The sequence below is a fragment of the Eleutherodactylus coqui genome, chromosome 2 (genome assembly GCF_035609145.1).
Source record: "Eleutherodactylus coqui strain aEleCoq1 chromosome 2, aEleCoq1.hap1, whole genome shotgun sequence".
NCBI lineage: Eukaryota > Metazoa > Chordata > Amphibia > Anura > Eleutherodactylidae > Eleutherodactylus > Eleutherodactylus coqui.
This window is the reverse complement of record NC_089838.1, coordinates 135514267-135658445: the sequence shown is the minus strand read 5'-3', so window position 1 is coordinate 135658445 and position 144179 is coordinate 135514267. Positions and strand designations below refer to the sequence as shown.

General features: G+C 44.1%; 3 protein-coding genes and 1 pseudogene across 7 annotated transcripts; 2 read left to right on the top strand and 2 right to left on the bottom strand.

The window, feature by feature from the left end:
- Positions 1-3683: 3683 nt before the first annotated feature.
- On the top strand, positions 3684-13453 carry SLC35E3 (solute carrier family 35 member E3). The gene is made up of 5 exons (XM_066591624.1): positions 3684-4224; positions 5939-6049; positions 11316-11474; positions 11551-11633; positions 12769-13453. Exons 1-5 carry the CDS (start codon positions 3838-3840, stop codon positions 12953-12955), a joined length of 927 nt encoding a protein of 308 aa, XP_066447721.1. The 5' UTR covers positions 3684-3837; the 3' UTR covers positions 12956-13453.
- A 7986-nt stretch (positions 13454-21439) lies between these two features.
- Positions 21440-44645, top strand: MDM2 (MDM2 proto-oncogene). Of its 5 annotated transcripts, none has more exons than XM_066591623.1 (12): positions 21440-21561; positions 22291-22369; positions 27226-27300; positions 27414-27547; positions 28964-29013; positions 31887-31951; positions 32036-32105; positions 32222-32382; positions 34877-35026; positions 36844-37005; positions 39054-39128; positions 39259-44645. In XM_066591623.1, exons 1-12 carry the CDS (start codon positions 21530-21532, stop codon positions 39805-39807), a joined length of 1602 nt encoding a protein of 533 aa, XP_066447720.1. In that variant the 5' UTR covers positions 21440-21529; the 3' UTR covers positions 39808-44645. The 5 variants fall into 5 exon arrangements, with proteins under 5 accessions (XP_066447720.1, XP_066447716.1, XP_066447718.1 ...); XM_066591619.1 differs by having other exon boundaries at positions 21464-21561; positions 32225-32382; XM_066591620.1 differs by lacking the exon at positions 21440-21561 and adding an exon at positions 21889-22151.
- A 628-nt stretch (positions 44646-45273) lies between these two features.
- On the bottom strand, positions 45274-45695 carry LOC136610660 (ATP synthase F(0) complex subunit C3, mitochondrial pseudogene; annotated as a pseudogene).
- Positions 45696-49537: 3842 nt separating this feature from the next.
- CPM (carboxypeptidase M) lies at positions 49538-130502 on the bottom strand. The gene is made up of 9 exons (XM_066591618.1): positions 130366-130502; positions 124274-124433; positions 75530-75627; positions 72276-72448; positions 57508-57692; positions 55360-55503; positions 52126-52278; positions 50073-50221; positions 49538-49968 (listed from the first exon to the last, which is right to left on the bottom strand). Exons 1-9 carry the CDS (start codon positions 130390-130392, stop codon positions 49738-49740), a joined length of 1320 nt encoding a protein of 439 aa, XP_066447715.1. The 5' UTR covers positions 130393-130502; the 3' UTR covers positions 49538-49737.
- Between the last annotated feature and the right edge of the window lie 13677 nt (positions 130503-144179).

Sequence of the window (144179 nt, the reverse complement as noted above, 5' to 3'; positions counted from 1 at the left end):
GCCTCTAGCTTGGATACCAGCTGTAATACAGGCGGGCATGGAGGCTCCAGTACCCTGTTGTACTGCCTCTAGCTTGGATACCAGCTGTAATACAGGCAGGCATGGAGGCTCTAGTACCTTGTTGGGCCGCCTCTAGCTTTAATGCAAGATGTGATACGGGCAGGCATGGAGGCTCTAGTACCCTGTTGGGCCGCCTCTAGCTTTAATGCAAGATGTGATATGGGCAGGCATGGAGGCTTACAGCTTCCGTATACTTTGCTGCAGCATATCAGTCCACATTTGCTGTAACTGAGCCTCTACATTGTGTAAACTCATAGGCTATCACATTTCGCATTAAACCTGGCAATGTTCTGTAGACATTCCTGTGACACCGTTGCTGTGTGCAGCTGAGCATTATCCAGCTGGAAGATGCCTCTTGGAAGCCATCATGAGAGGAACACATGTGGCTGCAGGATGTCCTGAACATATCGCTGAGCTGTCTTTGTCTCTCATACCACTACTAGGGGTGACCGACTGTCATATGTGATGCCCCCAGACCATCACACCAGCAGTGGGTGCATTCTGCCAATTTACAGCAAAGACAGGATTGAGGCCCGACCATCGTCAGTATCCAAACTAAACCTGGATTCATCGCTGAAGACATCCCGTTTCCACTCCATAGCGGTCCAGTTTTGTTGTTCATGAAACCACTGCAAATGGAGGCTATGGCAGGTGTCAAAGACAGTACACGTAATGGGTGCTGTGAGACCAAAGGTCCTTCAGCCAAGCACCTGGAAATGGCTCTTACAGAAACAGGGGCCTGTAACGATGGCGCCCCCTGTCTCTGAATGGAGGGCAGTGAAACAGTTGGAGCTGCTCATTGCTTGTCAGGTGATCCTGTCTACTGGTGGTCTGTCGAGGGCGTCCTGAGCCCAGCCGCCTTGTGTGCGTGTCCTCAAGCATCCACAGGTTGCAGGACCTCCTAAACAGTCTGGTCAGAACAGATCAGGTGGCAGCAATTCATCAGTATGACCATACAGCTTCTTGCATTCCAATAATGTGCCCCTTCTCACACTCTGCTACTGGGCAAACTTACGTCAATTGCGTCAGAGAGGTGTCCAGTGGTCAACAAGCTCTACACAAGCGGAAAAAGAAATCTACTACACTAATATCTTAATAGGTGGTAAGAGTGGAGCAGAGAAACGGAAAGTTCTAACAGAGCCTAAACGCAGATGTGAATGGGGCCTTATTTATAGGGCTTATAATTGGTGACAGGATTCCTCTTATATCAGAGGAGATTGTTACATTGTTATAGCCCAAAGGAACATCTACTTTAAGGCCTCATATCCACGGCTAAATTGTAATTTAAAATCTGCAGCGTGATCCGCGCCCCATAGGGATGCATTGGACACCTGCAGGTAGTTAAATACCTGCGGATGTAATTTTCCCCTAGGCCCGGACTGAGTGCGCGGGAAAACATCCGCGGCATGCTCTATTTTTAGTGCGGGTCTGCCGCAGGCTTCTATTGAAGCCTATGGAAGCCGTCCGGATCCGCGCCACACCCACACTTGAATTTCTGCTCTCCGGCGCGGGAGAGCAGGAGTTAAAAAAAAAATGGAGTGCCCGGCGCATGCGTGCGGCACGCTGCCGGCGTGCCGAGCACATCTGCTGGGCCGAAGAAAGAAGATCCGGCCGCGACGGAGGGAAGCGTCCGGACAGGTAAGTTAACCTTCTTTTTAGGCCTCATGTCCGCGGGAAAGGAGGGATTAGCTGCGGGATTCTGCATGAAGCATCCACGGCAGGCCTGATTTTCCCCGTGAACATGAGGCCTTAGCGTGGATACTGTCTATCTTTTTAAGTTTTACTAATAATATTATAATAAAGATGAATTATTGACATCTACTTTTGGTCTGTTTATGTCATTAGGAGAAAAAAAAAAAATCAATACTTACCTACTCCTCCCCATGCAGTCTTCTTACAGTGTTGCCCAGTGACAACCCCAAAACATCACTGCTTTTGAGGAGATCTGCATGGAGGAATGGGCCAACATACCAGCAACAGTGTGTGCCAACCTTGTGAGGACTTACAGAAAACGTTTGACCTCTGTCATTGCCAATAAAGCATATATAACAAAGTATTGAGATGAACTTTTGTTATTGACCAAATACTTATTTTCCACCATAATTTGAAAATAAATTCGTTAAAAATCAGGCAATGTGATTTTCTGGATGTGTTTTCTCATGTTGTCTCTCATAGTTGAGGTCTACCTATGATATCAATTACAGGCCTCTCTCATCGTTTTAAGTGGGAGAACTTGTACAATTGGTATCTGCCTAAATACTTTTTTTCCCCACTGTAAGCCGACGGGTCGTGGCAAGATCATCACGCTTACATCAGAACCTACGCTATCTCACTGATAGCTAAATAAAATCACAGAGCTGAGAGAAAAAATGTACAAATGTGAATAAGTCCATTCAAAAGAATGAAGTTCATATTCATGTGCATTTTGTGTGTCTCGCAGTGCACAAAAATCACGGGAGTTTCTTTCTCGTGCGTATGTGGCGCAAGGGTGCTATCACACGGGCAAAATTATTCCACCAGGGAGCACCGCAAAGTGCAGCATAAGTTCTGCCCAAAATCCACAGACAGATTTAAACCATTTTACATTAAAATCTGCAGGTAGCCGTGTGGATTTTGGTACAGAATTACATGTTACGATGCGTCTTGCGGCCTAATTCCGCCCACGTGAAAGCATCGTTAGGGTATGTCCACACGATGGAATTCACCATGGAAAATGCCACATAAATTCCACCTCTACAATCTGCATTTTTCTGGCCCGGTTTTGGCACAGATCCACACGCAGTTTGCCCTGCTATGGGGTAAAATTCTTATGTGGAAGTTCAACGCAGAAAAGATTGTTTCTGTGTCAAGAAGTGACATATCTAACTTCTTGACACAGTAACTCGATCTTCTGCGTTGGAATGCCCAATGTGCATTTTGCCCCTTAGCAGGGCAAACTCTGCGTGCGGATCTGTGCCAAAAACTACAGCAGAAAGCCATGGATTTTGACACGTATTTTTGAGGCAGAATTCATGCAGAATATTCCGCCGTGTGAACATACACATATATACTTTTCCTTCTTTTGACTGCATCAAAGCAGGCACTACAGCGTATGACTGCCCCCTGCTGGCAGTCAGCAATGAACCAATTCAGTATCTATCTGGCTATATACAGTATCTGCATATTTCCTGCCTCGTAGGAGTAGCACTACAAGTGCTACATTCACCCTGCAAAGAGCCATAATCATCTGACAGCAGTATATTACAGCAACTAAATCTGAATAGTGCAGACATCTAGAGCTTTCTGTCTCTGACAGCTTCTATGAGCCCCCAAAGCTATGAGCTGCAGTGCCGAATATGGGCATCTCACCCTCACCTTCCTCTCGGGTTCTCTGCTGTCCGCCTACAACTGACTACTTATGCACGCACTCATAATGATGAGAACTAGTCCTGCCAATAAAAGACTATTCCAGACTTTTACTACTACATCATTACAGTAGTAGGTTAGCAGACGTCCACCGCCTATAAGCAGCGTGAGCGCCGGCGCAGCCATCTTTGGTGAGGGCAGACCCTGACATCCCCGCCCTCTCACTCCAGTGAATGAAGCGCTGTGACGTGTCCAGCGGTGGCTGTGCTGCGCATGCGCTGAGCTCGGCTCCGTACAGGCGGGTGGGAGTGGCCGCTGGTGACCTGTACGCCGGCTCATACCTGTAGTGAGCTCCGCTATGTGAGCGCCCAGTGTGCCCTGTCCTCTGTGCCCACCATCCACTATTACCCTAGCTGGGCTCCCACCGTCAGCATGCCTGCCTCAACTCCCTGGAGAATAGCTGCTGGCCTCCTGATAAACCTGCTGGCATCCATCTGCATCGTCTTCATCAATAAGTGGATCTATGTCCATCATGGCTTTCCCAACATGAGCCTGACACTGGTGCACTTTGTGGTCACGTGGCTGGGGTTGTACCTGTGCCAGAGATGTGGGGTCTTCTGCCCCAAGAGCCTTCCAGCCTCTAAGGTGCTGCTTCTAGCTCTCAGCTTCTGTGGCTTCGTGGTCTTCACCAACTTGTCCCTGCAGAACAACACCATAGGTACCTACCAGCTGGCCAAAGTCATGACCACCCCCGTCATCATCCTCATCCAGACCATGTGGTATGGGAAGACCTTCTCCCTCCAGATCAAGCTCACGCTGGTGAGTATGGCTTCCCATGGGTCACCCCTCTAAGTCATGGAATGTAGAACGATTCGTTGTATGTACTTTCATGGAAAGAGTGCAATCAGGTGATCGGAGGTAAGTGTACGCACAAGACTACAGGTAACCTAATAGTCCTGACATACCTTCACAAACCTGCTGAGCATGCTGGACATCCATGCCCAACCACAGCAGAAATATGAATGCAGCTCTGAATGTTCTGTAAGGATGCCCATACACTAAGTTCTATTATAGCTCTGCACTGCTAATTTAATGGGGTACTCTGAGACTTTTATTGATTACTATTGACAGGTCATCATTGATGGGGTCCGTCACTTGGACGCTCACCAGTCAGCTGATTCCTGAGGCAGCTGTCACTGCGGTCAGCGCAAGGATCAGAAAGTGCTGGCCATAGTGTAGCAACCTGGGTCGGTATTGCAAGTGCAGCTTTGCAGTTGTGAACCCGCTGACTACCACAGGTTTTCCTTTTCCTTGAACCAAGTCCCATCTGATTTAGCTGTTGGCGCTTTGAATGTGTCAAGTGGGCGGTCTGTACCACGCGGCGTCAATCATGTCTGACGTCATTCATTGAGTGGTGGAGACCAACAACTTGACAAATTTAAAGCTTTGGCTGCCAAATCTAACAGGACTATGTAAAGTCCCATTTAGAGGGGCCAAGAGTCACTTAAATGACTGCATGTGCTGACTGCATGCGCGCTGATGTCGCCGCTATGGTCAGTGGCGCTCGTGCAGAGCGTTTACACAGGCAGAGTTCACCGCTGGATAGCGGGCTTCTTGATCAGAGCATCTCCTTCTATGTGAAGTGCTGAGCAGGGAGCGTTTAGACTCTGCAAGAATCCAGCAATGGTTTTTACGCGGACTGAAAGCCAGCAATAACGAGAAGTGAAAGAATTGAACTTAAAATCCATCATTCAGCTACTGGAAATAAAGCAAACACCTTTATCTGTCAGGAGACCCCAGGCTGTTATCTCCACGGGAAGCCAGGAGATAACATTGCCAGCAGCCACTATGAGAACAGTGCAGCTGGGTGTGTGAGTAATCACATGCTGGGGTCTGCAAACAGCTCCTGGAGGCCCTTTTACATGCAAATGAAGATGATAGTGTTAATGGCCATTAACATTTTATGCAAAAAGATCGCTAAATCTTTCAGTCATTTTGAAAGATTATCTTTGCATGTAAATGAGCCTTTACCCTGTGATGTCTGCACATACTCTAAGGCCTAGTGCCCACGGCAGTGACGGGCTCCGCAAACGGAATTCTGCATACTTGCCTCTGGATCCGCTGCCCGACGACCCACATCCCGTGGCAGCGCGCATGCGCAGTACAGCGCATGACGCGCCGGCAGTGTCACGTGACACGACCGCGGCGTCACATGACGCATTGGCCGCGTCATATGACGTGGGCATCGGTGGGCGGGGAAGCATTTTCATGCTATATTCCGCTGTGCTAAAGCGGGAGATAGCGTGACAGACGGCTTCCATTGACTGCATTCCAGGTTATTACAGGTTATTCCGCACCGTGAGCATTGTGCTATTGGGTTCAATAGAACCTAATAGCTGCGGGGCAACATTGCAGATTTCCGCCGCGTGATACGCGATGGAAATTGGCCCGTGGGAATCAGGCCTAAATGTAATTAGTACCCCTTTTCTACTGTTTATTTGTTTAATAGAATGTTTCTTTGCATTTCTTGCAGGTTCCTATTACAGTTGGAGTGTTCCTGAACTCTTACTACGATGTGAGGTTTAATGTCTTGGGAATGGTGTTTGCCACCCTTGGTGTTCTGGTTACATCTCTCTACCAAGTGGTTTGTAGTTCTCCCATTTTTTTCTTTCTTTTTGCTTAAGGTTCTGTTTACACCAAGTAATATATCGTTTGAACGAGTGAACAATGTTAGACTTCACCCGGGCAGCCTATATGTACAGGCAGATACATTGTTGGCTCGTTCAAACGAGAGATCCTTCACATCTGCTGTACAAGTGACTGAGAACAATATCGTTCATAGAGGGGATCTCCATGCAAATTCGTTTGCAAGTCGTTTAAATATGAATGGTTGTAACTTTACACCAGACAACTTTTGATCAACCAACTACTACTTTTTAGATGAGCTGAAAACCAACGACTAGCAGCTAGTAAGCGAATTATCGCTCTGTGCCCTGTTGGCAGCCAAATCCACACAGAATGACTTTTGCCTGAATTTGCTGTTTCTAACACTTATTCGGACAATAATTGCCCCGTGTAAAGGCCCATTTACACGCAACGATTATCAATGAAAATAAGTTCAAATGATGGTATATGAGCGATCATCGTTGCGTGTAAACGGTGCTGTCGTTTACTTTTCTGCTGAATAATGATTTTTAGGGTGAGCTTAACCCTTTCCAATCCAATGTCGGGCCTGCCCCGACATCATCAGTTACCTCCACAGCTCCGATGTCGGGGCAGGCCCGACACTGCAGTGCAGGAGTGCATCTGCACCCAATCGTCAGACACATCAGGTGCAGATACACTTCTGCACTGATCCTCATCAAGGACGCCCGAGGAGAAGGCAGAAAGGGTTTTTAACCCTTTCTGTCTTCTCCTTTACACATTACATAGCGCTCAATTAGCGCTATGTAATGCATACAGATTCCGCCCGGCGATCATGTGACTGCCAGTATTACCTGACCCCCTGCGGTCACATGAACGCCAAGCCGGGCGCCTGCACCGTGGGGGGGCCTGCTTACCTGTCCGACGTCTTCCACTTTCTCCTTCTGTCTCCTGGCCCGGCGATCATGTGACCGCTAGGTGCCACCTGACCCCAGCGGTCACATGATCGCCGAGCCGGGAGGCAGAAGGAGAATGCGGAAGACGCCGGACAGGTAAGCAGGTCCCTCTCTGCACCCTCCTGAACTCTGTCAGATCAGGAGGGTGCAGGGAAAATGTTTTTTTTTTTCTCACCCATTCTCCCCAGCTCCAATTTATTTGGAGCTGGGGAGAATGGGTGAGAAAAAATAAATGGATTGGAAAGGGTTAAAATCAATCGTTCAGCCAAAGAGAAGATAACAGGGACTGTACACTGTGTTCTGCACAGGAATCAGAGATTACATTGTATTCTGCTGACAGCCCCTGCGAGAACAAAGGAGCTGTGTGCAGAGCTCAAACCACATGCTGGGCTCAGCAAACAGCTTTCGGAAGCCCTTTTTCACACAAATGAAGCTAATAAAGTGTTAATGGACATTAGTGTCCATTAACACTTTCTGCAAAATGATCGGTAAAGCTGTCAATCTTTCGAAAGATTGTCTTTGCGTGTAAATGGGCCTTAAGTCTACTCTCACACAGCCCGCTTTTTACCGCGATTAGAAGTACAATGTCTACATTGATTTCCATGGGGCTTCGCAGACCAATGCTCGAACACGGCGTTTGTGACGCTGCGATTTTCGAGCACTGTCTGCTGTATTTTTGCATGTTTTGGCACTTTTTAATGCACCTAATCACCCATCACAATGATGGGGCACATTAAAAAATGCTGTAACATGCATTTGGAAATGCCGCTCAAAAACGCAGCGAATTTGGATGCGGCATTTTGTCAATGTATGTGTGGGGGCAACCTAAAGGTAACTATAGAGTGAGCACTGGTCAGGTATGGAGTAGTAACTGAATAGCTTATAGCAGTGGTATGTAGCTTTATAAATGCCATGAAAGCTGCAGACGGTCACTACGGGTTCTCCGCAGCTAGCAGACCACTGGACTTGGACTATGGACAGTGCAGAGGCTACAAAGCCAGCTGCCGTGTAAATAACATTGTCATGTTGTAATCAAGTTAATGGATGATATACCAGCCCTTGAGTTTAGTAGTATAGTCAACAAATTCAATGTGCACATATAATGGGGGTTTAAAGCGAAACAGAGAAGCCAAGGGCAGATATCGGCTTATCAGGAAAACAATATTTATCAAGACTGGAACTTGAATCGTGAGGAGAAGGAAAGAGGGCAGAAGATAATCTGCACAATAATGACTAGTGGATCTCCTCCTATCAGGGAATGCAGCATCAGCAAACTCCTGGGGCCGTGGCAACATAGTCAGAGTGAAAAGGCTCTGAAAACGTTATTCTTCTTTATGCAAACACCTATGTTAATAGAAAAATAAAAAGTATTGCTATGTATATAACTTTAACACAGTCCAACAAAGAAGAAGAATGTTCACAGCAGTCAAGTGCCCGTCCTCTTCCATAGTTTCAGCAGAATATTGTGTTCGGCATTGATGCTAAAACTATGTGTGGCATGTCCCATAAATAGTGCAAGAATAGAGAATATTGGAGAATGGCCTCCAACATTCTCTAACCATCCAAATTAGAAGTCCCTGCTGGGGTCCTGGATCAGTTCCTACCTCTTTCGTATGATATTGTGTGCCTTAGATTCTGTCTTGTTACCCATTGATCTCCCCACATTGATTTATAAAGCTATATATTTTATTACAATACACCACACAAATTAGAAGTCCTGTTTACTAGTATGCCAAGTGAGACCCTGCAATTTAGAGTCAAACAGCAGGGGCATAGCCGAAATTTTCATGGGCCCTGGTAGAAAGTTCTACTTGGAGATCCCTCTTACTGATCTTTGAAAATACTTGTATACTAATATATTAAATTAAAGAATGTTGGAGCTCCAGAAAGTTCATTAAAATGGTTGTTGGACATAAATTATGGTAAAAATAGACCTCCATGCTATACAGATAGTCCCCGACTTGTGAACGTTCGATTTACGAACTTCGCAAGATGCGAACTATCTGTCCTGCACAGTATGATGTCATGCTATGGCATTACATCGTACTGTGCAGGGACCGGACAAGCTTCTATCAAGCCTGATAGAAGCCTGTCCAGTCAGATCGCGGGACGCTGTGCGGTTGCTAGGCAGTCGGGGGAAGGCCCCAGGCTGCCTATGCAGAGTGCCTATCAAGCCGTGCCCTTGATGGGCACTCTGCATAGGCAGCCCTGGGGCCTTTCAGGAGGTCCCCGGCTTCCTAGTAACCGCACAGCATCCCACGATCTCATCGCGGGACAGTGTGCGGGCCCCCTGAACGTCGGGTGCAGGCTGTTTCTTACAGCGGGCACTCGGTGGCAACAGTTCCGACAAGCTGCACCGCTCGTCGGAACTGTTAACACTTAAAATACCGCTCTGACAGCGGCATATAAAGTGTTATCAGTTCCGACAAGCGGTGCGGCTCGTCGGAACTGCTGCCGCCGAGTGCCCGCTGTAAGAACAGCCTGCACCCGCGCTGTATGGAACGGGATCCACCCGCGATTCCCTCCATACAACCAATTGTTTGGACTTGTGAACAGGTTCCTGGGGGGGGGGGGGGCATTGTGGCGGGTGACACTGGAGGGGGGAACTGTGGTGGGGGCATTGTGGGAGGGTGACACTGGAGGGGGGAACTGTGGTGGGGGCATTGTGGGAGGGTGACACTGGAGGGGGGAACTGTGGTGGGGGCATTGTGGGAGGGTGACACTGGAGGGGGGAACTGTGGTGGGGGCATTGTGGGAGGGTGACACTGGAGGGGGGAACTGTGGTGGGGGCATTGTGGGAGGGTGACACTGGAGGGGGGAACTGGTGGGGGCATTGTGGGAGGGTGACACTGGAGGGGGGAACTGTGGTGGGGGCATTGTGGGGGGGTGCACTGTGGAGGGGCATGTGTGTGATGGGGGCACTGAGGGGGTGTACTGTGGAGGGCATTGTGGGGGGGGTGCACTGTGTGGGCACTTTGGGGGTGCATTGTGTGTGGACACTGAAGGGGGGACTGTGGGGGGGGGGAATGGAGAGGGAGACTGGGGGGTTGCAGAGTGGAGGGGGCACTGTGAGGGGGGGCATGTGTGTGGGGACTGGAGGGGGCACTGTGAGGGGGGGGGGCGGCGTGTGTGTGTCAGTCAGTCTGTCTTGGTGCTACTTTCAATAAGCAGAGGATCGTGTTGCCCCAGTGTCCAGTGATGAGGGGACATGCCGGGGAGATGAAAGAATCTCCTGCTACAGCTGTCACAGCAGTAGCAGGAGATCGCACTGCTCTCTCATTGGTTTGAATGGAGCCGGCCAGCTCCATTCAAAGCAGTGAAGCGTGCGTCTCCATGACGCCAGTCCTCCAGTCATGTGACCGGCATCATCCTCAGCGCGCATACTGAGGAGAGAGAGGCAGCAGTGCATGATGGGAACTACCCAGCGGCGCCATCTTTAAAAAGTTCAGGCAAGCTTTTTATTAGGGGAAGAAAAGGAATAAAAAGGTGAGGAAAATATTGTTTTTTATGGGAAAGGCTGTTGTGTGTGACGCTTCTAATCTACAGGGCATTCATGGGGGGAAAAAAAATTAGTTTAGGGGGCGGGACAACCCCTTTAACCTTGAGCCGGCTATCTGACCCAAGCGGGGATTTAAACCTGAAACTTTCAGGTCGTGAGCGTGAGCTTAGGACTGCATTTCTGCTGCCTTAACACTCTGCACCATATGTATCCAATAAGAAATGAAGAATGTATTTTGACACTTGGGTGCCAGCACAATAAACCTTGATCTAACCAATATCTGAAGGATGGCACTGCACTCCAAAAAGTCAAATATACTATTGTTAATTTACCTATGTACATTGCCTGCGACCCTGTTGGCAAATGCCCCGTTTACACGGGACGACTGTCTGCTAAATGATCTGCAAGAGTGAGTGATGTCACCGCTGGTTGTTAGCGCTTGTGCAGAGTGTTTAGACAAGCAGATCACCGCTGAGTATCGCTCACTTCTCGCTCACCGTGGAGCCTTTAGATGCAGCGAGAAGTGGGAGAACCGGCGATGATTTTTAGGTTGGTTGAAAGTGCGCGACAAATTAAACTATGGCTTTGCATTTAGACGTAACAATTATCACAGATTTTCATTGGTTTGAACGAACTTTGCGCGATGATCGTCCCATGTAAATGGCCCGTAATGATTGCCATTTTAATCTGAAAATATTGGCATTGCAAAGGCACAGAGGAAAGACAGATAAGTTTGCACAATGTGCTTTCTTCTGCCCCACTTCTCCATTATTTGGTTTTATTTACCATTTGGATTCTCCATTTATTTGTAGTGGGTTGGATCCAAACAGCACGAGTTACAGGTGAACTCCATGCAGCTGCTGTACTACCAGGCACCTTTGTCTTCTGCTATGCTGCTCTCTATCATACCTTTCTTTGAACCTATAATTGGTGAAGGAGGAATACTTGGACCCTGGTCATTTACAGCCTTGGTATGTTTTCTTTGTATGTATAAACTTTCCAAAAATGTCTGTTTGGAACCACTTGCATAACTGTTCTCTATTGCAGGTAATGGTGCTTCTGTCTGGAGTTATAGCGTTCACAGTAAACCTATCCATCTACTGGATCATTGGCAACACTTCACCTGTCACGTATCCTTTTACACCACTGTGCTTTGCAATAACAATAGTTGTGGCATTCTCATAAATCCAGTGATGAAGTATCAGACAGGATTGTATATGAAGGACTCGAGCTTTTACAACTATTACAAAACAGTCCTTTATATTTTGGATCAGTTTTAGGCTTTTGCCTCTGTTGTTATAGCTCTATTATAAGCCATGATGCTAATGTGAACAGAGTCTAACTGTTATACCGGGTTTCCCCAAAAATAAGACGTTATCTTATATTAACATTTGCCCCAAAAGAGGCACAGTGTCTTATATTCGGGGGGGGGAGGGTATAACTCAGCTCGCTGTCAGCGTCTGTGTCCCCAGTGATGGTCTTCCTGGCGGTACGGCAGGCTGCTCTGTAATCCTCCCCGTTGTCATCTATCTCTGATCATCGGGGCTTTAAATTCCCCTGCCTCCAGCAAGTAAGCGCTGTTATTGGATCAAGCGCCAGATAATCACAGCCGGCGCTTGATGAACCAATCACAGCTGTTTAGTGATGTCACTCACTGAATGGCTGTGAATGATCATCACTGAATGGCTGGGTTGGGTTCATCAAGCGCCAGCTGTGATTGTCTGGTGCTCTGGTATACTATGTTCCTATGATTAACTTCTATAGGAGTTACTGAAACAAGTAACTTCTTGACACCTACAGAAGTGAACGGAGAAAGTCACGGATATGTGCAATCACTTCTACAATCATTCTCCATCTACATGCTGCTGCTGCCTCACCAGATAATCGGGGACCTCTGTTCTAGAGTTGAGTGCTTGGTCTAAGAGGGGGGCAAACCTGCATTTATTTGACATTTAATGGCATATCCTATAGATGTGCCATAAATGTCTGAGGTAATATCCCTCTAAAGGAAACCTCCAAACAATTTGTTAGGGTACTTCAGTACTACTCCAAATGGAAAATAATGCCGTAGAGAGAGTGGCTTTGTTTACATGCAGCAGATATTATACTTGTGTGGGTTTTGTTGCATCATTATACTTTAGTTGTGGGCTCTTCACTAATCTGCTGCATATAAACATGGCCTATGGCCGCCTGTCCTAATGTCTCATGTTTCTTTGTTTTAACCTTTTATTGCTGTAGAAATGTTAATCCTTAACTTAATTCAAGCTACAATATGTTTGGACACTTCAAGTTCTGCATCACTCTTATGGGAGGCTACATCCTATTTGAGGACCCCCTTTCTCTGAATCAAGGTGTTGGAATAGTATGCACAATGCTTGGCATCTTAGCTTATACCCACTTCAAACTTAATGAACAAGAAGTTAGTAAAAGTAAATTGGTACAGAGACCCTAATTCTTGCCTCTTCAGACAACATTGTCCTTCAAGCCATTTTTGCCAGTGTACGACCGTTCCTTTGATTCTTACAGAGTTGGAAACTAAGACCCTACAAAGATTCATCGTAAAGTGTATACCGAGTGTGGCGGAAGATGCGATCACCCATACACAATGTCGCCATACACTGTCTCTGCGTTACTTACATGGCACTTACAAGCATCTCACTTTTTCATGAATCGAGCTGCCAACATTTTATCTATAGCTTACTGATGCCAATGAAAGATTTTTTTTAAAGCCAGATCTCAAGAAGGAAGTGTTGCTTCCGTTAAAATGAAAGATCCATATTGTACATCTTCCTTGCTGGTTACAGTGGCTTCAGTTCCTGTCAGCCAAACTTACTGGACTTCAAGGAAAGAAACTTTGAAACCTCTATGAGTGCAAATTCAAAGTTTGTATGAATGGATTCCCCAAATATTCAGTATTCATATTGAATAAATGTGACGAGCTTTTCATAAACCAGTCTCAGAATATTTTTGCTGTGTCGGATTTCAGTGAAAGTGCACGGATGCTTCTGTTCGTACATTAGGCACATTGTGCGCCTACAGCAGATCATATTAAGGCTGGGTTCACAATGGGCGGATTCCGGGCGGAGATCTCACTGTTTGGCTGCAGCGAAAAACCGTGAAATTTCCGCCGGGAAGCCGCGGCTTTAAAACCCGCGGCACTTAGCAGGTTTTGAAACAGCCTGGCCGCATGCTCTTACGCTGTGGCCGGCGCTCACATAGAGGAGAGCGTGGCCGCAGCAGAAGAAGAAAAGAAATGAACATGCTGCGGCTGGTGAATCCGCGCCACAGCACCAGCTTTGCAGCGGCGAATTCACCGTTCTGTGTGGACGGGATTTCTGAGAAATCTCGTTCGTATGGCTGGCCAATCTCAGGATTAGCAGCCGCAAGCGGATTTGCCGCGGCTAACTTCCGGATGGAATTTCTGCAGCAAATCCGCCCAGTGTGAACCCAGCCAAAGACTGATGTTAGAAACGACAGTCTTAATAAATCTCCTCCATAGTGTATAAGCTTCATACATGTGTAGTATGTCACCTGTCTATATAAATGGTAGAAACAGTCCAGCATCCATAACAACTTTATTCCATGCTTTAAAGGGGTTGTCCCGCGAAACAAAGTTGGGGTATACACTTCTGTATGGCCATATTAATGCACTTTGTAATATACATCGTGCATTAAATATGAGCCATACAGAAGTTATTCACTTATCTGCTCCGTTGCTAGCGACCCCGTCTCCATGGTGCCGTCTAATTTTCAGCGTCTAATCGCCCGATTAGACGCGCTTGCGCAGTCCGGTCTTCTCCGTGTTGAATAGGGGTGCTCGTACTGGAGAGCGCTCCTCGTAGCTCCGCGCCGTCACGTGTGCCGATTCCAGCCAATCAGGAGGCTGGAATCGGCAATGGACCGCACAGAAGACCTGCGGTCCACCGAGGGTGAAGATCCCGGCGGCCATCTTCGCAAGGTAAGTAAGAAGTCACCGGAGCGCGGGGATTCGGGTAAGTACTATCCGTTTTTTTTTTTTTTTAAACCCCTGCATCGGGTTTGTCTCACGCCGAACGGGGGGGGCTATTGAAAAAAAACAAAAAAACGTTTCGGCGCGGGACAACCCCTTTAATGATAGTAGAAGACTATAGCATTACATGGTGACTTTGGATGCAGCTCATGTTACATGGCCAAAGGTGGCAATATAGTCCTATGACATAACAAACTTAGGTAAGTGAGTGTAATCATGTTGACCTTCCAAAATTGCCCCGACCTTTAAATGACAAGGAAATCCAGCTAGTCAGGTCATAATACTTGCAAGTTGTAACTCAGTTGCACTCCCTTCCATGCATTTACGATGTTAAAGAGCTATACCCTGATCTTTGGTGCGTGTTGCATCTAACGTTGCTGTGTAACCCTAGCCTAAACCAGAATATAATATATGAAAAGTATCTTATGTTAAACTAATACATATGGTATATACTACCACCCATGTTGCCTGCGTCAAGTGGGAGCAGAAGACAACATCACAGTTGTTAGCGCTGTTGTGTTTAACTCTGCCACTTCAAGAAGTGAATGTAATATGGTGCTGCAGCACAATGAGATTTACTGGGTTGAGGGTTTGGGGAATAGCGGTGGGAGCTCTGAATGTGATTATACTTCAGGCTGGGTTCACACGGGCGATGCGAGAGTGGGTAAAAAAAATGCAGAATTAGGTAAGCAATCATTTTCAATAGTTTCCTTCAAATTGGCAAGGTTTTCACTGATACGATGTTGCAAAAAAAAAAAATTGTGGCACGCCCTATCTTTCTAAGGGTGCATTCAGGACGACGATTTGCAATGAGAGGAGGCGGAATGGGGGCGCCGCTACGTTCTGAGAATTGTCTCCGCCCCCGTCCCGCCTCTCCTCATTGAAATAGTGCAGGGGGGTGGAGAGGGGGCGGGAGCTCATAGCACTGCTCCTGACTCTTCCAGCCTCCTCCCCCTGCAGACAGAGACGCCGTATATCGGCTGGGCGTGAAAACCCGGCCGATATACGGTAGTCTGAATGCACCCTAAGATTTGGGATATATTTTTTCCCATGTTGCCCTATGGAGCCTACTTTTTATCCTATCGCAAAGCTTGAACTTGCAATTTTCATGCAATGCATTTTTAACATTAGAAAATTCTATTGACTTTCATGCAAAAAAATCGTATGAGAAAATCGGAAGTGGCTGCGATGTTTTTGAAGGAAAAAGGTGTGCTGGCGCTCAAATTTCAGGGAAAAACAATTGTGATTTTTTTTCTTTCTTCTTCTTCTTGCAACAATTTCGCGATGGCCAGTGTGAAGGAGCCCTGTAGGGCGGCATTGGATGTGTATAGGAAGGGCTCATTCACATGGGACTATTTGCATTATGTAATAAACAGTGCTAAAATCTGTATTATGGACTAAAATTTACCAAATTGAAGTTAATGGCATTACACAAATATGCATGATGCATATGTATCCATGAAATTAGTGGGACCTATTTGTTTTTTCTGTGTGAGAAAAACGCAGTTAATATGCATTCCTTAAAAAAAAAAAAAAAAAAAAAGACAAACCAAGCCAGATCAATGGGGAAGAGGCACAGTTTCCGTCCGTGAACAGGCTGTGTATTCACAGACCGAAACTAAATATGCCTGTGTGAATGAGCCCTTTGGCGTGGGAGTATGTACTTTGGATGTGTAGATGATTACTGGAAGGGCAGCTTTGGATGATCTGTGTACATTATACATAGTTGGCACTCAGGATGTATATATGTATTGTACCAAGTTAGGGGTATTTGAGCTCATCAGGATGCCATCTTTCCTCCACCTAGATGGGTGATTGCACCTCAGTAACCCACGCCCACGCCAGAATTGGCGGTAAAACTCAGGAAGTCCATTTATTTTATAATCTTCAGTTATATATTTACATTTTGGAGCCTAAAATGGTATTTACTGCATTGCTCCAATTCCCCGATGTCTCATTTGTCAGATGCCCTCTTTTGCGAGCAGAAAATGGTGCAACATCAGTGACATCACTAGCAGAGAGGCTCATGATGGTGCGTTGTGGTGGAGTGGGTAAGCCAAATCGTAGGGTGGTGTGCTGGCCAGTTCTACTGTTGGCTGAGAAGCCAGCACTACCGTCATGATTTTTGAGTGCTGTCAGTTCTATGTTTTGCGTTTAGCACACCTCATCGATGATTGGGTGTGCCAAAACTGCTGTGGAGGCAAGAACGCTGCTTCCGAAAACGAAAGTAAAATCTCTGTGCTTTGCCAGGGCCATGTGTGAGGGTGGCCTAAGTGTAGGAGTTCTGGAAAGTGATGTAGCCAGAACTAGGGCCCATTCACATGAACAGTTTTCTCTCACTATAGCCTCTTTGGCTACTCGCATGTACAAGTCAATCGCAGCATGTCTTATTCTGGTCTGTTTCACGGACAAGAGCAGCATATGCAAATATCAAGTGTCCCACACATTGGCCCCCCGGGCCCTGTTCTGCCTGATGTGAGTTGTGCCCAAGAATCTCTGGCGCAGCCTGCAGATGGCCATCAAAATAAGCCTTAGAGATATAAACAAAGTAACCATATATATGGCGGTTGGATCAGGATCCACGAGGAAATTAGGGGAAAAAAATGCCCTCTTAAGGACCCATTCACACAAGTGTATTTTCTGTCCATATTTAGTCTGTATTTTTTACTAACTGAATATGGACCCATTGAATTAAACTGGTGCATTCAGACCTGTTTTTTTTTTTTTTTTTACATAGTCCTATGTTGCAAGTAAAAGAACACCATGTCCTTATTTTGGTCCATATCATGTCTAAAATCACCCACAACGCTCCATGGGAGTGTAAAAATAGATGTTACGCACGGTTTTACTGTGTTTTTTTTATATTTATGTTGCCAGGAGACAGTGGAAAAAAAGTCTTAAGAATAGATGTGATTCAGCAGCTCTTCCACATCTACCACTTCTGTGGGAGGTGAGCAGGAATGCACAGCTCATAGACAGGACCTGACTTCCACAGTCCATATAGTACAAATCCACAGGAATCGATGAGGCACAGCATAGACCCGTGCTTCCGTTTAAAAATGCACCAGGTTTGACGCTCTTTTATTACTCAACAGCACGTATCACAAACGACGTTTCGACCCACGCCGGGGTCTTTTTCAAGTTAAAACAATGTGACACACCTACATTATATACAATACGATAGCCAATCACTAATACCCATCTTAAAATAATCCCTCCCACCCGCAGCCGGACTCACTCATGTTCCTTCAGGCATCAGGTGCGGAGCTGTGGGGGCTATCGCAACTCCCTGTAACTTAGATGAATCAGGCAGACACCGGACACATCTATTATCCAATACAGTGTCCCTCATCTCTATGTGCGGGATCTAGTCATCAAGCAATGCTTCACATAGAACGTATCGCTGGATCAAAACAACGACTGCAAGTAGGTTACTGTGGAAACAGTGTCTCCTTCATGGATGCGCATGCGTGGGATCCCGAACTCTCACTGTATCATAAGTGGTATCCATCACTTAAATGTTATACCGCCTGTCCAAAAGGTGTTACCATGGAAACTAGACGCTGTGCAGCGGATGTAGTTTACCTAACATGTCAGCACTACAATATATTGTACTCCAAAGTATCGTATCCATGACCTACGTGTACCCTCCATTACTTAGAGGTGTAAGACGTCAGGTCATGCAGACACCGGGATAGTATATTGCAATCAACAGTAATCAAAATTGACGCCACCTTCAAGTTTAAATCTCATTTATTGGTGTTATAGTGCAACAAATTTAGATGCAATGAAGTCCATGCAAGACATTCTTAGGCCTATAAGGTATAATGCACATGGTGTGTATGCATACACATAGAGAAAGGAGCCTATGTATATAAACTTGATATGCTATGTCATGAATATATACTTAATAGTAATTATTAGGGAATTATAGTAGCAGTGTTTCTGGTGGTGCAATCCTTCACGCAGCTATGCTACATGGTACATCCATTATGACCCTCACACACACATCACACACATCTCTACTACATGCATTCTGATTCACACACAGCTGTAGTACTTCCATGTTGATTTCCAAATATTACCAGCTCAGCAGACTCATGGATACAGTGATCAGCCACTGGTCATGTGATCCCTGACTCCACCCACACAGGTCATCATATGATGGTGACATCATCACAGGTCCTGGTGGCTGCTGTCTGCTTATCCAGTATGCAGTACTTTCTACCAAACTGCACACAGGCTCCTCCTACAGCAGTGACATCACCACAGGTACTTCAGTCCATTGGATCTCCTTTACCAAACTGCACAATGGCTCCTTCCACAGCAGTGACATCACCGCAGGTCCTTCAGCCCAATGGATCTCTGGTGTCGATAGGTTGGTGTCTTCTGTCAGTACCGCTGAGTTATGTCTAAGATAATAACGGTTTAGTTTTCTTATTTTGTTATTTTTGTCCTCCCCTTCCAAGACCCCTAACTTTGTAGAACCTGCGATTACATCACCAGTGGGGAAGGGGAGCGATGTTGTAGGACCTGCGATTACATCACAGGGGGGGGGGGGGGTGACGAGGTCACCAGGGGCAGAGCATGAGAAGCACCCACACACAAACATACATAGTCATTGTCAAGTGGTCATTAGTAGTTTGATTATAGAAACGCTCTCAGGTATATGCCAGGCTCCACCTCCACAAATGTGCCACTCAGGAACCTATGAGATGAGAAAATGCAATATATTAAAATCAATTCTAAAACAATATGAAACAAATGTTGGACAAAATATATCCAAATGTACGGTAGCGGATTCTACTCCAAATTCAGCCCCAAGGGTTGTAGCTTGTCTGACTCAAATATCCACTTGGTCTCTCTGAACCGGAGTCTCCTTTCTCTATCACCTCCTCTGATAACAACAGGTATGTGATCAATAATTTGGTACCTCCACTGACTGATGGAGTGCTGTTTTGCCACAGGCACATCAGTTTTACCAGTGCGGATGGTGCGCTTGTGTTTGGAAATACGTTCCATGGTCGTTTCACCAGCGTACAAGTGGAAAAACAATGACGTTCCTTCCACCCTTTACAAATAAGTGAGCCATCCTGATGCCATCTCCTGGGCAAGAAGTCTCCAGTAATAGCTTCTTCTCCATGTTCACTGGGGCATCAGTCTACCTGACCTCTTCAGCAGGACATTTTATAGTTGCCCTAAATTAAAGAGAACCGTCAAGAGAATCCTACTGCATGAGCCACAGGCAGCATGAAATTCGGACAGATCCCGTGAGTGCAGAGAACTATGCTTTACCCGGTAATGCTGTGACAAGTAAGAAAGTCATCGGGCGGCTTGGCTAGAGTGACAGGTTTCTGCCTACACGCAAATAGGCAGAGACATGGCCGGACATAGCTATGTGTCACCTGTGTAGTAGCACAGGTAATCAGCTTGTGAGAGGGGCGCAAGGCGGATGTAGGCTGGCGGGCCATTGCCCCCTTTAGGTCTGCTGGGCCAGATGATCACCTTTCTCTATGAAACCGCATCTTGTGGAGCTCCATGAATCATCATCTTCCCGCCTCTGTCTCTTTCCCTCTGATATTGAGGCGCTGCTGTGCGCCCATGAGTGTCCCCTTAGTTTTGCTACTGTATATATGTAATGAGCTTGGTTCTGGGGCTGTAATGATGTTTTGAGCTTGGTTCTGGTACAATATTCACTGAGCTGCTCTTGTAATGCTCTGCACACACAGAATGAAGGCATGCTTGTCTATCAGTGATATAGAACATGGACAGATGATCTAACATGTACATGTGATGCTCATGTGACTCTATACTCATGCTGGTGTGATGTACAGTAATAACTAGAATCAGGAACTAAGCCAGATACTTGCAAACTTCCCTTTTCAAAGTAAATAGTCATTTAGCCTGATCAGACATCATAGACTACTTAACCCCTTCAAGACCGGATACTGCAATTATACTAATGCAAGCCACGTCCACTCTATTCCCCGCATCTAGCAGCTGTTATTTTATACTGAAACGGAAACCCTGTGAGACGCAGGCCAACGCCGTGCCTGTCCTACTAATGACAATTCATAAATCCCGCCTCTACCTCGTGATGGCTGTTGATTCGTTCTTCTGCTGCTGCTCAGCCAATCAAAGCAGTGCTGGATAAACTAATCACAGCCATTGCATTGGTTCATCTAGCACTGCATTGATTGGCTGAGCAGCGTGTGAAGAACCAATCAACAGCCATCACTTCCTAGAGGCGGGATTTATGAATCCCGTACCCAGAAAGTGAAGTTGTATGAGCGGCCGAGGACTGTGGCGAACGTATTAGCGCGTGCACCCTTGTTTTTGCCTCACACTTCGCTTCTTTTTATTGTGTATAATACGTGCGTAATAAAAAGAACGCAGCATGTAGTATTTATCACGCATTGCGTGTGCTGGAGCTCATTGTTCCCTGCGGGTATAAACCATCGTACATACGTCATTACATTCCATATGTGCGCCGTTTATACATAACCTCGCTAAGCGGCAGAGCGGGAAATTAAAAAAAAAACAAAAAAAAAAGAAAACTTTTGCATAACGGTGTGTGTGAGATTCAGTGCCGTACGCAGCGATCCGCCGGTGGAATGCTGTGTTATACACTACGCTCCTGTGAGCCCCGAAGATCCAACTGAAAACAATGGGCAAGCAGTTCGGGGGAGACCTCGCCCATGGCTGTGATGGGAAATAAATGGCTCATGTGAAGATCTGCATACAAAAGAAGTTCACATTCCCGCGAGTTTTGGACGGCCAACGCCCAAACCTCGCGCGAGCTAGTCGGCCGAGTGTGTGCCGCCCGATCGGTCGGACGACCACGTCCTGCAGCTCTCGGTTATTTCTTGCCCTGCACATTCTGCTCACACGTGTGCGCCAGCCAGCCTGCAGCTACACCAGCCCACCAGCAGGGGAGCCCGTGCGCCGCGCACTCCGGACAATGGCGGCCGTCTATCGTCTCTGATATTGCATCACTTTGCTGTGTACGTGGTCGGGATGGAGGAAGGCGAGCAGTGTGCAGAGCTCAGGTGGGTGACGGGGGCGGCGGACTGCTGACGGGGCAGCTAACGTAGATTTCGGTAATAACCGCGACTTGTGAAGGCGCCAGGCGCGGCTCTCCTGCCGCACTCAGCGGGGATACTAGGCCAGATACGTCGTATGCCCTTCTGCGGGATACCTGCGGCTATATACCGTTTATTGTCCTCTGTTATCAGCCTTTGTTGTGTGCCCATTGCTTTGCTTTTCCCAGCAGTCTAGAAACTCCCCCGTCCCTCCTCGCATCGCCCCCTCTGGCGACCTTCCCGTAGCCGCAGTACAGTGGCGGCTCGCACACAATGGAGCACGCTACACTGTAGATGAGACTGAGGGCGCCCCGTCCGAGCGGTGTCCCCGGGGTGAGCCCGGCCGCCGCATTCGGCAGTAGTGCTGCTAGTAGTGGTGACTGTGCAGGCGGCTCAGGATGAGTCAGCGCGGCGCGCGGTCATGCTCAGACATGTGCGCGGATCTAGTCCCGACATGTCCGGGGCTCCTAGTTAAAGGGACGCAGCGCCGCGCTGCCGGTCTTTGTCGTGGAGCTCCGCTCCTGCTCACAGCTCTCTACCTCTCCTATTTATTCTAGGTAAGGACCTGTTATTAATCTCCCTGTTCTCTCTACAGCCCGGCGCTGCTGTCTTCTGTATAGCTGGCTTTATAATCTGCTCGTCTATATGGTGTCATCTCTTATGTCTCCCCATCATTGTACTGTTCTCTCTCTGCAGGCAAGCGTGCAATATGAATGGACCCCCATCCCCTACAGATTGTGTAGAGCGATCTGCGGCCACAGAGAAAGAGATGCTGGTGAGTTTAAAATATACCATCCCTGACTTTGCAAGCAGAAATTAGTAAATCTGACAGTGTTGCCCCATTTTTTGGCAGTAGGCGGCAACTCCACCTGTGTATCTGATTATTCTGTACAGAAGATCTACTAAAGACATCATTTTATTGGAAGTATTCCCGTCTTGTGATTTTTATGGCAGATCCACAGGATTTTCCATACAAGTCTGCTGGGTGTAGATTCTACCTCCCGGGAGCTGTAACTGTCTGCTGGCTGAATGCTCTGTAATGCCCGTAGAAGTCAATGGGAGTAATGCAGACTGTGGCAGCTGTTTCTGTAAAGGCAGCTTCACACGAGCATAATTTGCTGCGTGGTGCGCATATTTGATAGTCACGATCACTATGCATGATCTATGGATGCGTGCATTATAGAACATGCTGCGATCTCTATTGCATGCATATTCTGTGCAGTGTGTGTGTGTGGCAACATGGGAGCCTATGGCAGATTGGTACAGCGTATCGCACACACAATCTGCCTGCGCAATACGCAGTCGCCACACATTACCCTAACTGAGGAGCAGTGAAACCTGCTTGGCTGTTTCCATGAGTCCTGATCACCCCCAACCACCTAATGCAGGGGCACCAGAAATAGGCGAAACCTGCACCTACCAGAGGTACTATTCTACCTTGTCTCCACTGGAAGCTAAGGTCTGACCTGGCTTAGCTGGAGTTAACACCCTCTGTCAAGCTCCTAGCCTCCGATTGGCAGTTTGTGCGAAGGCTTGGGTTGTGGTCAGAATGACCACAGCACAGCGCCAGGGACAGTCTCATCCACAGCATCGGGGTGCACAGGGACAGTGTCATCCACAGCGGCGGAGACCTGCGATTTTCGGGGTTTCGCCTCCCGGGTCCTGTAATCGTGGGTGCATTGCGAGGCTGCCATCTCTGTCCCCGTGCCCTGCTGGGTGTCCACAATCTCTGCTCCAGTGTCTCTCATGGCCGCTGTCACGCCCAGCGGCTCCCACATGTGTTGTGATGCCGTCTGTGTAGCCAGCCGCCCAGTCCCCATCCCCCGCCGGCTGTCAGAACTCTGTCTTCACCCTCCGTCCAGGTAGCCTGTTGCCAGACACAACTGGTGAGTCTCACCATCGCCCTCCACTGTGTGCTGCTAGTGTTCCCAGCCAATCGGCAGCTAGGGGCCTGACAAGGTTGTTCCCTCCTGTTAAGTGCTCTCACACCCCTGACTTCCGGTGTCGACAAGGTACAACAGTACCCCTACCAGACATGCATGCTACATCCTGGGATTACCCCTTTAACAGAAATGCTCCATTTATGAGTGGAACATAGGAGGGTTTAAAGGGGCGTGCAGTTTATGATTCATGAAGTTATTCAGCTCTACATGTATTTCCAGTTCTGCTCGCATACCTTTCTTACACCTCTGCAGCGTCTCCTATCATTAGGGTAGACTAGTGTGATTCAGTCCTGAATGTGTCCTCCATGTGACACAAATGTATCGGTTGGCTCTTGGCACTCGGATAACAACAAACAGGCACTACCTGAATAATTACTGCGCTATTAACACAATCTGTTTTTATGGTTATTGCTTTAACTTTTTCACTGTCTATTTACTTGTATAACACGGCTGTCAGTTTCTGGCTAATGTTAATTAACTTAAAAATAAAAACAAACAAAAAAAACTGTCTCCAAGTGATGTTAACCCATTTAGTGACGCTCATATGACTTTACAGTGGCCACTAATGGGCTATCTTCTGAGGCATGCACCTTTTATATGGTGCTGCATCGGAGGCCTGGCACTGGTGTGCTGGGTATAACAGGAGCCCAGCTGTCAAGTCAGCTAGGCTCCTGCAAGAACTGCCCGGATTGGGGCTAGCTGTCATTCAGGCGGTTTAAGCCCTTGGTCATTGCAGCCACCGCATCTAAAGGGGCTGACGAGTGAATGGGCTCCCTTTGGAACCATGAGGTTCTGATAAGTTGCTATGGCCTCCTGGTCAGTTATGTATGGCAGCCTAGGAGTCCATGCCAGAAGCAGGTACTGATAGGTCTGTAGAACATATGGTAATACTGAAGCATTGCCATGTATTCTGTCACTAATAAATGTTGATGAAGTTCAAGTCCTATAATGGGCCAAAAGTAACGTGTGTGGAATTAAGGCCACAGGACGTAAGTTTACGCCTGGCTAGGGGGCACTTTATGTAACAGAGCGTAAATGTCCTGCGTATGCTTAACGCTGTTATTTTTTATAAAGAATTCCCCCACCCCCCAAAAAAAATGTATTAAAAGTTGTGCTATACATTTTATATGTACCTCAAAAATGATACCAATAACATCTACCCTTCGCCATCCAATAAATAAGCCCTCATACGGCCGTTTCGACAGAAAAATAAAGTTATGGATTTTAAAAGTGCAGATGAAAATCTCCAAAAAGTGACTGCACCTTTAGGACCAAAATAGGCCATGTCTTTAAGGGGTTAATAAGGCTGATAGCTGCCGTGGAGGATCACTGAGTTTCTCCCATAGTTTTCAATAGGAGACATCGCATCACGCGACATGCTCTATTTTGGTGCACATTTGTGCAATTGCACAACTTTGTGGGGAAATTTTAAAAAATGGGGACTGAATGGGCTGCAGAGTCTTTTAAATTATGGTGCGGATGGGGTGTATCCTTCGCCGATGTGAACGGTCCCCACAGTGCAGAAAGTACAGTAAAATGTTGATACGCACCGCATAGCGCGACCTTCTTTGCACATTGTGTGTGTCTTTGCACGTATTCTTGTCTGAAGCCGCTATTGCATGAAGTCTCTCCACTATAATCGGCCACATGGACGCCTCAGTTCAATCATTCACACCTGCGTTAAGGACTCCGGTTACAATTCTGTTTCCCTGTTCCATTTTTGGGGCAGAAAAACTGAACTAAAACGGAAATGAACGTTTGTTTTTTTTTCCTCCATTGATTTCAATTGGTTTTCAAATAAACAGAAAGCTATTGGAAAGCTCTCAGTTCGCTCCCTTCTGTGAAGTTTCTGGTTTGTGCCCAGAAAGCAGTAGTGCAGCTGAGTTTCATCACCTGATATCTCACTCGACCGTGTCAAATTGGCCTAAGGGTATGTTCACACGTAGCGGAATTGAAGCAGATTTTTTTCCCTAGTGAAAAATCTGCATCATTGTATTTTGATGTGGATCTGCTGCAGAGACTCATAAAAATTAAAATATTATATATATATTTCTATATCTCCGTTCAGATTTTGGTGGGGATCCTCACTATGCTACATGTGAACATACCCTAATAGTAAAACTTGCTTTGTTGCCCATAGCAACCAATTACAGCACAGCTTCTCTTTTAGGCCTCATGTCCACGGGGAAAATCAGATCCGCTGCAGATTCTCAATGGAGAATCTGCAGCGGGTCCCTCCTGCCCCGCGGACATGAGCGCCGAAAATAACAATTTAAAAGCATTTACCTATCCGGCGCGGGCGGGGAAGGTCAGCTGTTCCTCACGGCCGGATCTTCATTTTCGGCCGGCGGATGAATTCCTGACGCCGGCGGCACGTCGTCGACGTGCCGCGCGCATGCGCCGGGCACATCCGCCGAGCCGAAGCAAGGAAGATGTGGCCGTGAGGAAGAGGAGACCTTCCCGGTCCGCTACGGATGGTAAATACTTTAAATTCCTATTTTAGGTCTCCTGCGGATCCGGACGGCTTCCATAGGCTTCAATAGAAGCCCGCGGGAGCCGTCCCCGCGGGAGACCCGCACGAAAATGGAGCATGTTCCAGATTTTTTCATGGTCCTTTTTTTTTTTAAATCCCTTTTATTGACGATCCGCGGGTATTTATCTACCCGCGGGTGGTCAATGCATCCCTATGGGATGCGGATCCGCATGCGGGAGATCCGCTGCGGATCTTAAATCATATTTTGCCCGTGGACATGAGCCCTTAATATACTTCAATGTTAAAATGACAGCAGAGCTGTGATTGGTTGCTATGGGCAACAGACTGTTTTATCATTACACAGGTTTGTTAAATGAGGCCCTAAATTCTTTTACCTGGTGCGAATTATATTCCATCATTTTATCACATTGACTGAAATCTGGGAGGTTTGATTGGAACATGAATGGTATATTATGCCAGGTAGATATATGTATATGCAGTACATGCACTTACTGTATACTTCATGACCCTTCGCTGGGCCTTTCCCTGGTCTCCGCAGCACACTGCCCCGTTCAGATGGCGACATGCAGTTTGCGCCAGGCGTTTTCGATGTAGAAACTGTTGGCACCTCTCTGGCTCTGTCCCAGTATTTTACAGTAGTTGGTAAAAGGCATAGGTGGCATCCCTTATGGCTCAGTGTGGTGGCCCGCTGGGTGTTTATTCTTCAACACCGAATTAACTTTCAAGCAATTTATTTTTCCGTTTGGTGTTTATTGTGCATTAGCGGTTTAATATGGATTAGGATGCCTGAGGTATTTCCATTCACTTTGTGCATATATATTTTTACATATAGTCTGACTTGGCATATATGAAATGGAAGTATTACTCCATATAGGGATTTGCATATGACCCTTTGGTTTATTTGATATACTTTGGGATGTAGTTTGTTCCTTCTGCAGAATTTCCTCTGCTTTTAATCTTATTGTGATGTATATTTTTCAATTATTTGGGGTTTTTCACCTTTTTCTTTGGTTGTGTAATTAGACCAGGGCCCATGCATGTTACCCACTGGGCATCGTACTGTTACCTCCAACTATACCGCCCAGCACACAGTTGTATCTCTCCATGACCGGTGTCAGATCGGAAGAGAGTAATATTGGACAGACGCTTGACATTTGGCATTGTTTGTTCATATGTAACGTTTTTATTTTTCAGGTAAAACCAAATTCTCCTCTTCTAGATCTGTTAAAATCTGCTGGTGCCGAGAAGGAAACCTTCACCATGAAAGAGGTGGGCATTTGAGAATCCTGACTTGTAAATGATTTTACTATGTAAAGAGTGCGTTTTCCATGGTCTCCTTTTATCGTGTAGTTCATTACAATGTCTTCGTACTTGCGCTATAGGTTATTTACCATCTTGGTCAGTACATTATGGCCAAGCAGTTGTATGACGAGAAGCAACAGCATATTGTCCACTGCTCTAATGATCCTCTTGGAGAACTATTTGGGGTACAGAACTTCTCTGTAAAAGAACCCAGGTAACTGATGTCTAACAATATTTTTGTATAACTTTATAGAAAAGATATTTTTTCAGTCTGTAGAATTAGATTTACCCCAATAGTAAGACAGGGGACTTGTTTCCTTACTTTACAAAACAAACCAAAACATTTTTTCACTTTTAACATTTACTAAGATCTCCGCTGCCTTCTTCTGAGACTTGTAAATTGAGCTCGAAGTGTTAATTAAAATAAAATCAGTTGATATCTGGAATGTAGGCAAAGTCATTTTACACTGTTTTCTCTTGTTTCCTTTTCATTTCTTCTTGTACATAAATTCCAAATATTTTAAAGTGACCTTCTGGTTTTAGTAGGGGGTATATTACCTACAGTTGCTCTTTTCTGCCATCCCTCTGATTTTCCAATTCCAGGTCCCCTTTTTGGTCATCCAAGGTGGCCAACATAATCTTCAGCCTATCTAATCCCATAATGCTTGGCAGCGTTAACTACCAATGCACTTTACCTATTTCCTGATTACTCTGATTGGCCAGAGCTGCTCACATGATAAGCACTGGCCAATTGGAGAATATTGCACAGTGTGTGTTAGGTAGTTAAAAAAATATCTGAAGACATCTTGGAAGGCTGAAAACAGGGCCCAGACCTGGAAGATCATAGGGGCAGCAGTGATCAGCAGGTAATAAACCCCCTCCTGTCCTGGGACAGAAGTTTGTCCCGGAACCAGAGTGCCACTTTTAGTAATTCCATGTTTATTTGATGACTTAATATTCTAGGACTTGAGGTAGTTAGAAGTACAATCAAAGCAACCCAAAGACTCAGATCACCGCTATTGGGCTGTATTGGCTATTGAGATTTATGCAGCTCTGGCCTCAGATCCGTTTCACATGAGTGTATTATAAGCATATTTATGCGCCCATTATGTCCTGACCCAAATGTGCAGTATCATAGGGATTTGTGGTGCTGGGAGTTCAGATCAGGTCACTCATCTGTATTACGGGAGCATACATTTGGTTGATGAAAGTCTATGGGCACTTGTATGTATACTCTTTGGTATACTTTATAATCAGCCTAAACATATGGCTCCTGCACATAGGAATAATTCAGCAACTTTATAAAAAAAAAAAAAAAAAAAAGCTTTCACCCAATGACATTGAGAGGGTAAAATCCACATCCTTATCTCGTAGGTTTACTATACATTATTCAACAACACATCCAGAAGACCTGAGCGAGGCATAACCATATCTAGAGAGCAAGTTGTTTGAGTTTTTAGTATTCCTAATTGCAGGTGATGACACAACCTTACACAGGTATCTAGGGCGTCCTAGATAAAATGATCTAGTTATGTGGCACGGTTGACAATCTTAATGGGTTGCTGCTAATGCAACACTAAATGCTGTTATAAAGTGCATCTGTATGTAAAACATGGTCTCTTTATTCCAGGAGGCTGTATGCTATGATTTCTAAAAATCTGGTAACTGCAGACTCAGAAGGTAAAATTCATATGGAATAAAATCCTTTTTTTTTTTGCATTGTGCTGTTAAAGATGTTCTTTCTCAAATGCTTTCCAAACTCCTGTTCGGTGCGGACATGTAGTTAATGGGAACGGAGGCTTGGGATCCCTTGCTCTGTTGATCGTGCGGGTCCCAGTAAACAGATATTTTTCATCCATGCTATGGATGGATGATGTCATTTGTTGAAAAGCCTCTGTAATGTCTACCTTGGGAGTTCAGCATTACCGCGTAGAGGGACACAGTTATTTAATGAAAAATGGGGCATCTAATAGATTTCTAATTTAAAGAGGTTTATCTCTGTGACTGATCCTCTTTAATGACGCGGCCCCTTTTTCTTTTTCCATTTTCGTTTTTTCCTCCCCCCCCCCCCCCCCCTTCAAAAAAATCATAACGCCTTATTTATCCATTGGCGTCGCTGTATGAAGGCTTGTTTTTTGCAGGACGAGTTGTATTTTTCAATGGTGCTATTTAATGTACCATATAATGTACTGAAAAACTTTAAAAAAAAATCTTAGTGGAGTAAAATGAAGAAAAACAAAACGACATTTCGTCATCTTTTAGTGCGTCTTGCTTCTACGGCGCACAAACGGCAACAAAAGCGACCTGATAACTTTATTCTATGGGTCGGTACGATTACTACGATACCAAACTTGTGTAGGTTTTTTCTTACTATACTCCTTTTTTTTTTTTTTTTTTTTAAACTTTACTTTGAAGTCCCCCTGGGGGACCTTAACATGCGATGCTTTGATCGCTCCTGCAGTATGATGTAATGCTATAGCATTATGTCATACTGCAATTTAACAGGCAGTCTATCAAACCACCCCACGGGGATGGCTTGATAGGCAGTCTGGTAAGACAGCCCTGGGGCCTTTCATTAGGCCCCCGGCTGCCATGACACCTGCGCGGCTCCCCCGATCTCACCGCGGGGGGAGCGTGCAGGACCCCCGGACATCGTTCCGGGGATTTAAATGCCGCTGTCAGAATTGACCGCGGCATTTAAATGGTTAATAGCCGCGATCGGCCAAACGGCCGATAGCAGCTATTGCCCGCGGGAGTCAGCTGTTATAAACAGCTGACGCCCGCACTGTATGAAGAGAGGTTGCCACGCAACCGCTTTTCATACATACCCCGCCGCTCCATGACATACTGGTACGTCATGGAGCGGGATGGGGTTAAAGCAGTTTTCCTACCTCCTGCATTTAGACCAGCTTCACATGGGTGAGGAAGTCGTTTGAGATTTGTGCGTTGCAAGACACACAAATATGAACCCTATTCTTTTGAATGGATTCATACACATGAGCGTTCTTTTTTTTTTTTTTTCTTCTTCCTTTTTCCCCTGCATGGCGCTGCAATCCTATGCGGAAAACAATTCGCAGCATGTTCTATCTAGCTATGAGATCTCGCATCGCAGCCCTATTGTTTTCAGAGGGACCAGAGACAGCAATACGAAAACTTTGCAATCTTGTGACAGCCATGGAAGAGGATTACTTCATCGCCGAAGTGATGCGAGGCTGTTTTCACGTGAAAATTCCTCGGATCGAGGGGCCTTTCACATGATGAGGAGTGTGATATGGGGGCGGGATTCATGGCCCCATATCACACTCGCCTGTGTAAAAATAGCCTTAGGCTACCTGGTGATAGAATATTGGTGTCAGTGCTTCTTGTATGTAATAGCAATATTTATGAATATATGAGGTTCTTGGCTACGTTTTGATAACCTTATATATGCCATTATCCACTTCGCAGTAACCCATATGGGTGCTGTATGTTTGCAGTCACCATATGGTACTGCACCTGGTTCTGTAGGGACCTACTAAAAAAGGTCACAGTGAAGTGGCTAGTAGTTACATTTTGATCAAGTTGTATAAACCTAAGAACCTCATGTTTATAAACACTGCTGAGAAGCGATAGAGCACTGTACAATGTTTGGATGCGCATCTATATCTTTCTAGTTCTGGCTCAACCTTGGTTAATTTGTAGACTGCAATCAGAAATTAATTGGAGTCGGACCAACTTTTACTAAGTTTTCACACCGGTTTGCTCTTGACTTCTGGCATATGTACAGGAATTGGATAAATGCCTGATCAGTGGGTGAGGGGGCACCACTGCGCCTCCCCAGAGCCCTAAAATGGGACTGAGTGGCATGCCGTTTCAGCTTCTATTACCTGTTTTCCAGCTCATTTTATGGGTGCCGTAATACTAAATTTTCCCTTCCCACATCTGCACTATTTGTTCTATTTTGAAAACTGAAATCAAATGGGAAAAAATATATATTATCATTTTTTTTATTTTTTTTTTGAAAACCCGTTTAAATCAATGGGGGAAAAATCTGAATGTTTAATTCAGTTTGATTTCTGTTTTTGGAGCAGAGAAATTAAAATCCATAACGTAGTGTGAATTAGCCTTTACATATATACCAGCATTAAAAGAGTAATTCCAATAAAATAAAGTTATCCTCTATGCTGCGGACAGAGAATAACTAGCTGGTCGTAGGGGTCTGACCACTGGAACACCCACCAATCACCAGAATGGAATGGGCAGCATGCATGCTTGGCCACTGCTCCATTTCAGCAAGTGTTCGTACTCCTTCTCTCCAGCGCTGCCATTGAAACCAATAGAGTTGGCCGAGCATGCATGCTGATGTTCTATTCATTTGCTAGGCTCTCCTGTTCTGTCAATTTTGTGGGTGTCCAAGCAGTCAGAGCCCACATATCAGCAAGCTATCTTATATCCTGTGCATAGGGAATTACGTTCTTGGCAGCATACCCCTTTAACACTTATACTACTTTATACAGTTTACTTTTCGAGTGTGATTTGCTATTTACTAACTGCTTTAAAATGTTTTCTTGCAGGTTGCCATGTAGATACTTTTGAGAAAGAAGCAAGTAGTGTTTCACAGACCGTGAGCTCTGCACAGGTAAAACTACTACTGCAAATGACTAATTTTTTTTTTTTTGTGATATATTAAAACTTAATTGACATAATTTATTTCTAATTATAGGATTCAGCTGAAGAACTACAGAAGATAACTCCCTCTGCATCGTCCTCTAAGAAAGGCCACAGTGACTCTGGTAACTTGCTTTGTAGTAATCGTATGAGTGTGGCACCAGTGGCAGTTTACAGGTGTGTTATTTATGGAGTATATTATCTTTTTTTGTTTGTTTGTTTTTTTTTTAACTTCGCTTAGAAGAAAATTCATCAAATGGTCAACCATCTGAGCCGCAAAGAAAGAGACATAAGTCAGACAGTGTTTCATTAACCTTTGATGAAAGCCTTTCGTGGTGGGTGATAAGTGGCTTACACTGTGATAGAAGTAGCAGTGATTCAACAGACACCTCTTCTAACACTGTAAGTAAGGCTACTAGATGATGATGTTGTAACCAATTAGTTTAATATTGTTTAATCAGCGCTGCTAGAGGAAATGCAGGAGGCTGACATAGAAATAACAGCGGATACTATATTTGGGGTTTTCTTTTGTAAGCTGGAATATAGAATCTACTGTTACTCAAGGTAAGATTTGACTTTTGAAGTTCAACAGTTACTGAGATTAAAAATGGTGATGCCAGATGTACCCCATTCACATGACTGTTAATCATCCAGACTTCACGACGGTCCCCAAAAAACTTTTTCAGGAACTAGTATATTTTAGATGGGACCGTTGTCGAGCACTTAAATGCCTGACAGTTGTCCCAACGATCATTCTTCCTGTGCTTTCACACTTGAGCAATAATTGTTCAGTAAATGAGCAGAGCAGCCGGAGATTGCTTTTGGCCACACACCTCCATTTACAGTAAACAGGCAGTCATTCGTAGATAAGCAATTGCCGGTTTACACAGGCGGATCGTCATGTGAATTTTATGCTTGCACAAATTTTAACAAGAATTGAATGCAGCATGTCCATTTTTGTTTTGCTGATTTTTTTCACTCCAGATTTCACTATTTCCAGCTCAGCAGGCTGAATTCCACCTGTTGCACAAAATCCAATGTAAAGACAGCACAGGTATCCTATGTTTATAGATGCACATCTCCAAAAAAAAAAAAAAAATCTGACTAAATGTCAAATACAGTCAATAATGTAGAAATATTTGCAGAGACAGCACATCTGTGTAAGGCCAGGCTTGCAAGAGTGTATACTTGCCTAGCAGACTCGGTCCAGGTCCCTCCCATGTGCTCTCCGGAGCACCTACGCTCTTCTTGCAGTTCTCGGTGCCCACAGAAGATCGCTTCCTGGTTACAGGATTTATAAATCCCACCTCCAGGAAGCGATAGCTGATTAATTCCTGAGCACTGCATTGATTGGCTGAGCAGCGGTCTAAGAACCAAACAAAGCCATCACGTTGTGGAGAAGGGATTTATGAATTGGCTGAGCTGCGGCGTTGATTGGCCAATTCCTAAATCCAGCCTCCACAATGCGATGGCTGTGATTGGCTGAGAAGCGCTCGAGAACCAGTCAGCCATCGCTTCCTGGAGGTTGGATTTGTGAATCCCGTAACCAGGAAGTGATCTTTTGTGGGCAGCCGAGGACTGTAAGAAGCACATTGATGGGCAGCGGGAGGGACCTGGCCCGAGCCTGCTAGGTAATACATTCCTTTATTTATTTATTTTATTTATTTATTTATTTTTTAATGTAATGCAGGTAGGGCTTATATTTCAAGCTTCCCCTAAAAAATCAGGGTGGGGCTTATTTTCAGGGAAGACGGCTATATACCTGTAATGCCTGTCCTGTCTTAACATTGTATTTTGTGTAACTTGGATCTCAGCCTTTAAAATTCACAGGTATAATCCTCAGCATTTTTGCCCCCCCCCCCCCATGGTTGTACCCTTATGTTAATAGCCATAAAAAGGAATTTCAATATATTCAACAAACCCTTTTTAATCTCTGTATAATGTGAGGTCATGCAGCCGTCTGCATTATTTAAATTGCTCATTATTTTGACACAGAAGTGCAGACCTAGGTCACAGCTGGGAGGTGAGTGTAGTTATATCACATTTAAGGGTGCTTTCACATGGCTGGAATTCATCTGCACCCAGATTACATGCCATATAGCTCTATGGATTTTGATTAGGAATTGAGATGTCTTAAATCTGCCTGCAATTCCACAGCAAAATCGTTAGTGAGACTTGTGTGTTTCGCTGCGGAATTAGCTGCAGATTTGGATGTGGAATGCACAATAATTCCGTCCCTTGTGAAAGCGCCCTTAGGCAATCCTTTGAAGGACACCAAGTGGTAGCAGCAGGAATTAGAGATACTCTGATGTCAGCTGTTATCATTGCTGACCGTCACATCTGAAAGGCTAGCGACATTTAAATGGCTTAACAGAGGGATGCAGCTTCTTGTGTCTCCCAAATGCAAAAAAAAGCTGTTAAAAGGTAAAATAAAAGCTTTTACTTGAGCAAGTGTTCTATCATTTTAAGATAATTTGCCTACATGGAATGCACTCTTCTGCAGTTAGTTGTTCTGTATTAATCAATTTTTTTTTATGGTAAGTCCTAAATCCTATTAACAGGTTGAATGATTTGTAATAAATGGTGCTCAAAAGTCATTAAATAAAGTTCTACCACTGAGGTTTTGTCTTGAATTATGCATGTGTAACTCATTTGGATGCACTAAAACCACAGAATTGGTGTAGACATGCTGGTAAGTGAAACACGAATTATTAGAACTTACTTTTGTAAGTACCAGCTAAGTAAAAACAGCCAATTTTGAAGAAGACTGCAGGCCAGCATTATCCACACACAGTTTAAGACCAAAACTAGAGAAGTACTTTAAATTGTAAAAAGGATTACGGTACGGGTCATTCAAATCATGTTGTGTATATATTTTTTTTCCTGTTTCCTTTAGGACCATGAGGCACGCTCAGTAAGTAACTCCGATTGGTCTGATCCAGATTCTGATTCGGATCAGTTTAGTGTGGAGTTTGAGGTTGAATCAGTATATTCAGAAGATTATAGCCCTAGTGGAGGTGAAGAAAGTATCACAGATGATGATGAGGTAAGACTATTTCTTTTGGCCTCTTTTTGAAGGCCTGCCGTGTCAAAAATACAATATAATGCAATACTTCAGTGTATGCATTCAAGTGATCGCAAGTTCCAGTCCCTTATGGGAAAGAAAAAAGGCTTCTTTTTGATTTATGCTTTTTTTTTTTAATCGTTTTTTTAAATGTACCATATAGTTTTCTTAAGCATGGGTATCACTGGTTGGTCCTGTGCTTACTGTAGTTGAAAGTACTGTATAATCTTTTTGTATAGCCCTCAAGAGAGCTGACAGTCATGCAACATAAAGGGTTTTTCCGTGGAAAATACTATCCTCTGGATATGTCATGAGTAGTTGATCGGCTGGGGTCCGTCGCTCTTTACCCTGTCAATCGGCTGAGCGGGCACATGCTGTTGGCGCCGTAAATACAGAGGTCTGAGCTGAAGCAGCGGAAGTCTCCGCTCCAACCTCTGTGTAGTGGTCGGCGTTTCTAAATGCAGGCACAGCTCGCCTTGATTTCATTGAAGAAAGACAAAAAATTCTGAAAGAAAGTAGAGGAGTAAGAGACACAGATTACAAACTAAAAAATTGTTTTTATATAAATGCAAAGGGCATGGGAAACCAACAAGGAGAATTGGAGCTCCTAATATAGGAAGAGAAATATGATGTCATAGGCATCACGAAAACTTGGTGGGATGACACACATGATTGGAATACAAGGCTTACAACCTTTTTATAAGAAACAGACCTAATAAAAGAGGAGGTATTGTGTTGTATGTTAGGAAAACATTCATCTCCACAGAGATTTAAGCTTCAGAGCATGGGAGTTCTATAGAAACTATTTGGGTAAAAATACAAGGAGAGAACAACAGAAAGGACACTATTGTAGGCGTTTACTATAGGCCACATGGACAAGCAGAAGATATGGATGAACTCTTTCTACATCAGATGGCCAAATTCTCAAAAAAGCATGACACAGTGATCATGGGAGATTTTAACTATCCAGACATTTGTTGGGAATCTCTCCCAGGTAAAAGTAATGGGTCCTACAAATTCTTATCTGCTTTTGCCGACAACTTTTTCTTCAAGAAAGTAGAAGAGAAAACAAAGGGATCTGCTATCTTGGAACTAATTCTTACCAACAGGGAGGGAATGGTTGAGGATGTAAGGGTGTCTGGGACCTTAGGAGGCAGTGATCATACTATCCTCGAATTTTGGATAACAAGGCAACGAAGACCTGAGAAGACTCAGACCTCAAGGTTAAATTTCAGAAAAACAGATTTTAATGAACTCCGAGTAGGGAGGATCCAATGGCTGGATGTTCTTAAGGACAGAAATGTCTAAGAAGGTTGGGAAATATTGCGCAATGAAATTCTCAAAGTAGAATCGTTAACAATCCCTAAAAGAAGAAAGAATGGTAAGTTATTTAAAGAAACCAGGATGGATGAACGCAGAACTTATTTTTCTATCTTTTTAGCATGTATTTTTCAAATGGAGAGATGGGGGCATATCTAAAGAAGAAAATAATGTAGTCTGCAAAAATTGTAGGACAAGTGTCAGAAAAGTGAACGCTTGCAAGAGAGCAAAAGCAATATGATTTGGGGGGTATTTCAAAAGCAAAAGAAATGTCAGATGCTATAGGATGTTTACAGGATAAAAATGTTGAATTGGTTAAAAAAAATGATGTTGAGAAGGCCAAACTTTTAAATTCCTATTTCGTATCTGTTTTCTCTCAGAAAGTAGATGTAACATGAACTGATCATCCCTGTGCTATTGAAGGAATAAATGAATCCAAGCTATTTATCACACACTTGGCTAATTTAAATGAATTCAAGTCTCCAGGTCCAGATGAATTGCATCCTAGGATACTGAAGAAAGCAGCAGAGGTAATTGCTGAACCACTCGCCATAATCTTTGAAAATTTCTGGAGAATAGGAGAAGGTCCAGAAGATTGGAGAAGAGCAAATATTGTCCCCATCTTCAAAAAAGGGAAGAAGGTGGGCCCAGGAAACTACAGTCCTGTGAGCATGATACTGGGAAAGGTCTTTGAACAAATTATTAAACAGTATGTATACAAGTACTTGGATGAGAATGGTGTAATGAGCCAGAGACATCATGTGTTTGTAACAAGCAAGTTATGCCAGACAAATTTAATTTCTCTCTGTGATGGAATCACCGCCTGGTTTGATCAGGGAAAGGCCATAGATATGCTATATCTTGACTTTAGTAAAGCATTTAACAAAGTTTCTCATACCATCCTTATTTTTAAAAAATTACCCAATATGGTATCGACAAGGCAACTGTTGGGCGGATTTACAATTGGCTGAGTTACCATACTCGGAGTGGTCATAAATGGCTGTACATCAAAATTGGAAGAATGTCTCAGGTGGGGTACCACAAGGCTCTGTCCTGGGCCCAGTGGTGTTAAACATTTTTATAAATTATTTAGAGGGGGAAAGTAAAGGAAAACTGATTGTTTGCCGACAACACAAAGCTAGGAGAGATGGCTAACACTGGAGAAGAGGGTTCAAAAAGATCTGGACAAGCTTGAATAGTGGGCGGTGACTAAAGAATGGTATTTAACAATGAGAAATGCAAAGTTCTGCATCTGGGCAAAAAAAATGAAGGAAAAAAAAAACCGAATGGGAGTATTTGAGCAGCAGCACATAGGAAAAAGACTTGGGTATACTAATAGCTCAGACTGAAGATGAGTCAACAATGTGATGCAGCAGTCAAAAAGGCAAACTGAGTTCTGGATTAAGAGAAGCATAGTGTCTAGATCACGTAAGGTAATTATCCACCTCTACTCTTCCTTGGTCAGACCTCATGTGGAATAATGTGTCCATTTCTGCACACCCCACTTTAAAAAAGACATAGACAAACTGGAGCAAGTTCAGAGAAGTTACCAAGATGGTGAGCGGTCTGCAAATCATTGTCCTAGGAGGATCGGTTAAAGGATCTGGGAATGTTTAGCTTGCAAAAAAAGGCTGAGAGGAGACTTTATAGCTGTCTACAAATATCTGAAGGGCTGTCACAGTGCAGAGGGATCAGGCCAATTCTCATCTGTACAAGGAAAGACCAGAAGCAGTGGGATGAAACTGAAAGGGAGGGGACACAAATTAGATATTAGAAAAAAACTTTCTGACCAGTGAGGGTGATGAATGAGTGGAACAGGTTACCACCGGAGGCGGCGAGTTCTCCCTCAATGGAAGTCTTCAAACAAAGGCTGGACAGACATCTGTCTGGGATGATTTAGTGATCCTGCATTGAGCAGGGTGTTGGACCCGATGACCCTGGAGGTCCCTTTCAACTCTACCATTCTATGATTCTTAATATATTTGAAGGCATTGTAATTTGGAGCATAATTTTTTACTGTATTTGTGTATTTCTGTAAATTTCCTCTCTAGATTTGTATGCAGCATTTCCCTCCCTTGCTTTAGGCTGATATAAGCCTAATCTACTTTTAGATTTTTGGGATCTGAAGATGGTCAGAAACATGTGATCTCGCTAAAATTCATTTCAATTAGTGGTCTTCACTCTTCAATCTTTATCATTGCCATCACATTAGTTGAATAGTCTTAAGTTATGCGAATTTTAGTTTTTGGGTGTTTTTTGTTTTATGTAAACAATTTTTTTTTTTCTTTGTGTCTATTAATAGATGTTTTATTTTATATTAAGCCCATTTAACCCCTTAACATCCTATGTCTGAATGACTAAAATCAGTCATGGGTTGACATGGGGAGGGGGGGAAGGGTATGCAGCAGGCTCAGGACACAGGCCTGATAGCAGCTATTAGCTGTTTATTACGGCTAGCAGCCATTGGCAGTGGTGTGATGCACCTTGGTGAGCATTTTTCAATCAACGAGCCCATTGACTTCAATGATCATGTGAGGTTGCAGGGCTACACGTCGATCTTTGTGCCTCAAAGGTCAAGCATTTCACGTAGTTTATTTGTAGTTCTGTTTTGGCCATGTCTTATGATTGACTTTATATACATACTATTCTTTTTTGATAAAACTAATTAGTTATTTTCCTCTTGCTTCAGGTTTATCAGGTGACTATATACGAAGCTGAAGAATCGAGAGACTCTTTTGATGAGGACACTGAAATTTCTGAAGCTGTAAGTATAACTTTGCTGAGCTCACGCAGGTGGAAAATAAAATGCAATTTTTAAATGAAGTAGATTTGCGTTTTGGTTCCATCTGTTTTGCAGGAATCTTGTAATAGAAATATTTTCCTAAATGTTACAGGATTACTGGAAATGTTCACAGTGTGATGAAATGAATCCTCCTATTCCAAGATACTGTAAAAGATGTTGGTCTCTACGTAAAGACTGGCTTCCAGAAATGGAGAATAGCTCCTTGAAAAGAAAAGAGATGGAGGATTCCCTAGAAGATGAAGGCATTGATGTCCCAGATGGCAAAAAAGCAAAACTCTCCGAATCCCAAGAGTCAGTTGTCCCGAAAAAAGATGATGAGGGAATACAAAGCTCTGAATCCCAGGAAACTGAGGACTATTCTCAGCCTTCCACATCCGGAAGCACCACATCTTGTAGTCAGGAGGAGTTCAAGGAAGGTGAACAAGCTCACCAGGAAAGTTCAGAACAGGGTCTTCCACTTTCTAGTGTTGAACCTTGTGTCATCTGCCAGACTAGGCCGAAGAATGGCTGCATTGTCCATGGCAGAACAGGGCATCTCATGGCATGTTTTTCATGTGCAAAAAAGCTGAAGAAGAGGAACAAGCCTTGTCCTGTATGCAGGCAGCCAATTCAGATGATCGTACTAACCTATTTCAGCTAAAAGCCAGGCCAGATCAATAGACACAGCAAGAAAATTTATGAAAGCAAAATAAAACTCCTTAGAATATATAAATGTTAGGTAAGAGACTGAATATGAAATTCTCTTTCGGCTTGAAGGAAACAAAAAATGGCTAATTGAAATTGCCTACTACACTAGCTTATTTAAGCACTTGCACATATGTAAATACTTTAAAATTCTTATAAGGCAGAAGAAAAGTTTATTTTTAATCATTAATATCTGCTCAAATTAAATATACTTTAAGAGTCAATTAGATAATTCTAGCAGTCCCCCCCCCCCCCCTCCCCCCTTCTGTAATTTAACAGTAAGGCCTTCCGTAGACTTCAATATAAAGGCTTAGCTGTGTTTAAAGGGGTTATCCAGGGACATAATTATTGCCAAATATGGTTCAGCCTGCTCTGTTAACAGAAGACATCTTCACATTCCCTGCTTCACCACCGCTTGGTCCCTGCTGATCTTCACTTTCGAGAAGAAAGTATTGATGAAACAACCCCAGGTTACGCAACTGCTGCAGCTAATCGCCTGCTTAAAGGAGATTGGCTGCAATGGTCACATGGCCCTCCTGTCAGTTAGGGCATCGCCAGCTCCCTGCACCTGGAACGACCTGCGGGGATAAGGCAGCGGCAGAACAGTGTTGGGGAAGGCGAGTATGTTGTGTTATGTTACTAGAGCAGCTTGAGCCAATTTTAGCAAACTGTGTGTCCCAGAATAACCCATGTAAGCCCTAGTCTACATATTATTAAATGGACATGTAAAGCACCCTAGTAGGGACCTTATTCTTTCAGATTAAGGGTGCTTTTACATTGGACAACTCTCCCTCCTGTGCCCTAACACAGGAGCAATAGTTGGTCAGTGAATGGAGGCGAAGTGCGCTGGAGATCTCTCCCGCCTGCATTCACTGTGAACAGGCAGTGGTTCATACATGAATGACTGCCTGTTTACACTGAGCGAGAAGTCGCTCATTAGTAGCTTTGTTTCAGTAAATTGAAACAAAGGGACTAAACAATTTATTTTTGGTAAGTTTTCTGCCTGGTCCCGCTTTTACACAGGACGACTATCGGACAAAATCATTAGTTTGAGTGATTTTTCTTTCTTTTTTTTTCCCCCTTTGCCAACAGTTTGCCTGTGTAAAGGTAACCTAAGTAAAGGGGTTTTCTCACAACTTTAAATTTGATTCAAAGCCACTCTGTCCTTCCTGGTGGTTGTTAATCAGAGCATGTTATTTAATGCAGCTAATCACTGGTTACGGAAGGTCATTGCTGTAGCCAGTGATTGGCTGCAGCAGTCACATGTGCTGGTCAGCAGCAAGCAGGAAGGACAGAAGGGCTGTGAAGCAATTTTAAGTTGTGGAACGACCCCTTTAATGAGTTCCTGTCATGTTGGATATGCTCAATGGGCTGTACTCTGTTCCAAGGGCAATCCTTTAATGGCACAGAAATCTTACATTTAAGGGGGACACTCCCAAGCTGTGGGTAGCACAGTATAGTCTGTCACTTACAAAAACAAGTCGTCCTATAGTTATGTTTCTGGAAAATAAGTTATTTGAAAGTGGGAAATGAAAACGAAACAAAGTGGCAAAGGGAAGGAGTTAAAACACGAAATACTCGCTAAATTCTAGGTACATTGGCTATCTGGCTTGTTGAGTTACCATAGTCTTTATTTCATGTATGGTCTTTAGTTTCTTGAGCTTATCCAGTGACGCTGAAGGAGTCTGTCACGTTTTAAGAGGAGTGGGATGTGCCCTTTATCATAAGAGACCTATTCTATACTATCGCATCTCATGAAAAGAACAGCTTTTGCTTTTACAGACTTGCTTTTTTTTTTTTTTTTCATTCATTTTTAAGGCTTGTGCCATTATTAAAACCTCTTAGTGACCACCAGTACGCCATTTTAGTGAGCTCACTAATAAGCTTCAAACCGTCTTACATGCCACAATCAATAGAAATGGCAGCATGTAAGCAAAAAAAAACAAGCTCTAATACAACGAGGTCAACGAATTCTGGCTCTTGGAATGTGACGATGAAAATCGCTTGGTCCTTTAAGCACTTGGCTGGTCACTAAGGGGTTAATGAACATTCTGTTGGCTACATTTGCCACCCTTTAACCAGTTACCTATAACGGCGACCTTTCACGTACACTAGTAAACGGTACGTCCAGGTAACGTGGATGAAATATTCCACAAAGTTTATGAACCTCATTCTGTTTACCCGGGAGATGGTGACCTTTAAACTGGAAGAGGGATTCCTACAGAAGGAAATTATTTGTCTGTCTATATTTTATGTCCTTTTTGTTTTTTGGTTTTTTTTCGAAATACTGAGGTTTTATAGAAAGAAATGCATGTGTGTGTTTCAGTATATACAGGAGTATGCCCAATGTGCAGAATATTACAACCTCTAGTGCCTTACACGTAATATTGCCTGGCTATTGTAGGCTACATGGTGTGACTACGGTGAAGTTAGTGGTGGGCTGCAGCGGATGCCCATCTTGTATACAATAGTGTTATGGCCCGCTCCATTCTAGCTTATGCCTTGAGAATGAGAAATTACCTCAATAACTACTTTTTAAGAAATAAGTGTGTAGTTACTTAAGCCTTTAGCTACATTCACATACCTGTAGCAGTTGACGAATGACTTTTATAAAATGCCCAGTTCACTGAAAAGTCGCACTGTTTCCTGAAACAGTGTTAATATAGTCTTACCCCAATGTCTTTAGGTCCATTTCTGCATTCTTGTATTATTTTTTTTTTTCATTTCCGATATAATCCCTATGTAAGCGCTCCAATAACAGTATGTTCGGAGAGTACCATTTTTCTTTTCAGATATTAGATTTTATAACTGGGTGACATAAAACTTACAAAACAGGCAAAGGAAGTTTCTACAGACTCTAAACAATGCTTGATTGCACAAGATAAGTGTGTTATAATGCAGTGTAAATGGACTTGGCTGCTTACCATCCTGTTGCAGTTTCTTTTTGTGTTACTACCAAGATGCTTTAGATTGGATTACAAATTCTACAATGGTTTTCTTTGTCATCCAGACAATATTATTTGGTAAGACCGTGTGATCGCATGCTTTAATGAAACTTTTAAGCTCTTTTGTCTATTTTTCTTTATGAAATGTTTGTCTTGAAGTACTTTCGCCCTTGTTTTGCTCTCCGTATGTGTTCGCACTTGACGATCGCTGTACAGCATGTATTCAATTTTGATTTTCTTTTTTTAACCTTTTGTGTAAACCTTCTTATTTAATATGTAGCAGTTGAACTGTTCCTATGAAAGCTCGGTTTAATGTCCATCTTTACTTCAATAGCAAATAACCCTTTATAATTGGTGAAGCTGAAAATGTTTGCTTTCTAAATATTGTTCTAATTTAGTAGTATGATTTTATCAATCTTAACATGCACAGTGTGATAAGAATTCTTGTGTGCGGGGGTTGGGTTCAAATTTTACATTTTTCGATTTATTGACGTATTGACAAGTTAGTCAGGTTGCATTCACACTGATTAGGAGAACTACACTGCTTTATTAATATTAAAAAAAGAATCCCAGCAATGGGAGAAAATGTTTCTGTCCCCTTTTGCAGCAGGGTTTATTCGCATTTTAGATGTATATACAGAAGTCTAGATTTTTTTGAACACCATATGAATGCCTCAATTTAAAAAAAGGGGGTTCTAGACTCCAGATAACACTTTTAGTTAGGACTTGAGGCCCATTTACATGTAATGATCACTCAAAATTAGTTCAAATGACTAAAAAAGAGTAATAATCTTTATACATTTGAACGATTTTAAGGTGAACTTAAAATCATTCCTTATCTACTGAGAGGTAAAGCCAAACATGTATCCCTCAGTAGACCACAGGCTGTTATCTCTGTGGGAGTTGGAAGATAACATTGTAATTTGCCTTCAGCTGAGAGCAGAACAATGCATCTGGGTGTGTGTTCACATGCTGAGCTCTGCAAACAACTCCTGGAGGCTCTTTTACATGCAAATGAAGATGGTGGTGTTAATATCCATTAACACTTTATGCAAGTTGCAAAATCTTTCAATCGTTTGAAGATTATCTTTGCGTATAAATGGACCATTTTTATACACAAAAGCAGGATTACAATGTGAGGTATAAAATGGTGCCTTGGCAGCAGAAAATTATATACAGTAGACATAAGGTTTGTATTACAACGTGACAACTTTCTTTTTGTAGAAACCTAGTCTATTAAAAATAGAACACAAAAGTCAAGAGAGAGAAGAAAATATAACATGGTTTGTCCCCCAACATGCATCTCTGTGCTTGTGCACATAGACTTCAAAGAGGGGGATCCCACTCTGTGTGCCAGAATGGAGAACCGCTTTGACGGACCCAGCACACCTATGCATTAGATATATAGCCATTCACTACAATCGGCTAATTGCCACACTGGCTTCTCTTAAAAACATTGAGACCCCTTCTAGCCCCTTTATTCTAGAACATCTTTACACAATATTATTTACCTAAATAGTACTAGTTTATGCTGATTATCTTTCCCTCAACTGTAGCGTAGTACCAGACCCAACTATAGATGAAATTTATAGATCGCTAATGATCTTTTTGATTATTTTAGTTTTCGTGTCTTGTTCCTCAGCAGTTATTTAGAGTAAAGCCGCAATGGTAAGGACTGCTCTTAGTACTTTTTCCTCTTAGCATCTTGTTAATAATTTTTTGCACTGTGAAAAATTGAGTCCTAAGAGTTGATGTGTGCGTTCACGTATAAACCATGTAACTAAAATGCACTGAAAATAACTGTAACATCTATATTTATATATGAAAATTAAAATTATTTAATGTTAAAGTTGTGCCAGTCGTGGTTTCTCATCCCATCCCTCCGAGCTGTCCCCTTGTATGATGAGCTCTCCTCCTGAAAATCCTGGTCAAGCTTACAAATGCTGTAAATGGACACAATACCTATTCAGCACTTTGGTCTGCGTCTCTTCTGCATATGTCCTTATCCTCTACAACGGAGACACTAAACACTTATTAGGTTGCCTTTACAGTCGACTTTCTACCATGTAAAATCGACAGCAAATCTGCAGCGTCTATTGACTTTAGAATTTGTAGTATATTTCAGATACGCTGTGGATTACATGTAGAATTTCTCGGCTCCAAGTGGATGAGGTTATTCAAATCTTGCCCATATGGCTTGTACTGTAAATGCTGCAGAAAATTCACATCCTTTATATCCTGTGTGAAGGCACCAATATAGAGTATATTGTAATAAGGCAGGTCAATGGTGCATTTTCGGTATGGCAAATCTGTACCACTTATCTAAGTTTTTTTTACCATTTTTAATGAAAGGACTTTGCAAATATGGTACATTTCCTTGATAACACAACATTTCTCAGGGGGCCACAGTAAAATATTCTGTACAGCTGATCAGTTGAATGTTGACATTCGCAACATCATTTACATGGCAAATAAAATCAGGAAAGCAACCATCAAAACAAACCAATAGCTTCAGACAGGGCAAATCCTAAGATGGCGTATGAGAAGAGCTGCTGTTTCAAGGAAGGATTTCTGGAATAACCAACGATGAGGCTACCAAAAACCGTTCCAATACCAGCACCAGAGCCAGCTACACCAGCTGTGTCAATGTTCCCGGCTGATCGCACTGGTTTGGGATTCCCTCAGTACCAACTGGGTGCAGGGGTTGTGTCCCCCATTAAGAAGTGCGCTCCCCTCTCTAGTTCGACCCTCTGGCCGAGACAGGACTGTTGCAGAGATTGGTCTGTACAGAGCTCTGGACCCAGCACGGATCATAGAAGGGGTAGACACGAACTTGGCGCAGGCATACATGTCTCCTGAGGGCTTTGCTGCGGCGGGGAGTCAGTCAGTCAGCAGTCTCAGTCCCCTCGGCACCAGGGGTCAAACTGAACGCAGGACCAATCTGCACCATTTATGGTCGCAGCAAACTGATTTCAATTTAAGGGTTATCTGACTTTTTTATTAAATTTTAGAGCAGCTGCCGTAGGTATAAAACATGAAAAGTAGTGCTCTCCTTATGTTTACCTTGGCGATCCACCAATAGTCTCTTGGGCAGCAGTGAGACGTCGTACTGCTCATGTCTACTGCAGTCAACCAGTGGCCACATGCTGTACTCCCAGTATCGTGGCTTCCACTGCTGAGCGGTGTGGCCAGTAGTAGGGCATGTGACTAAATTGGCTGCAGTAGTCACATCCAGGCCATTTGTAAATCAGTAGAAGTGGGGTTTTTTTGTTTTAAGTTGGTCAACCCCTTTTGGGGCTCACTCATATGGGTGTTTGTTGCCCACATATTTTTCACATGCATATTATGTGCTACTAAAAACTTATTGAGTTCTCTTGAACCACTCACACCTGTGATTTTTCTCGCACGTCTTACACGTGTGGAAACGCAGCATGTCCTATATAGGCTATAGGGATTTAACATGCCGATAATATGCATGTACAGGATGTTGAAGACCTGTGTATGTACAGATAAGGAATATTGTTTAGATAAACCAATCTAACTGCCCTTTCAGACAACATTTTTGATTCTGCTGCAATCATAGATAATTATTGGCCCCCCTATACTCTCCAGGTGTTCCCTTAGGCCGGTCTCACATGGACTGGTTGATTTCCGCACATAGGAGCCTACAGCGGAATCTGATTCTCACCTAAGCTGGCGACCCTGCGTAACAGTTCATTTAATGTGGATGACCGTGGACGCTTGTCATCAGTCATGTGCAGTGGAGTTGTGTTTTTGTTTTTTTTTTAAATATCTGTCCCGCTCCGTTGCTAGGCTGTGAGTACCTGCATCATCGCCTATCTGCAATGTCCAATATGTCTGTTTTCGCTAGACTAGGAGCCCTTTTGTGAGTAGATCAGATCACACCTTTCCTACACTGGCTATACACAAGATGAATATCGGACGTCTAATGTACACTCATTGTCAGAAACAATCAGGTACCTAGGAGTTGTCAGAATCTAATAAAACTTTACATGTGTGATTTGTAATGTTAATAGAAGTCATTACAATATCGGAGCAAAAGGATAATTTATTGCAGAAAACTGACCCAATTTTTGAAGGGAAGCTCTAGTACTCTGTTCTACCGCCTCTAACTCGGATACAAGAAGTGATACAGGGGGCATGGAGACATAAAGGTTCTGTATGGTATCCTGCAACTTAGTGGTCCACATTTGGTCTGAGCCTCCAGATCGTGTAAACTCATAGGATGTTAAAGTTTTGTCCTAGATGGTCCCATACATGTTCTATTGCTGATAAATCTGATGACCGGACAGGCCACAGAAATGCAGCAATGTTGGAGATATTCATGTACCACCCTTGTGCAGCCGGGCATTATCCTGCTGGAAAATGCCTCTTGGAAACCGCCATGAGAGACAACACATGTGGCTGTAGGAAGTCCTGAATATATTGTTGAGCTGTCATTGTCTCTCGTACCATTACTAGGATTGACTGCCTGTCACATGCGATGGCCCCCGGACCATCACACTAGCAGTGGGGGCAATGTGCCTCTGCACAGCAAAGGCAGGATGGAGGTGCTCACCCCAGGTTTCCAGACACAAACATGTCCGTAGTCAGTGCCCAAAATTAAACCTGGATTTGTTGCTGATGACAAACAAGTTCCACTCCATAGCAGTCCAGTTTTGTCGTTTACAACACCACTGCAAACGGAGGCAAAGATGGGTGGGTGTCAATGGCAGTACACCTAATGGGCATGTGAGACCAATGTCCTTCAGCCAAGCGCCTGGAAATAGTTCCGACAAAGTTAGGGCCTGTAACGATGGTGTCACCTGTCTTTGGATGGTGGACAACGGAACATTTTGAGATGCTCATGCTTGTCTGATAGTCTTTCAGTGGGGTCTTGAGCCTGATTGCCTTGTATGTGTGTCCTCACACATCCACTGGTTCCTACACCTCCTAACAGTCTCTGGTCAGAATGGCCCAGGTGGCAGGTAATTCATCGATCCAGCTTTCAGCATTTCAATATTGCGCCCCTCTCAAAGTCTGTTAACTGAGCGAAATTTCTTCGATTGCATTGTAGAGGCGTCTAGTGGTGGTCAAGCTCTACACAAGCTGAAAAAGAGGTCTCTACACACTAGTATCCTCTGAGAGCCGTTTTATAGGCCAAGGGTGGATCCACTTTTAGGGCCTCAGGTGCCAAGACCATTCATCTAATTGCCACAACTCTAATCATTTGCATATGTACATGCAGAGTTTTGCAGCAAAATGACTACTTCTAGGGGCTTTTTTTTAATGAGTTCATAATGTATTTTTAGTGACCACTACATATCTCTTTAGTTAATGTGGAAGGGACTCAAGACAATTGAGTGACTGTATTCCCCATGTTTTTGTGGCAATATTAGATTTGACATTTTGAACCAAATCTGGAAGTGTATTCAAAAGATATGGGACATATAAAAAAGGACCTGTAGACTTTCTGCTGGATCTACTTTTACCCTTGACCCCAAAAAATGACACTAATGTGTGAAACTACCTTATCTTTTAATGGATTAAAATGCTGCAGCCTTGCCCACTTGGAAAAAAAAAAAATCTGCAACTAAATCTGTATGTAATAAAGCTATTTCACCCAATTTTTATGTTCTGTCACAGAATGTCTCCTTTACCGGTATGTTCACACTTAACAGACTTGCTGTGTAAAATCCATACAGTCAAATTCGCACTAAATGATGTGGTTTTTGACAGGAAATTTGGTGCAGATTCGACACAGATTTTACCCCCTCAACTAACTGCTTGAAATCCACAGTGAATATGCACAGTTTGGTGCAAAATTGCCTCTGCAAATTTGGTATAATTTGTCATTGCAAATTTACTGCAGCTTTTTTACTATGGAAAACCCGCAGCAAATTTGCCACGTGTTAACTTACCCTAAGGCTGGGTTCACACGGGGCGTATTCCCGCCGGAAATCCCACGGTTTGGCTGCAGCAAAAACTGCGAGATTTCCGCCAGGAGAACCGCCGCAGAAAAACCCGCGGCAGCTTTGAAGCGACCGGCGCTCCCATAGAGGAGAGCGTGGCCGTGGCGGAAATAACAAAAAAAATAGACATGCTGCATATTCTGAAACCGTGGCCACGGCCGTGTGGACGAGATATCTGAGAAATCTTGTCCACATGGCTGGCTAATCCTGAGATTAGCGGCCGCAGGCGGATTTGCCGCGGCGGAATTCCACACGGAATTTCCGCGGCAAATCCGCCCTGTGTGAACCCAGCCTAAGGCTACCCATGCAAAGGAGGAATGCGATATCGGGCATTGAGACTCGACCCAATATCCCGCTCATGAACGTGTGATTTACCCACAGATGCAAAGCAATTTTTCAGGCAAAATTGCATTGCATCTGTGAAATTGGGATTCTCTGGCACGAGTTTCACACACGATAGAGGATTGGAAACGTTTCCTATAGATTTCAATGGGAAACCTTCCATCACACTCGCATGCAAAGCATTAAAGGTCCCACTGGAATCAATGGGTGATGCATTTCTAAGGAGCACGCTGATTGAACCCCAGTCAGTGGCAAGAACTGACATCAATTATGTTTTCCCACTACACAGATGTCAATAACGATGTAATTGAATGCTAAAATGCTGTGCATTCCAATGCAGATATTGGCACAAAATCCACACCATCAATACAGTGTAAACAGGGCCTAAGAGGTTGGATCCCCTCAATGATCAAACACCAATGCCGTATTGTAAATAAAATCCCTTTTAATGAAATTATAAATGTACAGTGCAACAGAATATATAAATGTTTTTTTCTTGTCCTATGCAGAGTAAAAATATTTGCACCAGGGTTATGTAGGAGAACACATAGCTGACAGTTTGGGATGTATTGGAGGTAATTCCACCACATTCAGAATTTTTATCCAGATGTCTTTTCCTTTGGCATCCTAAAGGGTGTGAAGCCATAGCACCAACAGAGTTCTCAAGAACAACGTCACCAGGCATACTTGTATTGTGCTGCTACTGTTACCGGCTTCATGAAGAGAACAGGGTTCGGAGGTGGTTGGTGTAGGATTGCCTGTCTTTTCACCAAAGTGGAAGTTGTAGGTCATTGCTGATAGATTCAAGCTTTTTTGTATGGTTATATTCTGTACTAGTGATTTGTTTAACACTGTTACCTAAATTATAAAATGGAGATAGCAGGTAAGACTCATGATATTTTTACCCTAACCACTGTGGACTAACTTATCAAAACTTCAAATACTACATCTTGGTTACTTACATTGAATGTGTATGTTCCTGGTAGAAGCAAAAGGTAATACTCCCCATTTTTGTTAGTTCGGTAAGGGCATATACGTTGTCTTCCCTGGATATCCACTATGGCATTTTGGATTGGTATCCCATGCATGTCAAGTACTTGTCCTTTTATCCCTGTCAGGTCATTAAGAAAATATACACTAGAAATATTATATTATCAATGTTCTACACATAGGTTGACCTCACTGGTATGAGCATGTTCTATCAGTGTGCTGTGTGACCTCACACATTTGCATGTAATCCTCTCGTGCGAGACTCTTGCAAAAATAGAACATGCTTCGATTTTTTTTTATCTCGTTGCTGAGAGTGAAAAATCGCCCATGTAAATAGACCCATTGCAAACATTGGTCTATTTTTGTGCATTTCGCAATGCGCAAAACTCGCAAGACAATATCTGCAGAGTAAATGGCAAATGGAAAAACACGTAGTTGAGGTGACCGCTTTGATGGAGCTTCTGAGTGGATAAAAAAAAGGTAAATGGGTACAAAGAGTTCTTAATGTGAAAACAGTCAAGTTAAACTTTGTTACATCTGTAGCATACTATTGACAATTACTAGCTTGAAAGTGTTTGCCGTAGAAATTTAAGCTGCTTGACCCTACTTTATAAAGAGATCCTGTTATCCGTTTGAAGGGGGTGGGGGGCCTGGAAAATCCAAACTCTTCACCTAGTATAAGTTACAGATAGAGGAGACCTGCAGAGTGGTCTCCTTTGTTCATTCCTGGGAAAAGACTGGGCGAGTTTTCATTTTATTTTTAAGGTTGGCAATTTTTACTGTTTGAGAGGTCACTACTGGGAGGGGGACATTCAGGTGGAGATCTCTACAGGCACTTTTTCTGTGTTGGGCATCGGACAGACATGAGCAAATTAAGGGTTATCATATTGCTATGGTGGAACCAAAGGGTCATCCCTACTGTGTGAGTTTTGCTTGGGGAGGACATTCTTACTGTGTGTAAGAGGTACTAAGGAGATTACATCAATGAGTGGGGACACTAAAGGTGCATTTAAACACACAGATGATCGCTCAAAATTCATCAGAAACTGACAGTTTTGAGCGATCATTTTACATATATACTATGGGTTAATCAGCCCTTTAGTACTTCATTTGCAAATATTTAGAGAACAGCGGATGGTCTGTTCTCTAAATACATCGCTATTGTTTTCCAGCAGGGCAGCAGCTGTTAAAGAATGTTATCAGTGCTGCCGGCTGTGAACGCCGTTTGCCATCCCTTTTTTATCAGGGATGAGGATTTCATGCGGACCTGAAGTCAGCGATGGACGAAAAATGCATGATGGTCACACATTTACACACAACGATTATCGCTCAAAAGATGGCTTTTGAGTGAATTTTGAGCGATAATCGTGTGTACGGGCTCCTGTCCACGGACGATACTGCAGTGCGTTACTCGCGGCGATAATCCGTCCGCGAGTAACGCAGTGCACACTTTCTATAGCGTTGCTATGGAAAGCACAGCCCCCTGTCCACGAGTGGAGAATCATAGCGATTCTCTGCTCGAGGGAATCAAATCGGGGCATGCTGTGATTTAACACGATTCTCCGCTGTGAGCCTATTGCTCAGATAGGCTCACCGCAGAGAACTGTGGACAGGGAGGCCTAAAAGGGCCTTTACTGCGTGCCAAACAAAATGTATGGGAGGTAAGGGGTTTTGAACTGAGTGCTGCTGATAACCTGTTTTTTAAATTAAACAAAATGTATGGGGCACAAAAGGGCCACCGTTACTGTGTGTAACAGAAAAGAGAGCACTTATTACTGTCTGGGTGCATAAAGGAGACCAAGTGGGGATGAAGACATGGCTTGGCGTAAATAAATTCAACCGTGTGTTACAAATGCAGCAGGGATTGTCCTTCTTGCAAGTTGGCATCTATGGTGGTTGCCCGGTGACTGCTGGAGTGTTGTATGCCAACCAGGGTGTTGTGTACATAACTGATACATTAGTCATCTAAAGGAGTTCCACTTTATTTTCTTTCACCATTATTAGCTTTAGTGATTTGTCACATACCCATATGGATTTGCTTCATGTATTCAATAACAGACACTTTGTTGTCATTCCAAAACCCCTGAAGTGTGGAGGCTTCCGGATATTTACAGCAGGACACCTCCAGAGTGATTTCAATGCACTGACCGTAGATGTAGTTGTAATCTTGCATGCCACCTGGAAACATCACGAGTGTGGGTCACATATGCGAAACCACAGAGATAAACAGGAAGACTGTTTAAGTTTCATTACTTTTTTGCTACATGACCTACAACTGTGACAATCATCCAAGAATTTCTACTCTGGTTAGTATGTAAGAGCAAATAAAAATGTAATGAAGAACTTTAAGCATGAGTGGGAATTACATTTAACAAAGTAGAGGTACACATTTTGTAAACATACAAAAATATACAAGGGAATTTCATAATAGACAATTCTCTTTAAAGGGTTTTCCGAGTTGTTGTTTGGTTAGTTTTTTTGTTTTTAGACAGCAGTCTCCAGCACCAGACTCCTGAGGCTCCAGAGCTGCTTCTCCTGTTCTGGTGGTCCCGTTTACAAGCTGTACTTAGTGACATTCCGTACACTGACTGACCATAGCAGCCAATCACAGGCCTCAGTGGTCAGTATGTATATGGAATGTCACCGACTGCAGCTTTGTAAACAGGGCTGTCAGTGAGGATGGGAATGTCAACACTTGAGCGTTGCAGATCCGGAGTTGATAGGTATTCTCTCATTGTTTTTCATAATTCCTGCTATTAAATTTTAAAAAAACACCAACTCAAAAAAACCTTTTTAAGGTATGTTCACACACAGCGAAAATGCTGGGGAATTTCCATATTCAAAACGGTGTGGAATTTGACTAGAAATCAGCTGAGTTTGCACAGCTGATTTCAGCAGCCGCAGCGCTCCTCTGACCCCCAAATCCTTTGCACGGTTACCACTTCCTTCACCTAGAGGCCTCTTGTGAGCGCAGCTTGACGAATTATAAAAATTACACTATTTTGGAAACCATCAGGTGAATAAGGCTCTATGAATACATTTGCCATATGTGCCAGGAGCATTCCCACAGCGTATGTTAAACTTAGTGTGAATTAATCCTAAGTCTAGCCACACATGGGCGAGCGCGACATAGGTCTGCGATTCACGGCCCAATATCACACTTTCCACCATGTGAAAGACCCATGGATGTGAGGCTGTCTCAAGCAGGGATCATCTGGCACGGCTGTCACAGACGCCTGAGAGGATTGGGAAGTTCTCCTATTGCTTTCAATTATAAACAATGCAGCTGCGTGCGAGATCATGCAGCCAGATAGAACATGCCGCAATTTGTTTCTCGCATAGCATCGCGGTCCCATGCAAAAAAAAAAAAAGCTCAAAAAAATGAGGTTCATATTTGTGTGTCTCAAAACGCACACATTTTGAGTGATTTTCTTACTTGTGTGAAGCCGGCCTTATTCTGATAACACATTACATATATGTTGCTATTACATGTTAGGTGGAGTGAGCCAACAGAACATACGTTTAAAATACTCACCATTGTCCTTGGAATCCATTAGTCTGCATTATGTGAATAAGACATACATTAAAAGGTGTCACAAAGTAACTTGTAAACTGCTGATAGAAAAGCTGCTGGAAAATTGAACATTCCCCAAAAAACCTGCTAATAACATGTTATTCGGTTCACCAAAATTGAATCTGCCCTATTTTAGGGCAGTATATTATAATGACCGGTCCACTGGGATTTGATAACAAACACCAAATACAATATTATGCGGTTTGGTTAGTAGCCACTAAGAAGTAATCCAGTGGACTATACTTTTTACATCCAGCAGATTGGTCACTTTAATACGTTGCCCATAAATAGGATACCATATTGTGATAATGATTCACGTTAATAGTTTCCACATTCATCTCCGTATTGTCATTTTTCATCATCGATGCTGTACATCTGAGACAGTAGCGTGAATGCATAACCTGAATTTTTCTGCCTTCACACTATGTTTGGAGGATCTGCTCTCCCAAATGTGTTTTAACATGAAAAGTGAAAAAGGGTTCTATTCAAAAGGAACAGACAAACCTTTCCAAGTAGAAAATGTTTTGCTAAGGCTACTTTGTCAGGGGCGAGCGCGATATTGGGCCGAGAAACCCGGCCCAATATCGCACTGATTAAAGTGCATTTTACCCGTGAATGCGAGGAGGTTTTTTTTTTATGTAAAAACACTTTGCAATACTTCTTTGAAATTCCAATCTTGCAGTGATGTTTCACGTGTGTTGGATGATCGGTAAGTGCTTCCCATTGATTTCAATGGGAAACATCACATGGATACTCGTGTGCACATCGCATGGCATGCAATGTGTTTGACTGTCCCATTGAAAACAATGGGCGATGTGTTCCAAGGAAAGTGAAAAAATAGGACATGCAGCGATTTTTTTTTTTTACCTTGCAGCATTGCTGTGAGGGAAAAAAATCACTCATATCTCTGACTCCATTCAAAAGAATGAAGTTCATATTCGCAACGCACAAAACCCATGTGAGAGTCATCATCATCTGCATGTAGCCTTAACCCTTTCTACTGGGATCCATTTCCTCTTTTGATCAAAAAAAGGTGTACAGGAGAATGGATTTCTTGAGCATATCGTGAGTGATGCCTAAAACTATCCATACACATTAGATCAATGGCAGCAGACCCAGAAGCCAATGTAATGTACATTCCAAAAGCCTCTCAATGACAAATGTTGGTGCAAACAAGGACTGGGCATGTTGGATTTTAACATGCCCGATTCTTTGTTCTGGTAGCAGCTTGACTCTCTCTCTCTCTCTGAACTGAACATGTACACTCGGCCATGGTGAGTGCCCATCATAATGGGGACATCGGGTTACATATTTCTATTTTACTTGTATAGTTAGCTTTAGAGCGTGTAAAAAAGAACGCAGAATGCTCTATTTTACTGGGCGCGATTTCTCTCTAAGGGTGCGTATGAAAATGCTGTACATACGCAATTAGTGAAAGTTGAAAAAAAGAGAAGCCAGTGCATGCCAACGTGTGTGCGATACACTGTCATACGCAGGTATACGCGATCACAAATGCCGGTAAAACGCTGCGTTTTACCATATGGCCAGTAAGCCTAGGCTTAGATTGACAATTTTTTTCAACAGATTTCTCAGCACAAGATACTTTCTTTAGTAACCAACACAAACATTAAAGGATATAAAATGGTAAGTAACAGAAAGGCTTCTGTAGATTTGAGTCTTCTCACCTCTAACTTTGTACCAAGCAGCACCATTTGTGATGCCATTACTAAAACCAATTGAGTCAGAACAAGAACCGCCACTGTACATTTTGTTATTATTTTTGGAATATAGTTCGGCTAGGTACTTCAACACATCATTGTCTGGGGGCGCTGTATAAAAGAGATGATGAGATTAGTCAAAACTAGTAATGTAACATCAGTACTTGTGAGCTGTGCTTTAGAAATGTTCCTACTACACATAAAATCTCAATCCTTTATTTGATGTCTTTTTTTTTTCTTTAATATCCACAGCAATGTTTATAATAAATATCTCGATGTTAAGTTTGTTAATGTAAAATTTTAGAAGCAGCAGCTTCTTCTCTAATGCCCTTACAGTCTAACTTTAAAGCCTTGTGGAAATCCTTAGGCCTCCCTCACACAGGCTTTTGCAAAAACGCTGGATTTTTCAACGCTGCTTTTACTGTGATTTCAGCAGCGTTCGCTGCATTTTGCCAGCGTTTTGACTGCGTTTTCAGCACAGCTGAAAAAAAAAGGAATACTCACATAGCAGGCACCATCCGGGTCCCTGATGCTGCTTTACGGCATTCCTGCAGGCTTTGATGAAGTTGTCAGCTTCCAACAGACCATATTTTGCTGGTAAAACCCCGCCTCCAGCAAGAGATTGCTCTGATTGGTGCATTGAGCGCTGGCTCTGATTGGCTGAGCACAGTGCTCAAGAGCGAATCAGAGCAATCTCTTGCTGGAGGCAGGGTTTTCAACCCTGCTACTAGTAAGAGATGGTCTGTCGGAAGTTGACAACTTCACTGAAGCCTGTAGGAACGCTGGAGAGCAGAGCAGGGACCCGAAGAGCGCCTGCTAGGTGAGTAGTCCTTTTTTTTTTTGAAGTAGTGTAGCTAGAGCGTTCAGCAGCGCTAAAAACGCTGCCCATTCATTTCAATAGACAACACTGAAACACCCAAAAATAGAACATGCACTGCTTGAAAATCGCAGCACTAAAAAGTGCCGCGACCGAGCAGCTGTCTGCAGCTGTGTGAGCGGTCCGGTCCCATTGAAAACAAGCGTTGTACCGTGATTAGCGTGGTGCTGAAAGCCCTGCGCTAATCGCAGTAAAAAGCGCCTGTGTGAGGGGGGCCTTAGAGAGGAGAGTTGTTACATAGGACCATCTCCCATGGAAAAATGAAAAGGTTTATCCTTGGTATTTTTTTAAAAATTTACCTTACAAAACTTCTTCAAAAAGTAAGTTCTGTCAAGCATTACCATGTGCTTTCCATGCAACAAGATATGCAGCTTTCTGCTGCATCGGTATTGGTCCATGTGAACATATTCTAAGATAAGGATTTGTGGAAGGGGCTTTCCAAGGTAACGGGTAGCAGTGGGGGAATGCAGAGTACAGAAAAAAATAAACCTAGTACTCACAGCCTGCTGCCGTGATGCTCCCCCGCCATACTCTTGTGATCTTCTGCTGACAAGTGCTGTGGCGGTCACGTGAGTTGTTACCCAGATGACCACTGGAGCCAATAGAAGACCGTCAGGACGTCCCGTATACCTGACAGAGGTTTCTACATAAGAAGCCCATGTGACAGGTTTATAGGACATCACCAGTCAGATGCCACGGCACTCTGGAGCCACAATGAGTATGTTTATTTTATATAGCTTTGGGCAGTGGGGACTCAAAACTATAAAGGGGTTTTATAAAGAAAAAGCAGTACATTATTGTTTATTGTGGATAAACCCTTCATTTTTTTATTACGTAAGTGGAGAAGTAATCATTCTCTAGTTTATCCAATAGGAAAGAGGTTTTGGTGCTCACCTCTAGTAGATTTCTTTAGCTATATGCTTTATGCTGTCAAATGACTTTTTAATTCAAACCATGGGAACAGCTTGCGGATCTCCAAGACGTATTGTCATATAACAATGTAGAAGAATATCCAGCACAATCCGTGTAAAGCGGAATTCTTTTACATGGGCGGTGCTGGATATTCTACTTCATTAATATTCTCAAGTTTATAGTTTGTGTCTCTGAAATCTTTCTTTTTTTTATGTTTAGCGCATCCACATTATGGAACAAATGTGCTAACTTGTAGATCTGCTGTAAAAACAGCACCATTTCACTGTATATAATAATCTATGAGATGTAGATAAACAGAATCTTACTAGTATATGAGTTATCATATGGGTAGCTGGCAACCATAGCACCACCATGGAAGTTAGCAGAGAGTACAAAACTTTCAGTTTGAATCCAATCCATAACTGCTTGTGTTTCTGGCTGGATTGGATCTGTGTTCTCCTCAAACGCATCAGGAAAATTCCTGTTCAGATCAAAGCCATTTTTATTGAACCTAGAAATTGAAATTTGAAGTTACAAATTGAATTTGAAAATATGTTTCTCTGATGTGAAAAACGTCTGACATTAAATATGGCACATTCCCTATGTAACACACTACATATCTATATATATAAAGACGAAAGCCCTCACTGACTCACTCACTCACTGACTCACTCGCCACTAATTCTCCAACTTCCCGATGTCGTAGAAACATGAAATTCTTCACAAGCATAGATTATGTCATAAATAGGAAAAGATAATGGGTCCCAACTCGATTATTCAATTCTAGTGCAAAAGAACTAGCATCCAAATTTTATGTATGGAATCTAATTCTCTCACTTCCCGATCTTATAAAAACTTGAAATTTGGCATGAGCATTGATTATGTCATAAATAGGAAAAGTTAATGGGTCCCAACTCGATTATTCAATTCTAAGCGCAAAAGAATTAGCGTCCAAATTTTACGTACGTAATCTAATTCTTTTTTTAATCAGGTTTTATTAGCATTTTCAATAAACAGCATACAATGTTGTAAGCTTATTAGCTTATAGTCTTCATATAAACAATATTAAACTGTGGTTTTGCTCAGATATCTTGTGATTTTCTCATTACACTTACAGATCTTGAGTTAACTAACAGGGAACATAACACATAGGAAGACGTGGTGGGGGGGGGGTTTAGGGGTGGGGATAAGGGGGGTGGAAGTTGGGCGGGTTTGGGGATATATAGTGTGTGTAGATTTTGGATTATATTCTGCCAGGCAACTCCCGCCCGCCAGCAATCGGTCTTATTTTGCCGATCTCCTAGGATCCTATTTGTTTGGTTGCGTCGAGAAGGAAGTGTTTTTTATATTTTTACGTAATCTAATTCTCTCACTTCCCGATGCAACAAATAATTACCAAATTTTTACCGCACAAATCTGAAATTTGCCATGACCATTCTTTGCGTACTAAATATTGGAAATTTAAAGGGTTGCAACTTGATTATTCAATCCTATGCATAAAAGTAAATGACCCCCTATGTAATGTAGGTAATAAAAACATCTGTACTGCACAAACTTGAAATTTGGCATGACCATTCCTATATTATGCAACTAATAGCATATCTGTACCCCGCAATATATGAGACAGTTATCTTCTCAGCAAAACAAAACGCATTTACAAATATGAGTATATACTGACAGGAATAAAACTGACTGTCGTATGTATTGAAAGGCTGTAAAGTACAAAAGGAAGTGGACATGGACTGCTGGGATGGAGTATGCCTTTAAATATAACAAGGGGCTACAACCTTCAGTCTGGGGAGGAAATTTGAATAAAAGGGGGTGTTACCTTTCAGGGTAAAAATGAGGAGTGTGAGAGGTGGCACATTCTGTGGGGTGACATTTTCACATACAGTCTGAGTAGGGATGAGCGAGTATACTCGCTAAGGCACTACTCGCTCGAGTAATGTGCCTTAGCCGAGTATCTCCCCGCTCGTCCCGAAAAATTCGGGTGCCTCCGCGGGGCGGGGAGCTGCGGGGGAGAGCAGGGAGGAACGGAGGGGAGATCTCTCTCTCCCTCTCTACCGCCCGCTCTGCCCCGCTCCCCGCCGCAACTCACCTGTCAGCTGCGGCGGCCCCCGAATCTTTATGGACGAGCGGGGAGATACTCGGCTAAGACACATTACTCGGACGAGTAGTGCCTTAGCGAGTATACTCGCTCATCTCTAAGTCTGAGATAAATGTCTTATCTGCCTATACACTGAGAGGAATCTATCTGATCTGTGTGTTATGAGCAGCCACCCAGTACCAAATTAACTTGGGCGAAGCTGGGTATATCAGCTAGTATCTATATAAAGGCGAAAGCCCTCACTCACTCACTGACTCGCTACTAATTCTCTAACTTCCCGGTGTCATTTCTAATTCAATTGTATTCAATTCTAAATGCAAAAGTAAGTGACCCTCCCCCCTAAAAACACACATTTGTTCCGCAATAATGTGAAATTTGGCACAACCATTCTTTATGTCCTAAAGAGGAAAAGTAAGGCGGTCACAACTTCAATATTCAATTCTAAGCATGAAAAACTGCGCAAGAATCTGCGATACATGACAGAATTGTTTCTCAGAAACCATAAAGCCTAGGGAAATGATTTGCATACTGAGGAGAATCTGTCTCACCTCTATGTGTATATACTGAGGAGAATATACCTCACCTTTATGTGTATATACTGCATAGAATCTACCTCACCTCTCTCTCTATGTGTATATATTGAGGAGAATCTACCTCACGTCTATGTGCAAATTCTGAGGAGAATCTACCTCACCTCTCTGTTTATATACTGAAGAGAATCTACCTTACTTCTACGTATGTGTATATACTCAGCAGAATCTACCTCACCTCTATGTGTATATACTAAGGAGAATCTAACTGACCTCTATGTGTATATAATGAGGAGAATCTACCTCAGCTCTATGTGTATATGCTGAGGAGAATCTACCTCAGCTCTATGTGTATATGCTGAGGAGAATCTACCTCACCTTTATGTGTATAAACTCAGGAGAATCTACCTCACCTCTATGTGTATATACTGCGGAGAATCTACCTCGCCTCTCTCTATGTGTATATATTAAGAAGAGTATCTACCTCACATCTATGTGCATATTCTGAGGAGAATCTACCTCAGCTCTTGATCTGGATTATGATTTCTCCAGCAGGCTTTGGGGTATTTTGTCGCTTTCCGAATTGAGTATTGTGTGCACACATCGTCGACCAGAATCAGACACAAATGCTTGTCTAAAACCGGGAGAGTCTCTACCCTGTGTAGAGGCTCAGGCTTTTTATTATAACACATGACAACCGCCCTTCAATGGGCGTGCAACAGATTACATCAGTAACATATAAGATTCTCATTTGTTGGATCATATAGAATCCGCCACCTCTCTGCCCACCCCCTTCCAAGTGTTGAGGCAGCATGGACTTTTGTCCTAGCTGAAGTCATCTCCTTGTAGTGATGAATCATTGTTTACCTAGCTTCAGGATGAGAGTGGAAGGGGGCCTAGGTAAACACTCAGTATTGGACACAGAATCTACACATAACACTATGGCCCTTTAACTCTTAGAAACTGGTTGAGCAACTTCTATGTACTTAGAGCAAATACATCACCCATCCATTGGCTAGCAAATACCATGATTAGATTGTGTGTGTGTCCTTTAAACTCTTGAGCTGAAAGTCATTACAACAGCAAAATACATTTGGGTTATATTAATCGATAGACATTTTATAAATAATCATCATGTCTATCACAATCCCCCCTTAAAATGTCTATCCTCTAATTCTCTATCTAATTTTCACAGTTTTCTGCGCATGAGCCTATAACTGGAGCGCGTTGAAGGTTCGTTTTAGGGTCTTCAAGGGGGTGTAGGACTTGTCCACTCCTTCTGGGGATGCATTCAGCAAACTCATGGTGGGGGCGGCTTTTCCAGCATCAGTTTCACAGGTCTCTCTGACACAGGGGATAACACAGCAGACTAGAACAGAAAAGATAATCAGTTCACATACAACAGCAACGCCCGTCTGTGCCAGGATCCTTTACCACCCGCTCATCCATGGCGAGTGCTGGTCCCAAAAGTTAGCTCTTTTTAGTTAGTGCGGTCAGCTTCTTAATGACAACTGCGTCTTTACCCGCGGGTCACGTGTCGTCTAGGATGTAGGTACAACAAGTCTCCCCTATCATCTTACAGACACTCCCCTTTTTAGCTAAAGTCATATCTAAGGTCACTCTATTTAAAAAAAAAGTCATAGTCGAGGTAGGTCCTATTGGTCGACTAGTCCCTATAAGGCGTCTCTAGTATAATTTATAAACCACTGCTAATTATAATAAACATAATTAATCCAGTCAACATTTATTTACCCTAATGATCAGGAAAATGGACTCGAATCTAGTTTTAACTTGATCTCTAATTTTTAAAACTTGTCAGGTACCCCCCTTGGCTATCCTATGACGTCAATGTACACGTGTAGATCAAAACTACCACCAGGGGTCTCTCTTCTCGCTCTAGCATAAAGTAGTGTGCACAGGCACGCACGGTGTGGGACTCCCTAATCTTCACCCACACCAATGTCCCTCCTGGAGATAGTCCTAATGGTGAACACGTCCAGGACGCCTCACTCTTGCGTCAGGGTTTTCCCACTGCCCGTAAGTCCCTACTCCTAGGAGGGGGGGATCCCTACCTCACCTCAGAGGGAGGCCATGGATTCCCTGGGCTCATTTCCGGGCATCCATACCCTCTATCTGTACAAGTTAACACCCCACAGGGTGTGCCCTCGCCGGAACCTAAGGTCTTCTGCACTATCCCTTGGCAAATGGGAATTCCACTGACAATCCATCTTAGGAGATCGGGGCAGGCACAGTACTAGTACATTTCTCCTTTTCTTTGGTAGCGTACGTGGTTGGCATTATCAGAACTGGCTCTTCATCTTTTTCAAACAAGGGAAACGTTGGTGTCTGACAGGATGTGGAGGAGCATAAGGGCTTTACTAAGGCACACTCCCCTGTCCAATTACCCTCCAGGCGGGTCCTCTACCTCATGTCTCCACAAAGCCAGTAAACGTCTCCTAAGGACTGGACCTGATTCTGCATCTATTCCCCTCCTATCATACTGTAGGAGGAGCAATACCCGTTGGCGAGTTCCCCAAAAATCTCCCTCCACCCTGCCTATTTGCCTGGCAGGTGTAGTTTCCAGGGTAGTCAGTAATACTCTCTCCGGTGCAAAACACTTAAGTAGTTATAGAGTATTCCTTCTTCCATTTCTCACGGACAGTGTAATTAGCGGAAATGTTCGTGAAGAGACTAATAAACCACTCTTCAGCATCTACAGGGAGATTTAGGGGGACCATCCCCGAGTGTAGTCGGGCACTATCGCACACGCAACAGTTAGACTTGTTGCTCCTGTTAGCATTGTACCTCATCAACTCCAACCAGAGATTCTGGTCAGAGTAGCCAGTCGCTACTGTCAAGGTGTCCACAAAGGTAGGGTCGGCTATGATCATCATGTTCGTCAAGGTATTTATCTTACGGCGGAGGGGGTTAATTATGGGCACGGGACTAAGTGAAGGCTTCCATTCGGCTGCATCTACCATATCCCTTATTTTAAACTTCCCTAAGGGATCTGTCCTCCCGTACCGGTATGTCCCCAGACTATAAGTCTCCCCGTCCCCCGGGCTTGGATCTCCCATGGTTAATGTAAAAACCGCATTAAAACCAAGCAACATACTAAGTTCAGCCTTCCAATACCTGCTGTCCTTATTATTCTCAAGGAGGGTTATACGACTAATTAGGGATTTCCCGCTCCTATCTTTCTTATTTAAGGCACTTCGCGGTTTATAGGACTAGTCTGTTCCTGCGTTCCATCCCACTAATCCCCAATAACGGCAGTCTTCTCCCCAGACGTTATCAGTGGCACGAACATATTGTATTCCCCGGGTATATGAGTCATATAACCAGCTGGACTGAGCTAAATCTGGCCTGCGGTGGGATCTTGTGCCTAGACACGGGACCACAGTACAATAGTCGAAGGAATATGCGGCTACTTGAGCATTGGACGAGTTATACTAGAAGGTAACCATACCCTCATATTCTTCCGACTAAGGATTCCAGTTGCCACCCTCCTCTCTCACTAGCCCTAACCAGAGTAACGTCTTTGGCACAACTAAGACTGGTCTCCCGGATCTGAAGCTTTCTTACAGTATGAAGCATGGATCCATGTAAGTCTTTCGGCTAGTTTCACAGCTGTGGCAGTAGTCAGAAGCACCTGGTAGGGGCCATCAAATCGGGGCTCAAGAGGGTGCTTCCTGAGGAACTTCTTGACGCACACCCAATCCCCAGGCTGCAAGATATGTGTCCCAGTGTCTGCCTCTGAGTCTGGAAGAGAACACCTGTGCATAGGCTTTGGTTAGTTCTTTAACAACGGAAATCACATACTTAGTCAACACATCAGATTGTAATTGTAACTACTGAGGATAGTAAAGACCTAGCCTTGGGGCTAGCCCAAACAATCTCGTAGGGAGATAATGTATAATCCCCCCTAGGTTCATATCTAACACTGTATAAGGCTATTGGATGACAGTCTTTCCAAAGTGGCATCATTTTTAAGTATCTTACTTTTAGCGTGCCACTACGTCTCTCCACCTTTCCACTACACTAAAGGTGGTACAGTATGTAAAAGGCCTGGGATACACCCAGAGCAGACATGACATGTTACATTCACCTGCGAAGTTTATACCTCTGTCTGACTCTGAATCACTTCTGGTACCCCATATTCACAGTTTACCTCATTCATGAGCTTCTTTGCGGTTACCTACTTGTTTACCTTGGTAACAGGGTCGGCCTCCAACCTGCAAAGACATCAACAACAACAAGCACGTAGTCATACTTCCCAACATGTGGGAGCTGAACGTAGTCAATTTGCGATCCCTGAAATGGGTAGAGTGGTCCCGGCAAGTGTGATGTGGCAAATTTACTTCTGCCCTGACTCACCTATGGCATAGATCATGCTAAACCGGACAAATGATGCAGCAGCTACAGAGAACCCAGAAGTCGCCCAATCTCTTTCAAGCATCGTCGTCAGTGCTGCTTTACTAGGTGGGTCTTTGCGTCCATCAGCTGGGCCATCATGGGATACAGGAACTGTGGTGGGCAAGTGCTGTTGACCGTTCACCACACGCTGTCCTGTTTCTGCTGCTCCCATATTAGTCCATTTATTCTTTTCTTCCTTGCTGGCTTGTAACTGTAAAAGTCTTTTAGCATATCAAAGTCCAAAGTTTTTGTCAATGTCCAAAGTTTTTTACCACTGACTCATGCTGTCAGTATCTTTCTTCCACGGCTTGAGGGCCGCTGCCTTTGCTGCGCTGTCAGCGAGGGTGTCGTCTCTCGCCTCTCCAGTGTAGGAATCGGTGCGAACTCTCAACTCTGTCAGGTAGAAGCAGGGCCTCCATGCGACTCTGTACCGCTGCACCATTCTCAATTGGTTGTCCTGTTGAGGTAAAAACTGTCTGGCCTTCCATATTGGGCCGTAATCATGAGCTATGCCAAATGCATACCAGGAGTCAGTGTAAAGGGTTGCCGTCTTACCTCTCGCCACTCTACACGCCTCAGTGAGGGCCTCCAATTCCGCTTCTTGTACTGTGACATGCGGAGGCAGAGCTTCTGCTTCTAGGACATCTTGTTGTGTGACCACTGCATATCCGATGTGGAGTCATCAATCCTCACCCTGGTACCATCTGCAAAAAGCTCAACATATGCATTATCAACAGAGGTTCTGATAACTGTTTGCATACCTGCAGTTTCTTACTGAATTAGTACTAAATAATCGTTCTGATGTTCTATTTCACATGGCTCGGAACCTTGTTATCTTATTCCATTTATATTTATTTTTTTTTTCAAACCCAATAGCTGATCTACAACACCTAGATCATCTATGGCCCAGATCACCTCTGCCTCCCCCCTTTTGAACAGGAATACTCAATGGAAAAAGAGTAATTGCGTTCAAACTAGTAAACCAAGAGGCACAAAAACAAGCACTTTGTAGGTCAAGGTGACATTATATGCAGCGAAGTCTGAGCAAAAATCTCCTTACAAAAAAAATGTTTTTTTTTTTTTTTCCTTTCAGGTCGCAGTTAGTATTTTTTAACACAAGGGGGCGCCACACAATTCAAATTTTACGTCACCCAGTGTAATAGTATTTCAGGGTATGGCCAGCGTTTAGCTTTTACTCTCCTGTCGGAATATAATTATAGCTTCAGTGTAGACTGACACTAGAATATACAAAAGGCTTAAAGAAAAACTAAAGAATACGGATGAATTAACATCCTACTCTGGGCAATTCAGTCCCTCTTTCTTCACATAAAAAGTAAAATTACTTCACCAAATTGCATGAAAAAGTTTGCTGGGTGACTATAGGGAAATTATTCCATCTGTAGGAGCCTTCCGTAACATCATCTGTCTGAGTATCCATTGGAGAAGCGGGCAGTGGAAAACAGAGCCCCTGGGAACATGAGAGAGCGTCCCCTGTCATGTATTCCTGGTCTCTGCCCCCCATGCATCAACTCCAACCTTCCATGCACTATAAACCAGCTTAGTCATCTACTATGTCCCAAGCTGCATCTCCACAAAGGTTTGTTTCCCTGAACTTATCACACATCCAAAGTGGCCACATCTTGGAGCGTAACAAAGTCTGGTCAAACAAAACCTTACTTCAGACAATCATGATGTTAGCACTGGATACAGTGGCATTGGGAAATATAGGCCTCCCAAGTGCAGCAAAATGGCTGCCAGAGGCAGAAAGGGGCGGGGCTACAGATCTCCCAGGCGAGGCAAAATGGCTGCCGGAGGACCGGGCGGGGCCAGGGGCAGCAGCACTCCCAGGTGAGGCAAGATGGCCGCTGGAGGAGGAAGGGGCGGGGCCAGGTCCTGTCCCGGATGGGGAGGGACCGGAAGTAACATCACACACCCTGAAAGTGAGCACATGGGGGGAAGTAACTTCAGGGTGGGGGCAGGCCTCACTACATTTACTGCAGAGTCACACTATGTTGGATTGTAAACATTGCAAGCACGGCCACCATTACAGGGAGGGGCTGTAGTCAACACAAAGACATTACATTGTTCATTAGCAATACACATACCCCCCTACATGCTTTCCCCTCTTCAATCTCTCAACTATGTTATACCTCCTCCTAGCAATCTAAAAACACCTTTCTTTCTGCTAGGCTTCCTGCTCATCTTCTGTAAACTTTCTACAGCCTATCTTATCTGTCCATACTCATTTCTGCTTATCTGTCCATGACCTAACATTTCTTTCTGCAACTTTTCCTGGTCCTTTCCCATTGTTCAGTAACCAAATCACAAGCTCTATGACCTTTGTCTTTGCTCACTTTGCTCAACTCTATGCTACCTGCTTATTCTAGCCTATTCGAAGTTTCTGGACACAATAGTGTTCCTCTTCTAAAATCTGCTTTCTTCAAATCCTTCCCATATAACCTCTCTTTCCCACTCAGAAAAGACAAAGGAAACAGAAAGGGTTAATTGAAAAAGCTTTCAGTTCACTCTCTTACCAGCACCCCTCCCCCAATAATCAACACTGCACATTCTTTCTATAATACCAGACAGACGGGATTACTGGAGAATACCCACAACGGCTCAAGGTATATATATATCTCATCCACCTTTATATCAACCAACCTCTACTATTAATCCCCAAGAGCACTCCTTGTACACGATCTAGACAGGACATTTAGCTATACACAGAGACTGACGATTATTTTCAATGACCAAAACCTCAATAATATTCTGGAGAAATCAGCCGTCACAAAGCACGACTATACTTCATACGTATATACCTTTCCACATATGAGAACATAACACGCTCAATCATAAAGTTAAGTATACGTATCATAAATCTTCCTAACCTCACACTAGTTTTACCTAGGAGCACGTGTCACTGGCGTGTTCCCTCAGACTTAAACAGCCGAGTCCGCCCTCCCGACACATTAACCCTCACAGAATTTATCTCTTGGTCTTGCATAAACAATTTTTAACTGTCTCAGACACAACAGCATACACAGCGTACAAAATACCCCTAGACAGGTAAAAACGGTGGTTTTTCCGAGTGGACAGACCTGTCTTTCAGTGAAGGTCCAGTCTGGATCAGGAACAGGCAGAAAAGCAGTCAGAACCCAGCTCACATCGGTAGATTTACATAAAGCAATCTTACCGTGTTCTGTAGATTTTCGGGCCCCTGAGTTCTGCGTGCCATCTGCCGATCTCTGTACGTTCCAGGCTGTGACCTCACAGATCCACTCGCTCACCCAGGGACTCCACTGATCTGGATTATGATTTCTCCAGCAGGCTTTGGGGTATTTTGTCGCTTTCCGAATTGAGTATTGTGTGCACACATCGTCGACCAGAATCAGACACAAATGCTTGTCTAAAACCGGGAGAGTCTCTACCCTGTGTAGAGGCTCAGGCTTTTTATTATAACACATGACAACCGCCCCTTCAGTGGGCGTGCAACAGATTACATCAGTAACATATAAGATTCTCATTTGTTGGATCATATAGAATCCCCCACCTCTCTGCCCACCCCCTTCCAAGTGTTGAGGCAGCATGGACTTTTGTCCTAGCTGAAGTCATCTCCTTGTAGTGAGGAATCATTGTTTACCTAGCTTCAGGATGAGAGTGGAAGGGGGCCTAGGTAAACACTCAGTATTGGACACAGAATCTACACATAACACTATGGCCCTTTAACTCTTAGAAACTGGTTGAGCAACTTCTATGTACTTAGAGCAAATACATCACCCATCCATTGGCTAGCAAATACCATGATTAGATTGTGTGTGTGTCCTTTAAACTCTTGAGCTAAAAGTCATTACAACAGCAAAATACATTTGGGTTATATTAATCGATAGACATTTTATAAATAATCATCATGTCTATCACACTCTCTGTTTATATACTGAAGAGAATCTACCTCACCTCTATGTGCATATACTGAGGAGAATCTACCTCACCTCTATGTGTATATACTGAGGAGAATCTACCTCACCTCTATGTGTATATACTGAGGAGAATCTAACTGACCTCTATGTGTATATACTGAGGAGAATCTACTTCATCTCTATGTAAATGTACTGAGGAAAATATACCTCACCTCTATGTGTATATACTCAGGAGAACCTACCTCACCTCTATGTGTATATACTGAAGAGAACCTACCTCACCTCTATGTGTATATACTGCGGAGAATCTGCCTCACCTCTTTGTGTATATATTGAGGAGAATCTACCTCACCTCTATGTGTATATACTGCAGAGAATCTACCTTGTCTCTCTCTATGTGTATATATTAAGAAGAGTATCTACCTCACATCTATGTGCATATTCTGAGGAGAATCTACCTCACCTCTCTGTTTATATACTGAAGAGAATCTACCTCACTTCTATGTGTATATACTGAGGAGAATCTACCTCATCTCTATGTGTATATACTGAGGAGAATCTACCTCACCTCTGTGTATATGCTGAGGAGAATCCACCTCACCTCTATGTGTATTCTCTAAGGAGAATATAACCCTCCTCTTTGTGTATATACTGAGGAGAATCAACTTCATCTATATGTATATATAGTGAGGAAAATATACCTCACCTCTATGTGTATATACTGAGGAGAACCTACCTCACCTCTATGTGTATATACTGAGGAGACTATAACTAATCTCTGTGGTATATACTGAAGAGAATCTAATGCTCCTCTGTGTGTACATACTGAGGAGAATCTAATGCTCCTCTGTGTATATATACTGAGGAGAATCTAACACTCCTCTGTGTGTATATACTGAGGAGAATCTAACACTCCTCTATGTGTATATACGGAGGAGAATATAACACTTCTTTATGTGTTTATACTGAGGAGAATCTACCTCTCTATGTGTATATACTGAGGAGAATCTACCTCATCCCTATGTGTATATATTGAAGAGAATCTACTTCAGCTCAATGTGCATATATTAAGGAGAATCTACCTCAACTCTCTGTGTATATACTGAGGAGAATATAACTGATCTCTGTGTGTACATACTGAGGAGAAACGATCTCATCTGAATGTCTATATACTCAGGAGACCATAACTAACCTCTGTGTGTGTATATACTGAAGAGAATCTACCTAACCTCTCTGTGTATATACTGAGGAGAATCTACCTCACCTCTATGTGTATATACCAAAGAGAATCTACCTCACCTCTATGTGTATATACTGAAGAGAATCTACCTCACCTCTATATGTATATACTGAGGAGAACCTACCTCACCTCTGTGTGTATATACTGAGGAGACTATAACTAATCTCTGCGGTATATACTGAAGATAATCTAATGCTCCTCTGTGTGTATATACTGAGGAGACTATAACACTCCTCTATGTGTTTATACTGAGGAGAATCTACCGCTCTATGTGTATATACTGAGGAGAATCTACCTCATCTCTATGTGTATATACTGAAGAGAATCTACTTCAGCTCAATGTGCATATACTAAGGAGAATCTACCTCAACTCTCTGTGTATATACTGAGGAGAATATAACTGATCTCTGTGTGTGTATATACTGAGGAGAATGGACCTCATCTGAATGTCTATATACTCAGGAGACCATAACTAACCTCTGTGTGTATATACTAAAAAAAGAATCTACCTCACCTCTCTGTGTATATACTGAGGAGAATCTAACTGACCTCTGTGTGTATATACTGAAGAGAATCTACCTCACCTCTATATGTATATACTGAGGAGAATATAACTGACCTCTATGTGTACATACTGAGGAGAATATAACTGACCTCTATGTGTATATACTGAGGACAATATAACTGACCTCTATGTGTATATACTGAGGAAAATATAACTGACCTCTATGTGTATATACTGAGGAAAATATAACTGACCTCTGTGTATAATAAAAGGCTGTAAAGTACATAAGGAAGCGGACTTGGACTGCAGGGATGAAGCATGCCTTTAAAGCTAAAAAGGCGCTGCAACCTCCAGTCTGGGGGTAAATTTGAATAAAAAGGGGCGCTACCTTTAAGGGTAAAAAGTAAGGAGAGTGGGAGGGGTGGCACATTCTGCAGAGGGATATCAGTACATGCAGTCTGAGGAGAATCTAATGCTTCTCTATGTGTATACATATTTTATTCCTCGGTTCCTTTGAAGTAACCGCGACTTCATAAAACGTTTTGTGCAATACCTGTACCAAGGTAATTTGGGCGAAGCTAGGTATATCAGCTAGTATGGTATATATAGGAGAGATTCCACAGCAATACATTTCTCATCAGGTCTAATTAAGGCTTTGTCTACATCAGCTCTTGTTCACGACCTGAAGGTTGCAGATTCAATCCCTGCATAGTTCAGGTAGCCGGTTAAAGGTTGACTCAGCTTTCCATCCTTCCGAGTTCGTTAAAATGAGTATCCAGCTTACTGGGGAGTAAAAGATGACTGAGGAAGGCATGGCAAACCACCACGCAAAAAGAGTCTGGCAAGAAAATGTCACGATGTGACGTCACCCTAGGACTCAGTCATGACTCGGTGCTTGCAATAGGGGACTTTACTTACCTTACATCAGTGCTTTTTGTTCCTATTCACCTGCTTCGTTATAGAGCAGGAAAAAGGCAACATGTGCCCAAATGGAACCATGATATGACAAAACTGAACTGCGCTGAATGGACCCCATTGCCTACAATAGGGTCCATTTGGTTTTCAGCCAGGCTTCTATCAATGTACAGGATGAAATAACGCAGCCTGCTGTAATATTTCATCTTGGTTTTATAACTGAATTCAGAGATGGAGGTTCCATACAGATGCTGGTGTGAATGAGCCCCAAGTATTTCCTATGATGGGGCATTATGCCCTGTGAAAAAAGTGAAAAGGTTGTGCACTCATACAGGGCGACTGAATTCTTAAATTGTCCCCTATATACTTTTTTTAAAAAGAGACATCAGATGTGGTTTGTACCTACTTGCACCTCATGTAATAAAGTCTTATTCTAGCAGGTATTTCAAGGGCCGTGGATAGATATGATTCACATTAGCAACATATGAAGGTTTCACTTTAATAACTAATCAATTCACAACTACTCAGATCCCTTGAATGGTTTTGATGCTATTAGGGACTTTAATAAACTTATTAGGTGGTGTCCTTTACTCCTCCTTATGATATTCTGTTTGTTGGTGCCTCCTGTGGTGTGTCACACCATTTACCCCGTGTGTTCTAAGGCCTCATGTCCACGGGGAAAAGAAGAATTAAAATCCGCAGCGGATTTTAACTCTTTTCCCGCACGCGGATCCGCACCCCATAGTGATGCATTAACCACCCGCGGGTAGATAAATACCCGCGGATGGTCAATAAAAGTGAATAAAAAAAAATATGGAGCATGAAAAAAAATGGACATGCTCTATTTAGGTGCGGGTCTCCCGCAGGCTACTATTGCAGCCTATGGAAGCCATCCGGATCCGCAGGAGACCTAAAATGAAAATAAACTGACCTGCAGCAGACCGTGCAGATCTTCTCTTCTTCGTGGCCAGATCTTCTTTCTGCGGCCCGGCGGATGTGCCCGGCACATGCGCGCCGCACGCTGCCGGCGTGCCGAGCTCATCCGCCGGCCGAAGGAAGAAGATCCGGCCGCGAAGAGGAGAAGATCTGTACGGTCTGCTGCGGGTAAGTTTATTCTTATTTTCAGTCCTCATGTCCGCGGGGCAGGAGGGACTCGCTACGGATTCTCCATGGAGAATACGTGGCGGGCCTGATTTTCCCCGTGGACATGAGGCCTAGCATTTGGCTACCTTGCCCCATGGTTGCTAATGAAATATATTTCCTGGCTAGTAATTTGCAGGGGGAGGACACAGAGACTGGCTGACCTGAGTGGTGAGCAATAGACATAGCGGACTGAGCAGTGTACAGAGGGATTAGCTGTTCTAGACAGATAATACGTGTCATTCATCCTAAAACAAATGTAATTAAATGCGGCAATTCTTTGCAGTCATACATCTGAGTAGCTAAAATGTTTTGGCTACTTGCCTGCCATTGGAAGAGTAACAGTCAGAAAGAAACGAAATTTCAAAGCCATCTGGGTTCATTGAAGGCATAATATGTATTCTGGTATTGGTTACCAATTGTGTAATATTGGCATCACTTTGATAATTTATCAGTAGGTACTCAATCAATTGCAGCAGTATTTCTCTCCCCACTGCCTAGAAAAAACAAAACAAGAACATACTTAAAAACTCTTTTATCACTGTACTTACTTATGCCATGTAATTAGAGCCATTAAGAACAAGTTTTAGAAGATTACGGCAAAAACTGCATAGGATTATTCACTAGTTATCACAGCATCAGAGCCAGTACAGGTGAAGCACATAGAGGGGAAATTCATAAAACAGTTTAGGCCAGATTCTGGAGTATAAAAAATATTACAAATTTTTGTGCAAGTCCCATTTGTGCTAAAAATTTTCATCTTTTTCTGTATTTTCCACTTCCCCCTCCCCCCCTTTTTAAAAAGTTTTTACGGCTTTGCAGGAGAAGGCAGGGCCACCCACAGCTTGTCAAATTCACTAAATTTACATCAGAAACGTGCATAAATGATAGTGGAAATCTAGGGCAGGTTATTACCTGACGTATATTTCTGTGGGTGATGCACAGGTGGCCCAAGATGCGACAAATATAGTAAGAGGGTACAGTTATATGCTTCCATTTACTGACAATAAGCACAGATTACTCATGTGTTCCCCTATGTGTCTACCCATTTGTTCAGTGCATTATGCACCAGGATAACAGTAAGGTCTTGCATGTGATATTGCAATATTAGGCAGAGATGTGTGGTGTGTTCTACCAGCTGTCCACTAGAGGTCACTGTTACTAGTCAGTAGTCTAGCTAGCTACAAATACAGGTTATAATTTTGATGGAAATAATCCTGTTAAATTTCCTAATTCACCAGGTCAGAGATTTACCTGAAACAAAGTAATAATATAATAATAATAATCTTTATTTGTATAGCGCCAATTTATTCCGCAGCGCTTTCAGGCATAGATAAATGCAAAACAATACAACGATTGCAACAAATACAATGTGAGGTACATTGGGTTAGGCACAAATGGTTGAGGGTGGTACAGGAGGTGCAAAGGGTGAGGGGGGGGTGGGGGCATGGGGAACACAGGCAATAGGGAATTTTATGTACAGATCATTTATTAGAAGGCAAACAGGGTGGGGCACCATAGGGAGGGGCGAGGGACTAGGTCAGGAGATTTGGTATGCTTCCCTGAAGAGGTGCGTTTTTAAGGCATGTCTGAAATTTCGTGCATCGGGAATTGTCCGGATGCCTTGGGGTAGAGCATTCCAGAGGATGGGTGCTGCTCTGGTGAAGTCCTGGAGGCGAGCATGGGAGGTTCGTATTACAGGGGTGTTTAGTCTGAGTGTGTTAGCCGATCGGAGTGAGCGGGCTGGGTGGTGTACTGACAGGAGGGAGGTGATGTATGGTGGCGCCGCGCCATGCAGAGCTTTGTGAGTGAGGTAGAGGAGTTTAAATTTAGTTCTGCAGTGGATGGGCAGCCAATGCAGCAACTGGCATAATGCAGAGGCGTCTGAATAACGACTGGATAGAAAAATGAGTCTAGCTGCTGCATTTAGTATGGATTGGAGTGGAGCTAGTCTAGTGAGGGGGAGGCCGATGAGTAGCGAGTTGCAATAGTCAAGCCGGGAGTGGATGAGGGCAACCACGAGCGTCTTTAGCGTGTCCGTGGTTAGGAACGGACGTATTTTAGCAATATTTCTGAGGTGCATGTGGCATGTTTGGGCCAGAGATTGGATATGGGGGGTAAAGGAGAGGTCTGAGTCCAGGGTGACCCCAAGGCATCGGACATGCCGTCTGGGGGTTATGATGGTGCCAGACACTGGAATGGAGATGTTGAGGGGAGGTCGGTTAGAAGGTGGAAAGACAAGGAGGTCAGTTTTAGAGAGGTTTAGTTTGAGAAAAAGGGAGGACATAGTGTTAGAGACAGCGGACAGACAGTCAGTGATATTTTGGAGGAATGGTCCAGAGATCTCACGAGAGGAGGTGTATAGTTGGGTGTCATCAGCGTAGAGATGGTATTGGAGGCCAAATTTGTGGATGGTTTGTCCAATTGGGGCAATATAGATAGAGAAGAGAAGGGGACCAAGGACCGAGCCCTGGGGTACCCCGACAGCGAGAGGAAGTGGAGCAGAGATAGAACCAGCAAAGGAAAAACTTAAAGAACGGTCAGAGAGGTAGGAAGAGAACAAGGAGAGAGCAGTATCCTTTAGACCAATAGAGTGGAGCATAGTGAGAAGGAGATTATGGTTGACAGTGTCAAATGCAGCAGACACGTCAAGGAGGATTAGTAGGGAGTAATCACCTCTCGACTTTGCAGTCATCAGGTCATTTGTTACTTTTGTAAGGGCAGTTTCGGTCGAGTGTAGAGAGCGGAAGCCAGACTGGAGGGGGTCGAGGAGCGAGTTGTCAGAGACAAAGCGAGTAAGGCGGGGGTAGACCAGGCGTTCCAGTAATTTGGAGATAAAGGGGAGGTTTGAGACGGGTCGGTAGTTGGCAGCATCAGTTGGGTCCAGGGTTGTTTTTTTAAGCAGAGGGGATATAATGGAGTGTTTGAATGAGGAGGGAAAAGTGCCAGAGGTTAGGGAGAGGTTGCAGATTGTAATGAGGTGAGTAATGAGAACTGGGGAAAGGGACCAGAGGAGGTGAGAGGGGAGAGGGTCGCTAGCGCAGGTGGTGGGGCGGGCAGTACAAAGAAGCCTGGAGACTTCTTCCTCTGTCGTTGGTTCTAGCGTTGATAGTGAGTAGGTGCTGGATGCAGTGCTGATGAAACTGGGATGGGGCTAAACATGCAGCTTTCAGAGATTTCTTTTCGAATGTTGTCGATTTTTTCTTTGAAATAGACAGCTAGTTCTCCAACAGTCAGGTCTGTCGCAGGGGCCTGTTCTTTGGGGCTGAGGAGGGAGTAAAAAGTCTCAAAGAGTTGTTTGGGGTTGTGGGATAGTGAGCAGACAAGGGAGGTGAAATAAACTTGTTTGGCATGGTGAAGGGCTAGGTTATAAGTTTTAAGCATAAATTTGAAGTGGAGGAAGTCTGCCGGCAGCTTTGATTTTCTCCACAACCGCTCGGCGCACCTAGAACACCGCCGGATGAAGCGCGTTTGGGACGCTATAATATAATTGACGATTTATTACTTTTCCTATTATAAATGATAAAAATAAAAGAAAAGTGTAACAGTTACTTAGGATCTCTGCAGTGGGCATATACCTCATTCCCATGCATATTTGCAACATACTTGAATTCTGGAATTCCAACTGTGTGCTTATTTGGGTATTTCCCCACAATCAAAACCCAAAGATCTCTACCTGTAAAAGAAGAACATAACATTAGAAATTAAAAATATGTAACATTTATCGTAATCTAAGCATTGCTTGTTAGAAGACGACCCAGAGCTCACTCTCCGGTATTTGTGCAAATAAATCCATCATTGGGGACAAAGTGGTAAAGCGCACACTGCTTTAGGACCTTACTTATCTTTGTTGCAAGCTGCGCAGGAGTTTCCATAGACTCCTGTGGGAGCTGAAAAACACGCACCACGCACCTTGGATCATGTGAACGGCTAATTAAAATAGCTGCAATTCAGCCATTCACACGATTTTTAGTGCAGAATAGCTGCAATCTTTTCACGCGCCTCTAATACACGAAAACAGCGCTAGTGTGAACGAGGCCTCATACGCTATCTGCATTGGATGAAGAGGATCAGAGTGATATGCTGCAATACTTATTAGATACATCCTGGCCAAACCCACCAATTTTGTCGTTACCCGACGACCACTGTCTAAAGATACAGCACTCTTGAGAAAAAAACAAGTTATGGCTTTGTACACATGGCGATGCAAGCATTTCTTTTTTAATGAAAAATGTTTTTCTATGCAAAAGTAGAAAAACATAAAAGAAAACTCAAATTTGGCATTGCCATAACCATAATGACCAACAGAATAGAGGTAACATTATTTGTACCACACGACGAATAGCACAAAATTTGTTTGCTTATACGGTATTGTGGCGGCCATGGCATATGCACACCTGTGTATTTCATTTGTAGTAAGTGCTGACTGAGGGTGTGTTCACACGAGCGTGTTTTTGTGCGTGCATACACACACACAAAAACACGCTTGTATTTACAACAATGCATTCTCTATGGTGTGTGCACATGTCCGTACTTTGCAGGTGCATACCCGCAAAGATAGGACTTGCGTGCACCATTGGAAATGCATGCATTTTTTTCAATGGAGCCGCGGCTGCTGCCGGTGGCTCCATTGAAAGCAATGCTCTGCCGGCACCCCTGCATTCTTTACATATAAGCCCTTCCCTGAAAAAGAAACATTTTAGTGTTAAAAAAACCCCCCAAAAACGTACCTCTCCGCTGCAGCTGTAACCCCCGCGGACATGGAGAACACATCTGCCGCATGCGGCAGATGTTTCCTTCACCCCCGCTAGTTAAAAGAATTCCCTGCTGCTACATCTGCCACATCTGTGGCAGATGCAGCAGAGGAATTCTTCAATTCTCTACTGCAGCTGTCACACATGTCAGCTGCGGTAGAAAATCCTGCTGCCGGCATCTCCGTCAATGGCCTTTCAGGGAAGTGCTTCATAAGCCCTTCCCTGAAAAGCCGTTTAAAATAGTGTAAAAAAAAATTAAAAAAATACTCACCTCCCTTCAGCTGTCTGGGCCCAGACGCGTCTTCTCCTGGCTGTCCCCTGCTCTGTACATCTCAGCCATCAGCAGGCGGGGATTTAAAATCCCCACCTGCTGGTAGCTCTGTAAAAGTCTATTGTAGGGCTGCAGCACACAAACCTCATATAAACAGAGGCGGGAGGTGTAATTATACACTTATTTCATGCAGGCTTACCAGGATGTGGACTGCTCATCCAATTCTACTCACAACATGTCAAAATCATGTAAGCAGCACAAGGGTTTAAATTATCCACAGCACGTCTCCATAAAAACTATGCTGGCACACATAGTAATTGACTTCCACACCAAAATTTCTTTCCAAGTCTGGCTCCTGCCAGCTCTATTGTGCTTCACAGCTAACAATTCTCCTCAGCGCTTTATATCAACGCTATGCCTAGACAGCAAAAACAAACCCAGACCTCTAACTATGCATATATCATTCCTCTCTAACAGTCAGGCCTAGCACCCAAAATTTCAAAGGCCGTTATACTGTACAGAGTACATCCCCAAAGCTTTATTAACACGAGCGTATATTGGCCAGCCGATATACGTTACGATCTGATGCATCATATCACATGGCCATATTTTCTCAGTGTAAAAGCGCCTGGCCGGGCTAATATAGCACCAGGCACTTGTACATCGGGCCTAAAAAATAGTCCTGGAACTATCTTTCTGGCTGGAATATGTCGGCCGCTGCATGGGCTCCTATGGGCGCCAATGACGGCGGCCGGAGAAGGGAGGTGGGAAGGAATTTAGCATTGTGACTGCTAAACTCCCTTCCCATTCTTTCCTCCCCTCTGGCTGTTTGCAATGGGAGAGGGGGGCTGCGGACAGGGGGCGGGGGTTTGTGCCACAAACTCCCATTGCAAACAGCCTGAGGGAAGGAGAGAGGAGGTGAGCCAGCAAGGGGGAGGGAAGGGGAGGCAACGGCATTGCGGCCTCGGTGTATATGCACCTGGGCCCGTGCCATCTGAACGGGCGCACAAACGTTAGATTTGTGCACCCGTTCACAGGTTTTTACGGTGCTGGCGAGCGCATGTAAAAACGCCAACACTCGTGGGAAAGAGCCCTTACCCTGACCTGAGCAACTACCACTACAGCTACTGTCACTGCTGTATAGCTCCCAGCCTGTCTGTCTCTCTTCCAGAATGGGAGCCGCAACTGAGAGTCTCAGACCTATTTTTAATGAGCCCTATCATGTGAAACATAATCAATCAGCTCCAAAGCAGAAAAAAAACATCTCTATCCAACCATTCTCCTGAAATCTAGCCCACTATTGGCTCAAACACACCAATTCAATGGCACCTCTGTCACACTTCATTCTATGAGTTATTACAATTATAGTGTTAACCAATTTATATAGTTTTGTTATATTAACTGATTTTGTTTATTAGAAACCTTTTTTTTAAAATTAGGATTTGTTTCTGTTTCACCACATCCCTACAGGACTTTTAGTTTTCCATTTACATAGCTTGTTTTTTGCCGGACAACATATAGTTTTCATTGGTATCATTTTGGGGTATGCATCACTTTTGATTAGGCTTTATTCCTGTTTTTGAGAGGAGAGATGAACAGAAAATGGCTATTCTGGAAAGTTTTTTATCAAGCAATTTTTTGCTAATTTCATAGTATAGGTTGTATGGATGCAAAAATAACAATTATGTGTAAATTTTTAGTATTTTTAATTTTTTAATAATAAAACATTAACAGAAAAAAATTGCTTTTTTCTCACTAAAGCCATTACGTGCCACAGTCCACATTGACCGTGATAACTGAGAACTTAGACAACTCTGTCATAGAGTCATTAAACAGCCTAATTAGGTGCACATAAGTTATTGGTTAAGCAAGTGCTCATCTTCTCACTCCTTTTCTGGAAGAAAATTACCCAAATGTGACAATCAGAGAGCAACTATGCTCCCTCATTGATGAGAGTGGGGTTAACAAGGTCAAAAATCCATGTTACTCCCTCCCATGTGGTTATCAGCAGCCATCCAGCGATCTGTAATTTTTCTTTCCTTTGACACTGTCTGCTTGTCCCTCGCTGCCTTTCCTCTTCTCCTACACACAGGCTAGAGTGCGAGTTGAAAATCAATACATGCAGCTTTCAGCTTATAACTTCAGTTAGAACAGGACTAGTGCCGCAGTTTTAGTCTTGTTTTAAAGCCAATATTCTTTTCTAGACGCTTTCTAATGGGAGATAGAGTCTTTAGAGTACTACCCAACTATGCTTGGGCTATACTGTAAAGTTCTCTTCTTCAAGCCTTCATACTGTTCAAGCGAAACTGTTAGTAGTGGTTAATTAGAGTATATAGCAGGATCCCACTTTCCCTGAGTGCATTTGGAGGCTTAGGTTCAACCAGAGGTGAATCTCTTTAGTGTTAGGTTGCAGGGGGTTACGGAAGAGGCAGGTTACACAGTGAAAAAAACTTTCCCAGCCTTGGCTGGAGTTTCTTTTTTTAATGTTCAGGTGAGACGCTGAGCATCTTGAGGGCTTTACAGAACATATTGTCACAATTATTGCCTAACTAGCACTGCTGCACCAACACTGACAGCAGCACAGGCTGTTGTGATCAGCAGTGATTGATCAGTTGCAATCCATGTTGAGATCTTGCGAGTGGGTCTCTGCTGCTTTGTGTCGCATACTTATGACCTGAACTCACACGATGCAGGGTGTTACATCCGAGCAGACTGTGGACTGGAGGGTTGGAGGGAAAGAAAAAAGTGGAAGGGGTATGCACACGACAGGACACCGAAAAATACATAAACCAGAACGTACATATACACTGAACACCCTAACAAACTGAACTGTAACCGGGATTTGTGAGCAAACATCCAAAAATTGCCAAAACACTTACCCATAATACCCACACGCATAAGCAGATGGAACAGCTAAATAATCCGAGGTATTAGTTAGTGTTTGGACCAAAGTATTAGAGCTCACAAGCCTATGTCAAGGGTTCTTGTTGTCTTGTGAGTCCCTACTCTAAGAAGACAACCTAACTCCAGGAGTCCTGCCTACACGCAGAGTGTCTTTGTCCCAAAAGGGACAGCCCCATGCTTGAACCTAGGGGGCCTGGCTCGCCCTAGTTGGTAACTGGCAGGAACAGAGCAAATATAAACAAGATGGCAAACCAACAAGCAGGACCTAATTCACACAAGGCATCTGCACACCTACAGATGGACAGACAAATAGAACAAGGCCCTAGCATCCGCCTACCAACGGACAAAGGGGATAGGACAAGGATAGGGCATCCGCCAACCGACGGACAGGTAGGACAAACAAACATGAACCAGGCATCCGTCAATCAACGAACGGGTGATCCATGTCTACTTACTTGAACGTTCCTCCTTTACGCCCCACCTTTACTTCTTAGCCTTTAAAGGCTGTGCCAAGTTTGATAAGAACATATTGGTGTATAATGTGCACTCCCAAAGGTCCATTTACACGCAAAAACAATCTTTCAAATGATTGAAAGATTGACAGCTTTAGCAATGGTTTTGCATATAGTGTTAATGGACACTACTTTATTAGCTTCATTTGCATGTAAAAGGGCCTCCAGAGCACAGCATGTGGTATGAGCTCTGCACACAGCTCTATTGTTCTCACATGGGCTGTTGGCAGAATACAATGTAATCTCAAACTCCCATGCAGAACACAGTGTGCAGTCCCTCTTATCTCTCTCTGGCTGAATGGTAAATTTTAAGCTCACATTAAAATCATTGTGGTGAATGATGGCAGCATTTACATGCAACGATTATCGCTCATATGCCATCGTTTGAATGAATTTTGTGCGGTAATTGTTGCATGTAAATGGGCCTTCACACCCTCTTGTTCCAGGTTTATTCATTGTTTTTGTCAAGTCCTGTTATAATTGATCTATAGCCTTTATTATGTCTATGTTAACTGCACACATATAATTACTTGTATTGCAAATCTTGTCTAAATTTATTGAAGTAAAAAAAAATATATATTAATAATTTAAAGCAAAAATGACATTATTTTAACAAACATTGCTGCAGTGTGGCAGCCGCAATAAGGAGTGGGTGACGTCACGCCTTCAGTCCCAGCCCATGTGAACGTGCCTTTGGTGCATGTCGCTCAGTCCTATATACTCGAGTATTAGCCGACCCGAGTATAAGCCGAGTCAGTAAGTTTTACCACAAAAACTGGTAAAACTTATTGACTCGAGTATAAGCCTAGCTATATTCGAGTATAAAGTAGGTATTCAAAGCAGAGCAGGGAGATGACAGCGGGAAGAATTCTGAAGCAGCTTGCTGCACCACCAGGGAGACCATCGCATCGGGGGCACAGACGCTGTCTGGGAGGTGAGTATTGCGAGTTTTTTATAATTTTTTTTTTTTTTTAAATCACTCGAGTATAAGCTGAGGGGGGCTTTTTCAGCATTAAAAATGTGCTGAAAACTTGGCTTATACGCCATTATATACAGTGTTTTCTTTCTTGTAACTGCAAAAGTCCCCTGAGTTTGATGAAAATTCTGCAGTGGTTCCAATGTAGATAACCGTGCTACAACATCTCTTGTGGTGTGTGGATTGATTAGCTGACAGGAAGGTGTTTCCTGTAGTTGGCCAATTAACAATAATGGAAGTTATTTATTCTGTAAGGGCCTTTATATGGCTGCTGATTATTGTCCTGCCTGAGGTGTTTGGTGAAGCAGCGGACTCCTGGCAACTAAGTACATGTGGTTATTTATCTTGTGTGGGGCTTATTCACTTCTACCAAATACTGCTCTTTTCTTCTGCATCATACATCTTCCCTAACCTCTATCTATGGAGAAACTATGCCCCCTAGGTTCATAATCTGGGGATGCTGCTAGTGGGGTGTTCAACCTGCTTCTAGGCAGAGTCTGCCACTCCAACGTCGCTTAGGGATAGCGTTCCCATCTCCATTACAAATACTAGTCCTATTTTGTGTTCCCTGCATTTTTGGTGATATAATTCATGTCTATATTGGTCCATTACGGACATTAATTACGTTTTTTTCTGATGTGTTGGTAACGTCCATGGAGCGCCCTACACAAATGTAACAAAAATATAAAGTCTTTAACTAAAATGATATGTGTAAAACAAAATTGTCCAATTACAACCGATTGTTAAGGTCCATTTACATGCAAAGACAATCTTTCAAACAATTGAAAGTTTGACAATTTTAGCGATCATTTTGCATGAAGTGTTAATGGACACTAATGTTCATTAGCACTTTATTTGCTTCATTTGCATGGTGAAGGGCCTCCAGGAGCTGTTTGCATGTTTATACAGCATGTGGTCTGAGCTCTGCACACAGCTTCATTGTTCTCACACAGGCTGATAGCAGAATACAATGTAATCTCCAACTCCCGCGCAGAACACAGCGTGCGATCCCTGTTATCTCTTTCCGGCTGAACTATAGATTTTAAGCTCACCTTAAAATCATCGTTCAGCTGAAGAGTGAACAATGGCAGCATTTACACTCAATTATCGCTCATTTGCCATCATTTGAACAAATTTCGAGTGATAATCATTGCGTGTAAATGAGCCTTTAATTGGGCATGGCCAATATGGGTTTTTCAAGGCATCCATTGACTGACAGGTTTAGTTATTTTCGAATCATACTATTCGGAATCAAATGTGAGACACGTGTAATACAGTCTGAAATTACCTTTCTTCTAGATGCTATAAAAATAATGGAATGCCACCAAAACTAATCCTGTTAATAATCATGATTTAAAGACTGCATTTTCTTCACTCAAATACTGAATGTAATAAAAGTGTGATTATTGACTAAAGGCCCGTTTACACGCAATGATCGCTCAAAATGACATATGAGCAATAATTGTTGCGTGTAAATGCTGCCATCGTTCAATCTTTTAAGATGAGCTTAAAATTAAGATTAAGATGAGCTTAAAATCCATAATTCAGCCAGAGAGAGAAAACAGGGACTGCATACTGTGTTCAGCATGGGAGTTGGAGATTACATTTTATTCTGCCAACAGCCCATGTGAGAAAAAAGGAGCTGTGTGGAGAGCTCAGACCACATGCTGTGCTCTGCGAACAGCTCCCATAGGCCCTTTTACACACAAATAAAACGAATAAAGTGCTAATGGACATTAGTATCCATTAACACTTTATGCAAAACGATCGCTAAAACTGTCAATCTTTCAATCATTTGAAAGTTTGTCTTTGTGTGTAAATGGGCCTTAAAGGGGTGGTCTCGCGAAACCAAGTGGGGTTATACACTTCCGTATGGCCATATTAATGCACTTTGTAATGTACATTGTGCATTAAATATGAGCCATACAGAAGTTATTCCACTTACCTGCTCCGTTGCTAGCGTCCTCGTCTCCATGGTTCCGTCTAAATTCGCTGGCAGCTTGCTTTTTTAGACGCGCTTGCGCAGTCCGGTCTTCTGCTCAGCGCGAGCCGCTTCAGTGTGCTCCCCGCTACAGCTCTTCTGCGCATGCGCAGACGAGCTGTCACTGCTCGGGAGCGCGCTGAAGCGGCCATTCTGCACCATCCTCTGTTAGAGGAAGGTGCAGAAACTGGAGCTGCCCAGCGGAGAAGCCCAGCCCAGCCCAGCAGCCCCGAGAAGCGTCCCAGGTAAGTGATGGGTCGGGGGGGGGCTGCCGCTGCGCCGGGCTGCGCCGGGGGGGGCTGTCGCTGCGCCGGGGGGGGCTGCCGCTGTGATGGGGGGGCTGTCGCTAGGCCGGGGGGGCTGTCGCTAGGCCGGGGGGGGCTGCCGCTGTGATGGGGGGGCTGTCGCTAGGCCGGGGGGGGCTGCCGCTGCGCCGGGCTGCGCCGGGGGGGCTGTCGCTAGGCCGGGGGGGGCTGCCGCTAGGCCGGGCTGCGCCGGGGGGGGCTGTCGCTAGGCCGGGGGGGGCTGCCGCTAGGCTCCGGAACCTAGCGCTGGGCTCCGGGGCCTTCACCTGGGCTGAGGGTCTAGCGCTGGGGAGCCGGGGGCTAGCGCCGGTTACCTGCTGTCTGGTCGGCGGCTGCGGGGCGTCTGGTCGGTGGCTGCGATGCGTCCGGTTGCCATGGAGACACAGCTGGCGGCGTCTCGGGAGCGCGCACGTCGGGCTGCAGCGAGCGACGGGGAAAGAGCCGGCGGCCATCTTGAGGAAACTTTTATAAGTTGCTGAAACGCTGGAACGGTAAGTACGAACCAGCTAGAAATGTCATTTACAGGGGGGCTTTGTAATGTATGTTTAATGGGGGGGACTGGGCAAAAAAAAAAATTAACTGCTTCCTCGAGACATCTCCTTTAAGGCTTCATCCAGGGTCTTGGGTCGTGAAGTTCTCTCATTGTAAATAATAAAGGGGTAAACGATAGATAGATAGATAGATAGATAGATAGATAGATAGATAGATAGATAGATAGATAGATAGATAGATAGATAGATAGATAGATAGATAGATAGATAGATAGAATACAAGGAACATTTTAGGTGCAGTGGTCTGAGAGGACACAAAAAGGTTGTAGCAACAAAGCGTGTTTTTTCTTAGTCACAGAGCAAGCAGCTAAGAAATAGGTTACAGCACAAAGCTTACTTTGATACATTGATCAAGCTAGTGGTACAGGTCAGATTAATATCTACCATACTGAATGCGAACAAAGGTCTAAAGTTTACTTCCCTCATTAAATGGTAACTTATACGACAATGTGAAAGCAGAGTAGAAGCTTCAGCCACTGTACAACTTATTACTGTGTAGTTACCTCTGCAGCACAGAGAATGCTTCAGCCAGAGGAATCGTTTACTGCTAGAGTAAGTGCAGCTTCATACCAGGCTTCATGGAAAATCTACAAACAGGTTTAAAACTTCTAACAACTTTGATCATTTATAGTGTGTTCAGGCCCACTAGCTTCCATATGTACATGCTGGAGGCCTGCAGTACAGCACGCTGCAGAAAATTATTCCTACTTCTTATACCAACCAAAATAATTACAATCTTCCAAATACACTATATATTAATGTGAAACCTAAAACAGCATCGTTGTATATAACAATTATTTACTCTAAATGATCCCAAATTATGTACTTCCTCCCAGGCTAGAATTCAGATTGGTTTTCTATACTATGAATACATACCTGCCATTACATTACACTCATTCTTTACTTATTGACACAGTACTGTGGACTGGTAGAGTGTATTTACATACAGTAGATTGTGCACCAGTAATTGTACTTGCACTTTTAGGCTGGGGTCACACGGCACGGAATTCCAGCGGAATTCTCCCGGAATGACCACACTAAAATTCTGCGAGAATTCCGCCAGAGAAGCGCAGCTTCAAAACCCGTGGATTTTGGAGCGCTTTTGCCGTCGGCTTCCGCTACAGCTCTCTTTCCCCATAAAGAGAAGCTAGGCCGCTGCGGAAATGAAAAAAGAATTGACATGCTGCGTCTTTGTTTTCCGTGGCGCATGTCCGTTTCCGCACAGCTTGGCTGCAAAATCTCATCCACTTTGCTGGCTAATCCCAAGATTAGAAGCCGCAGGCGAAATTGTCGTGTGGACATTCTGCACGGAAATTCCAGCGGCAATTCTGTCCCATGTGAACCCAGCCTTAGATTACTTCAGAATATCTTGTGTATGTACAAGAGTAGCAGTATTTCCAGCCATTATGACTTCTATCCTGCATTTTACACCAGGTTTCCACTTTGCAGGCTATATCTGTAATTTTCAGTTAACTATCAACCTCCTTGACTTGCTGTGTTTGGTCTTTTATATCTGTTTCTAGAGATGGATTGCAACAGGCAATGCACAGCAAATTATAAGGAAGGGAGACCCCTAATGGACAGCAATTTAGAGTGACTTTTCAGCACAAAAACTTCATTTTAGGTAAATAAAGTGATTTGCACTTTTGCTAGTTATCACATTAGCTATCATATTAACACAAGTTGTCTCAAAGTGCAGTGACCATTTAACCCCTTCCAACCCACTGTCTGACGTCTAAAGACATTCTGATTGAAGGCTGTACAGCTCCAATGTCAGAAGACATCCGGCAAAGTATTCTTACTGTAGATTACTGGCTGCTCTGTTGTCGGGGACTTCTCCAGCATGTCACATACCGCAGTACTGGCTCTAGCTAGCAGATGGCACCATTGTATAATGGCAGAAAGAGAAAGCCACCTAGGAAACCGTTTTAGAGCGGGAAAATAGGGGGGGGGGGGGGGGGATTGAACTCACCCAGGGACAGCGCAGGGATAGTGTCATGTCTCATCTACCTGACTCTATTCATTGACATGTATAACCTGTACTGTATCTGCAAGTGTTTGCCTTCTTTAGTTTGTCCCTTCTGGTTCTCTGTACCCCCTGTGTTGCATAACCCCTCCCTTTCCTCCTGTTAGGGAGTTTCCTGTCTATAGCCAAGTGTTAGGTCTCTACTCTGTGCTTTGGCTAATCATCATTCTTTTTACCTACTGCTGAATGTGCATTCAACAAAATTTCTACCTGAATAAACCCTGGAATCTTCTCACATGCCTCTGCAGTCGAGTTGGATGCTGTCTGACAACATATACCTGCTGTGAGTACTGGTCCATAACTACAAGAGCAGTTACCTCAGCCTATACACTTACAGCCATGTTATTGAGTCAGAATAGTAAAAAGAATGTATAAATACAGCCAGACACTGCTGTAAAGACTCCTCCAGCAGCTCCACATACAACCACAGCTGCAGCTCATAATCTCCCACCAAGCTAAAACTCTCCTCAGTGTTACCTCCATCCTGTGTGCTGCATCATGGCTGAAGAACACTCTGAGGCACAAGCTAGCATGGAGCCTAGTCTGCAGTCTAGTGAGAGAGACAGGCGCTCTAATAAGCCAACCTGGAAGGTTAGAGAGAACCTTGAAAGTCTCAAGCAGAAACTTTCCTCTGACATTTTAAAACTGTGGGAAACATTACTAAGTCATGTCTCCAACATTCAGCAGAGTCTGTCTTCACTCCATGTGTCACCACTAGAGGGAGCCCTGCAACAGCTTCGTGCAACGTATGAACATTATAATATAAAAGTCCAGGAGTACAAAAACACTTGGAAAAGATTAAACACAGAGGATTCCATAGAGGAATTGCAAAGCTTCCAACATCTCAGTGTACAAAGAGACGGCTTAGTACACGACATTAAGTCTAAGACAGAAGCGAGAATTGCGCAACTTCAGAAGGTGTCATCTCACATTTCTGACTCTACCAGGCACTCCAAGCGTGCATCTAGGTCACGATCTTCAAAGCATTCCACTCTCAGTGAGCACCTTCTAAAAGCATGCACAGAAGCGGAAGCGACTAAGGTACAGGCCGTCTTTGCGCAGAAGAAAGTAGAAGTGGAAGCTGCACATAAGAAAGCAGAAGTGGAAGCTGGGGGGGCGGAGCCTGACTGCGGAGCGTAATGGCCGCTTGAGACCGGAGCTCCCTCACCACGGCGCCCGCAGGAGACTCCCAGCACCGCTAACAGCAGCAAAATGCCCAAACTACTAAAAGACAAGGGAGGAGAACATGCCAGCACGCCTAGGACATCTAAAAACCAGACGGGGATGCAGCGCTTTCTGAAAGAACATAGCTCCCACTCTCCTCACTCATCCAACAAGATGGCGCCGGCCTCGGAGGCTGCTTCTGCTTACAACGCCATCAAAAAAGCATCACCTTTTGGGTGGTAAAACGCTCAACCTTCTCCAGATATCTCTGGATGGGAAAGAAACCTAGACTGGCCTACGGCCTGCTGATCAGGAAGCGCACGGAGGGAGGAGTGGATCTCCCCTGCACACGGGAATTTTACCATGCCACCCTGTTGAACCATTGGATAGAACTAACACATCCAAACAGAGATCCACTAATTCAGCGCCTAGCAAAGGGATCCTACGGCCCCTCTCTATTAGAGGACCTCTGGTTCCCGGGGAGAAAGGGTGCTAGAGATTGCAAAAAAAACCCCTCTTAGAGGGAGCGATGGAATCCTGGGACACCTTGGGGAAGACCTTGGCCCCGCCCCCTCCCCTTGTACACCCCTGTCCGCCTTATATAAATACATGAACCTCTCACTAGATTCCTGCTCGACACGGGTTTGGAGGATGCTTTCCGGAAAACGCTTCCAAGATGTATTTGACCTCAACCAGGAGGCACCCCTCACTACCATGGAGGACCTCCTCCCTGATCGCTCCCTTCCCTTCCTGATATCGACATCTGGTGAGAGTCCTAAATGAGTTCCGGAGAACTCGCGGCCCCCCTAGGCCACTCACCCCTTTCGAAATTGCAATTGGCAACCTCTCCAATCCCTCTTTAAGGAAAATCTCTCTCATCCACAAGAAGTTTAGACCCCGCCCTGCTTGTACGAAACCTGCCTTCCTCATCTCCTGGGAGAAAGAGCTACACATTACTTTATCAGAAAGCGAGACCAAATTGATTTTAAAGACAGCCTTTGGGCATTCCGCTTGTGTCACCGCCCAGGAGTCACACTATAAGCTCCTGGCGCGGTGGTACAGAACTCCGCAGTGGCTGCATGACCACAAACTAGTGGAGGAGGATGTGTGTTGGAGATGTGGGTGGTCCACGGGATCTTACCTGCATATCTGGTGGGACTGTCCGATTATAGCCCCTTTTTGGAGGGCTCTGGCCGAAGAGATGAAAAAGCTCTTGCCTGACTTGGCGCTCTCCCCGGATGTGGTCTTCCTGTGGAGACCTACCCTTGCCTTCCACCCGAGCAAGCACAAGCTGGTTGCTCTCCTGATTGACACAGCTAAATCTCTTATCCCAGCGATGTGGAAACAGAAGGACCCTCCTACATTAGCTCTTTGGAGGTCCAGAGTCGAAATGTTAGCAAACTTAGAGGAACTTTCGAGTTGGTCCAATGGAACACATGACAGATTCCTGCAGACCTGGGAACCTTGGCGTGTCATTAGGAGAGCTGACCAGAGCTGAGCCGCGGGGATGCATTGGTGGAGCGGGCGGCTTGCCTCTTGTCTTCAGTACTCTCACCACCTTTGGTCGGGCCCCCTCTCCACATTGTGATGGTCGACCTCAGAGAAAACCCCTTATGCCCATAGCCTTGGGATGGGTCCCTCCTGATGACCCTCCAAACGATCTCCTTGGACACTGAATACTTCCGGGGAGTGATAGTCCCCCTTCCCCCCCTCTACCACTCTCCCCCCCCCCTTACCTCCCTTCCTACCCACCAAACATATCTTCCCCCCCGTCATTTGTGTTGTGTTGTTAGAAAGTGGCAGGTGGCTGACCACACTCTCACAGCTATCTTGCTCAGGTTATAGCCCCTTGTTCCAGAAGAGGTCCAAGTTGTTCATAGTTACAATAGGGCCCTCCATCTTGGTCGATCCTTTAGTTACACGCAATATTTCTGGACTGTGACTTATTGAGATGATGCAATTATGCCGTCATAGATGTTGCCTGTACCTCCTTTCTGTAATAGCACTGTTATGTTTGTCTTTGATTATTTCACAAAACCTAATAAACATTGATTTATAAAAATAAAAAAAGTGGAAGCTGCACATAAGAAAGCAGAAGTGGAAGCTGCACAGAGGAAAGCGGAAATGGAAGCTGCACATAGGAAAGCGGAAATGGAGGCTCTGGAGAAACAATGTGAACATGCTATAGCCGTAGCAAGGTTAAGAGTTTTAGAACAAGCCACGAGTCAGAGTGAAAGAGACAGCGTTGACTTCAGCGGACTGGATGCAGAGGAACCTCTCGAGCGTACAAGAGACTATGTACTAAGCCAATGCTTCAATTCCCCATCTGCCGCAAACATTCCAGACAAAACAGACGTCTCTCCAGAGCGACAGGCCGCACATTCTTCTACAGCACAAGGCATGCGAATTCAGCACAGAACTCTGCTCGTTCCTCACACCAACCTTTCGTCCTATATGGAACACCAAGGCTCTGCACCCCAGCAAGCTCAATATACGGGTATTCATGGACAATTCAAGATACCAGCGGTTCTCCAAACCTCTAGCAATTACATGGTTCCATATCCACATGTCACCAAACCTATGGACTTCAAACCAACTCCTAGGCTGAACACCCTGACAGCCCCACATGTACCTACGTCTCTCACGCAAAACACCACAAACGATGTGATCAGCACCACTCAACCAATTTCACACCTGAAGTCAGAGAAAACCGACATGTCAGAGTTTGCAAGATATATGATACTTCGTGAGCTCACTAAGACAGGACTGATAAGGTTCGACGACCAGCCTGAGAATTACAGAGGCTGGAAATGTGCCTTCAGAACCGCAACTCATGATCTCGGCATTACTGCTTCGGAAGAACTAGATCTACTGATCCGGTGGCTAGGCCCACAGTCTACAGAACAAATAAAGAGACTCAGATCTGTCCACATTGAAAATCCAGCAGCAGGCCTTGCAGCCGCTTGGGAGAGACTGGAGAGAACCTATGGTAGTCCTGAAGCAATAGAAAATGCTCTGTTCAAACGTCTGCAAGCCTTTCCAAGGATATCTGGTAAAGACAATCAGAAATTCCAAGAGCTCTGTGACTTACTGCTAGAGCTACAGCTGGCCAAGGGAGACACTCACCTACCTGGCCTCAGTTACCTGGATACTGCTCGTGGAGTAAACCCAATCATGTCAAAGCTGCCATACAATCTTCAAGAGAAGTGGACCGCTCTGGGGTCAAGATATAGAGAAAATCAAGTCTCTTTTCCTCCATTTTCCTACTTTTGTGAGTTCATCAAAAACATTGCAGAATCTAAGAACGACCCAAGCTTTTCCTATGAGGAATCCAATCCCATTCCACATCCATTCAAGTCTGACAACTCACGCGCCGACTACAAAGGCCGCAGAGGTCCAGTGTCAGTAAAAAAGACTGATATTTTTCCCTCTACTTTGTCTTCACAGGGAGTCAGTTACAAAAGCAATCAAGATGAAAAGGTTGAAAACCCTAATCGCCTTTGTCCCTTCCATAAGAAGCCTCATCCCCTCAAGAAGTGCATCGGCTTCAGGAAGAAACCACTCCAAGAACGCAAGGAGCTTCTAAAGAAGTTTGGGGTATGTTTCAGATGTTGCGCTTCTACTGAACACATGGCTAAAGACTGTAAAAATGCCATCAAATGCATTGAGTGTGGTTGTGAAGATCATGTACAAGCTCTTCACCCATCTCAACCTAGTACTGCACCAGCTACAAGTTTCCCTACCCCACCAACGTATGGCGGGGAGAACACAGATCAAGCAGCAAGTCCTACCACTATATCTTCTTCATGCACAGAAGTCTGTGGAGAAGGCATTTGTGACCAGTCCTGTGCAAGGATATGCCTAGTCAATGTGTACCCCCAGGGTCAATCAGAAAGGACTATGAAGGTGTACACCATCCTCGATGACCAGAGCAACCGATCACTTGCGAGGTCAGAACTCTTTGATTTGTTTAACATAAAGGGAAATGTTTACCCATATACCTTGGGTACTTGTAGTGGAGTGACAGGTCTCAGGGAGAAGAGCCAGTGGACTTGTAGTAGCCTCTCTTAAGGGCAATCTTGAGATACCCTTGCCCACACTTATTGAATGTAATCAGATACCATCCAATAGGGGATAGATCCCTACACCAGAGGCCGCTTTCCATCATCCCCACCTAAGGGCTATAGCTAACGAAATACCAGCCCTTGACAAGAGCACAGAGATCCTACTTCTGCTGGGTAGAGACATTCTTAGGGTGCACAAAATATGCAGGCAAATTAATGGACCTCATGATGCACCATTTGCCCAACGCCTTGACTTAGGATGGGTCATCATAGGCAATGTCTGTATAGACAAGATGAAAAAGCCAACCAAGATTTCCTCATTTAAAACACACATCTTGCCAAATGGTCACAGTACTTATTTTCATCCATGCCCACACCATTATCGGGTGAAGGAGAAACTGACCAACAGTGAGTGGCATCATGACCAACAAGACAGTACACTTTCCTCTGGGACGACAGTCTTGGATCAACAGTGTTCAATACAACAAGTGACGACCACAAGTTGGCACCTGCTAGAGAAGACATTGAATTTCTCAAGGTCATGGAAAGGGAATTCACCCAAGATGACTCCAATAGCTGGGTAGCTCCCTTACCCTTCCGTTCTCCAAGAGTAAAGCTACCTAACAATAGGCAGCAAGCTACCACTAGATTCTCCTCTCTGAAACACACTCTTGAAAGAAAACCAGTAATGGAAAAACATTTCGTAGACTTCATGCAGAAGGTATTTGATAGAGACCATGCAGAACCTGCACCACCGGTAAGGGAAGGAGAAGAATGCTGGTACCTTTCATCCTTTGGCATGTATCACCCCCGCAAGCCTGAACAAATCAGAGTTGTGTTCGATTCCAGCGCTCAGCATGAAGGTGTCTCTCTCAACAACCTTCTCCTCACAGGCCCTAACCTAAACAACAGCCTCATTGGCGTTCTAATTCGCTTCAGACAAGAACCCGTTGCGGTTATGGCCGACATCCAGCAGATGTTCCATTGCTTCATCGTTAAGGAAGATGACAGAAACTACCTCAGGTTCCTATGGCACAAGGACAATGATGTCAGCAAAGAGGTCATAGATTACCGGATGAAGGTACATGTCTTTGGCAACAGTCCATCACCTGCTGTAGCAATCTACGGACTGAGAAGGACAAAAAAAAAAGACTGATATTTTTCCCTCTACTTTGTCTTCACAGGGAGTCAGTTACAAAAGCAATCAAGATGAAAAGGTTGAAAACCCTAATCGCCTTTGTCCCTTCCATAAGAAGCCTCATCCCCTCAAGAAGTGCATCGGCTTCAGGAAGAAACCACTCCAAGAACGCAAGGAGCTTCTAAAGAAGTTTGGGGTATGTTTCAGATGTTGCGCTTCTACTGAACACATGGCTAAAGACTGTAAAAATGCCATCAAATGCATTGAGTGTGGTTGTGAAGATCATGTACAAGCTCTTCACCCATCTCAACCTAGTACTGCACCAGCTACAAGTTTCCCTACCCCACCAACGTATGGCGGGGAGAACACAGATCAAGCAGCAAGTCCTACCACTATATCTTCTTCATGCACAGAAGTCTGTGGAGAAGGCATTTGTGACCAGTCCTGTGCAAGGATATGCCTAGTCAATGTGTACCCCCAGGGTCAATCAGAAAGGACTATGAAGGTGTACACCATCCTCGATGACCAGAGCAACCGATCACTTGCGAGGTCAGAACTCTTTGATTTGTTTAACATAAAGGGAAATGTTTACCCATATACCTTGGGTACTTGTAGTGGAGTGACAGGTCTCAGGGAGAAGAGCCAGTGGACTTGTAGTAGCCTCTCTTAAGGGCAATCTTGAGATACCCTTGCCCACACTTATTGAATGTAATCAGATACCATCCAATAGGGGATAGATCCCTACACCAGAGGCCGCTTTCCATCATCCCCACCTAAGGGCTATAGCTAACGAAATACCAGCCCTTGACAAGAGCACAGAGATCCTACTTCTGCTGGGTAGAGACATTCTTAGGGTGCACAAAATATGCAGGCAAATTAATGGACCTCATGATGCACCATTTGCCCAACGCCTTGACTTAGGATGGGTCATCATAGGCAATGTCTGTATAGACAAGATGAAAAAGCCAACCAAGATTTCCTCATTTAAAACACACATCTTGCCAAATGGTCACAGTACTTATTTTCATCCATGCCCACACCATTATCGGGTGAAGGAGAAACTGACCAACAGTGAGTGGCATCATGACCAACAAGACAGTACACTTTCCTCTGGGACGACAGTCTTGGATCAACAGTGTTCAATACAACAAGTGACGACCACAAGTTGGCACCTGCTAGAGAAGACATTGAATTTCTCAAGGTCATGGAAAGGGAATTCACCCAAGATGACTCCAATAGCTGGGTAGCTCCCTTACCCTTCCGTTCTCCAAGAGTAAAGCTACCTAACAATAGGCAGCAAGCTACCACTAGATTCTCCTCTCTGAAACACACTCTTGAAAGAAAACCAGTAATGGAAAAACATTTCGTAGACTTCATGCAGAAGGTATTTGATAGAGACCATGCAGAACCTGCACCACCGGTAAGGGAAGGAGAAGAATGCTGGTACCTTTCATCCTTTGGCATGTATCACCCCCGCAAGCCTGAACAAATCAGAGTTGTGTTCGATTCCAGCGCTCAGCATGAAGGTGTCTCTCTCAACAACCTTCTCCTCACAGGCCCTAACCTAAACAACAGCCTCATTGGCGTTCTAATTCGCTTCAGACAAGAACCCGTTGCGGTTATGGCCGACATCCAGCAGATGTTCCATTGCTTCATCGTTAAGGAAGATGACAGAAACTACCTCAGGTTCCTATGGCACAAGGACAATGATGTCAGCAAAGAGGTCATAGATTACCGGATGAAGGTACATGTCTTTGGCAACAGTCCATCACCTGCTGTAGCAATCTACGGACTGAGAAGGACAGCCCAAGAAGGTGAGAAGGAGTACGGATCGGATGCTCGGCAATTCGTCGAGAAGAACTTCTACGTAGACGACGGACTTAAATCCTTACCCACAAGTGCAGAGGCGATTGATCTCCTCACCAGAACCAAGGAACTGCTGTCTGTCACGAACCTTAGGCTTCACAAGATAACCTCCAACAGCAAGGAAGTAATGAAGGCCTTTCCATCTGACGATCATGCAATCAACTTGCGGGACCTTGACCTCAGCTCTGAGGTTCTTCCTATACAACGCAGCCTAGGATTGCTCTGGAATATCGAACAAGATACATTTATATTTCAAGTATTAGCTTGCGACAAACCTTTCACCAAGTGTGGAGTTTTATTGGTCGTGAACAGTTTTTATGATCCTCTTGGGTTTATAGCCCCCATCATTATTCAGGGCAAGATACTTCTGAGACAGCTTACTACTGAGAATATGGATTGGGACGCTCCCTTACCTGTCGATAAACAACAAAGGTGGGAAAAATGGAAAAGGTCCTTGAAAGTATTAGAACAACTCCAAGTATGCGCTGTTATGCTCCCAGTTCTCTTTCAGCTGCTGTCAAAAGGGAAATACACATCTTCTCTGATGCATCAATGGAAGCCATAGCCGCAGTGGCCTATCTGAAGATCTCAGGAACCAGCAATGAGCTACACTATGGATTTGTACTAGGTAAGGCCAAACTAACCCCAAAACCTGCGCATTCCATACCAAGACTTGAACTCTGTGCAGCCGTGTTAGCAGTAGAGATTGCCGAAGTGATAAGGGATGAAATGGACGTCACATTTGATTCATTCACCTTTTACACAGACAATAAGGTTGTTCTCGGTTATATACACAACCAAACAAAACAACTCTACGTGTATGTAGGACACCAAGTAGAAAGGATCAGAAGTTTCTCCACCCCTAAACAGTGGCATTACATCCCCACAGAACTTAATCCAGCCGACCAGGGAACAAGAGCCGCACCAACATCAAATATGCTAGACCACATATGGTCTTCACCTCCAAGTTTTCTATACAAAGATCCTTGTTTGTTACCTACCAATGCCATCTATGATCTGGTGGACCCTGCGTCTGACAGGGAAATCAGAGCCCTAAGTTCTACACTTTACACTTCTGTAACTTCTAAGGTCAAGCTGAAGTCACATCGCTTTGAACGTTTCTCAACATGGAGATCTCTTGTGCAAGCCATTGGCAGACTAATTCACATTGCCCAGTGTTTTGCAAAGAGCGCATCATCGGAGTGTAGTGGTTGGCATATGTGTAAGGCACACCCTACAGTCGCAGAATTTGAAGTAGTGCTTTTTCTTCCAAGGCAGGAAGTCACCTAAGGAAGCTATGATTATCCTACACAGCTCATGGCGGGGAGCATATCACCGCAGACTGCAACTGAGAAAACCCAAAGAAGTCCACCTGTGGATTACTTTGCCACAACAGTTGATTTGTTCATTTATTATTGCTGTTGCATTCGTTTATTTGTTTTTTAGGTTGAACAAGAATTTCTGGACTTTGAAGGACATTATGTCAAAACAGTATTCAGTGAAATCTAAAGATTTCAGATGGGGAGTGTCATGTCTCATCTACCTGACTCTATTCATTGACATGTATAACCTGTACTGTATCTGCAAGTGTTTGCCTTCTTTAGTTTGTCCCTTCTGGTTCTCTGTACCCCCTGTGTTGCATAACCCCTCCCTTTCCTCCTGCTAGGGCGTTTCCTGTCTATAGCCAAGTGTTAGGTCTCTACTCTGTGCTTTGGCTAATCATCATTCTTTTTACCTACTGCTGAATGTGCATTATACAAGATTTCTACCTGAATAAACCCTGGAATCTTCTCACATGCCTCTGCAGTCGAGTTGGATGCTGTCTGACAACATATACCTGCTGTGAGTACTGGTCCATAACTACCTCAGCCTATACGCTTACAGCCATGTTATTGAGTCAGAATAGATAGTGCCGGGTGATGGAGCAGATGGAGCAGCAGAGGTCCGAAAAACCGGCGCTCCATATCACAGAGGCGCGTCTATGAAGCAGGAGTAAGGAAGCCGTTTGGTGGAGGCGGGGAGCAGCAGTAGTACCCGCTGGCGCTCATGACCAATCAGAGGTATGTATGGGCGGCAGTGGGGAGGAGACTGGTAGCACATTTGTTCGTGCGATTGCGAGTTTAACACGCAATCGCACTAACTAAATCGTGTTCGCGCGTTGAATTCGTGATCGCGCTAAAAATGGCGATCGGAATGAATTTTTTGGCACATTAGCTTTATAAGATGCAGCAACTCCCCCCCCCCCCCCTGCTTTGGAGGGGGGAAAAAGTGCGTCTTATAAAGCAAAATACGGTATGTACCACAACCAACTACAGTATATAAATACAGCACCACAAACAACCCCAATAGATAAAAGTACCAGAACCAAATTCAGAACATAAATCCAGCACCAAGCTAATAATATAAATACAGGACCAGAGCAAAGTACATTTCAAAAATACAGTAGCAGACCTAATCTTATAACATAAATCCAATACCAGAGCTAAGCACATAACATAAACACAGCATTAGAACCAAGCACATAACATAAATACAGCACCAGAACATACCTCAGTAAATAAATACAACACCAGAACCCAGCTCATACCATAAATAGAATATCAGAACTAAGTTCACAACATAAATCAAGCTAAAAGGGTTGTGCTGCACATGCTGGCATTTTACAATCAAGTTTATTATGTATCAGAAGCAATCTCAGTATATGACTACAGCACCGAAGCCAACTGCAATGTATAAATAGAGCATCACAACTAAATTCAGAAAATAAATCCAGCACCCCACAGAGCCAAGCTCATTACATAAATGCTGAACCAGAGCCAAGAACGTTACAAAAATACAGCACCAAAACCAAGTTCATAACATAAATACAGTAGTATAACCAAGCTCACTATATAAAAGCAATACCAGAACCAAGATTTTAACAAAAAACAAGCACCAGAATCAAGCCCACAACATAAATCTAGCAATAGAATAGGAATACTTAACATAAATGTCATGTTGTGCTCCTGGGACCTGTAGTACTTGATTTGGCTGGCTGCTGATATGAAGTTCTCCAGCCAGCTGGTCACCATCGGTTCTGTGTACATAAATATCAGCTCCTCTTACTAGAGGGTGCTGGTCATTTATTCATTATCCTTTCCCATTTAGTATTTGGTGTTATACATGCTGCTAGTTTGAGTTGCTTTCCCCACCTTCCATGAAGATGGTCTGGACACCTGATGTCCCTGACTGCTTGTTATGTTGACCCCTTCTCCCTGCCCTTTCATTAGGTGTGGCCTCCAGACATCTGATGTCTTGTATGTTGTCAGGTGGGTGATATCTGACAACATGTTCCTTTTATGTCAGATTGGTGTCTGAGTGTTTCCCTTTTCTTGGTGCGTGGACCAGAATCAACTCCTGATTTTGCATGCATGAGGTTCTGAGTGGAGTTTCCTTCCGTCTGTGAGGTGAGCAAACTTAAGGTGTGAACAATGACTTGCTTAGTGTATGCCTGAAGGTGTGAACAATGTCTTGTTCTGTGTGCTGTTCGCTTTATGTTGTAGTCACTTGGTGTGAACAGGATTGTGTTCTATGTATGTCTGTAGGTGTTGACTATACTAGGTATGAACTGTGAGTTCATCACCTGTAAGTGATGCTCAGTGAAGCCGAATATGCCATAGACATTGCCATACCACAAGTCCTTTCAGAGGAAGTATTAACTCCTTGGGGGTGAGTCTCTTACTCTATAACCAAGCTCATAACATAAACACAGCACCAGGACCAAGCTTGTAACATAAATACAGTACATGAACTAAGCTCATAACATAAGTACTGCACTGGAACCAAGCAGAAATGGTGAATTATAAAAGGGGTTCTTTGGGTATCTGCACTGGGCTTGATGCTACAGGGGAACCTATTGCCATTGAGACGGCCCCTGTTAATAATCCGCTATAAGAGCCCCCACTATCCATACACAGTAAGTCTGAAGCAGCTTCCATCATTGCACTCAAGAACAAGGTGACGTCAGAGGGGGAAGCCGTGTCCTCAGAACACTTCTTCCTAATTGGTGATTTGTGACAATGACAGGAAGTAACAGCAGGCTACCCATGTTACATCATTGGAGGAAGAGAGGAAAAGGAGAGCTAGCCAACCATTGCACACCATGGCATTGAGTCTATGGAACGCCGGACACCACATTGCTGGGAGAGCAGAGAAGGAGACACTCTAGCTCTGAGAGGAAAGATCCAGGAGACTCATCTTAACAGAAGGGAAGAGACAGTGCAGCAAGGAAGATCAGCAGCTTCTTTATGTAACTGCTGCCACTAAAGATGATGGTCTCTTATTGCAACCAGATGTGTGTTTCTAATAAGTGAAATCCAGTCAGAAACTCCATCACACTTGACAAGCAAGAAGTCCAAGCGAAGCTCAAGTAATACAGTGTATTTCCGTGGTGAAAATAGTTCCACAAATGAGTATTTGCTCTGCGGATCCCAAATTGTGTGATCCACTCATTCATTTCACAAGGGCTGTAATATACATTGATGAGCCATAAAATTAAAAATTCCTTCCCAATACTGTGTAGGGTTCCTTGTGCTCCAAGCTGTCAAGGCACTGATTGATGCTAGAATATCTCTAATGGTGTCCTGTGGTATTCTGGCATAAGACGTTAGCAGCACATCATTTAAAGAGAATCTGTCAGTTTGGACATTCTGTGAATAGTCCAATGGGCGGAGCTATCAGTGATTGATGGCTATCTGTGCATGACGGTAAATACAGGATGTGGCTGTCAGTCATCAATCCAAAGGTCGTACATATCCCAAAATGGTATTAATAAAACTACAGGTCACTATGCAAATAATTAGCCCTCACCCAACCCGATCGACAATAAAATCGGTTCGGGTAAACCAGCTGCACCAACCTGATCCGAGCTGGGTAAGTAATTTTTTTACATACAGAACTATTATAAAGATTGTCTCTAAACAAAATATAACATTAGACATACAGACCCTGGGTAAAAACTATAACATAACTTTTAAATCATTTGCCATTTATTTAAAGGGTTGAACTATTAAAACAATTCCTATCTATATGCTCTATGGATGTCACAGATTTCCCCCTTGCGTAGAACTTCTGCAATAATTGGTTCCCACATTGGAGGATTCTGCATGACCATGTATTACACAGTGCAGTTGATAACCCGGTGAGAGGGCTCGGAGATGTACCAAAGTTCCTGGCAAAATTCGAACTACCAATGATAGCGATCCCTGACTGGCCAAGAGTCGACGCTCCGGACCCAATACCTCCTAGAGAGGAGTGGCATGTGGCAGGCTCGACCGGGAAACATTAGCTTCCGGGGGTTGGACTCCCTCGTGGGTCCTTTATACCTACTGTTCTGCCCTCGGGCAGTCGGTCAAACCTCTCCTGATGGAGTTCGTGGATGCTCTGAGACTTGATGTCTCTGAAGATATACCCCCTAGAGGGTTCAATTATGATGCCGGGGTTTGGGGGAGCTGAAGTCCGATGTTTGGGTTCAGGTTCCTCCAAACTAGGCCAGCAACACCTGTTGTTGCAATTATAGTCGTTACTTACTTTCGTAGCTTTTTCTGCTACGTGTTTATACCTGTTTGGGAGTTGGGTCTTCTCTGGCCTAAGACCCCACTCCAACCATTTAAAGAGCCTTTGTCAAGCATGACAAAGGCTGTTTGTAATGGCCGAAACGTTGCGTGTATTTTACTGAGGATGGAATAAAGAGAAAGAACCTGTTTTACTGCACCTAAGTGTGTCTGCTGCCATTCGTATAGGATTTCGTGCTGTGACAAGTGGAGGATTAGAATCCATCTTCCTGAAGTGGCTGTGCAGTGAGAACCTCCCCTTAAGCAAGGGTATTCTGTTTGTGCTGCAGGCGCTCTATTTGAATTGGACAATATCCCCCGTTCGACAGGGTCCAACGAACCCTCTCAGAGGGAAAACATTACACATTATCTGTAGCAACATATATCTAAAACCATTCCGGCCAAAAAAGCAGAAGCATGAGGTAGACTTCACCCCCACAGAACTGTCTCAGGTACTGAAAGACCTGAAGGTGGGGAAGAGCCCGGACCAGATGGTTTTACTCCGAGGTTCTATAAGACATTTGGTAAACAACTGGCAGATTTAATGTTGGAGGCATTCAATGCAGTTTCCTGGGGGTGCCCCATCCCACCTCAGGCACTGCAGGCACATATTGTGGTAATATTAAAACCAGGGAGGGACCATCTGTCCTGCAAGAACTATAGACCCATCTCTCTCATCAATGGTGACTTTAAGATATTCTCCAAGATCCTGGCACATAGACTAAACCCCCTTATACCCCAGCTAATCCACGCAGACCAAGCTGGGTTCATCCCAGGAAGGGAACCCTGCGATAACACGATCAAAACAACATCACTGATCAATAAGGCCCGCAGTCTCCATATTCCCGTGTCTCCTGGCAGTAGATGCCGAGAAGGCTTTTGACAGGGTGAATTGGATCTTCTTGGAGGAGGTGCTGAGGGGGGTGGGCCTGGGACCGAGGGTCCTTTCGTGGATAATGGCCTTGTATAGTTCCCCTTCCACACGCATTAGGGTCAATGGCCTCCTATGAGAGACTTTTAAAATCCAGAACGGCACAAGGCAGGGCTGTCCCCTCTCCCCGATACTATATATTATGGTTATGGAACCTGGAGCAGTCGCCCTGAGAAACAACCTCGACGTGCGGGGAATAGAGGATAGTGCTGGGGACCATAAACTATCTATTTTTGTGGATGACCTGCTGCTGTATGTCACAAATCACAGGATCTCTCTACCTGGGATCATATCAGAGCTGTCCAGATACGGGAACCTCAGTAACTTCAAAATTAATCCCCAAAAGTCTGAGATTCTTAACATCTCCATTCCAGCCTCTGAGGCAAATGTCTTGCGTGAGATCTTTCGTTTTCATTGGAGGGAGGACTCTCTAAAGTATCTTGGCATCCACATCCCGGCCAACCCAACAGATACCTACGAACTAAATTACAGACCCTTGTTGAACATATTAGAGACAGAGCTAGAGGGTTGGTCCAAGAAACATATCTCCTGTTTCGGTAGAATCAACGCCCTAAAGATGAACATTTTGCCTAGAATCTTATGTTTTCCAGACTGTACCTTGTGACCTCCCGGGACACTTCTTTACCCAACTGCAGAAATCCTTAGTAAGGTTTGTCTGAAAAGGTCTCCCACCCAGAATAAACTACAAGACTCCCACCTGACCCAAAAAATCAGGGGGGGCAGGCCTTCCGGACCTTGAACTGTACCACAAGACAGCAATTGGAAACTGTATCTTGGATTTAATCCATCATACAAACGAGAAGGCCTGGGTGACGCTGGAAAACAACCAGAATCAATTTAATTTAGGGAGCGCTTTCTGGGTGCCGGGCAAGGTGGATTGGAAAGAACAGGGGGCATCTCTGCTCGCTTTAGGCCTGCTCAAAGCCTGGAACCGTAAAGTAAGAGGCAGACGAGTGAAGACGGTACCTAGCCCCCTGACGTCATTATCCGGAAACCCACAGATCCCTGCCACAACACCATTAACAGAATTACCCTTTCTACCCAACAGTCCCCTACCACGAATCCGGGACGTCTGGGGCCCTGAAGGCATACGTTCGATGGGTGATCTGGGCGGAGGGCATAGACTATAACCAGGAGCATGAATGCAATATTTTCAGGTGAGGGACTACTTGGGATCACTCAGAGCCTCTGAATCGTTGTGTGCAGACCTCACTCTATTCGAGGAGCTCTGTGTCGCCCCCACTTCCCCGCCTCATGTAGTATCTTTGCTGTACGGGTTGTTGATCAATGAGAAGATGGCAGGAGTCCGACTGCCTTGGGAGACAAGATGGGAGGAGGCGCTATGCAGACACTTCTCCGAGAGCTCTGGAACAAGTCCTACACCCTAGCCCACAAGATGTCAATATAAATTAAGGCGCAGGAACTAAACTACAAAATATTATCGCAATGGTACAGAAACCCGGATAAACTCCACAGAATTTTCCCAGAGATACCAGACAAATGCTGGAGACGTTGCTCAGGGGTAGGCTCCATGCTCCACATCTGGTGGAGTTGTCCGCTAATTGCCCCCCTCTGGGGAGACGTCGCTGCGTTGTATAGAATGGTGTGCAGGTCCTGACCTCTGAGGTCGCTCTCCTCTCAATGTTGCCAGGCTCTATTTCTCAGGCCAAAAAGGCTATTCTAAGACACTTCATTATGGCCATCCGTCACATTATATCTCAAAGTTGGAGACAGAGGGGAGCGATCCCGAGGTCTGCTTGGGTGGAGGCCATGGACTTCATTAAGTATATGAAGGATCTCAGAAGTTCTGACCTGGAGATGGGTCTCAAACCCCCTGGCACCTATGCCAGTTGGGCGGTGTGGACAGATTTTAAGAGTTCCTCGGAGTTTCCCAAGTGGCCAGCGGACGGATCAACGTAAGAGACATATCGATCCTTCCAAAATTTCTGTGACAACATCTTGTACTCACTGGCTTATACATGCGCCCCATTATTCATTCAGTCACTCCACGAGAAGAGGAGAGACCACTATCTCCCCCTCCCCCACACCCTACTCCTCCCTACTCCCACCCCCCTTTTTCTCCCCTTGGCTTTTTATTTACTTGTGTCCTCTTCTTGGTTTTTTCATTGTTGTTTCCTTCCCTCTTTTCTTCCCCGCCCTTACCTGACAATAACATTGATAATAGTTTGACAGGTGTCATTACTTTGCAATAGATAAATCTGGAGATCTCCTCTGTCCCCCGGGAACTGCTAAAAGGCTCATGTCATCAATTTGTGTTCCTTAACTAGTTCCCAATCTAGCGGCGGTTCTCTGGGATACCAGAGGAGCATCTGAGCTCAAGTTATTTTTATTTCCGTTACCAATATTCATTCAAATGTTTCTAGTCATTTGGCAAATATATACCTGCCAAACATAAGAGGAAAAGAATATATGATCCCAGGGAAGTCTTCTTGTTTTTTCTACCGCACCTATCCCTGTAATGCAATTATTTTGATGTTTTCATTATAAGCATATAATGTTATTATGGAAAACTTAATAAACAAATTTTGAAAGAAAAAAACAAGCTATCCAGCGCCTACACTATCTACCTAAATATGCTGCTCATTCTGAAAAGGTATGTCTTAATTGACAATTGGGTGTTACGAATGTCAATATGCTATGTCGAGCATTCTAACAGTATTAGTGTATCTTGACGCCACCACAAGTAGAGGTGGAGTCAAGATACAAGGAGTTAGACAGGGGGTTGACGCCCCCTTTTACTGATTGGCTGCAGGGCATTGTCCCCTTTCTTGGGCTGACAGGTCCTTATTTTTTTCCCTGTGCTTACTGTAGCAGCCATTGCAGTGGCCACAATTTCACTCTCCCTGCCGCCCTTTTTTTCGTTGTTACAGAATTAGCTGCTGGGCCGGCTGTCACCTCCACTGCCTTGGAGCGGACGGCTGTGACTCTCCCTGCCGAACCTTCCTCCACCCTTCTACGCTGTGAGTGTAGGGGAGCCGCGGGAGGACTGCAACTGCAAAGGTGAGTATAGATGCTGCCGCCGCCATGCACCGCTGAGCGTTCCCTGCATCTGAAGTCATGAGTGCTCACCGCTCCGACCCACAGCACACCTTTGTGAACTTCGCCGGCCCGCCGGTCAGCGCTCCTCGGTGCAGCAGCGCTGCAGACTGCAGGGTGACCGCTCTCCTCTTCCTCCACGGCCTCGTCCGCTTACCACCACTGCTCATAAGTCCTGAGTGTCACTTCTCACCTTCCTCCATGGCGCCGAGCATTGGCTACAGGACCTGTGAGGTTATAATGCAGGACAGCCAATCAGTAACAGGGGGCGTCAACCCCCTATCAAACTCCTTGTATCTTGACTCCACCTGTACTTGTGGTGGCGTCAAGATACACTAATACCCATTCTAACATTCAAAGTACTGCTTAGACATTGACAAGGTGGTAACTGTCAGTTGTCAATTTATTCATTTCCCAGGACAATAAATAAGGGAAAAATACAAATTTCCAAGACAAAGTGCTCCAATATTATTATTTCATTGAAAATGCAAGTTTTTACTAAACAAAACTGGAGATTTCAGGAAAAATAACAGGGATTTTTTAAAATATGCAGTCTATATACATGCAATGGAGGCTAACGTAATGGAGGGTAAGGTTGGCATTTTCTCTCCACTGAAGATGAAACTGCAAGGGTAAAGAAACACAGCATTATGTTTTTCCCGTGCAGACCCTGGCATGACTTCTACTTTCCACTTGACGTTATTTATTGTGGTCTTTCTATATTCTCTGTCTAATTACATGGAGTGAATGAAGTGATTGTTTTCTCTTACCTGTTTCCTGCAATTCACTGTTGGATTTCTACCTAAAACTTGAAAATTGGCAAGTACAAGAAGAAGTTAAAGGTAACCTGTCACATTGAACACGGTGTCTGATTTGCAGACATCTTGCTACTGAGCAGAAGTAACTTAGCGGATCATTTTAATTCCTGCTTATTCTAGGTTGATAAGTCCAACAGGTTGTCTTCTCAGTGACTGACCGACTTTCATGTACCAGCATATATATGGAGATAGCTGTCAATCCAGGGGCGTAGCTAAAGGCTCATGGGCCTGGGTGCAAAAGTTTATCTTGGGGCCCCCCAACTTCTCCTAACCCCTAAATGCAGAGGCGTAACTTGAAGCTCCTGGGCCCCAATGCAAAACCTGTAACAGGGCCCCCAACTATAATGCTTTATTCATAGTACTGGGCTCCTAATATGGAGAAGAGAGGCCTTATGGGCCCCCCAAGGCTCCTCGGCCCGGCAGCAACCGCATCCTCTGCATCCCCTAGAGTTACGTCAGTGTGTCAATCATTAATAGAACCACCCATTGGACTCTTAAGCCCAGAATAAGTTGAGATTTAAATCAATGAAATCCAAGGTATACTCAATCTTTTCCCAGAAAGCTATATATCGATCTGCTCAGGTCCTTCTGCTTTATACCTTGCTGAGGTTGGCTTGTGGTGTACATCACAAGTTATAGCAGAATATTGCTTTTTACTTACAGACATACTGTTATTTTTCAGTAGTTGTAATGCAGTTTCTTGCTTGTTCCATCTGTACAACCCATGCCCATATAACCTATTAGGTCACACATACATAGGAGGAAAGTCATTCAACCAGGACCTCCATTTTTGAGTTAATGCTAGACTGCTAAATTAGCTCAATTAGCTGCAATTTAAGAAACATGCAACGTGACAGGTATGCTTTGACAGAGTTCATTGCTGACGCTTGTACAGAATGAACAAATACAAAAGACTCCTTTGTATGTAACCAGAAGCTGAACAGGAAATATCTGAGCTTTATAGACACTGTCACTTAATAGTTCACACCGGTGCGCGGAGACAAGACAGGTTTAGGAGCAGAATTAAAAAATACTGACTATACAGGCACAAATTTCTCCTCAAACTGGAATCTGTCATGTTAAACCCCACTAAATCCCACGGAGAGCTGAATTCCTACTAATAGTATTGTTAAATGGCCTATTAGTTATTAGGTGACAGGTATGCAAGAACTGTAAGGGTGCCTGTACACCCTGTAGTGATCGCCTAAAACCGCATGCGGATCACCACTAATTGCTGGGCGCCACTTGGGCTTGTCAATTAAAACAATAACAAATTCAGGTGCCAACCGGCCATTTAGTAGTAACCCAGATGGGGTTACAGTGAATAAGGCACTGCGTGTGCGGTCAACCTTACAATAATACAAATTGATGAGGTGATTAGAATCTATCCATGGCCGGGGGGCGTGGCCAAGCAATGGGAGAGTGAGGAAGCACGGCTCTCAGCTCCGCGGCCGCCAACAAACAGATTGCCGACAACCAGGCACCGCTCACCGGCAGGATGACGAAGAGAGGAGGAAAGCGGAGGGGAGACCCCCCTCCACCCAGCGGGACCCCGCTGCGCTGCTATCTTCACGGCGCGGGCGCCGCAACAGCTGCTGCAGGACGGAGTCCCCCGGCCAGTATGGCGCCGGGAAGCCACGTGGAGCCGACACTGCAGAGCGGAGGAGAAGCAGGAAGCCCGCGCTCACACGGAACCCCGCGCTCCTCTGGGAGGAGTAGTGCGGGAGAAAAGGCACAGGCTCCGGAGGCTGCAGCAGGTTCCAACACGGCACCAGCCCCAAGCACAGCTGGACAGAGCCCCGACACCACCCCAGGCCGGATAAACAGCAAAGGGGAAGGAGAGAGCACATTGGAAGGTAGGATGGAGCAGCCCACATGGGCCCCCACAGACACTCCAGATACACCTAACGGAGACACAGAGACCCATGCACATCACAAGACAGCTCTCCCGGGGGACAACCTGGCCGACGAACCCACTCTCACATGTGCAGGGGCCCCATTACCACTTGAAAAGGGCCCAACACAGAGACCCCCAGAGCTGCCATCAGACGTCTCCCAAACCTTGCAAGCCCTGTGGACCATGGTCTGTGCCCTACCGACAAAGACAGACCTAGAACTGCAACTTCAACGCATAGAAGACAAACATGAGAGAGCCATATCTGCAGTTAACCATTCCATACAGACCCTGGCGGAGCGAGTTACCACACTAGAGCAGACCCCGACTGTGTCATCGATGGACTTTCAACAACTATCCCTCACAATAGAAAAGCAACAAAAGCAGCTTAGAGATCTTACTTTTCACCTGGATGACATAGAGAACAGGGGCCGCCGCAACAACCTAAAATTAAGAGGTATCCCGGAGGACGTACCCCCAGACGCCCTATACGAATGTGTAACGTCCATCTTTAACAAATTACTGCAACGCCCGGAAAACAGAGTAATAGAAATGGACAGAGTGCACCGTCTGATGGGCGGGAAGCCGCGGAACCCCAATGTCCCCAGAGATGTCATTTGTCGCATACACTTCTACAGACAGAAAGAGGAGATCCAGCGGCTTGCATGGGAACAGGGACCAGTCAGATTCAATGGGGCAGAGATTACAATCCTACTGGACGTCTCAAGACTAACACTTAACAGCCGGAGAATAATTTGCCCACTACTAGATGCGGCTCGTAGAACAGATGCGACATACAGATGGGGACACCCGTTCCACCTGATTTTACGCAGACGTGGCCGTACCTTTACGGTCAGATCAACCTCAGACCTTGAGGGGGCATTCAACTTCCTGGAGGTACCGGCGGTCCCGATCCCAGACTGGACTGCCCCAATGGACCCAATCCCCCCAATGCGTAGGGGACCTGAACATGGGTGGTCTCAAACCCACGGTCTTCAATGCCAGACTAGGCCACGATCTCTCCGATACGATCATGGACACAGGACACCACCAAACAACGCTACTGGACCCGACAAGACTACACCTTCGAACTCTCAAGAAAGTAAACGGAGCGGCCGGGTCGCCGCTATAACCACAAACATTTATTTCTCCTTTTTTCTCTTCTGCCTTAATATTCTTGGTTTCCTTTCAGGACAGACATCGCAATATGCGGCTAAGCGGACAAGCCGAATGTTTATGCAGTTCGCGGTTGGACAACTAATAGAATAGGAAAAGTTATTTGGTTAACCGTTTAAACGCGCTTTGAGTCCAAGAGCGCCCTTGCAGACCCTACGCAGTCTCACGTTCCCCAAGTAGGGCTTCAGAGGCTCTGATTAAACCCCCAAGTTTGGGGGAACAGACCCTCTGACTAGTTTATAGATACTAGCGTATAGCTAGCACGGACCCCAAGGGCATTTAAACAGCTACTTTTGGTGTCTGTCTACAACCCTGTGAGTCCACCCCCCCCCCCTCCTGTGTCCCCCCACTTTCCTCCCTACCTACTCCCCCTTTCCAATACGCGCTCTTACGCTCCAGGAGTACCACAACTCTATTCCATCCGAGCAAACATGGTCTCCCGCCCCGCTAACTTTACGGTTGTTTCTCTTAATGTACAGGGACTGAACACCCCGGAGAAAAGGTCCTCCATCCTCCATCTTCTGTGGAAAAGAAGAGCACAGGTGGCCTTCGTCCAGGAGACGCACTTCCGGACAGACGCACTCCCGAAGTTCTCAGATGCCAGGTTCCCGAACACTTACCATGGCACGAATCACGAGTCCAAATCAAAGGGAGTCTCTATCCTCATCGCCAACTCGGTGCCATGGGAGCATGTGGAGACGCGCTGTGATCCAGGAGGCAGATACATCTTTCTTAAGGGTAAGCTAGCCAATGCACCGGTCACACTAGCAACAGTGTATCTCCCTAACTCCAACCAGGTGACCTTTTTGGAAAGGACCCTGGAGGACTTAGAGGAGTTCAAGGAGGGCACCCTGATACTAGGGGGAGATTTCAATATCACCTTAGACCCACACATAGATACATCTAGAAGCAGTAGCAGCCTACCATTAGCGACGCACCGCAGGATCCGGAAAACACTACACAAGCACCAACTAGTAGATGCATGGAGGATAGTACACCCCACTACCAGAGACTACACTTGCTTCTCAGCACCACATAACTCTTACTCCAGAATAGATTATTTTCTCATACACCATTCGACCTTGTCCACCCTGGTCTCGGCAGACATAGATAATATAACAGTCTCGGACCACGCCATGATTACCTTATCCCTAGCACTCCCATCCATACACAACAGAATATGGCACTGGAGATTAAATGAGTCCCTAGTCAGTGATCCAAATACCTCTGAAGAGATCAGCAAGGCACTACAAGAGTACTTTGACCATAACAATACCCCAGATGTAGACCCGTTAACGACATGGGAGGCATACAAGTGTGTCATCCGAGGTGTTTGCGTTAGTCTTGGCTCTCGTCTCAAAAAGGAGCGCAGTGCTCAGCTCAGGGGATTGCTCTCCCAAATCAAAACCCTAGAACTCATTCATAAAACTCCTCAGGGAGACGATAGGGGAGCAGAACTGACGCAACTTAGGGAGAAGGTACGCTCGCTCTGCCTAAGTCATGCAAAGGCGAACCTAGTAAAATGTAGACGTAACTTTTTTGAGTTCGGAGACAAACCCAGTCGTACACTCGCCCGCGCTCTCCGTGACACCAGATCCAAGACATATGTACCGCACATTACAAATACTAATGGCCAAGTACGAAACATCCCCCAACAGATAGCAGAAGCATTCAGAGACTACTACCATGCCCTATACAATCTGGCCCCCTCAAGGTCGGACCAAGAAAAGATAGCTAGAAAGGCGAAGATGGTAGAATACCTCCAACGCTCAAACCTAGCCAAATTCTCACAGGAGGCCATTAGCGCAATGGAATCTCCAATCACGCCAGAAGAACTAGCAGGGGCCCTGTCAGACTCCAAAACAGGGAAGGCGCCGGGACCCGACGGGCTCACTCTCACTTATTATAAAAAATACGCGTCAATCCTATCTCCCCACTTCATCCAGGCCTTCAACGCCATTACAACGGGAAATAAACTGCAGAGAGACACCCTAAAAGCCCACATAACAGTAATCCCAAAAGAAGGGAAGGATCCATCGCAATGCCAGAGCTACCGTCCTATCTCATTACTAAACGCAGATTTGAAATTGTTCTCTAAAATATTAGCCAGCAGAATCTCCCCATTCTTACAAGCCCTGATTCACAAAGATCAGGTAGGCTTTGTCCCACTAAGAGAGGCTAGGGACAATACAACGAAAACAATAAACTTGGTCAACTTAGCAAAAAAAAGCTCACTCCCCATCTGTCTGTTATCTACAGACGCGGACAAAGACTTTGACAGAGTAGACTGGGACTTCATATTTGCTACGATGTCCCACACGGGAGTCGGGCCAAACATGATCTCATGGCTGAAGAGCCTATATTCCAACCCAACAGCCTCTGTCAGAGTGAATGGCCAGCTCTCCTCGCCATTTACGATTGGCAACGGTACTAGACAGGGTTGCCCACTGTCACCCCTGATTTTTGTCCTCTGTTTGGAGCCGCTGTTGGGACATATCCGCGCTAACCCCGACGTAAAGGGAATCAAGCTGTCTAACACAGAGCACAAGATTGCAGCATATGCGGATGATCTTCTATTTTATGTCGCGAACCCAAGAATATCCCTACCTAACTTGCTAGCAGAAATTAACCAATATTCTGCTATATCGAACTTTAAAATCAACTATAACAAGTCAGCGGCGCTCAACATATCACTACCACAGACCTTAGTATCTGAGCTCCGAGATTCTTTCCCTTTCGCATGGGCGCGAGACCACATACAATATCTTGGCATCAAGTTGACGCCCGAAACTCAGGGGTTATACGCGGCGAACTTTCCGACACTTCTAAGTAGAATAAGGCAAGACCTCAGCTCCTGGTCAAAGGGCCTTTTCTCATGGTTTGGTAGGGGGGCAATAATTAAAATGAATATCCTCCCAAGGGTGCTATACCTGCTTCAGGCCCTCCCCATACGAATCCCAAAACAGTTCTTCCAAAACCTGGACTCTCTGATGACCAAGTTTGTCTGGGCAGATAAACCTACCCGGATAGCAAGGAACACGCTCTCCAGACCAAAGAATGAGGGGGGGATAGGCCTCCCCAACTTTAAAAGATACTACCAAGCAGCACACTTAGCACGTATTATTGACTGGCACAGACACTCAACAATTAAACAATAGGTAAACATAGAGCAACATCACACCCCCACACCACTTGTAGTGCTACCTTGGACGCTAGAGAAGGCCCCCACAGAAATAACCCAACACCCCACAATCGGCCCCACACTATCAGTAGCGGCGCAAATGTACCCCAGGGCGAACATATCACCTAAGCCATCCCCAATGTTCCCAATCCTGGGTAATCCCTCCTTCTCCCCAGGGGTAGAAGAGCGGGCTTTCAAAAGTTGGTTTTCGGAGGGCGTATACCGAGCAGAACACTTCTTACAAGATGGCCAATGGCTATCGACGGGCGCCTTACTAGAAATGGCAGACAAAGCACAATTGACATTGTGGCAAACTCTCCAATTAAGACACTTCCTTTTATCTCTCCCCCGACCCAACACATTCACGCGTCCGAAAACACAATACGAATTCATCTGTAATGAAGAAGGTCCCTCCAGACACACGCTATCGAGGATATACAACATACTCAACACACAGTCGGAGGCGCCTCCACCAGGTTACATACAGAAGTGGGAGACGGAACTCGGGATTACATTCTCCCCGGAAGAAAGGGAGAGAATATTCACAATAGCACACTCCTCATCAATCTCTAGCAAGATACAGGAATCAGGATTTAAGATTCTCTCGCGATGGTATAGGGTGCCCTCCTTCCTAAATGCAATATTTCCCACGGTCTCACATCTATGTTGGAGATGTGGCACTGGACGAGGTACACTGTTGCACGTGTTCTGGGAGTGTCCGGACCTGGCAGGCTTCTGGTCAGAGGTTTGGCGGATTACGTCAAAGTTTACAGACCTGTTGCTTTCAAGGGCCCCCGCTTTCTTTCTCCTGCACCATAGCGATATACCACCAGCAATATACAAAAACTCGTTGACGTGCTACCTGGTGAGTGCAGCGAGATCTTGCATCCCCAGACTTTGGAGGCAGACAGCCCCGCCCACACTGGGCCTATGGCTTAGCACAGTGAACCGGATTATGGAGATGGAGGACCTTACGGCGTCCCTCAAAGGGCGACAGGAGAAATTCAGGAAGACTTGGTCCCACTGGATAATGTTTCAGAGCTCAGAGGAATACCGGCAATTGCTACGCACGTAAGATACCGCACCCCCCACCACCACCACTACTCTCCCTCCCCTTCTTTCCTCCCCCCCCCCTCCTTAAATGTCAGGTTGTTCTCCTACTATGTCCAAGTTTAAATGACAGTTCTTGGACCATATGATACTCTACACATAACAGTGAAGTGGGAAGTATCAATGGTTCAAGCACACAACGTAGAAAAGGTTCATCCTAGTTAATAGACCACAGATAAAGTAACAAGAGGAGGATGAGGTGTCCCCAGGTTACCAGAACTTGGTTAGTTTAAAGGTTGTAAAATGTTTAAAGAAAACGTTTTTCGTTGTATGAAACTATGATAAACATTGAAATGGAAACTGAAAATGAGAAAATAAAGAATTAAAAAAAAAAAAAAAGAATCTATCCATGGCCTATAATACACCTGACACAAGCGCATATGTTGCTTTTTGTAGTGCAACCTTAGGCCCCCTTCACACGGCCGTAGGCGCTTTTACGTGCGCCCACTGGCATTGGCGTGGCGCATATACGCAGAGGTCGCCATGCCGTCATGCCATTGCCCTTCCCTCCCCCTCGCCGGCTCACCTCCTCTTTCCTCCCCTCCGGCTGTTTGCAATAGGAGGGGGTAGGACGGGGGCCACCCCTCTCCGCCCCTTGTCTGCAGCCAGCAATTGAGGAGGCGGGATGGGGGGCTTAGCCCCATTGCCCCATTGCAAACAACCAGAGGGGAGGAGAGAGGAGGAGAGAAGAGGGAGAGAGTTTAGCAGTCACGCTGCTAAACTCCTTACCATCTCCCTTCTCTGGCTGCTGTCATTGGCTCCCATAGGAGCATATGCAACGGCTGACGTATTCCATCTGATAAGATAGTTCCACGACTATTTTTTCGGCCCGGCACTATATTGGGCCAGCCAGGTGCTTTCACGCCGTGGGAATACAGCCATGTGATCTGATGCATTGGAATCCAATGCATCATATTGTAGCATATATCGGCTGGTTGTGAAAACGGCGGCCGATATATGCTCGCGTGAAAGAGCCCTAAGGCGCATAGAAAGATATCATATCTCATATCTAAGTAACGGTTTTAAGATTCCAAATAGAAAAAAGAGCCTTTTTTAAATTCTTATGACACACAGTAATGCAAACAACATATGTGATTGATACAAATTAATACATCCTGACATGTAATACTGTGAAGCACGATGCATGAGCAAGTAAAGATGAGAAAATACATTATTATGCTACAGGACAATTTTACTCCAGACCATGTGAGTATTTTCCTTATTTAGATGCTAATTCTGCTCAATTCAAAATTAATGAAGGGACGAATGAAGATTTTTCTGCACTGGAAAAACTAGAATAAAAACAAAATGCCAGGAAACATTGCCGACGAACTCAAAGTCAGCTCACTTTCTTTGGCGCAGTGGGATGTATTCACTGTTTTTTGCAGAAGTCTATTGGGGCCAGAGTGCACCAGGGCAATACCCTGGCACTTTTTTTAGCAAACAGGTCATGTTAGAACACTTCAAAAAGAGGCCCCCTGGATTTTTCTTTACTTTGCTGTTGTTTCCCGCGGCTCCATGACCCACTGGTGTTGACAAGCAAGTTGCCATGATTGTCACAAGAAAAGGGTGTGTGTGGAGAATTGTGTGCACCAGTGTAATTGAACTGGAAAATAACAGCCAGCAAAACCCATGGGTGGGCACATGACCATGAATGGTGATGATCGTCTGCCTTGGACAGAAAGGCATTTTTTTTACTACTCTGGCACTACTGCTTCACGTCGTTCCCCCAGTTCTCCATTCCCCCTTAGGGACAGTCTTCAGGCTAATGAGCAAGCAGATACACACTGGTTCAATATGCTCGTCCATACCTCATGTTTGGAGGTCCGCAGTGGTCTGCAAATCATTGTCCTATGAGGAACGGTTAAACGATCTGGGAATGTTTATCTTGCAAAAAAGAAGGCTGAGAAGAGACTTAATAGCGGTCTACAAATATCTGAAGGGCTGTCACAGTGCAGAGGGATCAGCCCTATTCTCATTTGTACAAGGAAAGACTAGAAGCAATGGGATGAAACGTAAAGGCAGAAGACACAAATTAGATATTAGAAAAAACTTTCTGACAAGGAGGGTGATCAATGAGTGGAACAGGTTAACAGGGGAGGTGGTGAATTCTCCTCCTTCAATGGAAGTCTTTAAACAAAGGTTAGATAGACATCTGTCTGGGATGATTAGTGATCCTGCACAGAGCAGGGAGTTGGACCTGATGACCCTGGAGGTCACTTCGAACTCTACCATTCTAGGATTCTATGATTTCCATTACTTCCGAGTCTTTCAATAAAAAATGAACCCATGGCAGCCATTGTCACGACTGGAGTCCGGCAGGTGGAAGTCCCTGGTCCTACCCACAACCCCTGTTCCTACCTACTTGCCCCCCTAGGCTAGGCTCTAGGGCAACAACTTTGCGACACTCCCTAGGCTCACTAGGGATGCGGGGCAGGAGTCAGACTCACAGACAAATATAGGAAAACAGACACAAAAGCAGGTCAGGCAATCCGGGTCAGAAACAGGAGGGTCAGGCGAAGTCGAAGTCAGATCCAAAGCAAGGGAGTCAAAACAGGGCATCAATTCAAGGTAACGCGGGTGTAGCTGGACACCAAACATACACTGGCAAGGTCAGAAGGAAACTGAGCAGTTTAAATGCTGTCAGAACTCCTACCCCAGCAGCTGATTGGGGCGGGGAGCCTGACAGCAGCAGAACCCAATCACAGGATGCTGGGAGAAAGAGCCCCTGGCGCCTGCTAAGACAGGCAGAGACAGAGCAAGCGCGCCCAGGTGCCATAGCAAAGGGCACGTGGAGCGGGATGACACCCACCGTGTCCCCAGCAACCCGGCTACCTAGGCGCCCGCTCCCTGAGCACACGAGCGCGCACCCGGAGCGCCCAGAATGACAGCGGCCAGCGGAGGTCACAAAGACAGGGGCTCCCCTGCGCCGCAGCCCGGGTGATACGATCGGTGGTGCGGGCACAAGGACCCCGAGAGCCGCCGGTCCTGACAGCCATCTTGTGTCTCGCAATGGCCCAACTGCAGGGGAACAGAGTACAGTGTGAGAGGGAAGAGGGAGGGGACTGCATGAATAGGAAGAAAGAGGGAGGGGACTGCATAAATAAGAAGAAAGAGGGAGGAGACTGCATAAATAAGAAGGAGGAGAGGCTATGCTGTCATTTTAAAGTCAGAGTAAAAAGGAGACAGAAAAATAAATTAGTTACTAAAATAGTTGAGAAGAAAATAAATAGAGGTGGAAGAATCTGTAGAAGAAAAGAGGAGGATTAGTAAAGAGGCAAAGAAGTAAAAGGAATCAAAGATCCAGGAGGAGGGAGGGACAAAACTAGAGAATAGAAAAGTGGAATTTTAAACCCAGTATTTCCTTTTTTGAAAAACCCACAATTTATATAACACAAACATCATTCATAATTGTACGATATTTGCCATCCCATCTACCAAAAGAACAGAATTAAAAGTGATGAAAAATAAAAACATCATGTTTAAATGTATAAATCTATAATCATTGTATAAATCTATAATCACCATAATTGTATCAATCCGCAGATTACAGGTAACATGTAAATTATGCTGCGTAGTGAATGCCATTAGAAAAAAATGCTGTTTATTAAAAACAATTGCAGAATAGCTGTTTTTCATCCCACCTCTCAAAAATATACAAAAAGTTGTATCTACCTCAGAGTAGTACCAGTAAAAACAACAGCTCGTGCCACGAAAAAAATCATCACACAGTATGGCTCTCAGAAAATGATGACAAAAAAAATAATGATTTTAAAAAACAGTGATATTAGTGTGCAAAAGTAGTGAAACACTAAAAAAAACACATATAGAAATTTTGTGTTGCCATATTCATGTCCACACATAGATTACAGTTAACATGCTAATTGTACCACATGGTGATTGCAGTAGTGAAAAAAAAAGAGAAAACAATTCCAGAATTGTAAAGTTTTTCTTTTAAAAGATATTGCTCTACGATATGATGGTCTTGAAAAACTATCCATCCTTCCTGCGCAAGATCTGTCTTGTATTTCTCAAAAATTGTTAGTTACAAGATGAAGCTTGCTCAACTAATTACATAGACAAATAAATTAGGTGATCTGTTCGTATGCTTCTGTTGATGAAAGAAATCTCGTTAAAAGAAACAGATGTTGAGTGAAATAAGGAATTATAGGGTCCTTTTACTTAGGAGAAACTATTCATCAGGGCGCCGCGGAGCGTTCCACTGTCAAAAACAGCAGGCCTAATGCGGATTTTGATGTGGAATTGCCAACAGAACTCTGACATTTGCAAAATCTGCATGTCAGTCATGTGAATTTTGGTCTGGACTATTCCATGTCGAGTGAAATAAAATGAGCATAAAAATGTTACACTATCCTATAGTTTGGGAATGCTAAACATTAGAGATGAGCGAGCATGCTCGGATGAAGCAGTTACTTGAGCGAGCATCGCTCTTCTCAAGTAACTGCTTACTGGTCCGAGCAGGCTCGGGGGGGTGGCAGGGGTGAGCGGAGGGCGGCGGGGAGTAGCGGGGGGAAGAGTGAGAGAGATATCTCTCTCACTCTACCCCCGCCAACACCCGCCGCCCCCCCGAGCCTGCTCAGACCAGTAAGCAGTTACTCAAGAAGAGCAATGTTTGCTCGAGTAACTGCTTTATCCGAGCGTGCTCGCTCATCTCTACTGAACATTAATAGTTTGCAGTTCCAGACTAGCTTTCACAATAGTTTCGAAACTTTTCCAAATCAATGGGTTGTATTCTCTAGGTATTGCACACACAGATACGCCCGTATAAAGCCAGTAACATGGCCAGAAGGTATGGAAATTACAGATCAACAACATCAGTACAACAGCTTTTCTTTGAGTAATTTGGCAACTCCAGACATTTTCCCATACACGACACTGGTGCCAGATTTTTTTCAGCTTTCTCTTTTCATGACTTTCTCCTGCAATATCAGTTTGCTTCTGCCTCTCCCTCCGAAATCCTCATCCAAACTCCTACTTCCTCCCAAAACCTATCCTGTTTGTTTTCACAAATATAAATGCTAATTTGTTATGTAGTTGTGCTTTCCTGCAACTGTTTCCCGAGTCCTTTCTACCCAGACTGTAAAATGTTTAAAATGGCTGCCTTGGCCCAATAACACCCCTGATAACTGCCCATTTGCAATCAGTACAGTACTGATTTTAGGATATTTTTGTATGAAGAGATAGCAAAGAAAGCAATTATACCTTGTTCTTGTTTATTCGTTCAGTCGCTTCCGACTCTTCGTGACCTCGTGGACCAGCCCACGCCAGAGCTTCCTCTTGGCTGCTGCCACCCCCAACTCCACCAAGGTCCAGTCCGTCACCTGGAGGATATCATCCATCTATCTTGCCCTTGGTCGGCCCCTCTTCTTTTTGCCTTCCACTTTCCCCAACATCAGCATCTTCTCGAAGGTATCTTGTCTTCTCATTACATGGCCAAAGTACTTCAGTTTTGCCTTTACTATCAGTCCCTCCAGTGAGCAGTCTGGCTTTATTTCCTGCAGTATGGACTGATTTGATCTTCTTGCGGTCCAAGGCACTCTCAGCATTTCACTCCAACATCAAAGTTCAAAAGCATCTATTTTCCTTCGCTCAGCCTTCCTTATGGTCCAGCTCTCACATCCATAGGTTACTATGGGCAATACCATTGCTTTAACTATGCGGGCCTTCATTGTCAGTGTGATGTCTCTGCTCTTAAAGGGGTTGTCCCGCGCCGAAACTGTTTTTGTTTTTTTTCAATAGGCCCCCCGTTCGGAGCGAGACAAACCCAATGCATGTGTTAAAAAAAAAAAACGTTTAGTACTTACCCGAATCCCCGCGCTGCGGCGACTTCTTCCTTACCTTACTAAGATGGCCGCCGGGATCTTCACCCACGATGCACCGCGGGTCTTCTCCCATGGTGCACCGTGGGCTCTGTGCGGTCCATTGCCGATTCCAACCTCCTGATTGGCTGGAATCGGCACACGTGACGGGGCGGAGCTACGAGGACCAGCTCTCCGGCACGAGCGGCCCCATTCACCAGGGAGAAGACCGGACTACGCAAGCGCGTCTAATCGGGCGATTAGACGCTGAAATTAGACGGCACCATCGCGACGGGGACGCTAGCAACGGAACAGGTAAGTGAATAACTTCTGTATGGCTCATAATTAATGCACGATGTACATTACAAAGTGCATTAATATGGCCATACAGAAGTGCTGAACCCCACTTGCTTTCGCGGGACAACCCCTTTAACTATTTTTTGAGATTGGTCATTGCTCTCCTCCCAAGAAGTAAACGTCTTCTGATTTCCTGTCTGCAGTCCGCGTCTGCAGTAATCTTTGCACCTAGGAATATTAAGTCTGTCACTGCCTCCATGTTTTTTCCCTCGACTTGCCAGTTGTCAATCAATCTGGTTGCCATAATCTTGTTTTTTTTATGTTTAATTGCAACCGAGCTTTTGCACTTTCTTCTCTTACCTTGATAATAAGGCTCCTCAGCTTCTCTTCGCTTTCAGCTATCAAGGTTGTATCATCTGCATATCTATGATTGTTATATATCTAAGAATTATACCTTACCAAGTCCCTATTTGCATGGCCATGCCCACAGACCTTGGCCACATTTGATGCCAGTATTTTACACCAGTTTCTAGTGTAAAAAAGTCACAAATTTTGGAACTAGTAGGTATTTGCACATAAATCTGTGACTTTTCTCTTTTCTGCACTGGCCTTGCCACTTTTTTGAAAAGTAAGTGGGGCTTTCAGGAGGATGCGTTGCTGTGAAAACTGACAGATTTACGTATAATTTTTGCCAGAAACTGGCATAAGTTATACCAGAAATGTGCGCCTTGTTGGACCTTGGATACACATCTGTCTAAGCGCACATAGCTGCCGAGATGCGCTGAATACATTATGAGGCTTGCACCTCTTCATGTATTCTGTGCGCCCGGGGAAATTATACTTAGTCTAACACAGGAAGTGCCGGGCTTAGTAAATTTCCCCTGTGGTGCTAACGTGATATCTTCGGCTACATTGCTAACTCCACATATGCTGACTCAGACCATATAATCCCTGCACTGTTTTTTATTTGTTTCCTTTTGGGATTACACCCCTGGTTTTATCTAGTTTTTTTTTTTTTTTTACATAAACCAACATGCAAGGTATGTAGTGAATATCATATTTCTTTACTGACTAACAGCAAACATTTTTCTTACGACGTTCACCAGCAAGATAAATAATGTGATATTTCAATATTTCGGAGTGTCACCAAACTATTCTGGCTGCAGCGATTACCAACTATGTTTAATTTTTTTAAAGTTTGTTTTTATATGAAAAAGGTTTTGTATTTTAATGTTACAATTTTTTTTAATATTTAAAAAAAAATAACTTATTTTTTACATACTTTTTAAGCCCCCATTGGGAACCTGAACTTGCAATTACTTGATCACTTACATAATATACTGTACTACATCAGTAGATAAAACTGCGACTGGAATTTAAAAAGTAACAGCTTTACTTTTTGTCTTGTTAGGAATTACAACTCGTTTGGGCTAAAAAAAAATGAAAAGCATGGAAAAATTTCACGAACACTGCACAAACTAGTCCTTTAAAGGGTTCAAACATAAATTCCCTTAAAGGAGTTGCCTCACAAAAAATATTGTTTATAGTTAAAGGGGTTGTCCGATTACTAGAAAATCAGTTTTCAATAGGATTTCCTGTGTGAAAACAATAAACAGAGATACTTACACCTCCACAGCCAGCATATTTGGGATTTCAGCAGCACTTAAGCAGCGCTGTTGATTAGAGCCACCTGATTGGCTCTTCGGCACCACGTGACTACACTGCGTGCACGCGGATTGCTAACCCTAACCCTAAACCTAACCCTAAAGGGGGGTCTGTGCACGGCTGCTTAAGTGTAGTGTGTAGTGCACGGCTGCTTAACTGTAGTGTGTAGTGCACGGCTGCATAAGGCAATCCGCGTACACGCAGTGTAGTCACGTGGTGCCGAAGAGCCAATCAGGTGGCTCTAATCAGCAGCGCTGCTTAAGTGCAGCTGAAATACCAAATATACCCACAGCCACCGGGATCCAGTGCCGCAGCATGCTGCAGTCCTGGAGTTTATTATGATAGATGATGTCACAGGAAATCATGTGACTGCCGCAGCCAATGAGAGGCTGCAGCGCTGGATCCCAGTGGCTGTGGAGGTGTAAGTATCTCTCTGTTCATTATTTTCACACAGGAGAGCCTATTGAAGATGGACTGTCCAGTAATTGGACAACTTCTTTAAATCCATTCCATAATTACAAACCTTTTTTGCGTTTATATTTAGAATTTTTTTCTATCCCCAGATATTCCAGGACTAATATTAGAACAGCGCCACCTGCAGTTTCTATTCAATGTCCTCCCCTGTAATTGCTCTGTGGTTGTCGCACATGCTCAGTCTTGTGTCTCTCTGCTCCTCTGGGTATTTGGAGTATCGCTGGTAGGATGAGCGGCTGCTTCTGAAGTTACTGTATCTTCTCTGATGTCAGAAGAGATGCTGAACAAGTGATAAGAGTGAGGTAGCGTTACTACAGAGAAGCAAGACTGAGTAGGTGTGACCACCTGGGACATACAGGCCTTCTGTCCACAGGGCGATTTTGCATTGCGTTATCTGCTACGATAATCCCTACGTAGGTAACGGAATGAATGCTTTCCCTAGGATAACTATGGAAAGCGCAGCCCAATGTACACAAGCGATTTTCCACTCGCATATAAAAATTGCGGCATGCCGCAATAAACCTATCATAATGATCACCATGGTGACTTTAGTGTTGTCCGGCGGGAATCCATGGCGTTAAAATGCAATGCCCATGGACAGGCGGCCATACTGAGATAGACACAAAACAGAAACAGCAGATGGCGCTATTATAATATTAGTCCTGGAATATTTGGGAGTAGAAACTTTTTTTATACACAAAAATGTGTATAATTAAGGACTGGATATAACTATAAACAATGTTTTGCATGGAATTATCTCTTTAAAAAGCTTGGGAATGTAAATTGCTCACATGACTAGATATATGTGATTACAATATGATGCCTGTGAAAGTTACCTACTACAACATCCATATTAAGCAAGGGCTCTGAGGACAAAAAGCTAGTTACATTAATTGCAACATAAGCAGTACTGTACTACGAATCTCTGACACAGACTTGCCTAAGGTTTAATCAAAATGCACAAATGATATTTAGGGAGATGAAATAGTTAAAAGTGTATATACCGTATATTTATCCGAAACCGCACAACATATTGTGCACATATAAAAACAGTAAGTGAATGGATTGCATCAAAGGCATTGTATACACCATACGGATGTTGACTTCTAAAAGAAACTGAATACAGAATCAACTTTGTGCACTTACGTCAGCTTGTTGCCATAGCAGTGTGCCACCCCTCACCTGCTTCACTCTCTATTACATGCAGTGATATTTTAGGGTTAGATTATCTGTAAAGCTACACAGTCTGTATAATCTTTAGAAATGTGATCATGCCAATAAGGGTTACAGTTATAAACATGAAGTATCATTAGGCACTATATCATTTCCTTGGTCGTATTGCAACCATTGTACATACAATACAACACAACATGCTGCTTTAACATAATAGCATTTGGAAATCACAGAGGAGGTTTTGGGCACCATTTATTAGGCAACCTTGGTCTGCCCAACTATTATATGGCCCGCTATTTATCTGGTCAGCATGTAATACAACTTACAGGAAAACAGAATGGTCAGAAACAACTTCTGGTGCTGAAAGCTGATCAACGGGAGCTTCAGAAAGTAGATCTACACTCATTGTATTCCATTATTATTAGGGCGCCCACCCACTGGCGTTTGCGATTTCCGTGCGTGAAAAACGCAGCGTTTTCGGCGCGTTTTTGGCGCGTTTTTTGCGGCATTTTCGCGGCTTTTTCGCGCCATTTCCATTGACATTCATGGGTGCATTACGAGAAAAATAAGGACACATATGCAACTGACAGTTCCTATGTTAAAAAACGCAACGGACCGAAAAAAAAAACGCCAGTGGACAGGAACACATTCAAAACTAATTGCTCTTGAGAAAAAACGCAAAACGCAAAGGAAAAAAAAACGCCAGTGGGTGGGCGCCCTTAGTGAGCTGTGATAAAAAATAGCATTAGTGTCCTGTCTTTTAGCAGACCGACCTCATGATAGGTAATGGGTCTATACAATAATATGAGAGACTACTGAGTCTTTGGCTTCTTTCACACCAGCATATATGCTACATCGGGAGTGAAAGATCTGATGAACGGGCACACAAATCAAACGTTTGTGCGCCCGTTCATATGGCCTGATGAGGCTGGCGCAAATGCCGATATGCGCTCATATGAAAGAAGCCTTAGGCTGGACTCACATGAACATGCGGTATAATGCAGCATTTAACCACTAAGTGAGCCAGCCTATTTCCGCATATGGCAGTGATTTTGGACCGTGCATGAGAACAGACCTGTATAAAGGGTCAAGCATTGATTTGAAGAAATGCTGCCATCCAACAGGTGGCGGTGCAAAGGTATTGTTCCATCTCCCTTATTTGCATATTACCCGTAGGAGCAGAGGAGCATGGATGGCTTTATAAGTCTCCTCACTCACCTTCTTAATGCTCTGACAGTATATCTGACGTACGCTGTTTTGCACAGTCTTCCTTCTTTCGATTTTTTATTTTTTTTTAAATTATGCACTTTGTCGCTCAATGTTTAAATTCTGCAATGTAATTGCGTATGTACAGCGCTTATTATGCACTTATAGAGAACAGGGCTCTATTGCACGTAATATGTGGTAAAGTAGAACATGCTATGTTCAATTTAGCAGACTACAAAACATTGCTAATGTGAAGGAACCCATTGGAAAGCATGGACTTCACATACATGCGATTTGTAGCACTGTCACATTTCGAGAAAATCACGCAATTTTGTCGCCCATGTGAAAGCGGCTTAGGGATAGCCTCATACAGGTGAGAAAATTGCGCGATTTTCACCTGCTGCAATAATCAGTAAAAAAGCAAAATATGAAACCAATGATTTACAATGGTTTGATTCCCATCTGCGATGTTTTCACTGATGCAATGTTAAGAGGATAAAAAATTGTAGGTTACGCTATCTTTCTGTGATGTGCGATTTTTAAAAATCTCCTATGCATTCCTATGGAGGCTTCTTTTTATCGCAATGCTACAAACGATTTTAACATTACAAAGTCCCATTGACTTTTGCAATAAAAAATCTGCTGTAATTGCGGTACAATGCTCCCTTTGATTTCAATGGGGCCTTGCACACCTGCGCTTGAACACAGTTTTTTCTAATGCCACAATTTTTGACCGCTATCTGCTCTATTTTGGCGTGTTTTTAGGCTTTTAAACCCTTTCCAATCCACTGTCTGACATCTTCCTACATTCTGATTGAAGCTTGTACAGCTCCAATGTCAGAAAACGTCCGACAGGGTATTCTTGCTGCCTATTGCCAGCCACTCCGCTGTCGGAGCCTCTCTGGTGCACACACACTGGCTTTAGCCAGCAGATGGCAGCGTTGTATAACAGCAAAAAGAGAAAGCCTTTCAGGAAACGCTGAATCCAAAATTGGATTGGAAAGGGTTAATGCACCTCTTTGCCCATCACAATGGTGTCACCAGCTCATTCACTCGGGCAAACGAGAATCGTGAAGTTCCCATGTCTAAAAGAGCCTTTAGTGAAGATTGTAGCTAACAGAAAAGATTTATGCTGCTGCATTCAGCTCACAGAGGACTGGCTGGATGGAGCTTCAGCTGTAGCAAGCACTGGGTCAAGCACGATTTTCAGCCTCTGAATGTAAACAAATGGAGTTTATGAAGTTGCAGAACTTTTGAAAATATGCTAATTTAGCATATTTAGCTTTATTTATATGGAAATGGAAAAAATCTCTAAATATAAGAAAAATTATATGTGAATAAATACTATTACTCAAGTCAGCGAGGCAAAATATGACAGAAATGAAAAATGACCTTACCTTCTACGGACTTCCCAATACTGTGAAGATGTGTTATTGTGGGGTATTTTGAGTTGAAGTCCTTCAGAATAGTTTCCAACTGTCCGGAATTGTGGTAGGAAAAGTTCAGACTTTGTACATAGAAAGGGAGAACTCCGAGCCATACGAGGGGCACAGCAGCCTATAATAGAGAATTGAGACTACTGTAGCATGTCTTTCATATCAAAGCAAGCAGTGCATCCAACCAACAAAATGTACATTCTGATAGTTCCATCCTGTACCCAAACTCTCCGTGAAACACCATGTAGCGTTGGGTCTCCGTGAGAGTGGTCAGCAGTATCTATTTAAAAATATGGATATTGATTACGTTGTCAATAACGAAAGGATGAAGTTCTGTTTGTAGACTACTGGATTGTGAGCAGTGGAGCTCATTTAATTAACAACACTACAAAAAACCCCAATAAGGCCCGTTTTACACAGCTGAGATTCTCACGCGAGATCTGTGCGTTGCGAGACGCATAGATCCCATATATTATACCACGATCTGGTTGGCATTTTATCAAGCCACGCCACAGGATTGGCTGGAAAGGCAATCAGCCACAACAGCACTGGGGGGCCATCAGAAGGTCCTAGGCTGTCATGGCAACCGCACAGCACCTCACAATTTTATCGTTTAGTACCCCTGAACTTTAATCAGGAGATTTAAAGGATTAGCAGCTGTGATCAGCGTTCACACTTATTGCAGCTGTTGCCAGAGGGTGTCAGCTGTAAGGGACAGAATATTCTGCAACAGTGTTGTGGAGTATGCCCTACTGTGGAATATTCAGCTCAAAAATTCCGTGGATATTGGTGCGGAATTGAAAATAGCAGAATCCTGCCAGCAGCTTTGCATCAAAGTCCGCAGTTAGCGGTGCTGACTTTTTTGCGGCATTCATGGACGTGTGAAAAGTCCCTAAGAATCAGCTGAATTTATGTCCTTAAGGGGTTAAAATGTTGGTGAATATGTAAAAAAAAAGGGACTAACTAACTTGATGCCTAAGGGCGGCTTCAGACGACCATATATCGGCCAGATATTCACGCCGGCCGATATACGGCGTCCCTCTCTGCAGGTGGAGGAGGCTGGAAGAGCCGGGAGCAGTGCTCTGAGCTCCCGCCCGCTCTCTGCCTCCTCTCCACCCCCTCTCTGCCCCTCTGCACTATTTGCAATAGAGGAGGTGGGGGGGGGCTAAGTTTTGGAAATTAGCTCCGCCCCATCCAACCTCCCCTCATATAACCTCCCCTCCCTGTATATATCGTCCGTGTATTCAAGCCGGCCGTATATCGGCCGCGTGAATACGCGGCCGATATATACGGTCGTCTGAATAAGCCCTAATATTGAACTATAAAGTGTGTTAGCTATATATCACTAGGGCTAACAAACACTTTATCTAATATGTATAACAATAAGATGGAAGAATTCGGGTTGTTTGCCTCTGGTATTTATTTGTAATACTGGCACAAGTACAGGCTGTCACAAAAGTGTGGAAACACCCATATAGAGTGAAAATGCTTTGGAAGATAGTGACCCAATCATGCATAAAAGCTGCAGGGGAAGGGGAAAACCTGTTAGGCAATGTCATCAAAATGACGGCCATTTTGAATGCAGCCATCTTGGATTCAACTTTTCCAATTTCAGTCGTGTATATCCTATTATTTTGGGTACAATTTAAAATTCTCTTGTCTGAACATTTTCATATCAATGCATCAATTGGTTCTGTTAGTCGCAATTTTTTTGTGTGAAAGAGGCCTAATACAGGGAAGATAGTTTATTACGTACAGCCAATTTTCAGGTTTTGGAATAAAGCCAGAAGTGAACACGTTAGGACTGCTCTAACAATAGGATATTTTGTATTCCTCTAATAGCAGAGGTGTAACTTGAAGCACCTGGGCTCCAAAGTGCAACCTGTAACATTCTTCCCACTTATTATGTCTTATTTATAATACTGGTAGATTCTTTGGGGATTTTCACATGGGGCTGGGTCAATTAGTGCAGATTTTCTGCAGGGAAACTCAATCTTGTGGTTTTGAAGTAAAGACGTGTGGATTTTAACAGGTGCGGAATTCAAGCTCCATAGGGAAAACATTATGATGCAGGAATGTCCACACCCTAATTCTGTCCCATGTGAAGGGTCATTTAAGTATCTTTTCACCCTATTACGGGCCTTTTACATGGACCAGAATTTGTTGGTGCGAACATCCCTACTTCATTATGTTATTCCTGCGGGGCTTGAATTCAGCATCTGTTAAAATCTGTGCGTCTTTACTTAAAAACCACAATAAGAAATTTCACAGCGAAAAAATTTTCTGCTGCGGAATTAAGGACGTCTTGCGGAATTCTTGTTGCAGATTTCTTAAGGAGGGACCTTTCATACGGGATGGAATTGTCCGCAGACACATAGCAAATTTTGAATTTTGTCAATTAGTTCGTATTTTGTTGCATTTTTAACAGCGGAATGCATTCTGCGAAACGTTTTACAGAATTTCTTGCGTTTTATTCCGCAGACTTTAATTGCAGAATTAGATCTATGAATGTTAGAAACCTACAACAACAATTCAGTAAGACGTCTTTAATTCCACAGCAGTAAGCTTTTTTGCTGCAGAATTTAATCTTCCATTGTTGAAGTAAGGGTGCATTCAGACGACCGTATATCAGCCGGGTATTCACACCGGCCAATATACGGCGTCTCTCTCTGCAGGGGGAGGAGGCTGGAAGAGCCGGGAGCAATGCTCTGAGCTCCCGCCCCCTCTCTGCCTCCTCTACACCCCCTTGCACTATTTGCAATGAGAGGAGGGGAACAGGGGCGGGGCTAAGTTTCGGGAATTAGCTCCCCCCCGTCCCGCCTCTCCTCATTGAAAGATAGGGCATGCAGCAATTTTTTCCCACACTGTGGGAAAAAACATCACATGGCGTTCGAGTTGCGTGCGAGGTTTCCTATTGAAAAGACATACCTGAGGATCACTACTTCCCTGAAGTGATAGCAAGTGTTTTTAACACAAAAACACCTTGCAACTGCAGGGGCATCGCACATTGGCGAGCATAATATTGGGCCAGGTTTCACTGCCTGTGTGAAATTAGGCTAAAAAAGATAAATTCAATGGGAAAAAAAATCATCTCTGCATAAAAACACTCCAAGAGGAGCAATTTGTTCTGGTCATTCAGGCAGGTAATCTAGGGCCCATTCACATCTGCATTTGTTGTGTTATTAAAGGATCCATTCACGTGAACTGAACAGAGTACACTAATTAAAGTTGATTGGGTGGTAAAGTTTCCATTATTCTGACAGATCCACTCAGAAAGGCTACCTACACACAGGTGATCGCGATTTCGAGTTAAGAAACTTGGCCCCTTATCTTGCTCGTCAACCCATGTTTTATCCGCTGATGCAAGGTAATTTTCAGGCAAAAACGCCTCGCATCGCAAAAACCTTGAATTGTACTCGCATGCACATCGCAACGCACAAATCACGTGTGAGTTTCACACATCTCACAATGCACAAATCACACGTGAGTTTCTCGGTGTGAAGGTGGCCAAATTCCATTACAAAAAAGACAATTTACTGTCTGTTTCTTGCATCAAGCATCTGTTTATATGTGTTTTTATCACATCCATCACATGGTCTCTTCTGAGCATGTTCTGCTGAATTTGACAGATCCATTAAACAGAAGGCTTAACGGAAGCAAACAGAAGCCTTTCCATTCGCTTCTGTCTCTCATTGGCTACAATGTAAAAAATGAAGGAAACATTTCTTTCCGTTAGGTTTCCATTATTTTGGCTGGACAAATAGCACTGCAGACTGTATTATGTAATAAAGGAAACTGGATGGTATGAAAGCAAACGGACGGCCAAACCGTTATTTTAAAAATACACCTAAAGCAACGGGGAAAAAGACAAGAAACATTTAATTCTGTTTTCCTGTTCCCAAAACAGAACAGAAAAATTGAATTGTGCAGGAAAGTCTTATACAGGTGTAAATGGGCCCATTTATACTCTATTTTAAATGATATAATTTACAATACCAATTAGGCCAGCTTTACAAGGGCATAAGCGTATTAAAGCACGCTTTTGCGTTCGTGTGTGCATATTTTACTGCTCATGCAAAAAAAACGTAAGCATGCTCCCATTAATTCCAATGGGCAATTAAGTTTAATTAGTTTAATATGTACAATTTACGTGCACAATACGCACGAAAATATGACATGCTGCATTTCTTTTACGTGACCAAAATGCTCAAAAAACGCACATGTGACCACGTAATATGCAGTGCAAATGCGTTTGTGTGAATAAGCCCTAACTTTTATTTACTGACTTCCGCCAAGCTACCAATTAAGGCTTCCTTTTTACAGTATTTTTTCTAGCTTGTACAAAATGCCATGAAACGTCATGATTTCTGCAAGCTTTTCTGGCATATTTTTTTTTTCCTATAGCGAAGTCTATGAGAAAATGTCAAAACGAACGTCATACTTAGAGCACGCTGTGATTTGCGAAAAAAACATGGACCAAAAGAATGCACTATAAGTAAGAGAAAAAAAATCGCCACAAAAAAATGTTTGTGGTGTGTTTCAGAATACCTGACTGAAAGACGGTTCACATCTCAGCACAGAATTTGTTGTCGCAAAGAAAGCAGCAAAAAACCCAGCGGCAAACAGCTTAATCTGTACGGCATTTTAGATGGACAAAAAACACTGCATGACACCATATTTTAATATTTATTTATCTAGCTCTCTGTCTATCTATCCATCCATTTGTCTATAATCTCACTATCTATCCATCCATCTATGATCTATCTATCCATCCATCTATGATCTATCTATCTATCTCATATCTATCCATTATCCATCATCTATCTATCCATATATGACCTTTCTATGATCTATCATATATCTATGATCTATCTATCTCTCTCATATCTATCTATTTATCTATCTAATATCTATCTATCCATCTATCATCTATCTATCTAATATATATATATATATATATATATATATATATATAAATACATCTATCTATCTATCCATCCATCATCTATCTATCTAATATATATATATATATATATATATATATATAAATACATCTATCTATCTATCCATCCATCTATGATCTATCTATGTATCCATCTCATATCTATCTATCTATCCATCTATGATCTATCTATCCATCCATCTATGATCTATCTTTTTATCTATCTATCTATCTCATATCTATCCATTATCCATCATCTATCTATCCATATATGACCTTTCTATGATCTATCATATATCTATGATCTATCTATCTCTCTCATATCTATCTATTTATCTATCTAATATCTATCTATCCATCTATCATCTATCTATCTAATATATATATATATATATATATATATACATCTATCTATCCATCCATCATCTATCTATCTAATATCTATCTATCAATTTATCTATCCCTCCATCATCCATCTATCTATCCATCCATCATCTGTCTATGACCTTTCTATGATCTATCTATCTATCTATCTCATATCTATCTATCCATCCATCTATGACCTATCATATATCTATGATCTGTCTATCAATCTATCAATCTATCCATCCATCTATGGCCTTTCTATGATCTATCTATCATCTATCTATCCATCCATCTATGATCTATCTATCTATCTATCTACCCATCTATGACCTTTCCATGATCTATCTATGATCTATTATATATTTATAATCTGTCCATCTATCTATCCTATCCATGTATCTATGATCTGTCTATCAATCTATCAATCTATCCATCCATCTATGACCTTTCTATGATCTATCTATGATCTATCATCTATCTATCCATCCATGATCTATCTTTCTATCTATCTACCCATCTGTGACCTTTCCATGATCTATCTATGATCTATTATATATCTATAATCTGTCCATCTATCTATCTTATCCATGTATCTATGATCTGTCTATCTGTCATCACATTGGTGCGCGCTGTACAAGTACTGAGCACTCCCCAACTGACAAGTAACTTCTTCTCTACAGTAACAGCTCCTAGAAAGTTGCGAGTGTTGCTGATAAACTGTCCACAAGAATAAAGCAGTCGGTACCGTTACTCCCATTATCCGGAGCATCATGGCAGGACGGGACAGTGACGGCTCTCCGGCAGCTCTCTGATCCCAGGACTCCCCGCTACTCCGATCCTGTCACTCTCCTGGTTACCTCCCCAGTACAGGGCACTTCTCCCCCTGCTCGCTTCCTAGACACATTGAACTATCGCCACCTAGCGGCCGGTTTATTACACTTCACTGGATAGTTATGACCCTCCAGAAATAGTTTCCTAGGGTTGGGTGTTAAATCGCCTATAATGTGAATGAGGGGTGGATCACACACAAGGAAGCAGGAGGACTGATGGTAACTCACTGTAAAGGCAACGTGTATGTTTCAACTTGGTCTGGAGGGCAACACACGTCTATGGATATTTTCCCCATAGCTTACATATAATCTGTGGTGAGTGGTGACAACTACTGACATCCTTCCCAATTATATATTGTTTCTCTGCCCAATGGATATTGAAGCATCATCTTGGAATTGCTAGTAATACCGGAATCTCGGTTGTTTTTCACAATTTAAACCACGTTCATTGGAATATTCCAGTAAGTCACTGAGATGTTGGGTGATAATATTGGTGAGTGTCCATAAACTGGGACACCTACTGCTGCCCAAATGAGAGAAGATGCAGTGATTAGTAACACACGGTCGCACTACTGCCAATTAGAGCGGTGTCCAAGATTCTCAGTCCCTCTGCCTTTTCACATAGTGAGGTCTCATTCACACAAACATTTTCTCCCAGCTATGTAGTCGTGAGAAAACATCACCGGATAATCGCGAGCATGTAAAGCATTAGACTTTAATGCATTCATTTACATCGTCGATTTTTAGCCACAAGAAAAAATCGTGACTGAGAAACCGCCAAATTGCCGACGGTTTTCAGCCGCAATTTTTTTCCAGAAGAAAGATAGGCTATGACCTATCATTAGACGAAAATCGAAGGGAGTTTCCATAGATTCCTATGGAAGAGGAAAAATAGGAAGGGGGGGGGATTTACCTGTATCCGGCACTCGTTGAAGAAGACAGATGCCTCTATTTAGCTATTCTGCTGTCCTCCGCTGCAGCGTCTTTTTCACGCGATGTGGCTGTGTGAATTGATGAGAAAATGCTAATTCTTTTTGGAATTAGATTGCAGCAATGCAGCGTTGCCATGATTTTTTCATGCGATACAACCTGCGTGAAAATGCGCCATTCGTGTGAAAGAGGCCTAGAGAGAGTAGTGCCAAGTTTAACACTGATCCCCAATATACAGGAGGCGCATAATTGTCTGATCAGTGGAGTCTGACCACTGAGACCCCACGATCACAAGAAAGAGAGTCTTTTGTACCCCAAATGAATGCAGCGACGGTTGATCATGCGTATTCTTGCTCCATTCATTTCAATAGGACTGACAATGATAGCCAAGTACTTGCACTAGGCTATCTCCAGCAGACCCTCCATAGAGATTAATGGAGCAACAGTGTGCATGCTTCACCTTTGCTTCATTCGAACAGCAGGGTTGCCTACCTGATTTTTTCATTTTCCTGGATAAGTACAATAACAATGACCTATTTAACTACCACCAGCCTTGAAAAATTCACAGATGCATCTAATATTTTTCACAGTCACTGGAAATAAAGTGCTCAATTTTTGCAAATTATCCAAGAATTTCCGGATGGTTGGCAACTCTGTCATATATTGACCCCCTGTTCTTGTGAATGGTGAGGTTCACAGTTGTTGGCTCCCAATGATCAGACACTAAATGCCCTCTTAGATGGAACGATTGTCAGGCAAATGATGCCCGACACTCGTACCCGCACATACTAGCTCCCGCGCACCTCCATGGTAGCTAGTATTACTGGCTCACAGCGGGGCGGCTGGAGGAGATTTCTCTCCACTTGCTTCCCCGCCCCTCTCCATTGACATAACATAGAGGCTGTTCAATACTGAACGGCAACTATTTACGCTGAATGGTGAGCGATCAGTTTATCGACCATCGATTATGCTGCATAAACGATGGACGATGAGCTGATCGCTTATTGCTCAGTGTAAATAGCAGCCTTCAGTACTGAACGGCCGCTATGTTAAGTCATTGGAGAGGGGTGGGGGAGAGTGAGGAGTGAAATCTCCAGCAGCCACCCCGCCCCCTGCTGGCTGCTCTGTGAGCGAGCCAGCACTACTACGGTAGTTGCTGTGCATGAGGACACACAGGGAAGTGTGTCCGACATCGTTTGCCCGACATTCATCCCGTGTAAACCCAGCTTTACTCTCATCCTATAGGTAGGGCATAAGTGATAACCCTGGCGCAACGCCTATAAAGGAGCTTTGCAACCTTACAAATGTAAATGTGTAATACAGCCCAACACAACATTGGAGACACAGTAAAATGTTGTCTTTACTAAGTAGAAGAGGAAAGATTTTTTCACATTGCAGTCCATACTGATCTTCATTACTATTACCAAAAACCCAGTATTAACCTGGTGAAGCCTTTTCTGAGCCATGTGTTCTGTAGTTTGGTTTTCAGTTCCTGAGGTCGGTATCCCACATTTCGCACTGTCTCTCAATGACTCACTGTTATTAAAACATCTTCCAGTGCAAACATTTAAAGGTTAGGTATAAATATTTAAGAGTGCAGTGACTGTCTATAATTCTGTTTGGACAGATAGATGTCTTCTAAAATCTATTTGATGAAAGTAAACCACATAGTTTATAATGAGTATCTTACAGTAGACAATAAGACGGCTGAAACATTGAATAGTTGTCATTTTTGCTTAACATTTACAGCATCTCATAGCAGCTTGATTGATTGTGGTCTAACCGCTAGGCCACCCATCATTCCCAAGAATATTGCCCAATCTGTGAAAGACGTTCATGCATTCTATTGCAGCTCTGCAACCTGGTGGCACTCAGCTACAAAACTAACCAGATCCTCAACCTCATGGGTCACCTCACAAGGTACCACACTGCTGTACAGAGACAAAAAAAGACCCCAGAGGTCTCAGTCATCTTGCATGGCACTACCCAACGAAAGCCATTACCATAAATCTGACTTGACAACTTCTAACAGTTGATTGACCTGTGTAAACTACCTGTTTACTGTGAATGGTGGTGGGTAGAAGCAATCTCCGGTTCGCCCCCCCCTCCCCTCCCTTCATTGACTAATCAAATATTGCTGGGACAATTGTTGCATGCTTTAGCATCTAAGAGTCGTCCTGTGTAAAATTACCTTTAGTCTTGTTCCAAATTCTACTTGGGAGTGGTTTGCACCTGGCACTATGCTGTCCATAAAAAATGGAGTCAACCCGTGGAATCGTTCACATGACTATAGGGTGAGAATTCGGCCCAGGGTAGAAGGGATGTCCATTTAGCCTGCTGAGAGGTAACAAAATGTTGAAGGAAAGATTCTAAGGTCTAGCCTGTTAGATTATGGGTGGTAAGCAGAGGAGAAGTTGAGCTTCATTTCAAGTAAACCATATAAGGCCCTCCAGAACTTTGAAGTTGTACCCCTTGATGGGAGACTATATGAAGGGGTAGACCGTGAAGCCTGATAACATGGTCTCCTGAAGTGTCTCTTTTTTTTTGTGCTTGGCTTCCCTGTGCTCTTGTCTCCCACCATTCAAGCATCTGGCTCTTCCATTCTCCTTTCTACTGCTTGCCCTCTCTTGTTACCTATATCAGAGAGTAGCTATTACTAATTACAAACTGCTCTCCCTGGACTCACACTGGACTCCGAGCGATATTGCTGCGTTTTCTTGCGGTGATATTGCGATTTTGAGTCGCTACAAAGTTGCACGACTTTGTAGCACCACGTGTGAGGATTTTCGGGGAGGAGTAGCTTGGGATATAAGCCCTACCCTGAAAATAAGCCCTGTCTGCATAAAAGGTTACATCGCCTTTCAGCTGCTGTCAGCTCTCCGTGTGTCTTCCCTGAAGCTCAATCAGACTTGTTTGAAGTCTTCTGTCATCACTTCCTGGATTGGAGGTTCCAATTCCACACCTCCAGGAAGTGCTGGCTGTGATTGGTTCTCGAGTTCTGTGGCTCAGCCAATAAGAGCCAGCACTCGATGAACCAATCACAGCCATTCAATGCAATATGCAATGGCTGTGATTGGTTCATCATGTGCTGGCTCTGATTGGCTGAGTCACAAAGCCCGAGAACCAATCACAGCCAACGCTTCCTGGAGGCTGGGAATTTGAACCCCTGACCAGGAAGCGCTGAGAGAAAACTACAAGCATGTGCCGGTGACCTGCAGAGAAGATGCGGTGGAGTGAACAGCGGCTGTTAGGCGATGTTTTTTTTTGTTGTTTTTTTTTTTACTGCAGCTAAGGCTTATTTTAGGGAACACAGTAGGATTTCCTACTGTAAAAGTCGCATCGCAGGCTCCATAGGATAACATGGGCTACAAAACATCGCAAGTCGCGGGCATATCTAGCAAACAAATGATTTTTTTCTCTCCCAATGTCGCATGCTGCAAAACATCGCTAATGTGACGGAACCCATATGAAAGCATGGGCTTCACATACATGCGATTTGTTGCCCTGCCACATCGTGAGAAAATCATGCGATTTGTCGTATGAAACAGGCCTAAAGGTAAAGGGGCTGTTCAGGATATGAAACCATGGCTGAGATTTTCAAGTATCAGAGCCACACATGTCCATGGGTTGAGTCTCAGGACTCCTTCACACAATCGTATGCGTTTTTGCGGTCACCCACACACACCGTTTAATTGCGTGAATGAAAAATCAAAATAACGGCTGAATGCGACGTATTAGCGGAAAAAATACGCCACAGCCTGGAAATCCCTCGCTCGGCATAAATCCTCGGAAATAAAGGAACCTGTAGGCTTTTCCCTCTGTTGGACGCTGCTAAACTGCCTCCCCCTTTTTTTACAGCTCCTATAGGAGTCTATGAGAGTCGCCAGCGTATATCGGTCGAAAGATAGAACCATAACTATCTTTTCCGGCCGTGTGTAAAAGAGTTTGCCAGAATCGGCAGCGTATGTCCTATTTTTCTTCATTGGGCGATTGTTTGCGGCGCAAAATCACCCATGTCAACGAATGCATTGGAATCTAATGCTTCAGGTGGTCGCAATTTTTGGCCAGCGTAAAAACGCTTGTGTGAATAAAGCCTCAAATCACTTAGCTCTATTGATATGAGTAGGGCTGAGCTGCAATACCACAAACATTTTGTAGACATGTCTGGCAGCCATGTTTTTATAACCCTGAACAACTCTTTTAATAGTTAGACACTTGTAAATTGACTATTATAGTTTCCAGGAAGGGATAGAGTACAACCCACAGAAACCAAGGAGTGGTAGGTAGTAGAGGATATATTATCAGTGCATATATTGTTTACTGTCGCTATACCTAGGCACAATAGAATTGTCACCCGTCATTGAAACCCCCGACTTCTAATAATAACAAGATAACTATGCTGTGCATTTTTTCATTAAAAACTGCCACAAGAGACAGAAGAACTTTATGAAGTCCTTCAAGAGATATCTAGTGGTAAGGCCCCCGGCCCGGATGGTTTACCAATAGAGATCTACTCTAAATACCAGAAAACGCTCCTGCCCACATTATTAGCAACCTACAATGCGGCGTATGGTAAAGGTTCACTCCATCCATCCTTCTACGAGGCCACGATTGTACTTATTCTGAAGCCAGGAAAAGATGCATTAGATTGCGGTTCCTATAGACCCATTTCCCTTCTCAATTCAGATTACAAGCTCCTCACTAAAATGCTGGCCCGACGCCTTAACACCGTTATCCTAGACCTTATCCACCTGGATCAAACCGGCTTTATGCCGGGAAAGTCCACGCGAGAAAACCTACGACGGGTACAGGTTGTAACACAGATAGGTTCAGAAGGGGAGAGGAATTGGGCCCTGGCCTCTTTAGATGCCACTAAAGCCTTTGACTCCATCGAGTGGCCTTTCCTACTCCAGGTGCTAAAGAGATTCGGTTTGGAGAAAAATTCATACACTGGATCTCGCTAATCTACAAAACACCCTTGGCTGCAATATCAGTAAATGGCACCTGCTCCTCGTACTTCCCCCTGTATAGAGGCACAAGACAGGGATGCCCTCTATCCCCGACCCTTTTTGCCCTGGCAGTGGAACCACTGGCCATCTTACTTCGGACATGCCCGCTATATCGTGGAATCGTGATAAGAGATAGGGAGGATCGTGTGGCGCTATACGCAGATGACCTTATGCTCTTTATGTCTGATCCAATGATCTCCCTACCCCGCGCTATGGATATTATTAACAAATTTGGGACATTCTTGGGACTACATATTATTTGGACAAAATCGGCCCTAATGCCAGTCTCCACACAAAGCCCTTTACGGCAGTTGGATTCATTCTGCGGCCTGCAAGTATCTAATAATTTTAAATACTTGGGCATCCAGATCACCAACACAACAAGCCGAGTTCTTGATCTGAATGTACTTTCCTTGATAGACCTCTATAGATCCAAATTTAAGACCTGGGGATCTTTCCCTCTGTCAGCCGTATTAATCTAATTAAAATAATAGTCCTGCCTAAGTGCCTCTATACTTTACAACATATCCCTGTGTGAGTGTATATGTATATATTGCCATATGTTTTTTATGCTTTTATACCTGTATGCAAGTTCTATTCAATTCTAAAATGAGAAAAACTTAATCTGTCGCCTTACATCAGATATTCCAAAGGCCTTGCAAGGCGAAGACAAAATGTATCTTAAACCCAGCAAAGAAAAACCGGACACGAAGGCCGTGTACTTGGCTGTTTTCCCAGAAGCACCATATCTAGATAACGACTGTTCAACTACGTATATAACTTTCAGTGCCTCAGCCGGAAATCCGGACTTTACATATATGGTTATGCTGTGAATTTGAGCCAATGAGCCCATCACCCATTCCTAGTGATGAGACCAAAGGGTATAAGATCCCATGTAATCTGTAATAAAGTGCGCAGTCATGTCCCCGTGTGAGGAACTATACCAGACCTCCGTGTGTGGTGTCTCTTCTTTACCGCCGGCAGCGGGGCATTGGGGTGGGCCTGATTGGTGCTGTACGCAGAAATTTCCCTGACACCTGTGCCTGCCCTAAGGAAATTTTTCCAGACCATGAATTCTCTTATGACCACCTTTATATGGGGAAGCTCCCGACCAAAACTTAAACTTTCCACCCTTCAAAGACCCAAGAGTGCGGCCGGGTCGGCACTCCCAGATCTGTTCCTATACTACCTAGCGGGTCAACTGGTGCATCTGAAATCCTGGCTAGTAGATTACCCGTTACCCAACTCAGAAGCACACCTAGCCCTAACCCTGAATTTACCTAATCTTTGTCCGGTGCTGGAATTTCCCACCACAGTGACAGGAGGAATTCTACCCATTCATAAACTGGTGACACACGTTTGGCGCCAGGCTAGGGAAGTAAACGGGTTCGTCGACATAATAGCGGACATGCCACTATGGAAAAACCCTGGGCTACACTGTTACCTGATCTTGAAGCTTGGAAACAGCAAGGCATAACAAATCTGGGTGACCTATATAACTCAAATGTCTTGCTATCCTTCGAGCAATTGCAAAATCAATATCAAATACCCCGAAATCATTTCTATAAATACCTGCAGATCCGCCACGCACTCCAGGCACAATTTCTGCCGGCAAGTAGCAATATATCTCATTATCCGTTAATAGGCATATTAAGATCACAGGGCCCCAGGGGACTCATCTCAACATTATATTCTCACCTAACAACCTCAAAAGCCGCTCGGGAGATCCCTCCAGCCCTCTCCAAATGGAAGTCCCTAATCCCAACACTGACGGAAGAAACCTTCCAAGAAGTCCTAGAATCCCCTTTATTTGTCTCCCCCTCAGCAAATAACAAAATGACCCAACTTTACATAGTTCACCAATGCCATCTCACCCCGGCAAGGCTACACAAGATGGGCAGAAACCCAACTCCACACTGTACTCGATGTAGCTGTACATATGCAGATTTTTGGCACATGATTTGGGACTGCCCACAGATCCGGTCATACTGGAACGAAGTCACAAACTTGCTATCCATAATCCTGGACGTCCCGGTTGCCACCACTCCAGAAATTTGCCTCTTTGGCGTCCTCGACGCAGAACATTGGCAGCACTATGATAGAATCTTCTTGCGGGAAGTATTATTTCTAGCCAGAAAGGTTATTGCGATACGCTGGATGGACGCAAGAGGTCCGACTCTGACAATGTGGAGAAAGATTACCAACTCAACTATACCATACAACAACTTGGTATACAAAGCACACAAATGCCAGGACAAATTCCAAAAGGTATGGGGCCAGTGGTGCGACTCGTCGCTAACCCTCTTCCCCCAGCAACCCCTCACCCTAGCCATAGCAGAGCTACGAAGGCGGCAACGTTAACCTGAATATACAGACTGATCAACCCCTATATTGATCTATCTACTCAAAACACTTCACCTCTATTCCCCTCTTATGAACCTACTATTGGATGCACCCCCACTACTCCTCTACCCTCCCCACTCCTTTCTCCCCTCTCCTATCCACCGATGAGAGTATTGTGTGTAACAAATACTGTATAACTTATAGATGCCCGATCTCTAAACCTTACGAATGTCTATGTACTGCAGTTGTGTTGTACAAGTTGTTTACTTGTCAATAAAACGAGTTAAAAAAAAAAAAAAAACTGCCACAAGAAATGTAAAATGATAAGTTTATAAAAACACAATACAGTAAAACCTCTACTAATGTTGGTAATCCAGCTGAAAGCAATCGGCTTTATCTGAAATTGTTGCTACTCTAGGTAATTATTTCCATAGGAATCAATGTAAATCCAATTAATTTTTTCTAGACATTACAAAAAACACACCAAACCACATTTAATGGAGTATAAATATGATCTTTAATACCAAAAACAATAACAATAATAAATGAATATAAAGACTACTGTAAAGAATAAATGAACATTTAACATGTTATTGAACATGTTACTGTGTGTAATCTGTGCTGTTACATAGGACTGCAGCTCACAGCTACTACATCATCTGCCCTGAGCGTTATCACTGTGTTCTCTGTGCTGTTACATAGAACAGCAGGTGACATCTGCTTTACTACAGTACATCATCTTTCGTCAGCGTTATCACTGTGTTCTCTGTGCTGATACACAGGACTGCAAGTGACATCTACTGTACTACAGTACATCATCTGTCCTCAGCGTTATCACTGTGCTCTCTGTGGTGTTACATAGGACTGCAGGTGACATCATTATCTGTCGTCAGCGTTATCACCGTGGTCTCTGTGCTGTTATATTGGAGTGCAATTGTACAGTACTGTACTGTACTAATGTATTACCCGTCGCCGATGATGGAGAAGGGTGGGTTGCATTAGCAGCAGGAGAAGGAGGAGGAGATGCCGAGCAGGAGATCCCGTGGGCTCAGCAGCAAGGTCACGTGGGCCGGCACACGCCGCTGTTATTAGTGGGAACCAATGTTACTAGAAACAAAATTTGGGCTAAAAAAATGGCCTTACTCATAATTGGCCTTAGTAGATGTCAATGCTAGTAGAGGTTTTACTGTATAAATAATATGTTACTTCCTAACGGTACATTCTCTTTAAATGACAATTCCATAACACATATTAGTTTTTTATGGTGACTATATTATATGAAAAGGAAAAATATTGAATTTATATTTAACAAGTAAAACTATATGGCTGGACTTACATGAGCGGGACGGATTCCGGATGCAGGAGGCCCACAGCGGATTCCAGCTGTGAGCTGGCACTAACCAGTATTGTGCATGAACGCAGCGGCTTGCAGGCAGTTATGTGCAGTACAGATTTTTTACTGTTTGTATTTTGCTGCACCGTCACTTCGCGATGGCGGGGGAACTCACAGCCCATATATAATGTTAAGTGCATATGGACTGCGGATCAGATGACCCCATTAACATCAATAGAGGCTGTCCACGCAGAATCCACGGTAAAATAGAGCAGAATATGCAATTTATATCCGCGAGTGTGAAGGTAAAATCTAAAATACATGCCTTTCAGTGCCCGCGATTTACCGCGGATGGTCCGCGCGGACATCAATCGGGGTAATACACAATTTAAATCTGCTCGTGTGACCCTATATCTTACTTTCCTTTTTATTGCTATTGTGAATTAGGCCGCTTTCATGTGGGCGACAAAATGTTCTTGCAATGCGACAATGCTACAAATCGCATGTATGTGAAGCCCATGCTTTCCAGTCGGTTCCCTCCCATCAGCAATGTTCTGTAGGCTGCTACATTGCGAGAAAAAAAATCAGCTCTATACAGAGGCGATTTGCAATGTTTTGTGGCCCATGTTTCCCTATCGAGCCTTCCTTTGTGTTGCATCGCATCGCACGAAATCGTGGTTGCGATGCAACTTTTATAGTAGGAAGTCCTACTGTTTGTCCATAAAATAAACCTTAGCTACATTTAAGAAAAAACAATACATTACCTAACAGACGCTGTCCGCTCCACCGCACTTCTCCTCCAGCATAAAATAACAACAGCACTTGTAATGACATCGTTAGGCACATGACATCATGCTTAACATATGATGTCTCAATTGGTGCAGATGTATAAACTTCTAAACCTAGTTATAGCAGACTTCATTTTTTATTTCTTTATATAGGAGCATAAAATAACAACGGCACTTATACTGATATCGTAAGGCGCATGGCATCATACAAAACGTATGATGTCCCAATTGGTGCAGATGTGCAAAGTTCTAACATTGGTTCTTAATAGAGATGAGTGAGCATACCCGTTAAGGCGATTTACTGGCTCGTCCCTGAAGATTCGGGGGGCGGCGGAGGGGAGCAGGGTGGAGAGTGAGAGAGATCTCTCTCTCCCTCCCGATCCCCTCCGTAACCCCCCACTCACCCATGCGCCCCCCCGAATCTTCAGGGACGAGCCAGCAGGTACTCGAAAAAGGCAATGCTCTCTCTCTCGAGTAAATCGCCTTAACGAGTATGCTCGCTTATCTCTAGTTCCTAACATGCCAGATCCCTTTTTCAAGCGGGAAATAAGTGACTACAGGAGGGTATGACAGCAGTTAATTCCCCTCACTCAACTGAATACAAATGCTGTTCGAATGGCCAAATATCTATTATTCTATTAGATTGTAAAGGCCCATTTACACAGAGCGATGATCGCTCAAACGACAGTTTGAGTGACAGCTTTGAGCGATCATTTTGCATAAACTATTAAGTAGCTACTCAGCTACTTAAGAGCAATTTAGTGTGCAAATGAAGCCTTTAGCTGAAAGTAGTTAATAGCCCGAGGGCTCTTACCTGCTTTCAGTTTCATTGTTCTCTGATGGGAAACAATGCTATCAGCACTACCTGTGGAGAACTGCTGATAAGGCCGAACGACGATTTTTAGGTTGGCCTGAATTTAACGATCAACTAGCAGTGCACGAAAAGTGCCCGATCGCCGAGTGTTTAGAAGCAACGATAATCGCTCAAACGATTGTTTTTAAGCTATTTTTGAGCGATAATCACTCAGTTTAAATGGGCCTTTAGTGTGAGGGAAAGGCGACAGATGTATTAAGTCCCCTAGACTGGCAAGATATAGCACCCTGCTAGTATAAGCAGCAGCTAAATAATTAAAGTGTTTCATTTTATATTCTTGTATTTGCAAGATTCTTCCTTTCTCATCTGTATCATTGGGGGACACAGGAAAAACCTTGGGGTATAGTTTCTGCCACTAGGAGGCGAAACTAAGCATAAAAGTGTTAACTCCATCCACTAGCTATACACCCCTGCAAACATCATGCTAGCCCAGTTTTTAGCTTAGTGTCAGAGGAGGCAGATGGTCTCTCCTACAGAGACTATTTTTTTCATCTTTTATTTTTCATTTTTCTCCAAAAGACCATGGAATAATGGGGAGGCAGGACGGCGAACAGAATGGGGCTAACCTTCTGTTGTCTGCCCAGTCCTTCAGGAGACAAGGGGGCACATTCAGACCCTAACCTCAATGTGACCTGCCAGCCATAGAGCCCCCCTTTCTTATGGTCCGGCATCCCCTTCTCTCCTAAAGGCAGGTGATGGTGGGGAGAAGCTCTGCTAGAGCTGGGAAGCCACCCTACCTCAGTCAAGAGCTAAGTATGTGGTTTTATTTTGTTAGTCTGCCGCCGTGCGGACCATAACGGGGTATCCCCATGTGTTTGTGCACTTGTGGCTTCTATTAGTGCTGCCTGCAGCTTGTGTTGTCCTGCCTGCGGTTTTTGTGTTGTGCCGCCTGTGGTTAGTGTTGTCCTGCCTGCGGCTGGTAGTGTGCCGTCGCGGTTATGTGTTGTGCCGCCTGCGATTAGTGTTGTGCCACCTGCGGTTTGTGTTGCGCCACCTGCGGTTTATACTCGTGTCGCCTGCGGCTTATGATCGTGCCACCCGTGGTTCTATGCCACTCATGGCTGGTAGTATTCCGCCCACAGCTCAGGAGTTATGGCGGCTGTGGGGGGGTGGGGATGTCCCTGTCAAGTGCACGTCTGTCTGTCCAACGCCGCTCCACTGATATGAATAGGGCTGAGCTGCAATACCACAAACATTTTGTAGACATGTCTGGCAGCCATGTTTTTATAACCCTGAACAACTCTTTTTAATAGTTAGAAACTTGTCAATTGACTATTATAGTTTCCAGGATGGGATAGAGTACAGCCCACAGAAACCAAGGAGTGGTAGGTACTAGGGGAATACATTATCAGTGCATATATTGTTTTCTGTCGCTTTACCTAGGCACAATACAGTTGTCACTTGTCATTAAATCTTCCAACTTAGAGGGATGATGTATCCATATCCATACTAATATTATAAATGCGGAAGTAACTCTGTCTGTTTGTTACCTTTTCACGGCTAAACCGCTGAAGCGATTTTGATTAAATTTGGCAGGGAGATAGCTTGCATCTTGAGGAAAGACATAGGCTATGTCTTATTTCAAAAATTTATTGGCTTTTCTAGGGAGCGGGACAATACAGATTTATTTGGTGATGCGCAGGCGCACCTCCACTTCGTTGCCGTGCGGCAAGGCGGAGGGGAAGGGGGTGCACATCATTAGCTATGCCTACACAAACGGGCTGACACGTGAGGGTAGACGTCGTTGCTGTACATTTGCGATGATTAAGCTATCAGGGATTAAAACTTGAAGAAAAGACACATTAACATGGATTGAGATTTTATGGAAAATCTTTGTGGCCCATAGCGACCAATCACAGCGCTGCTTTTATTTTACCTCAGCAGTATAACTAATAGCAACCAATCACAGCGCTGCTTTTATTTTACCTCAGCTGTGTAAGATATGAAAGCTGAGCTCTAGTAACCAATCACAGCCTAGCTTTCATTTTACCTCAGCAGTATAATATACAGCAAAACACAGATTAGATTAAAAAAATACAAAGTCCACGTGGACGAAGTAGTGGGTAACAAGCTAGTATACACTAAATGGACACTCCTTTGGCATTCAGCTATTCCTTGTGCCATTGATTCCACAAGGGGTTGACATCCTTCTGCAGAAATATTAGCCCATGCGGACAGGATAGCTTCTTAGATGAAGGTAGTGACATACTCTGACAGCTGACAGAAAGAATTCATGCTGCTTGCGCCAAATTCTAACCCTCCCATCAGCATGATGTAACAGAAATCTTGATTCATCGGACCTGGCACTGTTTTTACATTGGTCAGCTATCCAGTTTTTGCACTCTTTTGCCCACTAGAGTCTTTCTTTTATGTCTTCTCTAGGACAGCAATAGTACTCAATCTAGTCATCTGCTGTTATAGCCCTTCTCTGTTTAGAAACAACAAGTGGTGC

Excerpts from the sequence above, each read along its gene's own strand:
- SLC35E3 (XM_066591624.1), top strand. The coding sequence starts at position 3,838 with ATGCCTGCCTCAACTCCCTGGAGAATAGCTGCTGGCCTCCTGATAAAC. Across the intron at positions 6,050-11,315 it reads TTACATCTCTCTACCAAGTG|TGGGTTGGATCCAAACAGCA; the intron begins GTTTGTAGTTCT and ends ATTTATTTGTAG. Across the intron at positions 11,475-11,550 it reads CCTGGTCATTTACAGCCTTG|GTAATGGTGCTTCTGTCTGG; the intron begins GTATGTTTTCTT and ends TCTCTATTGCAG.
- MDM2 (XM_066591623.1), top strand. The coding sequence starts at position 21,530 with ATGGAGGAAGGCGAGCAGTGTGCAGAGCTCAG. Across the intron at positions 22,370-27,225 it reads CCACAGAGAAAGAGATGCTG|GTAAAACCAAATTCTCCTCT; the intron begins GTGAGTTTAAAA and ends TTTATTTTTCAG. Across the intron at positions 27,548-28,963 it reads TTCTCTGTAAAAGAACCCAG|GAGGCTGTATGCTATGATTT; the intron begins GTAACTGATGTC and ends TCTTTATTCCAG.
- CPM (XM_066591618.1), bottom strand. The coding sequence starts at position 130,392 with ATGATGCTCCGGATAATGGGAGTAACG. Across the intron at positions 75,628-124,273 it reads TATTGGGAAGTCCGTAGAAG|GTAGAGATCTTTGGGTTTTG; the intron begins GTAAGGTCATTT and ends CTTCTTTTACAG. Across the intron at positions 72,449-75,529 it reads CAAATATGCATGGGAATGAG|GCAGTGGGGAGAGAAATACT; the intron begins GTATATGCCCAC and ends TGTTTTTTCTAG.